At 43.3% G+C, this 144,179-nt stretch overlaps 2 protein-coding genes across 12 annotated transcripts; one reads left to right on the top strand and one right to left on the bottom strand.

The window, feature by feature from the left end:
* Nucleotides 1-17,475: 17,475 nt before the first annotated feature.
* GADD45A (growth arrest and DNA damage inducible alpha) lies at nt 17,476-22,006 on the top strand. Of its 2 annotated transcripts, none has more exons than XM_037907626.2 (4): nt 17,476-17,669; nt 17,854-17,955; nt 19,607-19,826; nt 21,245-22,006. In XM_037907626.2, the coding sequence occupies exons 1-4, from the start codon at nt 17,626-17,628 to the stop codon at nt 21,356-21,358; spliced, it is 480 nt and encodes a 159-aa protein (XP_037763554.1). In that variant the 5' UTR covers nt 17,476-17,625; the 3' UTR covers nt 21,359-22,006. The 2 variants fall into 2 exon arrangements, with proteins under 2 accessions (XP_037763554.1, XP_037763555.1); XM_037907627.2 differs by having other exon boundaries at nt 17,477-17,665.
* A 10,181-nt stretch (nt 22,007-32,187) lies between these two features.
* GNG12 (G protein subunit gamma 12) lies at nt 32,188-139,072 on the bottom strand. 10 transcript variants are annotated; one of them, XM_043521029.1, is made up of 6 exons: nt 98,800-98,883; nt 86,043-86,047; nt 72,830-72,888; nt 70,606-70,734; nt 37,159-37,276; nt 32,188-35,976 (listed from the first exon to the last, which is right to left on the bottom strand). In XM_043521029.1, exons 5-6 carry the CDS (start codon nt 37,252-37,254, stop codon nt 35,851-35,853), a joined length of 222 nt encoding a protein of 73 aa, XP_043376964.1. In that variant the 5' UTR covers nt 37,255-37,276; nt 70,606-70,734; nt 72,830-72,888; nt 86,043-86,047; nt 98,800-98,883; the 3' UTR covers nt 32,188-35,850. The 10 variants fall into 10 exon arrangements, with proteins under 10 accessions (XP_043376964.1, XP_043376966.1, XP_043376962.1 ...); XM_043521031.1 differs by lacking the exons at nt 86,043-86,047; nt 98,800-98,883 and adding an exon at nt 139,020-139,072; XM_043521027.1 differs by lacking the exon at nt 86,043-86,047 and having other exon boundaries at nt 98,864-99,143.
* Between the last annotated feature and the right edge of the window lie 5,107 nt (nt 139,073-144,179).

Raw genomic sequence — 144,179 nt, 5'->3', positions numbered from 1 at the left:
TGAACACAGTCAGCTTAAAACCACTTGGCTGTCTGAAAACTTTTCATGTACTAGTATTATTGGTAACATCTATAGCAGGGGTAGCCAAACTTATTGAACCTCCAAGCCGCATACGACAATCTTCAGAAGTTCAAGAGCTGGGATGCACCTGCCAGGGCTCGGGGCTTGAGCCCCGTGGGAGGCATCTGATGAGGCTCAGGGCTTCAGTTCCACTCCTGCTGAAGCCCCAATCCCTGGCAGGCGCACCCTGCGGTGCTAAAGCCCCAAACCCCCCTGCCCACCGGGCAGAAGCCCTTACCCCACCACCCCGCTGCAAGGCACAGGTCCCAAGCTCCCCCCCACACCAGTCTGGTAGGTGGAGAGTGGGGGAGGGGCTCTGCGAGCCTCACTTTAACGGTAAAAGAGCCACATGTGGCTTGCGAGCCGCAGTTTGGCCACCCCTGCTCTATAGTTTCCAATAACAGAAAGATTAAAGGGGAAAATGTCTCTGTATTTTCAGTTTGTTTACATTAGGCATTTGACAGTACATTGTGTATAGTCAGTTTAGAGTTTCCCCATGCCAGTCCCCTGTTTCCCCCTGTTCTTTGTATGGGCCTTTCACACAGCAACAAAGGAGAAAAAACATAAACAAAGATAAGAAAGTGAGATTGTGAAGCCAGAAACTTTGGCAGGGACTGGAGTAATTCCTGAAACTGCTCTGAATCTCCTCTTTAAACTCCCTAGATTTCAAGATGACGATGTCCCTTCAAATTCTCTGGGCCAAATTCAGAGGTGAATCAAAAGGCGAGACTTCATACAGAGTTATAGCAGTTTAACCAAAGGTGTGGTTTTAAACCGATTTAATCAAACCAGTGCGAAAAGCTGTGCAAATACTCTAATTTTGATTTAAACCAGGTTTATTTCCGTTAAACCAAAACAAGAGTGTTCAAGCAGCCTTTTGCAACGCCGTAACGAAACTGGATTTAGGCTACATTAACACTATGAGCGAGGGGTGTTCCCAGCTCTCACTGACCTAGTGCAAGTATCAATAGCAGGGTAGCTGGGGTAGCGTTGGTAACGGCAGGAGAGGCATGGCTGAGCTGTGCCCAGTATAAATCGGTGGGTTTGTGCTCAACACGGCTCAGCTGTGTCTCCGCTGCCAATGTCTGTGCAATGGCAAATACACTGCTGAGCTAGCAGGGGTCTGTGTACAGGAGCAGGGGATTCACACCTCCAGCTTGTCAAGTAAACATCGCCCTAGTTAGCAACTTTCGCCTAGAGGTGAGACCTAAGCTGATGTAACTTACACCTTCTTCTGGACTAGCTGTATCATGTGAGTTATACCAACTTAGGCCTCGTCTACACTGCAGAGTTTTGTCGGCAAAAGGCAGCTTTTGGCGGCAAACCAGAGGAGGTGCACACACTGCAATGCCACTGGTGGTGACAAAACTCCTCAGTTTTGGCAACAAAATAAAACCACCTCGATGAGAGACACAGGGCTTTTTGGACAAAAGTTTTGTCAACAAAGTGCCAGTGTAGACACTGCCGTTCATTCTATCAGCATAACTGGCCTCCCCCGTATGCCACAATGCCTGCTGTGACCGCTGCGCTCACTTCTTTGAACTCAGCTGCCCTGCAGGCATGCGCCCTCTTCTTTCAAAGCTTCAGGAAGCTTTGACATTCCTCAGCACGGGGAGCTCACAGGATGCAGCTCCTGGTAGCTGAGAAGGCTGTGGGAGAACTTGGAGGCAATCACAGAACCATAGGCAGGCAGAGCAGGCTCCTGCTGCTGCTGCGGTGGGGTGCAGGAGGGAAGAAGAGACTGCTGTGCTCTGCTGTGCATAGTTGGGGGTTGATGTGGGGGGAGTCCCCCTCCCCACAGGTGCCGGCTTCTAATTTTCCCAGTGGGTGCTCAACCCCCACTCAGCCCAGGCCTCGCCCCCACTCCACCCCTTCCTCCAAGCCCCTACCCCTGTCCCATCTCTTCCCGCCCCCATTCCACCCCTTCCCCCAAGGCCACATCCCCACCCTGCCTCTTCCCACCCCCACCCCGTCCCTTCCTGCCCCCTCCCCCGAGCATGCCCCATCCCCGCTCCTCTCCTCCCTCCCAGGGCCTCCTGCACAGCTGTTCCGTGGTGTGCAGGAGGCACTGGGAGGAAGGGGGAGGAGTTGATGGGCGTGGGCCGCTGGGCAGGAGTGAGGGGAACTAGACTGCAGGTGAGTGCCAAGCACCCGCTAATTTGCCTATGCCCACCCCCCCGCCCCCGGATTGGTTGTTCAGGCTGCTATCTGAAAAAGAGATTCTCTCTTCCCCAACGCACACACTTCCCAACACACACCCTCTTTCTGTCTCTCCCCCACAACACATACACACACTCGCTGTAACGCACTCTCCCCCACCCCATACACTTCAGGTGAAAAGTGGCTGGCAATCTAGTAGGATGCCTAGAGATAGATGGGATTGAGAAACCTGCATCATGTGACTCTGTACCTGTTCCATGAGGCATTGCAAACCCTTCCCAAAGCACCCTGCGACCAGTTGCACAGTGGGATAGCTACCCACAGGACACTGCTCTCTGTGTCCATGTAAGAGCTGCTAGTGTGCATGCGCTCTGAGCATAGTGTGGACATGCAACAGCAGTTTAATTAAAACACTTTAATTAAAGCGCCATAACTTTTGTTGACAAAACTGCAGCGTAGCCAAGGCTCTCGATTCTGTTAGGCTGAGAGGGCCAAATTCACAGGTGATGTGTTAGTTACGTAATAGCAAATGGGTCTGAATCTAAGGGAGAATTAGTTGGTCTCATTTACAAGCATGAAGGGGCTAGAAAAAGGAAAAAAGTTACCCCAGCTCAGAGCTGCCTCTCAATCTGTCTCTGTGTCTCAATTTCTCATCTGTACAACAGGGATGTTAATACTCACTTACCCACCTGACATGGGCATTATGAGGATTAATTTATTCATGCTTGGCAAAGGGCTAATTATTGCTATTAGCTTTTCAATGGAGTGGTCCTGCCAGGTCGGTGCTGAGTCACATTGGTGGGGCAGTGTGAGGAAGCTTGCATGCCTGCTGGCCGTGCAGTACGTGCACCTTTGGGTACACATAAGACTTGAGACTTTGGTGTAGTCCTTTCCTGGGAATTAAATTGACTGAAAACAGAAGAGCCCTCACTTGGCCACTAAAGGAGCGTTAACATCAGCAGTGAGTCAAATGCAGAGCCATGAAGCACTGCAAACCCGCCCTCATCCTGGCAGACTTCAGCAAATCATCGCCTGAAGACTTGGCCTGTGCGCAAGCGTGCACAGAGAAGGTCCTCTACAAGGGGCATGTGTGGAGAAATACTTGAGCAGCTGCATCTCAGGCTAATTGCAGTTTCTTGACAGAGCTATCAGGGAGACCCATACAGAGGGATTTACAAGCATCAACCTGGCAAATTATGAAAGTAGGGATTAAAGCTCAGAGTTTGTGTGAGAGTGAAACGCCTTCAGCACTTTTTGGCAGGTGATGAAAGGCAGATTTAGTGACAGCTGCCAGATGAGAATCAAGGAACAACTGAATCCATATGGATCTCTAGCTTGTTGGCAAGCTCTGAATCTTCTAATGTAACGTGGTGGGAGTAATGGGGGAGCCTGACTCAGAGAGCACATCAGGCCAGTCAGGATCACATCGGCTTTGTCTGACTTGAGCCAAAACCACTTTTGAAACACTCCATCCTGACCAGCTGATGTTAAGACAGCACTGAGCCTATCCTTCCCCCGTTCCCTTAGTCACTTTTGCAAAGTAAATCTATAGGCTGGTCACAAAGCAGAGGAATCCCAGAATAACTGAGCCAGCTGAAAGACATTTAAAGGGAAATTGATTAAATTAGGTAATGACAGTACCTCATAGGCCCTCCATGTGTTCACAGGGGTGAAAGAACACAATGACCTAGTGCATCAAGTTGGTTGAAACTCTGAATTTCTGTTCTGTGGGAAATCCAGACATTTCAAGATTGGTCAAAATCAGAACAAAACAGCTAAAATTTCAAATTTCCTGCACAATGAAATTTCAGACAAATTTTGTTTCCGAAATATCAAAATGACCTTATCTAAACATTTCCTTTCGATAAGGTCAAAGCACATTTGAGTTAGAATAGCCTAGAATAGAAAAATCAAAAGAATAAAGTCAAAACAAAACTCTTTGATCTTATCAAACTAAAACGGTTTCCCCTTATCAAAGCAAAACATTCTGATAATTTTTCATCAAAAGTTTCTGTTAACTCAATATGTTCCTGTAAAATGTTTTGATTTTGTGGAATCAGCATTTTCTGAAATGTTCCATCGGAAAATTTTTGACCAGCTCTAGTCATCCGTAATAATACAAAGAATATAAAGAAGGACAAGATGAAACCACCTTTTTGCTGTGGCAGTATTAGCAGCCCCATATCAGTCTGTCTTTATGCTGTGTCTACATCTAAAACTAAGTGGGAATTTTCATACGAGCAAAGGTAGATGGGATGCATTGCTACGCCTTTCCCTACAACTGTGCTCACAAATCAGCAGGTCTGAAAGGATCTTAGTCCACACAAGAAAGGAGAAGGGAGAGAGGTCTTTTCAGCAAAACAAATAGTGCATCTAAGTACACAAAGACATGCCACACTCTTCAAGGGGAAATGAATTATCCTGGCCAATATGTGACCCAGGATTAAAAATCATTGAGTAAGCAACTAGGCTGACTGTGGTCCATTTGACAGAGGGCAAGGGTGCATCTGGTTTACCACTTTAAGTAAATCTGTTTTGGAAATCAACTCAAAAGTTCCCCCAAGTTCTAGCCAGCAACCTCAGCATGAGAGGGGGCCCTGATTCTGAAAATGCCAGGGTAGGGCTATAGTGGAGAAGGATGAATCTGTGTCATTGTCAGAGCTTTTTTGCAGCTTATCAGTAAAAGGAGAATGGAGGGGAATTGCCCTGTGCATGAAAATCCTGAGAAAAGACACATTTTTACAGCACTGCACAGGGTGTCTAATGTCCTGGCTTCAGGGGGTTACTGACACCCAGAAGATAGAAACAGGCATTTTGTTTTGCAGTTGACTTTAAGACAGATTTGGCTCTACAAGCAGTCACAGATGGACTTGCACTGACAGTTTGTCTGCAAAGTATAAACCTGATCTCGATCTCGTGCAATGAAGTCTGAGATTTTAGTTGCTAGGGATATGTAAAGATATAGTAAATTAACTGAACTTAATTCAGATCATCATCAAACAATGGTTCCACCTGTTTTGCTGTTGTCTTACCATCTGCCATCCTCTACCTGCTGCAAAAGAAGCTTTTCCCTTTCCCCATATGTGATACATATTGTTAAGTCACGTCATGTCACATCTGATACACTCAGTGCCACCTTAGAAATGAGAAAAGGACAAGAGAAAAGGACAATGCAGGCTGAGCTAAGCTAGTGAAATGTGCCCACAACTGTTTTCTTGCCCATGTCAGAAGCAATTAAAGATCCACTAATTTTGTGTTTAATAACCCCTTTGTATTGTGCTATGGCAGGTAGTTTCATACCCAGCTCTTACTAACAGATGCTCAAATAAATGGTTCTAAGTACAGCATACAGAATAAACCTTTACCTCATTTAGCTGCATGCTTCAAGCTATGATTTTAGAGGGTTTCAGGCATGCATTGCACTAGATAGACTTAATTGTTCTGAAATCCAAGTTGCCATTTATAACAAGCAAAAAGCAAATCTGAAAACAAACAACAAACCATATTAAACCATATTGCCAAGACGTCTTTAAAAGATTTTTCAGGGCCAGATCCTTAGCTGATGTAAATAAGCATAGGTCTGTTGAAGTCAAGGGAGCTATGCTATTTTACATCAGCGGAGGATCTGACCCTCCAGCTCTGTGTTTCTGTAGATAATGTACAATGAATACAGGTCTTCTGGAAAAGGGAGGCTTGCTTCTTGGGGCAGCAGCTGAGAAAGCATGATCTCTGACACAGTTCTGATTATAATAAACCCTCCCCTGTAGGTCTTACAGGGTGAATGGGAACATATGGCAGCAAAAATTCAAAGAGAAGCACTGGGCTAACTACTGTCCTTACAAAGCCTTACAGGTCAACTGTAGAATCTGAAACCACAGTCTACCATGTTACAGAAAGCCAATACAGTTTACCAAGTGCAGGAGTAAAGCATAATAGCTAGCCAGAGAATAGCCTGGTAGAAGTAGTCTGTGTTAGCTAAAGGTGGTGGATTATCTTCTTCAGGAGTCAAGTTATAAAGTTTTCACAGAAGGTAAGCATCTAGAAGATAATAAGGTAATAAGTAACAGTCAACATGATTTGTCAAGAACAAATCATGTCAAACCAACCTAATATCCTTTTTTGACAGTGTAACAAGACTTGTGGATGGGGGAAGAAGCGGTAGATTTGATATATCTCGACTTTAGTAAGGGTTCTGATACTGTCTCATATGACTTTCTCATAAGCAAATTAGGGAAATAAAGCCTAGATGAACCTACTATAAGGTGGGTGCACAACTGGTTAGAAAACTGAAGGATAGTTATGAGTGGTTCACAGTCAAGCTGGAAGGGCATAACATGTGGGGTCCTGCAGAGATCTGTCCTGGGCCTGGTTCTATTCACTATCTTCATAAATCATTTGGATAATGGAATAGAGTGTACACATATAAAGTTTTCAGATGATACCAAGCTGGGAGGGGTTGCAAGCACGTCAGAGGACAAAATGATCTTTACAAACTGGAGAAATGGTTTGAAATAAATAGGATGAAATTCAGTATGGACAAATGCAAAGTATTCCACTTAGGAAGGAAAAATCAAGTCCACAAATACAAAATGAGAAATGACTGCCTAGAAAGGAGAACTGCAGAAAAGTATCTGGGGGCTATATTGGATCACAAACTAAATATGAGTCAACAATGTAATACTGTTGCAAAAAAAACAAACATTATTCTAGGTTGTATTAGCACATCTGTTGTAAGCAAGACACGAGAAGTAATTTTACTGCCCTATGTAGGACTGATAAGGCCTCAGTGGAGGTATTGTGGCCAGTTCCAGGCACCACACTTCAGGATTGATGCGGACAAATTGGAGAAAGTCCAGAGGAGAGTAGCAAAACAGAGTAAAGATTTAAAATACATAACCTAGAAAGAAAGATTGAAAAAACTGAGTTTGTTTAGTCTGGAGAAGAGAAGACAGAGGGGGGACATGATAACAGTCTTCAAGTATGTGAAAGGTTATTAATAAAGACACGGGGGATAAATTGTTCTCCTTCACAACTGATGACAGGACAAGAAGTAATGGGCTTAAACCGCAGCAAGGGAGATTTAGGTTAAACATTAGGAAAAACTTCCTAACTCTATGGATAGTTAAGCACTGGAACAAATTTCCTAGGGTGGTTGTGGAATCTCTGTCATTGGAAGTTTTTACAAAAAGGTTAGATAAACAACTGTCAGAGATGATCTAGATCAGTGGTTCTCAAAGCTGGTCCACCGCTTGTTCAGGGAAAGCCCCTGGCGGGCCCAACTCGTTTGTTTACCTGCCGTGTCTGCAGGTTTGGCCAATCACGGCTCCCACTGGCTGCAGTTCGCCGCTCCAGGCCAATAGGGGCTGCGGGAAGGGCGGCCAGCACGGCCCACACAGCTTCCCGCAGCCCCCATTAGCCTGGAGCGGCGAACTGCGGCCAGTGGGAGCCGTGATTGGCCAAACCTGTGGATGCGGCAGGTAAACAAACCGGTCCGGCCCGCCAGGGGCTTTCCCTGAACAAGTAGTGGACCGGCTTTGAGAATCACTTATCTAGATAATACTTAGGTTTTTTTTTCACTGCACTGAGGCGGAACTATCGAGGTCCCTTCTAGTCCTTCAGCTCTATGATAGGCAAGTATCAAATAAAAAAGGGCTATGTATAAACTAAGCTTCCAAATATGGACTAGTTAAAATAGATAAAAGAGTTGCTCTAGCATAGAGGGTGGTGGGAAGTCTCCTCATCCCAATTGCCCAGACCACCATCTCCTTTCCATCAGAGCAAGAATTTCAATGGAAAACAATCACCTGCTTCTTCTACATCTCAGTAATCACCAGCAAAATGAATCCCAGTCTCTCCTACAGGGAAATAAGTGGCAAAGGTGGTGGCAACCTATTACAAATACAAGTATAATTCAAAGGTAAATCCAGCACCTTCCTCAAAGCCAGGAAAAAAAAAACAAAACCCCAACAGGTTAGCTAAGGTAGAGAGTGAAATGCAAACTTGAGCCCCAGTTCTCTGTCCAAGCTGAGCAATATTCTGTGCAGAACGAGAGGGAAAGAAACAAAGTTGGTTTTAAGCCACTTTTGAATGGGGAAGTCTGAGATTATATGCACCCTTTTGTTTAGCTGTTCATTTGCATTTTATAGGAGTACTTCTTGATAAGTCCAAAGGTAAAATATACATGTAAATATTTGGCATAATATTGCAGAACAGAAAGGGACAGTGCGTTTTGGTGTGCTATTGTTATACATAGGTATGTGTATAGCTATTGAGTTTAATTATTGTATATTCAAAGGTATTCAGTGCAGCACGGTTATACACAGGTAGGGTAGGTTTGAACTTGTTATACACAGATACATGGGTGGTTTGTACAGCATTGTGTTCAGGTTGAATTTATTCAGTGATTGATATTTTTTGAGAGACAGTACAGTGGAGCTTTAGCCCTGAGGCACTGCCACTTGTTTCCTGTGTGTTAGCTCTTCAAACAAGTTACAGACTGTCTGATTTAAGAAGAGATCTATTCCCTTTCCTCTTTTCATATTTTGTTGTAGTTTTCCTACGAGTCACAGTCTTTGCTGCTTCAGTTAATATCTTTTGTTACTTTTTTGTAGGTTTGGGTCTATCTCTGGGAATGTAGCAGTCTAAGGTCAGTGGAGCTGCACTGATTTACACCAGCTGAGGACTGGGCTGTGATTTTTTATTAATCTCTCTGGTCTGTCAAAGGTTTTGTAAAGTCTGATCAAAATGGCTGGATTTGGGGGCGGTGCCAGAAAATGTGTGTGTGGCAACTAAAGATGCCATCCAGGGCTTAAAGACACAAGACACTGAACAAAATGGAAGGCTTCTCACAGTACCTTTTAGAAAAGTTATTTTGTTAATATTGCAGCGATTGCAAATAATTATCTGGCTTTTGGAGAAAAGCATAGCCTGAAGGGCCAAGTCTCAAATTTGAAGTAACTAGATTCACTAGAACGAAATACTCACCTCCCATCAGTTCTAACATAGATCAGTTTGGTTCTATGCAACTTGTTGTCTAGGCTCATTCAGGTCAGATCTGACAGCGGGGATCCACCTGTGAGAATTACTATTTATTTGGGCTTATTTAAACCATACATTTAAAAAGCGCCATGGTGCTGCTAGGAGGAGGGCCCAACCCTAAGAGGTGCTAAGCAGCTTCTGGAATGTGCTGAGCAGCCTCAAATCCCACTGAAGCCAATGGGAGCTGAGGGTGCACTGGTGGCTCTCCTTACTTCACAGTTATCAGTGGTACCTTATCAGCAAGGGGCAGATATAAAGTGTAGCCAGGGTGTCCACTGTAGAGATAGTGCTGTTATATTAAGACTTTGTGCCATATTTAGGGACCCTGTGCCCTTCTGAGCCCAACAGATCCAAATTTATGTGCATCAGAGAGTAAAGTATTCTGAATCCAGTAATTGTCTAAGACAGAAAGCATGTTCTCTAGGAGGAACATCTAAGGGTGACCACCAGCCCCAAGACTCTCCGTCTAACCATCTCACTTACCACACAGTTTAGTACAGGAAGCTTCCCCCAGTTAAAATCTTTGGTGAAAAGATCACACCAGGCACGTGCATGACTTACAGAACGTGCAGGACAGAATTTAGCGATGGCAGAAGATGACACAATTAACAAGTGTATAATTAAAAAACATGTTATAATAAAAGTTATAGACATGAGAAGCCTTTAGGCTCCTAAAAACAAACCCAAGCGTTCTACAAAGTCACTGACAAAAGCTCCTATATTCTTTGGAGGACGATGTATGAAGAGGACATTAACCCCAGTGCTTAAATGCCTAACAAGGCCAGATGTTCAGAAAGCCACAAAGGCTGAGGGATAGGCTGCATTGTGTAATCAGGATATACAGTATCTGCTACACACATGCCCCCTTCTTCTATTCACTCTTAGCAATTTTTTAGTATAAGTAATTTGAATTGCTGCACAATTAAAATTATAAAATACTTAAAATAAATTTAAAAAGCAGAGGGGATATTTCTTTACCAGCTTCTTGGAGAAAAACACAAATAAACCTATTAAGTTGTGGCTGCATCTTTCGCTTCAGAGTTGCCAGGTCTCCGGATTGTATTGCAAATCCTGCAATATTTTGTGCTTTGTTCTTGAAGCCCCAGCTGCTGGAGTCAGATAATGAGCCGAGTATCAGAGGGGTAGCCGTGTGAGTCTGGATCTGTAAAAGCGGCAGAGTCCTGTGGCACCTTATAGACTAACAGACGTATTGGAGCATAAGCTTTCGTGGGTGAATACCCACTTCGTCAGATACATGTAGTAGAAATTTCCAGAGGCAGGTATAAATATGCAAGCAAGAATCAGGCTAGGGATAACAAGGTTAGTTCAATCAGGGAGGACGAGGCCCTCTTCTAGCAGTTGAGGTGTGAACACGAAGGCAGGAGAAACTGCTTTTGCAGTTGACTAGCCATTCACAGTCTTTGTTTAATCCTGAGCTGATGGTGTCAAATTTGCAAATGAACTGAAGCTCAGCAGTTTCTCTTTGAAGTCTGGTCCTGAAGTTTTTTTGCTGCAGGATGGCTACCTTGAAATCTGCTATTGTGTGTCCAGGGAGGTTGAAGTGTTCTCCTACAGGTTTTTGTATATTGCCATTCCTAATATCTGATTTGTATCCGTTTATCCTTTTGCATAGGAACTGTCCAGTCTGGCCGATGTACATAGCAGAGGGGTATTGCTGGGACATGATGGTGTATATTACATTGGTGGATGTGCAGGTGAATGAACCGGTGATGGTGTGGCTGATCTGGTTAGGTCCTGTGATGGTGTCGCTGGTGTAGATATGTGGGGAGAGTTGGCATCGAGGTTTGTTGCAAGGATTGGTTCCTGAGTTAGAGTTACTATGGTGCGGTGTGTCATTGCTGGTGAGAATATGCTTCAGGTTGGCGGGTTGTCTGTGGGCGAGGACTGGCCTGTCTACCAAGGCCTTTGAAAGTTTGGGATCGTTGTCTAGGATGGGTTGTAGATCACTGATGATGCATTGGAGAGGTTTTAGCTGAGGACTGTATGTGATGGCCAGTGGAGTTCTGTTGGTTTCTTTCTTGGGCTTGTCTCGCAGCAGGAGCCTTCTGGGTACACGTCTGGCTCTGTTGATCTATTTCCTTATTTCCTCGTGTGGGTATCATAGTTTTGAGAATGCTTGGTGAAGATCTTGTAGGTGTTGGTCTCTGTCTGAGAGGTTGGAGCAAATGCGGTTGTACCTCAGCGCTTGGCTGTAGACAATGGATCGTGTGGTGTGTCTGGGATGGAAGCTGGAGGCATGAAGGTAGGCATAGCAGTTGGTGGGTTTTTGGTATAGGGTGGTGTTAACGTGACCATCACTTATTTGCACCATGGTGTCTAGGAATTGGACCTCCCATGTAGATTGGTCCGGGCTGAGGCTGATGGTGGGGTGGAAGCTGTTGAAATTGTGGTGGAATTCTTCCAGGGTTTCTTCCCATGGGTCCAGATGATGAAGATGTCATCAATGTAGCGTAGGTAGAGAAGGGGTGTGAGTGGACGAAAGCTGAGGAAGCGTTGTTCCAGGTCAGCCATAAAAATGTTGGCATATTGTGGGGCCATGCGGGTGCCCATAGCAGTGCCACTGGTCTGGAGGTACATATTGTCACCAAATTTGAAATAATTGTGCATGAGGATAAAGTCACAGAGCTCAGCAACCAGTTGTGCTGTGACATCATCAGGGATATCATTCCTGACAGCTTGTATTCCATCTGCGTGTGGGATGTTTGTGTAGAGAGCCTCCGCATCCATGGTGCCTAGGATGGTATTTTCTGGAAGATCACCAATGCATTGTAGTTTTCTCAGGAAATCAGTGGTGTCACGGAGATAGCTCGGAGTACTGGTGGAGTAAGGTCTGAGTAGAGAATCCACATATCCGGACAGTCCTTCAGTGAGAGTGCCAATGCCCGAGATGATGGGGCATCCAGGATTTCAGGGTTTGTGGATCTTGGGTAGTTGATAGAATAACCCCAGTCGGGATTCTAAGAGTATGTTGATTGATTTGTTCCTGTGTTAGTGTAGGGAGTGTCCTGAGTAGATGGTGCAGTTTCTTAGTGTAATCCTCAGTGGGATCTGAGGAAAGTGGCCTGTAGAATTTGGTATTGGAGAGTTGTCTGGCAGCCTCCTTTTGGTAGTCAGACCTGTTCATGATGACAACAGCACCTCCTTTATCAGCCTCTTTGATTATAATGTCAGGGTTGTTTCTGAGGCTGTGGATAGCATTGCGTTCTGCACAACTTAGGTTATGAGGCAAGCGATGTTGTTTTTCCACAATTTCTGCCTGTGCACGTCGGTGGAAGCATTCTATGTATAGGTCCAGACTGTCATTTCGACCCTCAGGAGGAGTCCATGTGGAGTTCTTCTTGTGCTGTTGGTGGGAGGGTATCTGTGTATCAGTGCACTGTTCAGCGTTATCTTGAAAGTATTCTTTGAGTCGGAGACGGGAAAAGTAGACTTCCAGATCACCGCAGAACTGTATCATGTTTGTGGGGGTGGTGGGGCAAAAAGAGAGTCCCCGAGATAGGACAGACTCTTCTGCCAGGTTGAGTGTGTAGCTGGATAGATTGATGATACTGCTGGGTGAGTTAGGGGTATCACTGTTGTGGCCCCATGTGGCAGGTAGGATTTTAGACAGCTTATGGTCCTTTTTCCTTTGTAGAGAGGTGAAGTGTGTAGTGTAGATTTCCTGTCTTATTTTAGTAAAGTCCGTTTGTATGGAAGGTTGGTTATTTATGAGAGTCTCCAGGTTGGAGAGCTCTTTTTTTTTGTTTTCCTGTTTGCTGTATGCCATAATGAGCCGAGTATCTCAACTTTCATTAAAAAAAGCAAAGTAAGTCTCTAGACTTCCTGGTTATGAAGAACAACTTGAAACATGTGACCTGAGTGTACCCTAAAGGCCCAGAAACAAGATGGCAAATTAAAGAGAACCCCCAATTTTTTTAAAATTTCATTATTTTTAAGCCAGTGTCATGATTTTGGGGGGGCCTGACTTGTGATTTTTGAATGCTTGGGGTTGGCAATATTGCACTTAAGAAATTCTGATGCAGAAGGAAAAGTGAATCATTGGGCCAAATGCTGCTCCCAGTTGTGCAGTGAAATGCAATGCCCAGCTCCCTCATTTTAAGCACCAACTCACCTCTGTGCCAGCCATAGTTTCTATCTCACTTTTATCACAGTGAATTATTGACATAAATGCTGACTCATGCAATGGATATGATAGAAAACTTTGTACCTATGCTAAATCAGAGGCACCTGAATGTAACGTCACTGAGAGCTGTATTGGCAATTGGCCAAGGGCCCAGGGCTAGACCTGGCTTGCATGTACATTTATCCCCAGTACAAGATTGAATGTGGGCCTTAAAATGATACGAGAGTCACTTCTTTTCACAGGGGGGCTCATTGTGTGGCACAAGATCTAAAGCAGAGGTGGGGAAACTACAGCCCACGGGACCATCCTGCCCGGCCCTTGAGCTCCCGGCCAGGGAGGTTAGCCTCGGCTCCTCCTCCGCTGTCCCCCCAGCAACGCACGGGCAGCACTCTGGGTGGCGGGGCTGCGTGCTCATGCAGGCAGTGCGGCAGCGTGTCTAGCTCTGGCCGGGCGGCGTGATTGTCAGACATGCTGCTCTGAGCGGCATGGTAAGGGGGCAGGGGCACGGGGTTGGATAAGGGGCAGGAGGTCCCAGGGGGCAGTCAGGGGACAGGGAGCAGGGGGCTGTTGGATGGGGTGGAGGTTCGGGGTGGTCAGGGGATGGGGAGTGGGGGGGTGGGGGGGTCCTGGGGGGCGGTTAGGGGTGGGGGTCCCGGGAGGGGGAGGTCAGGGGACAAGGAGCGGGGGGGTTGGATGGGTTGAGGGTTCTGAGAGGGGCAGTCAGGGGGCGGGAAGTGGGAGAGGGCGGATAGGGGGAGGGGGTCAGGCTGTTTGGGGAGGCACAGCCTTCCCTACCCAGCCCTCCGTACAGTTTTGCACCCTGATGTGGCCCTCGGGCCAAAAAGTTTGCCCACCCCTGATCTAAAGGGTGATCTCAGTCAACGAGCTATCTCTGCTTCTCTCTCAAGGAAAGTACAAGTTCAGGCACTTCACGCTTCTAATGGTGATATAATCTCATATTTCAGGATTTTTTTAAATTGATCCATCCCTGACCTCAGCTGACTGCCAACACAGATATCACTGACTTTACTTTTGGGCACCCTCTTGCCTTAGCCAAAAACAGCGTGCCCCCCCTTCCCCAAACCTCTCCCCACTGACCACTATGTCCAGTGCCGCCCACCAAGAGACCTCTCCACAGAGTGGGGCCAGGAGTGGAGCCCTGGGCAGGAGTCCGGGGAGCAGGGACCCCAGACCCCGCCATGCGGGGCCATGCGGCAGCCCTGACCTGTTGGACCCCACTGCATGGTAGGGCAGCCAGGCAGCAGCCCGGACCTCAACCCCCTGGGGATGGCCGGCATCCCTGACACCAGCCCCGGACTCCAACCCCATGGACCTGGACCCTATGGGGCCGGGCGGTGACCCTGGACCTGTGCTGTGCGGGGCCGGCCGGCAGCCCTAGATCCCAGACTCCCACTGTGCAGGGCAACCAGCAGCCCCAGACCTCCCACTATGCAGGACCAGCCGGTAGCCCGGACCCATGCAGTGTGGCCTGGCAGCCTTTCACACACAGCTGGGCCACAGCTGTGTGATAATTGGGCTGCATGCAGCCAGTGGGTTGAGAACTGCTGGCCTAGAGAAAACGTTTTCTGTCATTTCCACTGCATGAGTCAGCATAATCTTACGTCAGTAACTTACTGTAACAAACGTGAGATAACAGATTTGGGTGGGTCTCGGACCTGAGGAAGAGTTGGGAAATCCATTTCAGTGCATGACTGGGAATACTTAGGGTGATTTGGTCTGATACGCACTTACTTATTTCCAGCCCATTGTTTTTCCTTCAGTTACCATCCTTAACTAGGGAAATCAGATTTCTGAAGTGGAAAACCAGGGCAGTTGCCATGGTAGATTGTGGGAGGAAAGGCCAGAGCTCTGCCTGGACATTAAGAGGCACCTCTGACACTCCCCTCCAGAGCTAGCCATGTGCCCCTCTTCCAGAAGAGAAACCAGGACTATTACCGTAAAGGATGAAGTGGGGAAAAAACAGTCCTTACATCTCAGTGCTTCCTTTAGTCAGGGCTTCCACAGTCTCAGCCCCACCTCTTGCAGGCTTTGCTCCCTTTTTAATTTACTCCAACCTTATTTCCTTATTGCTTCTCTGAGTTTCTGTCTCCCTAAGTTCTCAGTGCTTCATCTTCTCTCTCTGTTCTCTGCTCCCCATGCTTTCCCTCTTCCTCCAACCAGCATTACTTACACAGCTTTCCTCTTCTCTTGTATCAGCTCTCCCTCAAGCTTCTTCTCAGTATCCCACTTACCCTCCTCCAATGTCTCTTTCCTTGCTCGTTCTCTCCCCACCTCTATCGCAGGGTTACCAAAAGAGAAGGGAGAGATCTTGCCAGGGGAAAGGGGTACCTGAAAGTAAAAAAGGAGCTGTTGTGGGGGAGGGGCGGAAATTAGAAGAGAAAAAGCTGGAGCAGGTTGGAGGCCAGAAATGGAGGCCCTAGGGCAGAGAGAAGGAATCTAAAAATATGCCTGGAGTCCAACAATAGACGGACTGGGAGTGAGGGGTGCAGGAAAATGACCTAAACTGAAGACAGGAGACAGAAATGGACCTACTCTGTAGCAGGCAGGAAATGAATTCAGAGCGCACAGCTGAGACATGACCCGCAGAAGCTCCAAAGCAGCACACAAGGCCAATGACACAGCCATATCTTCCAGTATTCACTCAGCAGAAACTGAGACTAACCCAACCAGGAGGGCAAGACAGGTCCCATAAACTGGAAAGTTCCCAGTAACCCAGCTCTGCCTGACTGTAACCATAATGCTGGCTAGCAAAGTGTTGGATCTGCCAGATCAGCATTCTGACCCTGACCCAGAAAAGCACATGCTTAAACATTAAGTGCTTTTGTGGATTAATGCCAGAGCATTCAGCACCTTGCAGCATTGAGTCCTTAGTGTGTATTTGTGGGCATAGACAATTTTTGGCTTACTAAGCCTATTTAAGTCCTGATTTTTAGGAGCCAAGGGCCAGCTTGTGTAAATCTGCATAGTTACTTTGACTTAAATGGAGCTATGCCAATTTATATCAGCTGAGAATCTGGCCCCTACTTTCTAGTTACAGCCGCTTCACAAGAATTGTGTTATATTACATGCGACTGGTAACCTCTCTTCTGATGTTAATGAATTCTAATAGTAACACTTACAATGGTATTCTTCAAACATATGTTAAAAATGGGTATGCCATAATAACCAGGCTCCCAATAATACTGTTTTGTGTTTCCTAAGCACCTTCCATCTGAGGTTCTCATCCGGCTTTCACCAGCATTAATGAACCAAGTCTCACAACGTCCCTCGGAGGTGTTCAAATGGGGGAAACTGAGGCGCACTGAAACCAGATTTTTTCTTTAAAGGTGCACTGGGCACCCCCAGCTCCTATTGCAAGTCAACAGCTACAGGGAAGTCAAGAGGAGCTGGGGGGGGAGGGGGTACTTAGCACCTCTCCAAATGGAGCCATATGCATGCCAAAGACCATGCAGCAGCAGAGGTGGATACAGAAACCGGGTCCCTCCCCTGCCTATGCCGTGTGACATCTGGGTGGCAGGTCACACACCCCACCGCTGAAATGCTGCCCCCTTGCACAGCCAGGCAGCGCCCCGCAGCACAATGCAGGAGTTCAATGAACATCAGCTGGAAGGGACACCGCGCTGCACGCGGGCAGCTACCCTTGGCTTTCCTAACCTGCTTACCAACAACTCCTATTGTCCCGGTGCTCTGCGAGCACTAAGCCCTGGCAACAGCTCGGCACAGCAGCCCCCTCCCCCACTCCAAGGGGGGAGAAATGTGCACCGACCAGAAAAACAGCTGAACCAGCCCCACAGCGGCGGCCGTGATGATCGGCGGCGCCCTGCCCCCGCAGACCCCGCCTCCCAACCCCCTGCCCAGCCAATCGGCAGGAGGGGCGCCGCTGTCGTCCCGCGCCCGGCTTGCCGGCCCCCTCCTCTGGCCGGCGGGGCCCGGGCAAAGGGGGCAAATAGGCCGCGAAACTATATTTGCATGGCCCAATGGGGCGGCCGCATGCAAATGAGGAAGGAGACGGTTGGCTGGATGTTGGCAGGATAACCCCGGCCGAGGCCGCCTTTGTCCCTCAGAGGCTGCGGCGCTGCTGGCGGGTGCGGGCGGCGCGGCGGGGGCCGGGGTCGCAGCTGGGGCGGCGCAAGTTGGCGTGAGGGTCGCGGCAGGGCCCCCGCCGGTGTGTCGGGAGGGGCGGGGCGCGCTCCGGCTGCACTATGACTTTGGAGGAGCTGGCTGGAGAGCAGCAGGCGATGGGCAGGTACCGCGGCGCGGGGGGCTGCTCGCGATGGGGGCGGGGGCGCTGCGGGGCTGCCTGTCAGCCGATCGCCCCGCCGCGGGGGCGAGGGGATGCCGGGGCCGGGGCCGGGGCCGGGGCGGGCGCAGCGAGGACCCCGCCGCGGGTGGCTGACAGGAGCCTCGCGGCTTGTTCTTGCTGCTCTCAGGATGGAGACGGCGGGGAGCGCGCTGGAGGAAGTTCTCAGCAAAGCCCTGACTCAGAGGAGCGTCACCGTCGGGGTCTACGAGGCGGCCAAGCTGCTCAACGTGTAAGTGGGGAGGCCGGAGGCCCCCGGCTGCCTTCTGCTGTCTGGTAACCCCCTGCCCGCCCTCCCCCCGGGGGGCGAGGTGCCCCTGGGCACAGCCCGCCGCCGCTGCCGGTCTGTGCGGTGTGCTGGGGGCTAACCGCCTCCTCACACGCCTGGTGTGCGGGGAGCTCAGCGGTGTGCGTGGACAGCGGGGCGGGGCGGGGGAGCACACCTGTGTGCATGGACAGCGGGGCCGGGGGGAGCACACCTGTGTGCATGGACAGCGGGGCCGGGGGGAGCACACCTGTGTGCATGGACAGCGGGGCCGGGGGGAGCACACCTGTGTGCATGGACAGCGGGGCCGGGGGGAGCACACCGGTGTGCGTGGACAGTGCTGGGGGGAGCACACCTGTGTGCATGGACAGCGGGGCGGGGGGGGGGAGCACACCTGTGTGCATGGACAGCGGGGCGGGGGGGGGGAGCACACCTGTGTGCATGGACAGCGGGGCGGGGGGGGGAGCACACCTGTGTGCGTGGACAGCGGGGCGGGGGGGGAGTACACCGGTGTGCGCGGACAGCAGGGCCGGCGGGGAGTACACCGGTGTGCATGGACAGCGGGGCGGGGGGGGGGAGTACACCGGTGTGCATGGACAGCGGGGCGGGGGGGGGAGTACACCTGTGTGCATGGACAGCGGGGCGGGGGGGGGAGTACACCAGTGTGCATGGACAGCAGGGCCGGGGGGGGGAGTACACCAGTGTGCATGGACAGCAGGGCGGGGGGGGGAGTACACCGGTGTGCATGGACAGCAGGGCCGGGGGGGAGTACACCGGTGTGCATGGACAGCGGAGCGGGGCGGGGCGGGGGGGGGGGAGCACAGCGGTGTGCATGGACAGCGGAGCGGGGCGGGGCGGGGGGGGGGGAGCACAGCGGTGTGCATGGACAGCTCGGCGGTGGGGGGGAGCACAGCGGTGTGCCTGGACAGCAGGGCCGGGGGGGGGAGCACAGCGGTGTGCCTGGACAGCAGGGCCGGGGGGGGGAGCACAGCGGTGTGCCTGGACAGCAGGGCCGGGGGGGGGAGCACAGCGGTGTGCCTGGACAGCAGGGCCGGGGGGGGGAGCACAGCGGTGTGCCTGGACAGCAGGGCCAGGGGGGGAGTACACCGGTGTGCCTGGACAGCAGGGCCGGGGGGGGAGTACACCTGTGTGCATGGACAGCGGGGCTGGGGGGAGTACACCTGTGTGCATGGACAGCGGGGCTGGGGGGAGTACAGCTGTGTGCATGGACAGGGGAGCTGTGGGGAAGTACACCTATGTGCATGGACAGCAGGGCCGGGGGAAGTACAGCTATGCACACGTACAGTGCTGGGGGAAGAACACTTCTGTGCATGTACAGTGGGGCTTGGGGGAAGTACACCTGTGTGCATGTAAAGCAGATAAATAGGGACACATCGGTATGTACTGCAGGTATGTACTGTGTGTACACAGGTCTCCCCTGGTGAACATACCTGTGCATTTGATTACTCATGGCTCAGACACACACCATCAGCCTACCTAGTAGCTTCTGCATGTGTATAAGCTGAGACATTGTTTGTTTCATCGGTATGTGTCTCTGTTAAATATGTAATTGTGTGTTAGCTGTGACTAATCAGGCTGTATTGTTTCATCCTTGCAGGGATCCGGATAATGTGGTGCTTTGTTTGCTAGCTGCAGATGAGGAGGATGATCGGGATGTTGCTTTGCAAATCCACTTCACCCTGATCCAGGCTTTCTGCTGTGAGAATGACATTAACATCCTGCGAGTGAGCAACCCAGGCCGGCTGGCTGAGCTGCTGCTTCTGGGGGCAAGTGGGGGAGCTGAGCAGCCTGCAGACCTGCACTGTGTGCTTGTCACAGTAAGTGACCATCCCGTCCTCCCTCCCCAGTAGCAGGAGCACAAAAGACTCACTGGCACAGAGCTCCCTTGCTGCAGCTTAAGCTGGGTCTCTGAAGCCTGTTTCTTACCTGATTACAGTTGGGTTTACTTTAGAGAGAACCTAAAATATGCCCTTGGATAGATATTGAACACATGGAGTTTGGGATCTGGGGTTCTGGCCATTATATATTCAAATCTGGGTTTGGATTTACACCCTCCACCCCCAGATCTGGGAGTGCTCAGATCTGGGACTTGGATCAGGCCTATCTTTAACTTGCTATGGGGAATGACATGCCCTTTTCCCTACTTAGTTATTTCCTGTACTAAGGACATTGCATCAGAGCTGTTCCTGATTTGATCATAAAGATTTTCCCCATATGGGCATGTTCAAATATGTTAAAGATCCTGCCAGCAGCAGAGAGATCCCCATGAGTCACCTTGCTACAGCAGCCTCCTCTATTTGTCTTTCCTTATTACAAATTGGCTCAGAGTAACGATTAGATAGCACAGGTTAGTTGCTTTTAGAGGAAGCTCTTAGAGTGGGAAGAAATTTTCATTAAAGGTTTTGGCAAGTCTGAACACTAGTAATAATTTCTTAACTCTAGCCCATGGTCAAAAATTGCTGTGTACATTTCTCTGGAGAAAAATAGGGAAATAATTCAACTCAATTGAAATTCATCTGCTCTTTAGAGAGACAGAGCAGGAAATGGGTCAATAATTTTCAGTTTAAAAAGTAGAGGAAGTTTATATGCATGCAGTTCCTTATTTTAATATTTTTCCCGATGCTAAAAATAGTCCTCAAAACACTTGTTCAGTATTTCCATTATGCCCATACTGCAGAAGAAACATGAAAGGAATCTTAAGTGGTTTTGTTTACTTTGCTGTTATATGTTTATATGCAATAGTGTAGGTGCAGTATAATGTTAAAGCTATTTTCTACAACCTCTCTACAATATCCTGACACTCTCGTTATGGTCCATCATATATAATCCTGCATTTTCAAATAAGAAGCCAGATCATTAATGTTTGTGTGTGGTTTTCAGCATGATTAACACTAGAATGAAACAAAATTTCAAGACATCAAGAAAATGCCAGTACATAAAATAGGAATGTATTTAAAATGCTCTGACCACTAGACCACACCTCCACCACAGCCAAATTCTGAAGCCCTTACTCAGCTTTTAGATGTTGAATCCCTATTGCAATGCAGTCATGTATATAGCATAGGATTTCACAAAACCTCCAAGGGACTTGAGGAGACTATTTGTATCAAACTAAAATCTGAGTTCAAGGATCCAGTTTAGCTTTGCATCTGGATGTTAGTTAGGAGCACCATCTTTTTGCACTAGTGAGTTAAGACCATTCAGTTTTGTTTTGAAACAACTATTTTTTTTCCAGAATCCCCATGCATCTCAGTGGAAGGATCCAGCATTGAGTCAGCTGATTTGCTTTTGCCGGGAAAGTCGCTACATGGATCAGTGGGTCCCAGTGATTAATCTCCCCGAGCGATGATGGTATTTGGATGAAAACTAATTGAACAAAATTGCACTGAAATTTTGAAATACTTTAGCGGTTGGTCAGGAAGTAAATCCCTATACCTGATGAAAGGATTACAAACAACTGATGTCAAGTGGGTAGACTGAGATTGAAGAACATGGTGTGTGGGACTGAAGGAAGTTGACTTTGTAGCCAGAAAGTTAAGGGAATGAAAAAAGAACCTGTGCTGAAAGAGTTGTAAGCAAGTGTGTCACAAAGGAACTAAAAACCAGGCAGGAAGATTTAAGAAGCTGCATGGTTGAGTTACTTTCAAAATGTACCAAACACGTTGAAGTTTTAAAAGTGCAACTAGTAGTTTCTGGTTTAAAACGCCTTTAACACGAAAGAGCAAAAAGGTTAATCAAAACTTTTTTAAAAATGTATTGTATTTTGGGATGTTGATGCTCAAGGTTTTATTCTAAGATATACTAAGTTATTTTATGATATTGACAAAGATTTTATTTATGCTATGAACTTCAGAACCAGAATACCCTTAAGCAACTGGTATACAACTACACCACTTGTTTTAATAAAATAAAATATTAAAACAGCTACATTAATATAATTTGTTTGAAACTGGATGGTGTTTATTTTACTGAAATAAAAATTTTAAAACCTCAAAAATCCTCATGTTAGCTTTTTACTTTCTTGCCAAATTCAATACTGTGCAATGCTAAGAGCTGATTCTGCAGCTACAGTTCATTTTAGCAGATAGGTGTTTTATATACACAGAAGTACAGGACCAAGCCTGAAAGTGGGATGTGGGTTTAATTCCTAAACCCTGTCATGGTTTTAAAAAAATAAGAGTACATTGGTGAGAGTGGGGCCTGCTACATATTATTCAAGCACTTCAAAAGCACCTAAGTGACTTAGAAGCCCTGGTCCTATTGAAAGTCAATGAGTTAGGTGCTTTTGAGAATTGTAGAGCAAGGTTCCTATGCTGAAAAGCAATTCATGTCTTGGTCCATGAACCGCTTAGCAACTCCTACCTCCTTTGTATTTGAGAAGGGTAACAAGGCACCTGCACTAATGAGTCAGTAAAACCCACTTAAGACTTTCCCTGCTGGATCCCACCTGTTAATGGGATGGGGAGATTCAGACAAACACTGCCAGTTCTGTTACAAGGAATCTATGCTTAGATGGTATGGAGCAGCCACAAAAATCAAAGACAGACAAAAGAGGAGTGGGGGTGGGTGGGTTAGCCATTAGAATCTCTCCATCAGCAACATGCACCCATATTCCTTACAGCCCAGCTGTACAGGACCTGATGAAGAAGGCCTTACAGGCCAAGAAGTAATTTAGAGGCTAATCCATCTTTGGCCAGGCTCATTGCCAATACATCAACTTCACCATAGGCCCAGAAACCCTGGAAGGACTGTCATTTTAGCATTCCTAGCTGGGAAGACTCTCCTCATGCTCTATATGCTTCTACCTGGTTTCAGGCCTAGTTACACTTGACCTCTGTTTGGACAGCAGGATACATACTTCAGACACATGGCCTGGGGGTTACATAGGCAGCCAGTATAACTCTGCAAATGGCATTCTTTCTGCAGCAAGCCTTGTGTCCAGAGTAACTGCACGTAAAGGAAGACTGACAGACAAGAAAGCTGGGACTGACAGGCAATCCACAGAGACCAACCAAATCCTGCCCTCATTTACACCTGTGGGTTCCCCCAATGACCAGACTGAGTTTGCACCTTGTTTAAGGCAGGGCAGAATATGGCCAATTTTAGTATGGTTCTAGGAAACAGACTAATTGTAGGGCCAAACTACGAAATACAAAAGTGTTATTTGCTGGTTCATATTCTATTAGGGTCAGTGTTTGGTAGGAGACATCTGACATGTAACTTTAGAACCTGTTTGTAGCACTTGCTATCTCAGAGTATGAGAATCTTGCACTATAAGACAGCTGTTTTTAGCTAATTGCAAACTTGGGCCCTGATCCGGCAAATGTCCTTACACACACACTTTACATTACTCCCAGAAATGGGACTCCTCCCAAGATTAAAGATAAATGCATGTGTAAATTTTTGAAGGATTAAGGCCTCTGTGGGTTAACTTGCCCCATTTATATCCCTTCTGATTACTGCTGCAAAGAGTATACTTTCTCCATGCCTCAGAGAAGCTCCCTATAAACATCTGCAAAGCTACCTCATAATCTACTTTCAAATCCCTCCTCAAAACTCTCCTTTGTTCTGAGGCCTACAAAAAACTTCACAATATGGAGACCATAGGTGTTCTGAGACAACTATCTGTCTTGCTAATGAATATTTTCTCATTGTTTCCTTGTGCTTCTCATCTGTTGTCTCATCTTCTACTTTTATTGTAAGTCCTTTTGGAGCAGGGACTATCTTTTTGTTCCATGTTTGTCCAGCGCCTAGAAAAACAGGGTTGTGGGCCATGACTAGTGCGAATGGCTACAGTGATACAAATAATAAAGTTAAAAGAAAATGTTTATGGCCCCCATTTACTAATTTTTTTCCAGACTGGATATTAATAGAAACGTTTTGTCATTTGAAACAAAAAGCCAGTAACAATTCTTTAGTTCAGATTTAAACATTCCCCGGCAGTGTTTGCATCCCACATATTACATAAGTGCAGGATCACCAGAATGTGACTGTGATTCTAACCACAAGTGACGCTAATACGTTTACAGCAGAAAGGGTGAAGAGTAAATTATTCTAAGATAGCATTAGTAACAAAAGAAAGGAATTTTTGGAAAACATTTTTAACTTGACATTGTCTCTTTAAATTCCCATGTGCTGCTTTACCATGGCATTTAAATTTACTATCAGCATTTCAAAAGTAAATACACACTGAAGACTGAATGTGTTAGAGGTTTCCCCCCAACTCATGCTCATCTCAAAAATCCCCTCTCTTCCTGTTGTGCTGGAGGTAATATAGAAGCAGAAATGTGGATATTAAGGAAACAGTTTAGTCATCCCTTAAATATATGTGACTATAAACATGTAATTAGAGGTTGCTGGATCTTTAATCTTTCTTCAACTCCATGTCCCAGGCTTTGTTCCTTTTGTTGCTAATTCCTAAGTCAATAAGGTAAATGGTGTAACGAATGTTGGAATCAGGATCTGGAGGATTAGCTACAGTCCCTAACTGTCCCGAGCCAGTAGCTTCATTTTACCTTGATCAGGCATTAAAGCCCCATCTACACAACAAATCTAACGGTGTGAGCCGAAATTTGTCTAGCACTGTTAGGAGCATCCACCTGGTATAACACTGTCTTTTTTGTTGGTAGTGTTATAAAAGATTATTAGAGAAGCACAGACTGACAGTGTTAGAATACAGACACCCTTAACTGTGGAAAACCACTATGAGCAGGCATGGATAGACTTGTAGCATATTTGGAGTCCTACATGAACAGTACCCAGACAACATGGCAATTGGTTCAGTATAAAAGCCTAGGAAGAATAAAATAGCATAGATTTTAAAACTTATTGCTGTGTGAGATCTGCCCAATCACAAATCTGAAGCTCTGCTCCCATGCCCAGTCATTTTTCCCCAGAGTTAGAACATAAGAATGGACATACTGGGTTAGACCAATGCTCCATCTAGCCCAGTATCCTGGCTTCCAACAGTGGCCAGTGCCAGATGCTTCAGGGGGAATGGACAGAACAGGGCAATTTATCAACTGATCCATCCCCGTCATTCAGTCTCAGTTTCTGGCAGTCACAAGGTTAGGGAAACCCAATGCATGGGGTGGTGTCCCTGACCATTTTGGCTAATAGTCATCGATGGATTTATCTTCCATGAACTTTTCTAATTCTTTTTTGAATCCAGTTATACTTTTGGCCTCCACAACATCTCCTGACAATGAGTTCCATAGGTTGACTGTGCAAGTGAGTTGTTTTGTAATTGCATACAAAAATCTCCTAAATTTCCCACGTAATGTTAATTGCAGCAGTTATTCATTTCACCGCCTGAAGCTTGTACAGTGTTGCTGATGCTGAATAGTTGCCCTGTTCCAACTCTTCTCAAGGCTGTGTTTCAGCAGAGGAGAAGGAGAAAATGGTTACTAACCTTCCATAATTGTTATTCTTCGAGATGTGCTGCACATGTCCATGCCACTCTTGGTGTGTGCATGCCGCATGCACAGCCATTGGGAATTTTTCCCTAAGTGGTATCCATCGGGGGCAGCTCAAGCACCCTCTGCTGCTACGCACTGGCATAAAGGGCCCAGTTGCCCCTGAGCTCCCTCAGTTCCTTCTTGCCGGGCAACTCTGATGCAGAGGAGTGGGTCATGGAATGGGCATGTGCAACACATCTCAATGAACAACAGCTACGAAAGGTTAGTAACTGCTTTTTCTTCTCTGAGTCATTGCACATGTACATTCCACTCCTGGCGACTCACAAGCCGTAACGTAGGAGAAGGGACTGGAATTCCCGTGAACACAGACTGTAGTACAACTTGGCCAAATTTAGCATCGTCTCTGTAGTACTGAGTAATAGCATCATGGGATGCGAAGATGTGAACTGAAGACCAGGTTGCTGTGCTACAAATGTCCTGGATAGGGACTTGTGCAAGGACTTCCCTCAAAGCTACCTGCAATCTTGTGGAATGTGCCATCAGTGTGCCCAGCAGCAAACATGAATGCAGGAAATTATCCAAGATGAAATTCTTTGCAAAGAGACCAGGAGATCCTTCATTCTGAATAAATAGCACAGATTTTAAGGCTACAAATAGTCGGTCTGACAAACAAAACTGTCTCTGTAGAATGCCAACACTCTTCTAATGTCTAAGGAGAGCAGATGTTGCTCCTCTCTGTTCACATGTGGTTTGGGATAAAATGCATGTAAGTAAATTGACTGGTTAATATGCAAATTAGATACCACTTTAGAGAGAGACACCTTAGATGAAGGCGCAAGTACACCTTATTCTTAAAAAAGACTGTAGAAAGCATTCTGGATGTCAGAACATGCAGTTTGGTCACCCTCCTGGACAAAGTGATGACTACCAGAAAATCCTCCTTCAGAGATAGGCGTAGTAAGGAGCATATTCATAGAGGCTCAAACGGTGGCCCCATGAGCTTCAACAAAATTAGGTTAAAGCCCTTCACAAATCTGATTCTCATATCATTAGAAAATATAGAATGGTTATCCACATGGGGATGGAAAGCTGATATGGCTGCCAGGTTGACCTGGATAGCAGAAATCACTAACCCCTGCTGTTGTAGGCGCAATAGATAGTCCAGGATAGAGAACTGCATTGGCTGGACTGAGGAGACCAGATAGAAAAACACCTTCATTTTGATATGGAAGCAGCTCTGGTGAAGGGCTTTCTACTATTTAACAAGACATGGTGAACTTGGTCCAAGCAAAACTCCTCCCTAGGATTTAACCATAGAGCCTCTAGGCCATTAAATGAAGGGCCCCACAGGTTTGGTGGAGCAGCCAACCATGATCTTGGGAGATCAAGTCTGAGTGCGACAGGAGTGAAATTGGAGGTGCCACTGACAGATCCAATAGACTGAGAACCAGTGCTGTCAAGGTCATGCTGGGACTCTTAATGTAACTCGGGCCTGGTCCCATTTGATCTTTAGCGCCACTCTGTGTAGGAGTGGGCTTGGAGGAAAAGCATACTAGAGCTTGTTCATTCAGGGAAGCAGGAAAGCTTCTGTGATGGAACTGGGACTGTTGCCTTGGAGGGTACAAAATTTTTGACAGTTCCTGTTGGGTTTGTTTGCAAATAGGTCTATCTGGGGAGTCCCCACTGTTGAAAAACTTATCTGGCTACATCCAGGAGTAGAGAACACTCATGGTGGCTCATAAATGATCTGCTTAAGCAGTCAATCAGCTTGTTCTGCACCCCTGGAAGGTAAGAGGCTTTGATATTGATTGAATTGGCAATGCAAAAGTTCCATAAATGAATTGTTTCCTGACAAAGCAGGGAAGAATGAGCGCCTTTCAGTCTGCTGAGGTAAAACATCACCAGAGTGTTGTCTGTGAGAACAAACAGGCTTTTCCCCTTAACATGTGGTAGGAAGGCCTGACAGGAGAGGCAGACAGTCCTTAGCTCTCTGATATTGATATGCAGAGAGAGATCCCTTCAGAACCTTGAGTTTGGAGGGGTCCCAGATGAGCTCCCCATTCCATGGGAGACATGTCCATCACCATTGTCAGCAAAAGCTGAGGGTGGACCTTAAAATGTGCCACAGTAGATCAAACTATTTGAAATCTTGTGTCTGGAAGGAAAGCTTGAGTAGAGTAGCACTGTTCCTATAAACTTTATCCTCCACACTGGACAAACGGTAGACTTGTCTAAGCTGATCTATAGACCTAGAGCTTTGAAGGTTGACTGGATGAGCTGTACATCGGAGCCAACACGAGCCCTGGACCAGCCTTTGACTAGCAAGTTGTCCAGGTAAGGGTGGACTTGTACTCATAGTATCTTCAGGAAAGCAGCTCCCACAGACATATATATAAATTTCAACCCCCAGGAAGCTACATAGTATTTATGTTCAGCCCTTTTTAAGGTAGGGGGAAGGGACAAAGGGGTCTTCCAGAGAGCCTTAATAATTGCCTTGTTAATAAGTAAGGCCACTCTTGAAGGCCTTGCTGTGGCCAAAATGTCAACAAAGCTGTGCAAGGATTCTTTAGCCTCTGCCACCAGCCTTAAGGCCACCCTCTTAACAGCTCCTGGTGGGCCTTATAGTCCACTGGTGGAGGTTAAATGGCCCCGAGGAGATTGCCTCATCAGGAGAGGAGGAAAAGGCCCACACAGGCTGAGGTGGCTCTTCCTCCAGTAGCTGTCCAGCAAGGTCCTCCTTAACTACCTCTTGCTGCTCGGTATCAGGCTATGGAAAAGGTAGTGCCTGGTGAGTAGGTGCCCCATGACTCTCTAAGGACACAAAACAAGAACGTCTCATGTATGACCTAGAAACTGCGGGGTGGGGAGGGGGGAACCACGGGTTCCAATAAGGCCACTGGGCTGGTAGTGGGTCCAGTGACCCCCTGGCTATCTACTTGATGGTACTACTCCTGCTGAAAGTTCCCTAGCAGGGGAGTAGTGCCTTAGTGGAGAGTAGTGAGAGCAGCTCCAGGGCTGGGAAACATAAGAGCCAAATCTCCAATTCAGAAGAGGGCGACTCTCCCGCCCCTGACTGAGGATGGGCTGCTCTCTACAATGTCGGAGTCTGGTGCAGAGTTGGAAGTAGCATCACCAACATTTCGGGCTTCCCTTTCAACAGTACTGGTGGACGTGCAGTTTGAGGCAACAGAGATTGACATGGTACCAAGCGCGGCTGCCCTCCTGCATCTGCTGTTATTTAGTGCGTGGTCTCCTGCACCGCTGGGTATACCAGCACTGAAAGGCTAAGCAGCTCTCTCGGTGCAGCAAATGCCCCGCATTTTTTACCGGTTGTAAGGGCGAGCGATGGGAGGAGGGGGCGGAGAGGAGTAAGTGGGGGGTGGGGCTTTGGGGGGGAAGAGATGGCACAGGAGCGGGGCCTCAGGAAGATGTGGTGCAGGGGCGGGGCCTCGGGAAAGGCCAGTGTGAGGTTGGGGCTCGGCATGGCATGGCGGGTGGGACCATGGTTTGGGCACCTGTGGCACCTCCACTTTTAGGGTGCTTAGAATATCATAGAATATCAGGGTTGGAAGGGACCTCAGGAGGTCATCTAGTCCAACCCCCTGCTCAAAGCAGGACCAATCCCCGACTAAATCATCCCAGCCAGGGCTTTGTCAAGCCTGACCTTAAAAATATCTAAGGAAGGAGATTCCACCACCTCCCTAGGTAACGCATTCCAGTGTTTCACCACCCTCCTAGTGAAAAAGCTTTTCCTAATTTCCAACCTAAATCTCCCCCACTGCAACTTGAGACCAGTACTCCTTGTTCTGTCATCGGCTACCACTGCCATCAGCTACCACTGCTTCCGCCGCTCCTGTATCGTCCACTTGGCCAATGCTGGTCTCGGGGTCGTGCAGGGCCGTAGATGTAGACGGCACTCCCTCACGCTCCGAACAGGACGGTGCTTGCCTCAGTGGAAGAGTTAGCTGTGCCAGGTCGAAGACGAGTGCTTAGGTTTCAGCTGCACTTTACTCTTATGCCCACGCCTAGATGACTTCGGTACCAGTGACCATCCCCTCTTGGTGGTCTGCTTACAGGTCTTATACCTCTTCTTAAGCACTAAGGAGGGTGAGCAGTGTCGGGACTCAGGCCACATAGGATGCACTCGGTGCTGAGCCTGATCGACCAGATTCTGACAGAGGTCTCATGGCTGCCTCCATGCGCAAAAACTGTAACCTGGCTTCTCCGTCTTTCCCTGTCTGAGGCTTAAAGTCTTCACAGATCTGGCAGTGATCCTGAATATGAGCTTCCCCTAAACTCTTCAAGCAGCTTGAGTGTGGGTTGCTTATGGGCATTGGCTTAATGGAAGATACAGGAGAAGCAGAAGCACCCTAAAAGTGGGGGGGCACATGTGCCCAAACCTTGGTCCCATGCGCCATGCCACCCCAAGCCCCTGTGCCCGCCCCTTCTCCCTGAGCCCCCACCCTCACACTGGCCTTTTCCCTAAGGCCCCGCCCCTGCACCACCTCTTTCCCCCCAAGACCCCACCCCCCGCTTGCTCCTCTCTGCCCTCTCCTCCCATCGCTCGCCCTTACAGCCAGTAAAAAATGGGGGGGGGGGGGACATGACATTGTGTCCCCCACCCCCACCGTTCTGGTACCACCTGGCAAGAGACTTCAGGGCTTGAAGCCCAGTGACCAAGTTATCCCTCAGTACCAAGTAACACAAAAACACTCCAATTGGGACCAAAAAAGAAAAACTTATGCTATCTACACTATTAACTAAGTGCTATCACTATAAATCTAGAAACTATCTAAATGAATTTATAATGAACACACTGAGAGCACTTGCTAAGGCAAGGCAAGCCAAGCGATTCCAACAACCGACATGGATGGCAAGAAGGAACCGAGCGCGCTCTGGGGCAGCTTGGCCCTTTATGCCAGCGTGCAGTGGTGCGCAGCAGCAGGCAGTGCTTGAGCCACACCAGCGGGCACCAGTGAGGGAAAAAAGGTCCGATGTGTGCACGCTGGGTGTACAACAAGAGCGGAATGAATGTGTGCAATCCCTCGGAGAACAGAAAGTTCTTTGTAGCCATTCTCACTGGACGGCATTTTAGCATGTATACAACTATAAGCTATTTTCTGGAAAGGTATTGTAAAACAGCTGTGGCTACCTGCAACATCATTGCTATCACTTTGCAGCACAATTTAGCTACTCTGAATTTTGTGGCGAGAATAGGGTTAACACACACATCCTTCCACTCCAGAAACACAGATCTCTAGGACATGATCTAAAAAGATAATCTCTTTTATCTGTCTGCCGTACATGGCCTATAACACAACCGAATAGTTTGGGTCCCACCCCATACAGGACAGTGGTACACAGTGGCAAATTCATTACAAGATGGAAGTTTCAGACTAATAATTACAGATTTCTCCCACCCCCCAATCATTGTGAAATAATGTCATGGAAAAAGACTTAAGCATTCAGGTGGGCCTAATAGTTTCTATATGACATCTAGCGATTAGAGCACAAGTCTGGGAGTCAGTATTCATTGATACAATTTGCTGGCTCCAACCTTGACTTACTATGTGACAATGGGCAATACACTTTCTATTACTAACTGTAAGCATGCAAGCAGGAAGAGCTGTTGTAAGACATATTTTGGATCATTTCTGCAGAATCCTAAAGTCTTCTTTTATTTATGATGAACTTAACCACACTCCGCCTCCATGCATGAAATGAATGTATCTCTCCTACCTGAGTGCTACTGGATTTAGTGTGTATGAAGTACTTTGCACTTATCAAAATTCTAAAACCAAAACTTTTGGCTGAGAACAGTAGAAATTCTAAACCCTTTCATGGCAGGCTCAGGGCTCTTATTTCAGTAAGTGTCTTGGAATTGCTTTATGGCTCGGATGAAACCCTTTGGCAGCCAAGATTTCTCACTTTCCCATGACTCACAAAGGCATTAGATGTGTCCATATGCAAAATGACCACAGAGCCGCACAGTTAAAGCCAAAATAAATACATCCTGACCCCACTGACATCAATGGAGCCAGGTTTTCACTCCTTTCGTGTCCCCACATATGATTTCCAATAATTTTAATTGAAGAAAGTGCATCAACAAATGTACATTTTGTAACTCTGCAGATTAATTACTAAGTGAGTTTGTGAAAATGGTAATGTAAATAGACCCCCCCCCCTTTAAATATAGTACTATTTTCTATTGCATTATATGCTCCAGTCCTACAAAAAGTCCCACTGAAGTTAGTGGGACTCCCCGCAGATGCAGGGATCTTCCCACATGGGCCATGATGTGGAATGGTGTTGCATTTGCAAGTGCCACGCCACCAGTAGTTTAAAATGAGTGACAAGGGCCTGATCCTGCTCTCACTGAAGTTAACAGTAATTGTACCATTGACTTTTTTTTGTTTTTGTAACCACAGGGTGAGAGACTTTTTTAAAAAGAGGAAAGCTACGATTTGGAGCATAAGATTACAGTTGGTAGTAACACTGCATATACACAGCCACCCTCCCAATTTAAGCGCTGGTGCTTAGCAAATTTGACCTATAAAGTGAGTCATTCCTTCCTCTCCCCCCACTCCCCCAAAATTTATATCTAGTCTGTCTTTCTTCCAAGAACATCGTCTTTGTCAGTGTTCGACACCACTGTGCTGAAAGCCTTCAGACCCTCTGGATGGCTGACATTTGTCTAATTCCTCAACAGGTTCTATGCATTGGAAAGCAAACTAAACTACAATGACAAGCTGAAACAATATACAAAGCAGTGGTATTTTTAATAAAGTGTTTCATATCCATAATATTGAACATGTTAGCCATCCATCAAATTCTCTTGGTTAACAGTTTTTTCTCTCATTGCTATAAGAAGCCCTCTTTCATAGAAAGACCACAATGAACAACTTTAAGAGGCTCACTGATGAATGGCAAAAGCATGTTAGAGAAAACAAAAGAATTCCATAAAACCATTTGTAAGTCAAAGGCAAATCATTGTGACAACATTCATGTGAATCTGAAATTACAATGACAATACAAAACAACACAGTATTAAAACAATCAAATTAATAAACCCAGAGGGGGGAAAAAATCAAGCAAACAGGCCTCTTAGTTTAAGAAAAAGAGCCCTAAAATTTTCTGAAATAATATCAGGTTCATTTTACATCACAAAGATTTTACATTTGAGGTATCTGCACTCAAAGCACCAAGTAAGTTGCAGTATTGTGGCACAGTTGTTATGCTTAGCTAGCCCGGCCGAAAATCATTCCTGAAACCTACAGCTATGAATCTGGGGGCGATGGGGGTGGGTGGGTTTGGTTTTCATTATTTCGTGTCACTAACTAGAAAGTCCATATGTCTTCACAGTTCTTCACAATCTGCACGACTCATTCTCTTCACAAGTTCACTGAACAAAAAGGTCTACTTTATAGTGCATTTTGTGTACTTAAAGAGTAATACAAAAATGTAAGCAGGAATTTGAAGCTTCAGATGACACTACATATTGTGTTTAAAATACAATACACAGAGTTTATTTAAAAACCTATACAAAAGTAATCAGAAGCAGTTAGTTGTATTTCACTGTTTTATTGTAGTTTCCATGTGTTTTAGGCTAAAAGTTAGAAAGCATCTGAAAGAAGTTGGCACCCTATTTGCTCTATTTCTAATCATACATATGTGGGTAAAGGGGCAATTATGTTCTAATAAAACTCTTTTGCTATTTAAATGCACAGGTATAAGAAAGAATTAAACAGCTGCTGCTATAAATTTTGTCCTGGTGTTGTAAAGATGTCAAAAGTGTATAAAAAAAGTAGAAAAATACACTTCAGATTAAACAGGGCTGAATAGATCACTATTGACTCATCCTTTAAAAACAGGCATACATTGTAGCTCTATGAACATTTAAAATCCTAATATTTATGAAGACATTTTCAACAGATTATGCTAGTCACCCCAAGTCTCATCATACTCCCACTGAAGTTAATGGCAAAATTCTCATGGACTTCAATGGGAACTGAGTCAGGCCGCAGCTGCTTATGAAAATATCTCCGGTAGCGTATGTTTTATGGCAACATGTTTGTGATAATACTTTAAAATGTATCATTTACATGTTTTGATTCAGTAACTTGAAAAACACAATCATGGCACTTATGACTCCAGTTGTAAAAATACTGGGTAGATTTGATATGGAAGTAGTAACTGAACAAAATGGATTCATGGATTCAGGTCAAAAGAAAATCTATGTAAAAAAGTCTTCAGTTAAACTCATTACTCAAATTAATGCAACGTAAGTAGTTATAAAACAAGTTAGTAAAGTTCAAATTTAGCTGAATACTTCTGACATGAAATGCTATGCGTAAGAAGGATCATAAACCAATAGCTTAGAAATGGTGAAAGAGAAAGAGCCAGGTATCAAAATAACCTTTGCATCACCATATTTGTATCTATTACATTTTCATACATTCATTTGGCTTCTAAACAATTCAAACATTTAGCCGAAAGTGCTGACAACATGGGCCGTAATAGATCAATAGAAGGGCAATATTTGGGTTGTAAAAAGTTACTTTGAAAAAACCAAGATATTACAGAACTGAGGAAATACAGAATGATTGCTTCTAACAGCTCAGTTATGAAAGTATATACCTAAGTTAATTACTGTTTTTAACAAGACACATTATAAAATGATAGACTGAAATATGGTAAATAAAATCAGTGAAAAATCTAGATAGTTTTGAAATTGGTATTAGAAAAATATTCTAATTATAAAAATAATTTGAATGTCAGTACAGAACAATCCATACATTTATTTTTTCTTACAGGAAGTCTGAAATTTAGATTTTTGAAAGGAGATTTGTTAAAAACATATAATTTCTCAATATATTATCAACAGTGTATATATAATTTAATACAGAATTAGACACATGCAACATAAGACAGTAAATTAAAAGTGGTTGATTTCTGTAAATATCATTACAGAAGATCACAATTTCAGGCATTGTATAGCTGGCTATAGAGAAACACACACACACACAAAACAGCACATTGGTAACCTACTAGAAGTCAATATTGTTTTCTTTCCACTCACTTATTCCATCAATACATAAGATATATATAAAACTTTATTCGGCTATTTGTACATCAGTGATCTTATGGAAAGGCCTTCCAATTACATTTGCTTGATCATAATCCAGATAGGATTTGGCTTCTTTTTCCGTAAAAAAAGGTGAACTCAATTATTAAAAGAACCAAATCCTGGATCACTGCACAAAACCTAAACGAGACTTGCACAGGTGACGTACGTGGCTTGGAGTGATAGAATCCTCCCCCTCACCTTAGCAGTGGGGCAAGAGAAATGCTAATTCCAAAGTATTGGAGTCTTACTGTAGCCCTATCAAAGGAGCTACGATGATCATAACTTGAGGAGAAAATTTAGAGGGGCGAATGAAAGGATTAAAATTCTCCTTTATTAGACCTTCTCAAAAATGAAAAAATTACATAAATCATCAGAAATGTATTGATTCTTGACACAAAAACAGATTTTTCACTTTTTAAAAGAATTAAGACATAACTGAAGGTAAAGGCATGAACCTATGGAGTTTATCAATAATTGCAGCAGTAGTTTGCCAGGAGTCTTGTCAGAGAATGCACTTTGGAATGTGTATATACACAAACACATATATATACACACACACACAAAACCAATATACTAATTGAAAACAAATACACTATTTTTAAAAAGCTACAGTAAATTAATCTTGATTAGGAGCCAAATTACGGGTCTACCTTACTGATCTGTAGGCGAAGATCAGGCAACTTTGGTCTTGATTGTGTAGCCTAATACCTTAAACTGAAATGCAGATATTACACGTTTTAAAAAAAGACCTTCACCTCATCCAACCCTATCTCCTTAGGGCTAGTCTTCACATACAGCGCTGCAGTGGATCACTTTAGTGAAGACGCTCCCACACCAATGGGAGAGCTTCTCCCATCAGCATAGTTAATCCATCTCCCAGAGAGGCAGTAACTATGTTGACGGGAGAAGCTCTCCTGCCGACATAGTTGTCTACACAGGGGATTAGGTTGGTATAACTACGTCACTCAGGAGGCATGGATTTTTCACACCCTGAGCAACGTAGTTATATCGACATAGGTGTGTAGTGTATACCTGGCCTTACATAAAAACCAACACAAGAGAATTACCAGCTGCATGCCACAGACCACATTCCATTTTACAAGAAATACGATAATTTAGTTTATAATCTTCGTTCCCAGGAAGGATGCTATAAAGAAAAAAATCTTAAGCTTAAAAATTCATTTACACACATAGTAAATACACTGCTGTTTTACACCGTTGATATCAGTTATTTCTCTAAGAATTTGCTTGTAGTTTGTTTTGCTTGGGAAAGCTATGGAGGTACTCACTGCTCTGCTATAATATAATGCATGTTTTTTTATCCTTGAAAGGGTTTTCAGAAGCAGGTATGCCCATTAGTAAAGGATCTTTCCTGGCATGTTCTTCACAATAGCACCTGAGATCTGCTGATGCTTTTGACACCTGGCAAAAAAAAAAAAAAAAAGACACACAAAATGGTAAATATTCCCAAATCATTTGCAATAGGATGGAATGGGCTGTGGGATGCATCCATAGCTACAGTGAATTAGTTCTGCATATGGAAGAACAGAGTTTGAGAAATCCATAAAATCTTCAGGTCCAGAGCTAAGGCCACCAAGCATAATGCAAAGGTTTCTGGGCTTTGCTTTTTGGACTGGCCTTGGTGAGGTTGGTAGAATGGGAAAAAAGTAAGCAAAAACAAGGATAACCCAGGATGTGGTGTCTTTAAAGGTACTTTGGGGTTAGTTTGGGAAGATAGGCATGAGTAACTTTACATTTTTCTGAGATTTGAACAGCAGGTTCAGAACAATAGAGCAGACTTCTAGTAAGAAGATTTTATATCTTTAGACATTGTTAATAATCACTGAAGTGTCATCAACTAACTTACAGTTTCTAGGAAATTGATTCAGTCATTTCCTTGCAAGACATTGCATGTTCCTAATCTCTAGCTGACTGTAAGAAAAGCACCTATGTCAGTTGAATTAACCAGTCTGCTGACCTTTGGACTGTTGGTATTAATAAAAGTATTAATAAAATGGAGAATGAAGGTAAGGAATGGTATGGTTAGAACAACAAAAAGCCAAATCTTAGTAGGTGAGATTTTAGCTTAATCAAATTCCTTAACCATTGGGTGGGACAGGGAGAAAAAGGGAGGAGTTTGGGCTCCTTGTCCATCATAATTTAGGTGCACCTTGTCTCAACTCTCCTCCTCTTTCAAGAGGGCTATAAACCCTTGACCTACCTGCAAAGATATATAAAGTAAAATTTAAACATCCAAAACCAACATGGTAAATTGGAAAAAAAAACCTGCTTTATATCACATCTCATCTTCCACTCACTATGTATTATAGATTTAGATTATAAACTCACCGTAGTCTTCTCACATATCCATAAAGTACCTATTATACTGTTGGTACAATTTCTTTTATAGCAACAATATGGAAATCTGTAAAATTCTGTACCACAGGTATGAGTGAAACTACCACATTCAAAGATAACCCCTGTGATGTGTAATGCATCATACAAAAAAATGTACATATATATTGTGAGTTTACTAAAATATACCTGCCATAATTCACATGGTTCATATAAAAAGAGCGAAAGACCAGTAAGAATGTTTCTCACCTTTATTCTTTCGATAGAAGCTTCTATTCTTAACTGCTGTACAGTTCTTCGTGCCTGAGCTATATTGTTTGTTGTGCTAGTTGTTTTGCTAGTCATTTTCAATGAAATCGCTCAAACTCTGTTAAGAAAAACAGTTGGTTATTTTTCTAAAAAATTGCCTGCATAGAGGCAATGTCATAGGCTGAAAAAGGATTGTTAGTTCTTTTATGTGAAATGTCGACAGATCAGATATTGTAGAGAGAAAATACTAGCAAGAAAAAAAGCGCATAACACTGTTTAAACTTTTATGTATCTTTTTTCTCCCTAATTCCAAGCCCAGTAATATGAATACTGCCTCCACTAATAGTTTCGCCACTTTCGTACTTTCCCTCCCAGCAGCTTTTTATTAATCTATTTATTCTTTTAAAGTTGAAGACAGTCATAAAAGTATTCCTATGCTCATTTTAAAAACAGAGATCTCTGCACGGAAGGTTAGAGAAAGTTGTATACTGAGCCAGATACTAGCTTCAGAGCCACATATATCTCTCCAAAGCTAGGGTATTATTACTGATTATCATGGGATGAATTTGCCCCCTAGCACAACCCCGAGCAAGGGGAGGTTGTGGAATCTAGACTGTGCCAGGAGACACAGTGTCTGAGATAGATTCCATTTCTCTCCTGCTGGCCTCTGGTTCTCTTGTAGGTGGAGGAGTATTTTACAACAGTCCTTACATGGCACAGCATCCTTTCCCCAGGCACATCTGCGGGTCAGCAGAGAAGGAAAGGGGCAGAGACATGGCCCACTTGCTCATTAGCAGAGAGAATGTCATGTGTGCACCTCCTGCTCTCCCCCACCACCACTTTGCCACACACCCGGATAAGGTTATGTTTGGATTTTGTAGTGACTTAAGGACAATCTTCCAGCTTCTCACAGGAATCAGACATAACAGCTGCCAAAGTCTAGAGAAATACTCCCACTCCACAACCCAACCCCCCTCCCAACACACACACGCTGCATGGCTGGTTCAAAATGTGTTTCTGGTAAAAAGAGTGAGCAACTTTGATATTGATCATACTTTTCTTCTCAGGATGAGAATTCAAAGCAGCACTCACGCCACACAGTTTTAACAGTGCTGCACTTGGACACTACCCATTGTGTTCAGTTGATCTCAGCAGCACATGCCTGAAATTTGATCAAAGCTTTCGGACGTTGACTCTATAGTGTGTAAAGTTAGCCTCTGTAAAGGCATATGAGTGATCAGAGTGCAGGTTTTGATCACAGGCAGTTCAAGCCTGTGACTAAACCACTGCCAGTAAATCAGAGCATCTCACTGAGTCATGCACAGAAACCCCAGATTTGCTCTCAGAATCACAGACAACCAAATCCTAAGAAGTAGCTAATGAGAACCCTGTGTAAAGCCACACTGTGACAAGCATGAGAGCAAAGCTGTCACTCTGCCAGATCCGACTCAATGATAATGAAGGAGAAAAAAAGAAAGAAAACTGCTGTCTAAATCAAAATTGCAGCAAAAGTAAATAATTAAGCATAACTGTTTGCTCAGACTGGTGTTTTCATCTGGCAGGCATAATGTTGGTCTCGTTACAACAAAGACTCTTAAAAGATTCCACGATCATGGCCACAGACATGTATTTCATAATGGCTGTCTGCTGAGGATACATTACTCTGCCAACTTCTACACCATTCACACCCCAATATCTATCAAATCACAGGGTGGCCTCTGTAAGTTGTGTAATAAGCAAGTTCTAAACACATAATGTGATCAAGCCACTTTCAGTTTGTTACACATGCATGGAGGACTACAGGACTGCGGAGGACTTCACTGCGTAACTATTGTCCCCCCCCCCCCCCATAAGTCCTACTGAAGCATAATCTTTGCAAAGTCTTCTTTCTAAAAGACCTCTGTGCCTTTGATTTACCATCGTTTCCTTATTACAATAATACTGTAACCAAGGTGCAAAACACTGGCATACTAGCAAGAAATGGATCTTTGTTTCCTGACCCTCATCATAGGCTAGGGTCATGGTCACAAACCATTATATCCACTCACAGCTAGCTGCTGTTACATTTAGACTTTTTTTTTAATTTTTATTTTTTATTTTTTTTAAGGCAAATGTAAATAAAGCACATCATCAGTCAAAACCAACCACAAAACAATGCGGCCAAGTAAACAACACATGAATAGAAACATCTAGGATGCATAAGGGTACTCTTAAAAAGATCAAGAAAGATGGGTCCAAGGAATTTGCCTATTTCATGATGGATTTAATCACTACTGAGGCTGAAGTTTAATTTTTTGAGCAGAAAATGTTGAGGCTAAAGGTAGAAAGGGCTATACCGGAACTCATAGCGAAGACAGACAATCCTGGCCCTTATGTTCAAAAAATTATCCTCGATGAGCAACTGCAGCTCCCGTTGAAAATTTTGGCCTAGGGTGACTTGCCCAAAGCCTCAAAGTGAATTATTGAAAGAGCTGGGGAAAAGATCCCCTTGGCCTAATTCTCTGGGTGCTGAACATAGTTCCTCTGCACTTCAGTTGGAGCTAGCTTGTGCAGCACTCCCAAAAAGTAAGGCCACATGAGCCCTGACACCTAGTTCTCTGTTCTAACCACTAGACCATGCCACTCTCATGTAACTCTCCACCTAGTAAGTGTCCTACATAAGAGCTAAGTATAATTATTATTTATTTTTAGGGCAGCAACATTCGTGCCATTTGTCCTATATAATCTAAGTTGTTTCTCATCTCTGCAGAAAGTACAGCCTACACTTCAGAAACAAGCATTATTTCTGCTGAAACAAGCACTGATCAGAGAGCAGCATGCGGATAGAAGGGGCAACTTGAGCAGTTTGCAGCATCAAATTCGAAATAATATTCGAATTCCGCTAATTCCTTATGCAGCAGCAAAGAGATCAAACTAGTAAACTTCACCCTCCTCAAATACTTCTAGAAAACAGGAAAACAAATACAGTAAAACCTGCCAAGAGTGACCACTCGTGGGAGCAAGCAAATGTGGTCACTTGTAAGAGTGGTCTCTCTCCAAAGGTTTGCACGTGAGAGAGTGGTGGTGTTCCATGGCCGCTGCAAGCAGTCACTCATGCGCCGGGGGCGGGGGTGTCTCTTTAGCAGGTTTTATACCGTAGGTCAGCCTCCTGGCCTAGCAGTAGCTCTTTGCTATGTGACTGCTGGAGGAGACAAGTGTTGGCTTTCTGTCACACTGTGAAGATATCTGCTTGATCACAAGTGGCATTAAATAAGCTCCTTTGTTTAGTCCCTCACATGGCAGGGATGACAAGTAAAAAAGCCAGAATTTAGAGAGGCACAGGTTCAGCTCTGGATTTTATAGCCGAATGGTTTTACTTCTGCCTAGCGAAACCTTAGCCTGCGGGTTATTGCAGATGGCAGTTTGGAGGGGGTTGGACAGGGAAACATAAGGTAGAGGAGCATAGTTAATAGAACAAAATCAACAAAAAGATATTTGTTTCAGCCGTGCTACTGCAATATTTTGAATATGCCTTTATGGTGCTTCTATATCTAGATAAGCAAAAAAGATCTGGTTAGGACAAAGCCACTTTGCCAGGTAATTTAAACTATGTCAAACTTCTATGAAAATACTGGCACGCCTCTAATAGGATTTGTATACAAACTCAGCAGTGAGTCTTATTCTCCACAACAAGAACAGGAGTACTTGTGGCACCTTAGAGACGAAGTGAATAATCAACTACTGCTGTGCTGTGTTTAAATTCACTTATACTACATGGACTCAACTCAAACATATAAAAAAAATCACCTCTCAAAGACCCTGAATATAGTGTTTCAGAGGAAGTTTCATATTTCTCACCTTTGTCCAGCTATCCAGACCATCCCATTTTTTCCCCTCTTCATTCTTGCACGTGTCTAGCCAAACAAGCATGGCATTATTTTGTCCTAACAAAAAGCATCCCCCCCCTCCTTTTTTCCCCCCACATACTGTAGTTTTCAGCCTGTTCAGCAGCACCTTGCTTTTTTTAAAAGCCCTCTTTGCACAGAATAGTATAGAGCATTCTCTCCCTCTCTGAATTTGAACCGTATTCCAATACTTTTCTAGATTTGATCAAACAGTTCTGCATTGCAAAGCAGCTAAGACATATCAAGAATTAGATACATTAACAATAGCTGTGATATGTGCAGAAAGTATACGAAGTTACAGTATTTCAAAACTCTCCCTGCTAGCTTCTTGCCAAATATGAACTCAGGACTCCTTACAGTGAAAGCTGGACAAGCAACAGGCTCAGATCTTGTCCCAGCACAGTCTCCTCCCTACTCCCTTGGCCTCTTCATTAATGTCATTGCTCTCCCCAGACAGAGACATGAATAATTATCCAGTATTTTCTATTAACTGTGAATTCCATGTAATCAGAACTAAAGACCATCTATAGTGGCATTCTAATTTAGCAGATTCTACTATAAAGAATTAGCTGAACATGTATAATAAAGATGTAATTACACCGAGGGGTCCCAGAGACAAAAAAGTAGCAAAGAGTGTGTGTTACGTTCATGCCATGAGTACAAAGAAAATATCAAATGTAACTAATCTTCATTTACACATATTTTGATAGCTTCTTGTTTAGTAAAATACAATCATGAGTAAAGAAGAAACAAACAAACAATCTATACAAATGTAAAGAAAGTCTTGTGGCTAAGGCACTGAACTGGAAACCATAAGATCTCTATTCTACTCTGCTATGGACTTCCTGAGTGACTTTTCAGATATTGCCTTCATTTCCCTTAGTAATTATTTGTATTATCATGGCACCCGGGAGCCCCAGGCATGGATCAGGACCTGACTCTGCAAGGCACTGTTCAAACACAGAACAAAAAGACAGTCGCTTCCCCCCAAAGCACTTACAATCTAAGGCAGTGATGCCCAAACTTTTCCTGTTGCATCCCCAACTCATTACCAGTAATGGAATCTGCCTCCCCTCCATTACTGCACAATTGGCTCAGAGGAGCTAGGGCTGAAGGCTGAGCTGGGGACAGAACTGTGTCTGGAGGCCGAGCTGGGGCTAGAGGAGGGGAGGGAATGAGGGCAGAGATGGGTTGGGGGCAGAGCAGGGGGTGGAGTGGAGCTCTGGCTGGGATTGGAGGTGGTCTGGGGACAGAGGGGGGCTGGATAGTGCTCCCTCTCTGCCCCTGTGGGGGCTGGCCTGGGCCCCATCACGCATCCCCCCCCCGAACATTCCTCCGCAACACCTTAGGGGGGCACACCCCACAGTTTGGGGACCACTGATCTAAGGGTATGTCTGCACTGCAATCAGGAGGCATGACTGCAGCACATGTAGGCATACCCAAGCTAGCTTTGATCAACCTAGCTCATTAAAAATAGCAGAGTAGCGGCATGGGCATGGGCAGCAGCACAGGCTAGCCACCACACTGCAATTATGCCCAGACCCCAAGTATGTGCTCTGTCAGCTAGCCGATGCTGCAGCAGCTACTCTGCTATCTTTCGTGAGCTCTCTCCATCAAAGCTATCTTGAGCGTGTATACACGTGCTGTTCTGCTTGCGGTGTCAGACATACTCTAAGAAGTATAAAACACAAGACAACAGGTGGATGGATACAGACAGACAGGGATTACGAGGAGAAACAGAGACAACGTTGGTCAGCATGACAGGCAGTGGCCTCTGCACACCAGCAGTCTAACTGTCAACACTTGAGGAAGGGTTCCCGCTCTGGACTCTCAGCCTCCCCAGAAATCAAACCACGGCTGCTCTTCTCTGGAATGGTGTGTAGTTCTTCTGCGATCTGGACCACCTACTAACACCTGGTCAGTTCCTTGCATTGGAGCCAGTTCTCTTTAGGACTTGGCACTCAACTCTCCCCTTCAGAATCTCTTCCCTCTCTAGGAGTACCTTTCCTAGGTTCCCTTTCATGGTGAGCTCCCTAACCAGCGCCCCTAAGTCATCCCTCTCCTCAAGAGCTTCTTGTGTTCTGGGACCTCCTAACTGAGCTCTCCCAACCCTTTATTAGGCCCAGGTGTTTCTTAGCTTAACAACTGCTGCCACCCACCTCAGCAACTAACTATTCAAAGGTGGATCTGGATTGGCTCGTTCTCCTTAGTGGAGCCTGTCACAGGTAACTGGAGGCCTGACCCCCATCAGAGAGCCAGCTACCCTGTGACAAGGGGGTTCTGGGTGTGTGCTGGAGAGAACAGACACTTAAGAGCATTAGGATGCATCACATTTAAATATACTTTAGAAAAGTGCATTTTACTACAACCCACCTGAAGTGCTGTATCACCGATAAGCACTAAGATATCTGTGGGTAACAGCTGTCTTTATAATCAAGCTACTGTCCATTACCAGTTTGACTCAATAATGCCACAAACGCTGGTTGAATCAGGTTCAAGGTTAAGCAGCTGGGTTTCTGACCAGGGCACCTTTTTATAACTTGTCCAGTCCCTCTGTTTTTATGGGCCATGTGAAGTGGCTATCTCATTGGATTCCCACTTGCAGTGTAATGGCATTGCCCTTGCTATCACACTGATGGGTCTGCTTAGTCAGCACTCTGCCAAATGCACATGCATCAGGAGCAGTGCACTTCAGAGGATCGAACAAAGTGGAATCTTACATTATCTGTGTCATACACATCTGGCAGACCACTCTCCCAATTTTGTATTTGGCTTGGATATTTAGAATTTATTTTCTGCACCCTCGGGGGAGTTGTGTATATATGTGGGATAACAGGGGTTGCCTCTTATGCTGCTGGTTTGGAGAAAGTAAGTATAGAATTAGACACTCAAATGAGGAAGGCTCTAACAAATATCGATGATAGATTCCTACTTCCCACAGTTACTCACGTTGGAATGGATCCTGCAGAGTACCGAATACCCTCAACTTCCATTGACTCAAAGGAGGTTAAGGATACTTGACATCTCAGAAGATCAGGCTCATTACTGTACATAAGGGCTTGGAGTTTGCAGGATTCCCTTCTCCCTTGGGATCACTATTTCAATTGACTTTTCAAAACTTGGTCTCGCTATCTCCTCTTGCTAACCTGACAGAAGGATTACATACAGTGACTCACTTGAGTCTCCCATTGGCCGCAACTGTCAGCTCTCAGGGCGGGGGCAGTGTACGGAGCCTGCCGTAGGGAGGTCGGGAGCCTGCCGACCCTGCACCAACCGGAATTTTAATGGACTGGTCAGTGGTGCTGACTGGAGCCACCAGGGTTCTTTTTTAACCAGGCATTCAGAAATGCTAGTTTATAGAGCTTTCCGTTTGGTAAAGTGCTGGATAACACAGCTTTTACTGTATAATTACAACGATGAATCAGGAGACAATGCAAAGATAATCAAAAGCCTGCTGCCATTCCCACTGAAGTCAGTAGCAGAACTCTCATCGACTTCAATGGGAGTAGGAGTATGCTGCACATAAGCAGAACATAGAAAAGTGAAACAGCTTTAGAACGAATGCTGTCAACCTTCAACAAGCTACACACAATGCAAAAGCTTTTCCAGCTGGAAGGAAGCCAAATGCACAATGTGGAAGGACTCAATTAGAAAATGACAGACAGTGCCTCCTACTGAAAAGCAAGCAGAAGGGACACTAAATAACAGATTTCCAAGTATCATTTAAAACTTATTTCCTGGATCATGCATGTCAAAAAATAAACACATTCATAAATCTCACAGATCTAGATGAATCTGGCCATTTAAATAATAACCTGCTTTCGCAGCGCTGCCCCACTTTTCTAGTAACTCCCTTATTTCCATCAGGGACAAGGAGACTAGAGAAGAATGAAACAGAATAAATTTAAATGAAGCTACCACTCTAAATAGCTGACTTTCAGCAAACATGACTGAAAGAGTTCTTCTATAAATGATCATGACAGTTCAAAGATTAAGATAGTCTCTAGTGCAGACACTGCAAGCAGCATTTTCAGAATTGAACTGGCCTTGGGTTGCATACTATCCAATTCACAGAGTATTTCCATCAAGGGTTTCTGTATTTCAGCTTTCCTTAGCAGAGCTGGAGCAAAGATGGTGCAATTTGGAAAGAAAGGGCATCTCTCACAATTGTATGTTGGGAAGGCAGAGCAGACAGCACACGCTGCCAGCCCTTTCAAACACAGATCACTACCAGAAGGAAGTCATCCAAATTCTGTGATTGGAAAAAAACTTATTAACTGATTAGTTGCAGTACAAGTAGCTCCTTCATCTCCAAAGTTTACTGTATCAGTGACCTGAACCTAGACTTTTGTCAAATTTACAACACTCCATTTTACAGAACCTATTCAGCGCTGACTGTCCTCAACACAAAATCTTTCCAAGACAAAAACCCAAATGCTGATAGTGCTTCCTTTGGAACAGTTGGTTTTCAAGGGCTTAGATGTGTTGTTTTTTGTAATACAATAGCCATCTAGAATCCCCAACTGAGATCTAGTCCTATTATGCTCATATCATGCACTGCCCATACACATAGTAACAGACAGTCTGTCCTGAAATTCTGAAGAAGTATCATTTATCTGCAGATGAAAATCTGGTCAAGTAACAATGCATTGTGACCATTTTTATCCTGAATACAGAGGTGTGGTCCACAGAAACTACAGCATACAATGCTCCATTTGGGATGGAAAAATACCTGCTGGGACTTGCTATCTTCCCAGGTGATACTTTCCCACATATGAGGAGTGTGACTACAATTTTTTGCAAATCAGCAGTGCCTATCATGCTCCTGTAAAGTTGTCAATGTGGCCCTCTGGGGATAACAATTTAGATAAATCCGTATATTACTCAAAGTTCAGAACAAAACTGAGGAAATTAGTACATACTTCCAAAAATAAAGAAAAAGTGGTCAAAAGCATTTTCTTCATTATGTATATTTTTGATTCTGCAATAGTATGCCTTCTTAGAAACCTGAAAATAGATTCCTCATCCTCACCCCAACCCCCAAACTGATTTTGTCTTTTCATTTGGTAGATATTGATTCTTTCCTCATTTCCAAAAGAGCTGAAAATCAGTGTGATTTCTGGACAGGAATAGGAAGGGATAAAGGAAAAGGTAGGTAGTGCAAAGCACTAATTCCCTAGCCTTTCAAGCTCTGTGGACCTATATTAAACTCCTGATTTAAGTCACACATGAAAAAAAGTCTCTGGTCACAATTGGCAGACAATGCTCAAAAGAGGTGCAGGACTGGAGTAGCTGAGGTGCTACAGGTCAGGACTGTAGTAAACTGGCAGAAATGTGTGGCGCAGCTCATACAGCACCTGTAAGTTACAACTCACTCAGTCTGCCCAAGTCCCACATTTGCAGGAACAAAAGTTTATCTTCTTAAATTTAAAGGAAAAATAAGCCCTAGCATTGCTAACCGCTTAATCTGGTATAAGCAGTCTTTAAACTGCTCTGGGAAGAGTGTCTGTTTTGGGGAGTGAGAAATCTTTGTGTAATTTGGCTGTGTGGAAGACGGTCAAGGGTTCACAGACGGCTGACATATCATGTGTATCAACATTTTGACACACAAAAAATCTAACATAGATACTAATCACCTTCCAGTCTTGTCTACCATCTATACCATATTAAATTAAAATACCAGCACAAACTGGGAGACATTCCTGGTAGTAGTGTACAGCGTGTGCACTGAGGGAAACTGCGTTACCCAACTCTTAAAATGCTGTCAGTATGGCAGTGTTAGCAACTTCATTTGCAAAGGACTTGAGGAGAAGATTCTACTGAGATCAATTCATTTGTCTGAACACAGTGACAGTTCGCGTATGAAAAATATTCACAAGGCAGATATTTCTTCGTTTTTGGCTGGGAAACGACACGCTATTATTTGAGCAGGATGTCTGGTTTTGGTGGTGGTGGTGAAGTGTTTTCAGGTGCACTTTTTATTTTTGGAAAATACATCCTAACTGAAAATTGCTGGGAATTAAAAAGTCAAGAGACTTTCTGTTTTGGTTTATTATGCAGTGAATTAACCATCTGCTGAATCACCAGATTTAAAGGCCTACACAGCAAACAGGCTATTTTTCAAATACAAGGTAGTGATAGCCAGCTCAATAAGGGATATTTTTAAGTGACATTGGTCATCCAGGAATGTATTATATAGTCTATCGCAAATATGGAAGAAGAGTTTTTAAAATGGGAAGAAATAATTTAACACTGAAAAACAGCTTAGTCTAGTTTAAAATCTTACACTTACTGATGCCTAAGTTAAGACATTTTAGTTCCACACAATCACAAAATAAGCTGTAGTTAGCAGTCTAAAGAACTCATAACAGTTCAGATTTCCTGTTGTGCAACTACAAAAGGGAAACCAGTCCCATGAGAGCACTGGCTGTTTTGTACCAGACATGTGTGAGCAATATGATCTTTAAAGGATTGCGTACCAGAAACTTACTACAATGGCCAAGCCAAAGTTCTTATGACACTATCTCCAGGCAGCACATGAGCTGACATGTTTACAGCTCTGCCAGTAAAACTACTCAGATGACATAGCTACACCACTGTCCAGTGAACTGAGCCAGGAGACTGGAACATTACTGGTCAGTGACGCGCAACTATTTAAAAAAAAGAGGAGTTGGCTTAAGGAGTTAGAAAGCCAGAACTCATGTACGATAACAAACTGCCTTGGTTTGTACAGCAGCATGTTTAAGTTTAAAAACATCATTTAAAAATAAAATGGAATTTTAAAGAAAGAGAGAAAAGACTCCTTTAAGGTCTTACTCAAAAACCCACACATCTCTCTTTCCCTCATATAAAAAGCAATCAGAACTTATACTACACAAATCCTCTAATACATTCAGGGCCTAAACCTACATTCTTTACTGAGTCAAAGTTCCCAAAGAGTTCAAAGAAGAGTTTTGCCTAAGAACCACAGGATCAGACTTTTATTTATAAATTAAAGCAATTTTTCTTCTATAAATATAAAAGGAATCTTAAACTGTTCACTTCTACTGGTTCTGCAGTTATAAAGAGCGCAACAAGCTTTTATTTTAATTTACACAAGTAAGTCCTCCTTCACTAGAAATGTTACAAGTAAAATTTGACAGTGAATTTTTATATTAGACAAAGCCCCTGAAACTAGGACTTTATCATGGAAATACTGACAGAACCTTAACCATAGCAGAACAAAAAGGTACAGCTATTATATCAGTTTTCCTTTTATGTGGGTGGAGAGTTTACATTATTAATTTTTGATGGAAATTTTTGCTATGGGGTTGTGTTCCCCTTCATTAAATAGATTGTTTCATCTTACTGTGAGACAATCAGAGAAAGAAAAGAAGCACTAGAGAGATATGACTCAGCTCCTGTGCTGGAAAGTAAGTCTGTTTTCTGCAAGAAGTAGTCAAGTGCAATTTCAAAATAATACTTTAACTGCAGGGAAATCAATTAGTAAGACAATTTTAAAGCCATCAACTCCCATTCAAGAGATTCTCTTATGTTAATACTATTAATAAGAGAAATAATACCCATAGAAGATAATAGAATAAAAATAGACCAACACTGAAAATTAACTCAGCAAAAAAGTATGATAAGGAATATTAAAGACCATTTTTCTCCAGGTTTTAGTTTTTATCAGAAAATGTAAAAGTCATACAGTAAGAGAAAGTAGGAAAAGTTTCCTCTGCACATTAACAAAGAACATATTTATTTGGATAAATTTATTTCACACTTCAGGCAATGTCAATGTATTTGAAAAAGATCAATTGATATTACTAGTCATACAGGCCAATACCAGGGTAATTATTGCAGAAAATGCATTTTTTATGTGCTACTATGTCTGCAAATCAAAAACCCAAGATACACATCAGACGTGGATGTTTTGAACTGAATGGAATAATTTCTCAACCTGAAAATAATGTCTGTTCCTCTACAATCTCAGATCTCTCAGAGATGGAGGTATTAAAAATAAATCTCTGGAGCAAACAGATAAATTAAAGAGCAACGAGTCACCAGAACCAGTTGGTGTACACCCAAGAGTTCTGAAGGAAGTGAAGAATGCGATTGCTGAGTGGTTAGCAAAAATATGCATGCACACATAAAATCGGAAACTACTGTAAGATTGGATACAGGCTTGGGAGAGTAGTTCAATATTATGATGAGTTAGACAAGGGCATGAGTTATAGAATCATAGAATATTAGGGTTGAAAGAGACCTCAGGAGGTCATCTTGTCCAATCCCCTGCTCAAAGCAGGACCAACACCAACTAAATCATCCCAGCCAAAGCTTTGTCAAGCCAGGCCTAAAAACCTCAAAGGATGGAGATTCCACCACCTCCTGAAGTAACCCATTCCAGTGCTTCACCACTCTCCCAGTGAAATAGTGTTTCCTAATATCCAACCTAGACCTCCCCCACTGCAACTGAGACCACTGATCCTTGTTCTGTCATCTGACACCACTGAGAACAGCCGAGCTTCATCTTCTTTGGAACTCCCCTTCAGATAGTTGAAGGTTGCTATCAAATCCCTCCTCACTTTTCTCTTTTGCAGAATAAATAACCCCAGTTCCCTCAGCCTCTCCTCATAAGTCATGTGCCCCAGCCCCCTAATAATTTTCGTTGCCCTCTGCTGGACTCTCTCCAATTTGTCCACATCCCTTCTGTAGTGGGGAGACCAAAACTGGACACAATACTCCAGGTGTGGCCTCACCAGTGAAGAATAGAGGGGAATAATCACTTCCCTTGATCTGCTGGCAATGCTCCTACTAATACACCCCAATATGCCATTGGCCTTCTTGGCAATGAGGGCACACTGCTGACTCATATTCAGCTTCTCATCCACTGTAATCCCCAGGTCCTTTTCTGCAGAACTGCTGCTTAGCTAGTTGGTCCCCAGCCTGTAGCGGTACATGGGATTCTTCCTTCCTAAGTGTAAGACTCTGCACTTGTCCTTGTTGAACCTCATCAAATTTCTTTTGGCCCAATCCTCCAATTTGTCTAGGTCACTCTGGACCCTATCCCTCCCCTCCAGCGTCTCTACCTCTCCCCCCAGTTTAGTGTCATCTGTGAACTTGCTGAGGGTGCAATTAATCCCATCATCCAGATCATTGATAAAGATGTTGAACAAAACCACTCCGCTTGATACCGGCTGTCAACTACACATAGAGCCATTGATCACTACCCGTTGAGCCCGACAATCTAGCCAGCTTTCTATCCACCTTATAGTCCATTCATCCAATCCATACTTTTTTAACTTGCTGGCAAGAATACTGCGGGAGACCGTATCAGAAGCTTTGCTAAAGTCAAGATATATCACATATCACCAATCCTCTTTGGATTAGCAGTAGACTGGGTGATGAAGCAGGCAACAAAAGGTATCATGGATGCTGTAACCTGAGTTAACGGAGATGAGTTAGATAACCTTGACTTTGCTGATGACATTACTTTACTAAGTCTGAAATGGAACAGAATAATTGTCCTTACATCAGAGATAGAACAGGAAGCAGCAAAAATTGGATTGAAAATAAATGTAAAGGAAACCGATTTATGAAGGTAGGACAACGGATGCAAAGGTGTATGTGGATGGAACAGAAATTGAACAGGTAGAAGAGTTCTGCTATCTGGAGAGCGTGATGACATTCGAAAGTGGCTGTGATAAAGAATAGGCATATGAGAGTCGGAAAAAGCAAGCACGACTTTTGGAGGTGGAACAATATCTGGTCAAACAGAGGTCTCCACACCAAACTAAAGGTCAGATTACACAGTGCATTGTACTGAGCATGCTACTGTATGGAGCAGGGACTTGGCCAATGACAATCACTAACAAAAAGAGATTAGAAGCTGCCCATCACAGATGGCTGAGGAAGAGACTACACATTTAATTGAAAGACAACATAACAAATGGAAGAGTAAGGGGGCTAACAGAGCCGGATGTTCGAAAAAATCATCACAGAAAGAAGGCTCAGGTGGTTGGGACATGTATGCCATATGGAAGATGGAAGACATGCTAAACAAGCACTCAACTGGGTACCAAGAGAGGAAAGAAAGCAAGGAAGGTCAAGGAAGAACTGGCAGAAGACAATGAGGTAGGATATTGAGTGTGCTGGCATCACTTGGGAAGTACTACACCTAGCGAGTGACTGTAATCAGTGAAGCAATGTGTCAGTGGCACAGAAGGAACTAAGGCCTAAGGTAAGGAGTGTAGTGAAAGACTGCTGGGTACAAGTTAAACTTACTGCATTTACACAAACAATCGCTGTGGCTGCCACAAGGATATTATGTGATTGTAAAAGGGCAGGGGAGTGTGCCTCTATTCAAATGTGGTCCAACTACATTGCCTGAGACTGCCTGAGTTTGAGAACTCGGGTCCTAACTGGACTTCTCGCAGATTTTTTAAAAAACATTTTAAACAATCTAGCCAGATTGAGAGTTGTATTCTCTAGGTCAGTTATTTATTAATTGTATTACAGTAGCACCTAGGAGTCCCAGTCACGGGCCATAGCCCCATTGTCCTAGGCACTGTGCAAATGCCTAGCAAAAACGTGGTCCCTTGTTTCAAGAATAAAATGTGCTTGTTTGAACATGCTGTTTTTTGTTTAAAGACAAAACTTCCAGTTGCTAACCTGCAACACATGCTGTTAGATATGACAACCAATACAGCCACTGAATTTGATATTAAATACATTATATCCTGATTCAAAGATTTACTGGTTATCAACAGAGCAAACTGATTGTAATTTTTAAAAAAAATGTTTGGAGTAACGAAGAGGTATTTGCTAAGTGGTGTGAAGTCCTTTCCCAGAGAGCCTGGATCCACTCCAACAAATACAATCCGAACTTTGGTTCCATGCCTCTCAATTTTTACTTAATATACTACAAAATTTTGTCCTATGTTTGTACAGTGCATAGCACAGTGGTATCCTGATCCATGACTAGTGCTCAAAGATACTACAACAATACAAAAATAAATAATAAAAAAAGTTGCAGGGGAAAAAAAGGAAAATCTGAGAATACACACTTGATGATTTCCCTACCTTTTGCATTAAATCTTCCTTGGTCAAAAGAAAAATACGTCAAAGAGCGGTTACTAAGAAGTTTAAGAGCTAAATTTTTCTCTCAGTTTCACCGATGTAAATACAGATTAGCTTAATTGAAAAACACTTTCTCCCATTTAAATTGATGGAGTTACTCTGGATTTACAATGTAAATTTGACCTTAAAAAGTACTGGACAAAAGAAAATTCTAATAATGACCTTATTAATAAGTTCCAGTGTCCATTTTCTTAAATAGTTAGGCTTATTGGTAATTCAGACATACAAGACATTCATGCCCTTTGGAAATTAAATTGCAAAGTTTGGTCCTGAACCTATACTATTTCTTCCCTCATCTTCAAACAAACATAAGCAGCAGCAAGCACGACTTTACACAGTCCTCCCAAAACTGAGTAGATCTCTTGGGCAGATTTTTTAAACAGAATACAGACTAGCTATGTGATTTTAAAGACGGGCTGGCTGCCTACATAAAGTCCTAATTTTAAGAGGAGTTTTAAACAACCAGACTACTACCCAATAATCTTCTTTTCCTTCAGAGTCTAGAGGAATCTACGCAACACAAACAGTCACAAAAATCCTCAATGGCAGTATTTGCATTCTACTTCAGACTATGGTGATGAACTGTTTGCAACTTTATATACATTTTGAATAAACTCTGAAGAATTTATATATTTATTTGTGCTCAAAGTTTAGGAGAAGGATTTTCTTAATACGCTATTAAGCAAATGATTCTTTAAAAAGCTCCTCAAAGAGGTAGAAATAGGTCACCCTTCCAATTACCAGTAAATATGCAGTTTATATACTCCCATCAGCAGGTAGAGCATGACAGTACAAGGACAAAAACATCAGGAGATTCCAAGTCTTCCTAGTAATTTTCTCAGTAGGATACCCATTCATCTGTCATTTCCTGCTACACTTAGATTCGCCTTACATTTGGGAGAGGAAGTTGATCCCCATTTTAAGTACTGCTCTTGGTAGTGGTTTGAGTTGCACGTGATGTAATTGGAAAGAATGGGTGTGTTAAACAGATTCTCAAAAGCTTGCTTAAACTCTGGCATTGTTGAAATGGACATATGGTTTTCTACTCATCAAGAAAACTTTGGCATCACTGTATTATAAAACATCTACATGCAACTGTAAAATTAGAGAGAACTTTACAGAACATAGGTGGGGCACATTCCCTACCCCAAAGGCCTCACGGTATACAATCTACATAAGACAGTTATTATTTAACATAATATTGTGTTCGCACCTAGATGTCAGCCTCATAAAGCCCCACAGTGCTAGATGATGTGCAAACATATAGCAAATGACAGCCCCTGCCCCAAAGAGTTGCAATTTAAGGCCATGTCTATACATATATCGCTGTAGCAGCACAGCTGTACAGACACAGCTGCACTGCTGCAGCACATCTGGTGAAGATGTTTTATACCAATGGGAGAGAGCTCTCCCGTCGGCATAAAAAACCCCATTTCCACGAGTGGCATAAGCTATGCCAGCGAGAGAAGCTCCCCCGCCGACATAACACTGTGCACACAAGCTTATGGGGGTGGAACATTCACACCCCGAGCGACAAAAGTTTTAGCTGACATAGGCCGTAGTGTAGACATAGCCTAAAATATTAGGCATAAGAAGCAGATGAGATAAAGAAGTGAGTGGGGTTAACAAAAATGATACGACGTGCGCAAGTTTTAGCCAGTCAGGAGCAGTAATCTAGGTTGCCACCTACTTAGCCATAGGTTAAGGACAACAATTGACGAGAGGGAGGGTCTGGTATTTACTAATGATGAGATGAAGGATTTCCTGAAGAAGTGGAATCTAAAGAGGAATTTGAAGGAGAGCGAGGACTCTTGGTGGCAGGGAACAAAGAGACTGTTGCACTCATGGGGCTGCAAGAGAGAAGGCATGAAGCTGGGATTGGGAGACGGGGACAGAGGGAGAAGTGGGGAGAGGTTTGGGAAGAGCATAGGGAGTGAGATGGGGATAAGAGGAAGAGAGAGCTGAGATGTAGGTAGGGACAAGATTACATAGAGCCTTGTGGAAGAGAAGCTTGAACGTATGTGATGAGACAGGAAGCAGAAGAAAGGATTCAAGGAGGAGGTGATGTGGAGTGCAAGCATCCCTCCCCTTCGTGCTCCCCCCAAAAAACCTGGCTCAACACTACCATGACACTCAACTGTCTTAGGGTTTGTCTGCGCCACTGTAGCACTTCAGTGTAGACACACACTACTGCAATGGGAGGGGTTCTCCCATCAGCGAAGGACTGTAATCCACCTGAGAGGCGGTAGCTAGGTTGATTGAAGAATTCTTCTATTGACCTGGTGCAGTCACTACCAGGGGTTAGAACAGCTTACCTATGTCGCTCGGGGGTGTGGATTTTTCACACCCCTGAGAAATGTAGCTGGGTCAACCTAACTTTTTAGCGTTGATCAGGCCTTACTTACAAGCTACACATAGGAATAAGATAATCAGGTTTATCTGTAGCCTTTTCTGTCAGATGTGTCAAAGACAGAGCATATTTCAGATATCTGAAAGGGCTCTGGAGACAATTCATCTTGCAATTTGACGATGATCATTTCTTTTTGAGGGGCAATCAACATCAAACCAATCGGCAATGAAATAATTCAGCGTGGCCTCTTTAAACTGTGACTACCCTATAACCACAATCTGAACCCTCAAACCACTCTGTTGAATTGATGCTCCCATTACTTCTGAGCCATGGGATCCTGAACAACCTTCATCCTCCAGCTACTCCCCCAGAGCAGCATCTTCTATTTTGTTGCGTGCTCTCTATCACCTTTTGTCCTTTTTCACTCTGCTGTCCCTTTCCCTGGCTCAGTTGTTTTCTCTTATTGCCTCCACACTCCCACTTTATGGTTGAATGATGGAATCAACTACCCACTGCGAAAATGCCTTTTTTAAAAAGTGCCCTGCTCCAAAAGAACCTGCCCTAGGGCTCATAATTTACAGAAATATTAAGCCCTTTTGAGCATACAGTTGGATGTTTAGGTCACAGCTGGACACCAGGAAACATCTGTACAGAAGTACTGGTCACACAGATTTTGTATGGAGCCACACTCAGTGTTTGAGTACAAACCAAATCAATGGATGAGTTCAGAAAGCTACATCACAGCGGTCACATATTTGCACTGCAGCTGTTATCTGCATCAATCCGTCATAAAGAAGTTCTTCCCTTAAAAACATGAGAACTTTTGAAAAATAAAATAAATTACCTAAAATCAGAAAAGAAACAAAGTTTGTGCAGGAAAATTAATCAGCACTAGAAACTAGCAAAATCGCCTGTGCTCTTCTACATATTTCAAAGCTATATAGGTATCCATTGTGATAAAGCTCTTCATTTAGCAAGAGAATAAATAAAAACCCAGAGCACACCAGATTAACGCAGGCTTAACTCAGCCTCTGGGGAAAATGCCTGTTTTTTCCATAGAAAAATGAAGAGGTTTTAGTTTTGTTTCTACAATGACCTCTACCAGGAGAGCATTACACTGGTAAGGAAAGGTTTAACAAACAGGGCAAAAAATGTGTCCTTTAATGTGCATTTAGTGTGTTCTGCATATTCTCCCTTTTACAAGCAATAACAGAAAAACTCATACGCAAAGTTAAAACTTTTCTCCCCAACTGGAATGCGTACACTATTTTCAATATGTCATCCTGCTTCTTTTTGCAGACTTTGTTAAACGTCGAAGATACAGTACTATAAGTGTTTAAAACAACAGTCTCAGCAGGTATATGGCTCAGTCTTAAAGCTGAGTTCCAGCTGGGATAGTTAAAGGCCAATCTATCTTTTTTTACTGAGTCTTAGATCTAGGACTTATGAACAACCTGCTGAGTGAAGTGTAATTAACTCACTCCTGTAAAAGTACACAAGGGAATTCCATCTTAGCATTCCTTTGTAGATAATTTGCTGTTCACTACAGTTGCATAAATTCAGCTGATGCTCTACTTTTAAAAGAATACATCAAACATTCTAATCTAACAAAGACCTAAATAAAGATTAAGAATAAAATATTGAGTATTTTGCCACTATTTCTTTTGACGGAGAACTGCTTTTAAATTGACCGACTTAAAAATGTGGATCCAGCAATAAACCAGACTGAACAGAGAACCACAGTGAACATTCCAGTACTTAACATGTGTAATTTTAATACACCAATTAACAGTGATTTTATCACCATGCACTGTGTCAATCCACAGTATGAGGCCAACTATAACAGGGATCCAAGTCACAGTCTACGTGCAGTCCCAAGTTTCTAAGTAATGTTTTAATACAAAAAGTGATACCAACCCAAAGTAAAACTAAAGGCCATACCCTGCACTCCTATAGAAACACCACAGGGGCAGCAGAATTGCCAGGAAGCTCTGGGATGAAGGTGTCCTTTGAATACACCCCTAAATACACTGAGGCTTGGGGGGCTGCACAGTGGAAGGGGATACTGCTTTCAAATTGTGCAGATCACAGGAACAGTGGGCAAAAGAAGATGCCCACATGGTGTGCTGAGCCCTCTATGGTACTGCAGTGCTCCCCATGACAGTGCACGACCTTGGCCATGCTGCTATTGGCTCCTCTACCCAAGTGTAGGCAATCCCTCCGCACTGAGAAAGGTGTAGGCATAAAACAGGAGTTAGTGATATTGGAGTAGTATTAACTCAGATCTATGCACTTCTACAGGGAGCAAGACCCAAAGAGTGGCTGCTCCCCAAATTCACCACCTTCTGAACAACAGAGCCTCCTTTGGAATCCTGGTGGTCCCAGGACATGGGGAACAAACCATGAAGCCTACAGCCTCCTTCTTCATGCAAAAAAAGCATCATCATGTGGTTCATGTCAATGAAGGGGAGCATATTTTAATTAACTTTACATTTTATTTATACATATGCACCCATTCAATACTATATGAAATCATCATAAATACTAATCCATCATAAATAAGTTTCTCTTTAAATCACAATAATGAAAACCAATGCAAAACACAACACTATGGAATTACAATATACTTCACTTGCTCTGTGTGACAAAGTCAGAACTGACAGCTATAAGAGTGTTGGAAGGTTGGTATATCAGGTCTTGAATGGTGAAGACCCTTTTCCCCATGAACTGAAATGAGATCACCTCAGGTTAATTCAACACACCTGAGTTCAATTTAATGGCCACCACCTTTAAAAATGTCTCTTCTGGTGAGAGAGAAGGAGGGATGAGAAAACAAGCTGCAGCAGGGAGAAAGGCTGCTCCTATGTGGAAGTCTGTTCTCTCGATAGAGGAAACAATCAAGTTAACTTCTGTTGGGGAAAGGATTGGTGACCAGAAGCCAGCATAATAAGGCAACACCCTGGGGAGGGGGCAGGGACATGTACGTATTTCTTGTGTGTTGTGAGTTTGTTTTTTGCTTAAAAGAACTATTCAGGCCTACCCTGAGGCCCACCTTGTAAATACTGAAAAATAAACCAAAGTGAAGAATTAAAAACCTCCGGAGTAGGACTGATTTACTCCAGGCCCCCACCACCAGAGGGAGAAATGCTGAGGTAGATGAGGCAAATGAATTTCCTTGCCAGACTTTTTTTTTCCTTTTTGTAACACAGAAAACAATCCTGCTTAACCACTTTGTTGGGGTCAAAAGTAAATTAAACAGCTGAACTAAAAGCCTTTCAAAAGGATATTTACCATGGAAACATGGATTTAAGTTCTATTTTAACTACAGAGCTGCAGTAACATATTATATATTCCCTTTGTTCATACTTTCTCAGAGTACATATTTCTATTAATTCTTCATTGTATAAAATGTGTACAGTCCATTTTTTCCTGCTACTGAGATAAGCATGTGAACCTTTAGTATATCTCTAACAGGATTAATTTCCTAATACACTGATGGATCTTTAATGTACCTTATCTAACTTTCCAGAGAGAAACTACAGTCTAGAAGATCACCTTTAACTTAAACCAAAAACCCACCTAAAACCATCCTCTGAGCCTTGCCATATAAGGTAATCCACATGCCATTTTAGGTCTTAAATTACTCAGCATGATGTGATCAGATCATCTGGAATGTTCTCACTGCTGTAGCCACTCTGAGCTAATGAAAGCATAAACAGAAGAGAAATGATTCTTTACCGTTCTGTAGAAAAATATTAGGCCTGAATATGGCTACATGCATTGACATTTTTGCATGATCAAGGCAGCTAAATGTAAATATCACTTTGCCACATTTTCCCCACACTTACGTAGGATTTTCCATAAGTGATTCACCTGTATCAAGGCGATTCACCTGAAAATAAAGTCAACAAAGCAGGTGATGTTTCCCACAGCTCTTTAATGCATTTAGTGACCTTTCACAGCACATTTTCAACATCCATACAACTAAGATTAAAACAAATGAAAACAAACCTTTATGTTAGAATATAAGAACCCAATTTTTAAATAGGCCTCAACATGGCCTCTAATATTTTGGACATATTTGGTTCCTACACTGCATACATTTATTATACTACCACTAAGTTATAATAATCTTTGCATTTAACTAATATTTTCTGAGAATTTCATAGTGCTTTGCAAACATGATTAAATTAACTCTCACAATACCCATCTGAAGACGACTGGCATTACACTCAACTTGTTGGCATTTCTCTGTTTATCTGTAACATGACAACTTTGGAATTGATTGGATGTGATGTTCAAAAGTTTCTCTTGTCTCTTTGATGGCATTTCTCTGTCTATAACACAACAACTTTGGAACTCCACATCTAATCAGACACCTTTTCTGTTGAATGTGGATTTCACTACCACCTGCTCTGCCTTTGTCACCTCAAGATTAGACTACTGTCATGCTTTACATAGTGCTGCACCTAACAACTATTCAGAAACCAAAGTCAGATCAGAACACAGCTGCCTGTCTGCCGCCTAGTGTATCAGCAGCATATTACACCAATACTCTGAATTCTGCATCCATTCTTTATTGGCTTTTAAGTGGTAATTACATTCTATTTCTGATCTGAAAACGGACTATAAAAATGACATTGTAGAGTTCCATGTTTATGGTCTCTTATTTCATATTAAATGTGTTCACTTTACAAGTAGACATTTTTTCAAACTGCCAGCTCTGCAAACTCCCCAGTATGGGTTCAGATGGTTATCACCACCAGCAACAAAGGTTCTGCAGGGCAAGTTACATATGTACCACCCCATCATTTTTAAGTTACGCCCCCAGGGATACCTGTGCAATGACCTTATCTTCTAATTATGCTCCCAGTGACATGTTTGAACCGCACTACCCTTACATGGAAATTTGTAGACAAATTGGTAGGTGATACACAAGGAGGAACAGAATCCAGCTCAGTCTCTCCTTAACTGCTTTGACTCTTCAGAGCTAACAGGAGTAAAAAGCAGTGAACTTACTGTCACTTAAGTCATCAGTTTTTCTTCTGAATACTGAGAAAAAGCAGATCTGCTGAGTAAGGAGGTGTCATTTTTATAAGGTATATTTCACAATACCTCTGCTCCTTTCAGATGTTGGTTTTGAGCTATAATGCCACCTGCTTCTCTTGACATTCTGCCATAGTTACAATTGTTGGAGGCACTTGAGCTGGGATCTTGATTAAAATGGGAAGGGCTTTGTCAGGGTTCCTTCCCCACTCTGAACTCTAGGGTACAGATGTGGGGACCCACATGAAAGACCCCCTCAGCTTATTCTTACCAGCTTAGGTTAAAAACTTCCCCAAGGTACAAACTTTGCCTTGTCCTTGAACAGTATGCTGCCACCACCAAGCGTTTTAAACAAAGAACAGGGAAAGAGACCACTTGGAGACGTCTTCCCCCAAAATATCCCCCAAAGCCCTACACACTCCCTTTCCTGGGGAGGCTTGAGAATAATATCCTAACCAATTGGTTCCAAAATCATCAGAGACCCAAACCCCTGGATCTTGGAACAATGGAAAAATCAGACAGGTTCTTAAAAGAAGGATTTTATTAAAAAAAAAAAGAAAAGAAAAAAAAAGAAAAATCAACTCTGTAAAATCAGGATGGAAAATACTTTATAGGGTATTCAGATTCAAAACACAGAGGATCCCCCTCTGGGCAAAACCTTAAAGTTACAGAAAACAGTAATAAACCTCCCTCTTAACACAGGGAAAATTCACATAAAACAAACGATAAACTAATCCGCCTTGCCTGGCTTACCTATACTGGTTGCAATATTGGCGACTTGGATTAGGATGGGTTGAGGAAGATGGATTTCTGTCTGGCCTCTCTCAGTCCCAAGAGAGAACAACCACGTAAACAAAGAGCACAAAACAAAAAGCCTTCCCCCTCCCCCACCAAGATTTGAAAGTATCTTGTCCCCTTATTGGTCCTTTGGGTCAGGTGCCAGCCAGATTAGCTGAGCTTCTTAACCCTTTACAGGTAACAGAATGTTGCCTCTGGCCAGGAGGGATTTTTTAGCACTGTATACAGAAAGGTGGTTACCCTTCCCTTTATATTTATGACAGGCTTCTGACAATGTGTTTTTTGTGAAAGGACCTGGACTTTGGAATTCACCTGAGCCTCTGGGTCTGAAACGGCTCAAGTTTATTCCCTGGAAGGCATGCTTCAAGACAACTATTTTATCAGGCATTTTGGGGCTTAAAAGGTATGGGGTTTGTTATGAGGGAAGGAGGAGTGTTACTTGAGTGCTGGTTAGTTAATTTAGCTCTGGGGGTTCTGGTTGTTCGAGACCAGGTTTGCTATTTTGAAATGAGTCGTGTAATTTAAAAAAAAAATTGGCCTCGGCCAAAATTTTCAAACTTGAGAGCCTAAAGTTTGGCACCAAAGTCCATCGTTAGGCACCTAAAATAAATGATTGAGTTGAGCACCCAACAAAAGCGATTGAGCACCCAACAAAACTTGTCAGCCTATAAAACCTGTGCTGTGTGTAGGTATTTAAATGTCTCTGTAACTGAAATTTCACAATCCAGTTTGACTATTTTCAGGTCCCTGAGGGAATTACCCATTGAAGGACCTTGTAAGAATTCCTGACATTGCCACCCTACTGAATTGCCTAGTTCCCTGCACTGGAATTTGCCCAGAGGACTATGTTTAGACTCCTTGAACTTCTGAAGCCCAAACATATCTTTATGGATAAGCTTCCATACAGGCAGCCTGTGATGATCCAGTGAGGCTCTTCCTGAAGTGATAGTCCTTCTGCAGATCCCCCCTTAAGGGTCCTAAACTCTGAATGAGTTTGTTATTTGTTTAACACCAACACTGGGCTCAATGCTGTCCAATACACAAAAACAGAGTTAATCCTTGCCAGATGAGGTCATAGACCTGAGTTTGCAGGCCCCAAGACTGAAAAAACATATGCATGTACCTAACTTTATGCACAAGTACGCCCAGGGAAGTCAGTGGTACTACTAATATGCACAAAGTTAAACATGTTCAGGTTTGCAGGATCATGCCCGAAAAGAAACCCACTAAATAAAAGCATGCACCAGAAACTCCAGTGATGAGAAAAAAAGGGTTTTATATGTTTATGATCTATTTAAAATTTCAAAGTCACTGAGGATTTAAACACAAAAGTGTGGGGTCAAGTTGATGACCTAATTGAAAAGGACTTATTTAAAGGATTTCTGCAAAAATAAAATGTTACTAAATATGATTTGGAGGGAGGGATAGCTCAGTGGTTTGAGCATTAGCCTGCTAAACCCACGGTTGTGAATTCAATCCTCAAGAAGGCCATTTAGGGATCTGGGGCAAAAACTGGGGATTGGTCCTGCTTTGAGCAGGGGGTTGGACTAGATGACCTCCTGAGGTCCCTTCCAACCCTAATATTCTATGATGCATATTGCAAAGCTATTAAATACTTATAGCACAAAGGAGAGTAAAAGTGTGATACATTATCTTCTATAATACACTGTATTTTGTGCATTTGTGAATGGCATTTTGATGTATGAAAATGACTGCTCTTTTTTCTGTTTCACTTAAACATTGACAAGAATTAAAATACTACAAGAGTTCAAGTTATTTTGCGCTATGTAAAGTCTCAGGCAGTCATGAAGGTTATGGAAAATGTGATTTTTCCTGATGTGATATAATCACACACACCCTTTTCCATGGTATTGCTTTGATTTTTTGTTTAACATCAGCTACCTTAAGGAGAAGAGGAACACTGCTGACAAGAGTATGAGTGTAATCCACTGCTGTACTGAGTGCAGTCTACAGAGGATACAAGTCAATTTACAGATGCAGTTAGAGAGCCTTAGCTTTTTGGTTCAAGCTATAGCAGTTCATGATTTTAGTTCTGGAGGTCTCCAGTTTGCTCCCTGGTGTGTCGGCCAAGATGCCAGCCGTCACAGGAGTAGGGATGCATGCTCTGTAATGCCAGTCAGATGATTACCTCTTTCCTTTGATGTGCTCCAGGGCTGGAGATCCATAGTGCAAACACCTTACTGCTAGCTAGCTGAGCCAGTCTCATCTTTACTGCTTTGGATGGCTGGGGTTCTGGAGGGCAGGTTCCTCACTGCTGTCTGCTTCCTTAACAAAATAGTCTAGCTACCCAGGCACTGCAATATGAGATGTTTCATAATCTAATGTATAGGAACAAGGAGAGAGGTGGAGTAATTAGGCCCAGGATAGGCACAATGACACCTAGCAGCACAAGTGAGGGGGAGAAAAGTAATTGCCACAGCTAAAGCAGCACCAGGACACAACAAAGACAGCAGAGCTAAGGGGATGGCACCTGCCTATGCTATCAAAACCCTACTGCTCACCCCCAGCTCTACACTGACTGGTGTGCTGATTTTGCATTTCATATACAGTAACTCCTCACTTAAAGTCATCCTGGTTAACGTTGTTATGTTACTGATCAATTAGAGAACATGCTTGTTTAAAGTTGCACAGTGCTCCCTTATAACCTTGTTTGGCAGCCGCCTGCTTTGTCCACTGCTTGCAGAAAGAGCAGCCCTATAAAATCGGGGCATCTGGTCACCCTACCTCCATTCGTGCTGCCTTGTAGAGTGTGAGGCCACAGTAACAACAATGTTTTAACCCTTGAGGGTTCAGCCGAGTGCTAGTTCATCATTTAGAAGTAAGGCATTCCCCAGGAAATATCCCACCCTTGGACTTCACCACCTCAACCAAGCTTCACAATCATCACTGCTGTGTACAATATTAAATTGTTTGTTTAAAACTTATACTTTACCTGTAAGGGGTTAAGAAATTCAAATAACCTGGTTGGCACCTGACCAAAAGAACCAATAAGAAAAGATGATACTTTCAAAACTGGTGGGTGGGGGGAGGTTTTGTTTGTGCTCTCTTTGTTTTGTTCTCTCTCTGGACAAGAGAGGGACCAGGCAGGGAAAAAAATCTCCTAAAAACCTACCTGAAATGAGCATCTAATATTACAAAAATTGTAAGTAAAGGCAAGGGAATGCGTTAGATTATCTTTTGTTTTAGCTTGTGAATTTTCCCTATGATAAGAGGGAGTTTTATTCCTGTTTTTTGTAACTTTGAAGCTAAGCCTAAAGGGGAATCCTCTGTGCTTTAAATCTTTTTTATTTACCCTGTAAAGTTACCTTCCATCCTGATTTTGCAGATGTGATTCTTTTACTTTTTTCTTTATAATAAAGTTCTTCTTTTAAGAACCTGATTGATTTTAGTGTCCTAAAAATAAAGGGTCTGGTCTGTAGTTTTATTAAAGGCAGTTGGTTGATATGTATATTATTCTCAAGCCTTCCCAGGAAAGGGGGTGAAGGGGCTTGGAGGGATATTTTGTGGAAATAGGAACTCCAAGTGGTCCTTTTCCTGAATCTTTGTCTAAATCACTTAGTGGTGGTGGCTGCAATACCACCCAAGGACAAGGAAAGGATTTGTGCCTTGGGGAAGTTTTTAACCTTAGCTGATAGAAATAAGCTTAAGGGGTCTTTCATGCGGGTCCCCACAGCTGTACTTCAGAGTGGGGAGGGAACACACACACACACACACACACACACACACACACACACAGTCTTTTGTCTGGCGGAAAAAAAAATTTCCCTGGAACCTAGCCTCCCTTATTTACATTAATTCTTATGGGGAAACTGGATTCACTTAACATCGTTTCGCTTAAAGTAGCATATTTCAGTAACATAACTACAACATTAAGTGAAGAGTTACTGTATCTGGTCAGGTCACTTTACTGGTCACAAAGTTTATCATACCCAGTTTAGTCACAAATGTCAAAATTATCCATCTCAGCCTTATTAAAGACAGTCCAATGCCCTATGCATAGTCTTAAAATTGGAAAATTCTCTGATGACAACCCCAAATTCAGTATTTCCCCCTTCATCTATCTGCTTCTTTCTTGTAGACTTAGCCAATTTAAAAGCAACTCCTTCAGTTTAACAGCTGCTTCCCAGAATCTCGGAGCTGGGCCCTCAGACCCCCCCCCCAACTCAAGTGTGGTCGAGTACCGTGGAGACCGTCAACTAGTTCATCCACCTAGGCTGCAAGCAGAGTTCAAACGGTCACAACAAACAGGACGTTCTTTGACGAATAAGTCTCACTGCCTCCTGCACGTCTCACTTATGGGCGCAGTGGACAAACATAGTAAACAAGTCCAGCATCAATTTCAGCAGGTGATATCCACATGTGCTCTGTCGTCCCAATGGTCTGGATCATCCACAAGTAAGAAAATTGACACAGCCATTGCAGCCATAGAATTGGGAACAGCAGTGGGAAAAGATGGTATCTATCCTGAGTGATTATATAACCTACATCCACACACATAGAAATGGATGATGTAGCTTTTCACCAACATCCTGGAGACCAATGAAATTCCCTGTGTGGAGAGAAGCCAAGGTCATTGCAATCCTAAAGCCTGGAAAACCTGCAGATCACTCTTCTGGTTAAAAGAAAAGGAGGACTTGTGGCACCTTAGAGACTAACAAATTTATTTGAGCATAAGCTTTCGTGAGCTACAGCTCACTTCATCAAATGCATCCGATGAAGTGAGCTGTAGCTCATGAAAGCGTATGCTCGAACAAATTTGTTAGTCTCTAAGGTGCCACAAATCCTCCTTTTCTTTTTGCGGATACAGACTAACACGGCTGCTACTCTGAAACCTGTCATTCTTCTAGTTAATAGGCCAATCTCCCTCTTGACCACCACCACCTACAAGCTGATGGAGTGTATAATTCTGAAATGAATTGGGCCCACTGTGGATGCCAGCCTACCCAAGAAGCAAGCTGGTTTTTGACTGCACCGAAATTGTTGCAACCAGGTCCTGTGTTATACTTATAAGCAGCACATGGGATTTTTATTTTTTTTTAAAGGGGAAAAGGCAATATGCTGCATTTATTGAAGACACCACAATTAGCATATGCATTTAAACCTGGACCTCACTGCAGACATGGAGGCTGGATTCCAATGAAAATTCAAGACCGGTACCACTTGAATCAATCTGTCAGAGACATATGACACAGTTTGAAAGGATGGTGTGCTACCAAAACTGTCCAAAGTGATCCCATGTGCAGATTCACAGGCTGCTGAACACCATGCTTAGCTATGGAAGGATGCGCACTTTGAATGTTGGGCTACCAAAAGGCTCTGTTCATGATCCGACACTCTTCAATGTATGTATGACCGATATGCCTGAAATGATAGCTCAGAAGTTTGCATATGCTGATGATTTGGCACTTGCAACTTAGGCCCATAGCTTTAAAGAGCTTGAAGTGACCTTAACATCTGACCTTAAGATCATGGAGGAGTACTTCCAAAAATGGAAGATGAGATCAAATCCAAGCAAATCAGTAGTTTCTATTTTCCCCCTTGACAATACAATCACACAAAACACTAACTGTTGAGTTTTGTGGTGGAACGGTTATGAACCAAAACTAACATATCTCTGTGTCATTCTTGACTGCTCGCTGACCTTTCATGACCACCTCGAGAAAGTAGCCTCTAAAGGTAAGACTTGCATCAATATTATTCAGAAGTTAGTGGGAATAAGCTGGGAATCAACTGCCTCAGTGCTATGAACATTGGTCTTGGCAGAGTTGCAGAGTACTGTGCACAAGTGTAGACAAGAAGTTGCCATACCCAACTTGTGGATGGGCAGCTGAATCAGATCATGCAAATCATTATGGGAACTTTAAAATCAACACCTCTACTGTGACTTTCTGTGTTAGCAAGCATTGAACATCCAGCTATCAGCCGAGATATAGCCACAGCACGAGAACTTAAACGTGCCAAAGACTACCCAGAACTTCCGATTCAACTGGTTATGGATAACATACCCCCAAAACACCTGAAATCATGAAAACCACTATGGACCACCTCATGTCTCTAGATCTGGCCAGGGATGGCAAAGTGTCCAGACCTCACCAACCATTTCAAACAAGTACATTATTACTTACCCAGCAAGCCACCATCCTATTTTGACCTGCCACACAGACTTTGGACCACACTGAACCGCATCTGAACAAACCATGGAAGATGAGGCTACTTGAAACACAAATGGAAAATCCCCTTCGTGCAACTGTGATGAGAACATCCAAACCATCAAATACATCACAATGCAGTGACCCAAATATGAATTGAAAGGTGAACTGGATGATATCCACAGTGTAACAGAGGAGGCCTTGAAATGGCTTATGGACCAACAACTGCATCTACACACTGTTGCTCTGCAGATGCCATACATGCACATGAGAGAAATGGGTGCAAAAAATGTCTTTGCACTGAAACAAAGCCCAGGATCTATCAAACTTGTGTATTACCAGTATTGCAATATGGGTCAGAACCCTGGACCTTCCTGTCAAGCTATCTCGAGTAGCTCACAAGCATGATACCAATCTCAAGGCAGACTGTCAAGGAACAAGATGCAAACCCCAAACTGGTTTTAAGTTCTATAATTAGATTTCATCAACCCAGTAATAATCGTGAACTCCTAAAGCACTATAACACCCTTGACATGGAGTCATAGACAATCCTCCTGGGCACTCTGGTCTATCTTGCCACCCAGGCAAGCCTGCTGTTGTGATAGATGGCCCCTTACACCAAAAATCACAACAATGTTCAGGTTACTCCTAGTCCAAAAATATTCAGGTTACTCCAGGTCAATTGTACCTCAGATCTCAAACCAAAGATAACTCTTGTAGCCAATCCTATAATACTAATGATTTATTTAGAAAAAGTAGTAAGAGAATTATTTATATGGATAAAGCAGGTAAACATATATACATAAGGTACAGTCTTAGGTTCCAAAATGTTATACTAGCTGGTATAATATGCAAGATCTGTATGTCCCCTGGGGCTAACCAAGCCAAAAAGCTTGGGGATCCCTTGCTTATGCTTAAAAATTTTGCTGTCTCCGAATTACAAGCAGTATAGTGATCACAATTCCTCCTAGACAGGGATCTTTATTCCCTTCACCCAGCTTTCAAGCAATGACGGGATGAGGGCTTGTGCACACATACCCTCTTCATGGGTGTGGGGGAAGCAATCAATAAAGTCTTTTGTCCACTGATGTTCCATAATGGCTTGTCTGTTTGACCTTCTTTTGTTGGGGGAGAAGAGGACACCTCATGTGGTAAACTAGCATCTCACTAATGTTTCTCCCTTGACTGTGGGGGTTTACAGTCTGAGCAAACATTTTTACAGTTGCGAACACTTAAATGTTACTTATATTTGTATCCCAGGTTATAAGGTAAGATAACTACATACAGCATCCTACAAGCATTTCATAAAGACTAAACACATACTTATAACTCTAAAATCTATTTTAACAGTACTCACACACAGCTGAGCCAGACTGATTTCCAGCTATACATTTGTCAATGTTCAGTGAGCCCTGGCATAAGCTGAAATCTGGTCTTCCAGTGTCACAGTTCCTACAAGCACACTTGGAGCAGCTAGAGGTATTCCATATGTGCTGTCAGCACTAAATCCTGAGCATAAAGTAGTTTGACTTTGTGTGAAATGTCAGTTTTGCAAATATCCGGCCTTTCTTCAAGCCCTCATTATATCCAAAAGCAGCGTTGCTTGCTCTTCAGCCATGTTTCCAGGATGGACAAAAATACCCCAGCATACTATGCTTTCACACTCTCCATCAACACATGAAGTGGTGCATGCTCTGACACCTCCTGGTGCCACCCACAGGGCCACCCCAGAGATTCATGAATTCATAGGATTGACTCCTATCTGGCAACTTCACCACACACCTGGCGTGACACCATCCACTGTAGTCGCTGTCATTAGTGTAACAGTCCTTCCTAGGCTATGCACGTTTGATAATGATAAGGAGTACTTGTGGCACCTTAGAGACTAACCAATTTATCTGAGCATAAGCTTTTGTGAGCTACAGCTCACTTCATCGGATGCATAAAGTAGAAAATACAGTGAGGAGATTTATATACACACAGACCATGAAAAAATGGGTGTTTATCATACACATTGTAAGGAGAGTGATCCTTATGCATCCGATGAAGTGAGCTGTAGCTCACGAAAACTTATGCTCAGATAAATTGGTTAGTCTCTAAGGTGCCACAAGTACTCCTTTCCTTTTTGCGAACACAGACTAACACAGCTGCTACTCTGAAACCTTTGATAATGATGACTCCCCAGCTAACAGACCTCTTGCATCCTCTCAAAGAAACCTCTGTTATTTCAAAGTTGAACATCAGATTCAGGCTTGCTCAGCTGTCACATAGCTAGCCTCATTTCTAATTATGAATCCAGACAGAAAATCCTAAGACTTACTTAATTTATCTCTTACATAGGCCTCTACTTCTTTCACTTTCTTGTGAACGCAAGGGTTTTCATTGCCCTTCTAATATTAGAACAAGAGTGACACCTAGTGGACAGCAAATAAGTCAGATGTATCAGACTATCAACAAAATTGATACTCTGGAATTTGTAGTCCTTTGTTTTATATTTTTAATTTTGAGTTACATTAAAGAGATTAGTGTAAGAAAAACTGTATGTTGAGAAGAAATCTTAAAGTTTTGTCCTCATCGAGAAATACAGGACATGATGCTAAAATAAAACATGGATAAAAAAAAAAGATGCCTTACAATCACTGAGATTATGAGCTATTTGAGACGGGACTGTCTGTTATATGAATGTACAGCTCCTAGCACAATGGATCTTAAGGGTGAGATTCTGTGCTGTGCCAGAACATGCAGCCCAGGGGAAGGAAATAGTTAAGGTGGCCTTCTGCCCTCCTGATCCTGAACTGTTTTGGGGGACAGAGGTCCTAGAGACTAATTTAAGACAGCCCTTGGGGCCTAAGTTTCAGAAGCCTCCCTGGTTGTCTTAAGGGCCCCAGTGCTGCCTAGAATCTACCACACTGCATGCTATGATCCCACCCTGACACAGCGCCTACGCTAGGGCTTGCAGTGGAGTCAGTATAAAAGACTGTATATTTCAGTATGCAATGTGAAACTGAAATAAATGCACCAAGAGATGGTTTTCTACAAGAGAGAGTTGAAGTTAATGGTTTAAGCATGGGACTGGAATACTCCATTTCTGTCTTGCTTAGATTCTGATGTATATTAATACATTTCACAATCACTTCCATAATAAATAGTACAACAAGACTTAACTCTTGTATCGCACTTTTCATTTGTGGATCTCAAAACACTTATGAAGGAAAAGTATCATTCTCCCCATGTTATAGATTGAAAAATCTGAGGAACACAGAGGTACAGTGACTTTTTCAAAGTCATTCATCAGTTCAGTGCATGTGCACGGTGAAAGAGATCCCTTTTTATAAGGAAACAGATTTCAGATTATTGCTTTCAAGAGATTATTCAGAGTGAGTACATTTAAAAAAAAAAAAAAACACCATTTTTACCAGTGTCTTTTAGTTTGGCTGTATTCCTGTATAGCATAAAAAACCCTACTAAGGTGTAAGGAAGTGAATGAAAGCATAAGGCATTTACTTCCAATTTTCTCAACTGGATTCATCATACTGGATACTCAGTTAAGGACTGGATTCTTCAAAGCCTTACTCCCAAGAGTAGTTCTTATGCAAGTAGTCCCACTGACTAATGGAGCTACTTCTGTGATTTAGGCTTTTTAAGGTCAAGCTCTCCTTTACCATGTCTTGGGGATGAATGGCATGTGCAATTCTGTCAAGCATAACTGATTGGTAGAGATGCGAACAGTGGAGAATATTAGGTCTTTTTCCCCCTCCATTTTTACTGATCACATTCCCAAAACTCAGACCATTACAAGTAAATGAAAGTATCAAAGTGAAAGTTGACCCTAGACCTAGTTACTTTGAAACCACTCAAAATTATCTCATTCAGGTAATATCAACAAAATGTCATTTATAAGAACAATTCGTATTCCTCAAACTGTAGTGAGATTTCTCTAAATCTCTCTCTAAGGGACATACCAATTACCCTCCAGATGGTGCTGTCGGCTTAGTCTACAACTGGAAAGTTTTCCAATCATCTAAAAGTAACTATAAACAACTTTTCTTTATAAATTAGTCTATCAAAAATAGCTTACCTTACAGCATGTAGGGCAGAGATGGTCCTGTGGTCAAAACACAGGAGTCAGGAGTAGGAGTCAGGAGATCTGTGTTTGGTTTCCAGCTCCGCCACACAGTGGGGTGTTACCTTGGGCAAATTCTTTAACCTGTAAAACAGGGATAACATCCACTTGAAAGGGTTGACAGGAGGCTATTTGTAGAGTACTCGAATTTTATTGGTTCTGTGACAAGGAAGAGAAACCCATATAGAAAGAAGTGTGGTATTTCAAGACTGTTAAACAAAATCAATTTATTTTAGCAGATACAAATCAAGAAGTCATCTGCAACTGACAGACTGCCAGTAAACTGAATGAACAAGCCAGAAGGAGCATCATTTGTCAGCTTGCGAGAACCCCATCCAAAGCAGCAGATGACGCTTGGAAATTACAATTAAAAACACTGGAGCAGGGACATTGTTTCCTGAAATTCATGCATCAGAGCAGCACACAGAAAAATGAAGTATAGTCCAGGTCACTACATTTTTATTCAAGGTGAACTGGCATTGATCAGATGTCTGACATGCCTGCTTCTGCGCGTGCTCTCTTGCTCTCCCTCATCCACCTCCCCAAAACAGCCACCAAATTGATTTTGGAGGTATGGTCCATAATGTGTAATGTATCTAGGTTTTTATATGGCCTCCATCACAGTATTATCTGAGTGCTTGATTTCACACAAGATAGTATCCTGATATAAATGCCCATAAAAATCATTTGCCATCTTCTGCCTACCCATTTCCCCGCAGGAAAATCAAACAAACTGACTCTTGTCCACCATGATCACACCCACCCTGTACTTATGTGAATTAACACCACACAGTTTCAGGGTTTTATAAATAAATGGGCAACCAAGTATCCCTGAAAACTGACAAAGTCCCTGTCAGTTTTACAGAAGACATTGTTTAGTCTTGATTTTTGTAACCCCCAGTAGACTTGACGGATAACTGAATTTTTGGAACTGATAATAATTATTTGGAACTGATAGTGAACTAGGAAGCATGTGTGCACCTCAGGGACCATCCACAGATTTACCGAATGATCATATCCCCACTCAATTAAATCTCACAATCAGCAACCTTATGAGCCAGCTCTTCCTCAGACATAGGAAATCTTCTTAAAGTTTCCCATCATTGCTGATATCTGTTCAGCGCCACTAGTGTTAGCATCTCTGGAAGTCTTAGTATGGATGGGATACCAGTTGCTGCTGATTCTTTTATTATTAATTATTATTAACAAACAAGTGCTGATTAGAGCTGCTCTGAAAAGAGTTATGTTAAAGATGCCAGCAGCCCATCTATACCAAAAAATCAACAAGGAGACCGGTGGCACCTTAAAGACTAACAGATTTATTTGAGCATAAGCTTTCATGGGTAAAAATCCCACTTCTGAAGTGTCCTTGTTGTTTTTGTGGATACAGACTAACACAGCTACCCCCTGATACTTGACATCTATACGAAGTCTCCTAACATGCTAACACCAGTGAAGCTAAACAAGTGTTAATTATCGTGGAAAGTTTTTAGAAATTTTCCATAGCACAGACAGGGCTGTACAATCAGATGTGAGCAGAGTCTGAGACTCTGAGCGCTGCTGCAAGTGGCAAGTCTACAGGAAGTTTGGCTGTCATGCTACCATACGCAGGCAGTTACTGACCTAGACTTGGAAGTGCCATCCATGCTTCTGTTCACCTCCCCTGCACCACCTCTCCTGCACCTTGTAAGCACTGGACTGTTGCTGGGCATTAGGGACGATTGTGGCAGAGCAAAAGGGAGAAAAAAGATTGAGAGTGGATGTGTGAGAGGATATTTTTCAGGGGGAAGATATAAGGGAATAACTAAGGAAGGAAACTGAAAAAGGTTGAAGCAAGGGAAAAGACAGAAGAGAAAGGAACAGAAGAAAATGGAGAAAACAGAGAAGATAAAAGTATAGAAAATACGAGGAAAGAATGACCATCCAATACATTTAATTTGTTTAGTAGGTTCTTCATAATAAAAAGAGATTCAGTCGCTACTACTGCCTCCCAGCCAAGTAGGATATGCAAACTATTCCAGAGCAACAAGAATGTTCAAATTCAGAGCCAAATATAAATGCTGATTTTATTGATTTTACTCCAGAGTAAAATTAAGGCAACTTGGTTTGCGAAATTGAATATCATGCCTTTTTATATTTTGCAATCAAAGACAGAAAAGGGTGTGTGCTGAACACTTACCTAGACAAGCAGTCTTTCCGCTTGTCCCAGCTTGTTCAGGTTTAATTAGTGTAGTAAATCTGTAACACAGTAAAATTAAAATACAGCTATACCCACAGTATAAGAAAGCCAAAGATTAGAATCGAACGCTGACATTTCTTATTACAAGAAGACTACAATATTTCTAAAGTTTCCTTATATACAGGCAAAAAACAAACAAACAAAAAAAAAACAAGCAAAATAAAAATTCAAAAAAAAAAAAAAAAAATCCCCACACACTGCTTTCACCTCCCAAAGCATAAACCCAGCAGCGGCTATGGCCACAGCATAGGAAGTTTTCCCAAAGACGCGTGAAAAAAAATGAAAAAAAAATCAGGAAGTTCCCAGAGAAGCCGCCAAGAGGAACAGTTTTACGTCTCCCCTCCAGACCACCTTCGACGGTTAAACTACAAGAAACCAGAACAGATTTATCTAGCCAGCAGATAATGGCTAGATAGGGGGTCAGTGAGCATACTTGGTATCTACTTGACAAATAATCCTTTGTATATTTTATCCATCTCCCAACTCTTCACACTTCCCTTGTCTTTTCCAACCGAGAGCTCTAAGGGGCAGGAACAGCACCTTGTGTCTGGGAAGTGCCTAGCATATAGGAGACACTAGAGCAATAATAAAAAATAATAGTACTTCGATCATTCTGAAAAACGATCTGAACCCATGCCTCTTTGAAAAGTCAGCTGGAGCTTGGTCTACTTTTAAAAGTTATATTGGCATAGCTACATCAGTCAGGGTTGTGAAAAAAGTCACACCCCTGTCTGACACCTATGCTCACAAAACTGTGTAGAGACAGCTCTGTTGACCTTCTGTCAAGGTAGCTAACATTGTTTGAGGCAGGGATGTTCCTACACTGGCAGGAATAGTCCTTCTGTGGGTGTACATTGCATCTATATTAGGGGATAAGCCAACACAGCTATGCAAGCATAGTTTCTGTGTTGTACACGTAGCCTCAGTGTCGGAAACCCTGGCCCCCACTGAAGTCAATAGCCAAACGCCCATTCACTACAGTGTGGTCAGGATTTCATCCCTGTTCCTGCTCCTGCTCCTGTTTATTGACTATTGAGCCTGACTGTAAAGAGAGGCTCAGCCCCTCCCAGCATCAGGCCTTCAGCAACAATCAAGCTGCTCACTCCCCTACCACAATTATTGATATTTTACATATTCTGTCTCACTTTAAATATGATAAAAATTAGCAAAAAATTTAAGCTTTTGGCTAAAAGATTTTGATATGGTTTAATGTTTAGAACAAAAAATTATATTCATTTTTCATTTTGCGAGAGGTTACTTTTAAATCAAAGAAAAATGCACAAGTGCACAATAAAAGTGTATGCTATAACAGAGTAGAAACACTTCTAGCTAGAAGTCTAGAAATAATTTTTCTGCACTATCAGAGCAGAGCCAATAAACCTCTGTGCACAAGCAATGGAAGAGGGAAAGGTCGGTTTCGGGCACCCCAGGGAAGAGGGAAAGTTTGGTTTCAGGCATCATCAGTGAGAAAACCAGGATTTAAATAACTGGGAGAGAAACCTTTTTAGAGTGTTTTATATATTTGTTTTCTCACATCATAACTAAGGATCATGGGTATAATTTTTCCCCCTTTGCTTTTGGTGTCATGTTTTTGGCAAGTTGCTGCACTCGCTATTGCTTTTTTTTTTTCTTTCAGAGTAGTAGTAGTCGTCGTAACCCTCTATCAACGTTTTAAGGAAATCATAATTTTTAGTTGCATAAAAATTTTCCCTTTCTGAAGCTCACTGCTCCCAAAGCTGAGCTCCTAGTGAAGGTGGAAGGTTTACTGGCTTTGCCTAGCCTAGGATTTAAAGGTACATTGTTAGACGGTGTTAGCGATCACATTTTAGCTGCCTAGTGTAAACAAGTCAGGCTGCCTGTAACACATGCTAAACCGGTCAGGTTGAAGTAGGGAACCTAAGCTTTAATGCCATTTTAACCCATATTAAGAGTATGCAATGCTTTGTCTATGCTAGAGACTTTCAAATGTGTTCATTAGAAGGTGCTGGCTAACACCTTCTGACAACGTTTCCTTAAATCCTAGCCTAAACCAGGGGATCGCAAAAGAAAAATTTTGGTGGCCTCAGAGTGCAGCCACCAACTCTTGCTGGTGGCCATTCTGACCATTTTTCCTAAAATACTTAATTAACTTTAGGAGAAAAAAAACAAATAAATATGCACATATACAAGTCCAAATCATAATTTATTTATGTAGGTTTTTATTGCAGACTCAATAAAAATAACGTACAGTGGTCTCTATTCTTTACTGGACCTAAACAGAACAGAAACAAGTGTGCTTTGCACGTTCTTGGCTTTTTTTGTTGTTGTTGCTTATGCTTTTTTTTTTATTTATTTTAAAGACTTGCTAGCTAGCAAGTCTGTTTCTGTGAAAAGTGATATTTGTATGTTTGTTACCACTGCTTTGCACCCATCCCCATCATTGCCCAGGAATCTGTGGCCACACAAAAAGCCCCTAGTGGCCACATGCAGCCATATTTGAGAAACGCTGGACTGTAGACAAAGTCTTAGGGTATGTCTATACTGTAATAAGACACCTGCAGCTGGCCCATATAGCGAGCTCATGGGGCTGCGGGGCTATAAAATTGCAGTGTTAATGTCTGGGCTCCAGCCAAGCCTGGGTAGTGGGACCCTGTGAGGGGGGAGGCTCCCAGAGCTCAAGCTCCAGCCCAAGTCCAGACATCTGTACTGTAATTTTATAGCGTTGCAGCCAGAGGCCCCTAAGCCCGCTGACATAGGCCAGCCACAGGTGTTTTATTGCAGTTTAGACATGCCCTTACAGTCCCAGTTTCCTCTAAAGTCCCATGATCCCAGAAAAGAGCTCTCAGAGTCTGGGAGATCTAAGATTCATTGGCTCTCATTGCAACCAATGTTCACTACTGCAAGAATGGTGAATTTCAGGTATGATTACCTGATATTGTATTTAACATCAATCTCAAATGTTTGCTTCACTGAAGATTTATTGATTTAAACTTAAAACTAAGACTTAATCACAGCCCCTGGGAGATTGTGATTTAATAAAGTTGTTGTGCATGAAAGAAAGGTAATGGGATCAGGTATGGTTCAGAAGCATAATTTAGCTGAGGCCTCAATTGAAAATAAAAGAAAAAGCTGTGCACCATCACAGGAGTGACTAGATCTTTTCTTTATTTGGGTAAACAAACCTGGGTGTCAAATTAACTGAAGACTAATGTGGCACTTTCATACCTTGTCGATAATACTTTGGATAAGAGAGAGTGGTCAAATACAAAAAGTAATGTAACTTTTACTAACGAGGGCTATATTACAAAAACAGGTTACAAATAACATTTTCATTGATTCTTAAAGCCCGTATTGATTTGATCCCAGAAGTTATGCATTCAGGGCCAGGCATAATTAGTACTTTTTCAGTAACATTTATTGAAATTGTTCTGTAAAAAAATAAATGTTATTTTCCCCACAGTTAATTGTAATGTGCTTCAAGATATCTTTCAGTACCAGCCATATACTGCAATTTATGTATATAAATTTATACCTGTATTTATAATCAGTACTGATATGTTATCCTCTTCTTAGGCCAGCTCTGCACGACAGGCTTGGATCGCTATAACTACGTCATTCAGAAGTGTGAAAAATTCACAGCCCTGAGCACATAGTTATGCCGACCTAACCCCTGGTGTAGTCAGCACTATGTCATTGGGAAACATTCTCCCATAGACATAGCTACTGCCTCTCATGGGGTGAATTGAATACGCCAATAGGAGATCTCCTGTTGGCGTAGAAGCGTCTTCACTTAAGCGTGTACAAAGTGTAAAAAAAGAGCTTTTTCATAGATAACCCTTTATAGCCTAAGGTAGATGCCCTCCATCAAAAAACACAGGATGTATACTATACACACTTGGTGACTATTACATTGAAAATGTAGATGAGCAACAGATTATTCATTACCAGAACTGAAAGAAGCCATTGGATCTGGGGAACTCACTGAATTTTTTGCAATTAAAACAAGAAGCCTGTGCCAGTGCCATTGGAGAGCTGGAGCAGAGCCATGGCTCATATAATTAGCTAAAGATTTACACTTATTGCTGTGCACGAAATGTAAAACAAGTTTCCAGCACATCAGAAGTAGAATGATGCGTAAGTACTGACTGTTAAATTAAAAAAAGATACATAACTCCCTCCTGCTGGCATTTAAAAAAAAATGAAATATAATGCTAACGTTAAAGATGAAAAGGTTTAGATTTAGAAAGATTTAGAATGTAATAGACCAACTGTTTCTCTTGCTTGAATCCTTTTTACTCAATAAACTGACACTTAATTGTGTATACTTGTGAGAGCAAGATACATTTTAAAGCAAACTTTTAAAGACTTAGGCTTTGTCTACACTAGCACTTCTGTCAGCAAAACTTTTGTCGGTCAGGGCGTGGAGGAAAAAACAAAAACACACCCCTGACTGACAAAGGTTTTGTTGACAAAAGTGCTGGTATGGACAGCATCTCCCACCGACATAGCTACCACTGCTCGTTGGGGGTGGCTTAATTATGCCAGTGGGTGAGCTCTCTCCTGTTGGCATAGAGCGGCTACACAGCAGACCTTACAACTGGTATTGCCGCTGTAAGGTCTGTAGTGTAGACACAGCCTTACATACTCAACTGTAAAAACTAATGGTCCTGCTACTCATTCTCTCTGATGAAGTGAGCAGAAGAGTTAAGAAGAGTAAAATGAGTCAGAAAATCCCTAAAAGGGAGCCTGGAAAAATGCAGAGGGGCTGAGCCTCTGGGCAGAGACCCTAGATCTGTGATGTTTGGAATACTTCTGCCTCATAGCCCCCAAAACCTTCTTCCTGAAGAGGGAATAATCACCCAAAGCTGTGTGTGCACAAAAGCTTGCTGAGATTCCTGGGCTCTTGGTGTTCCCACCTTAGGGGTTCCATCTCCCTGGGGGTGGGGGTATAATATAGCCCAATATAATTAACAAAGAACAACAAAAAATGCCATTAATTCAGTATTGAAGGCAAAAAACTGACTAGTAAAATTCAAAATTACTGTTTGCAGTAAAAAAAAAAAAAAAAAAAAATCCAACCCCCTCACCCCCCCAAAGATTGCTGAATTGCAGCAAGTCACTTGTACTCTCTCTCTCCTGGGCTTCTGCTTCAAATCTTTAGCAAGCAAAGGCACAAAAAATAATGCCACTTTTATTCTTCCCTGAAATACACGCAATAGCTGTGTTGCATAAAACAAAGCTTTTATGATGCTTTTACCCTAGATGTCTGTGCAATGTCTAATTTTATATTACGTAAAATAGTAAAACCTGTAAGGAAAAAAGAAAGGTTATACATACGTGCTTCTGTCTACACAGTCACAGACACTGAACAGTCTTTTAAAACATTAAGGATATAAAAAAAGCACTATATATATATATATACATATATACACACATATTATATATATATATATATATATATATGTATATAACCTGCTTTCTGACATCTGAGGAAAAACAAAGGAAATCACTAATGTAATGACAAAGAAACAGATACTTCAGGAATTAATCTGGCGTATCCAAATCACATAACAGGTAGTATGAACTGAGAGAGTTTAGCTACACAAGTTGCCATATATATTTTGAATAATGAGCATGCTAGAGAATTTTCAGTTTAAATGAACATACAAATAAACTCTGCCATATATTAATGGCCATTTTCCACTCCAAAAATGTAATAATTCAAAGTTCCTATCAAATCAACCAGTGATTAAAAACCACTACTAGTACAACTGTGATGTAGAAAGCAGGGCAGAACTCCCCTAATAAAGCTCCCCCGCAGCCCCATCAAGATTTGCTTGTGAAGCTTTTAGAATAAGCCCACATATAGCGGGCAGGAAATGAGGCAATGGTGCTGTAAGATTGACACCACCACACCCTCTCTTCCACTGGCATAGTAGAAGCTCTCCTCTACAGTTCTGAGACTTGGTACTCCAGGATTTGGGGGAGGGCAGCGAAAGGAAACACCCACTTTCCACATCCTCTGCTTCTGCTGATCCTGTGACTATATGAATAGGAGTACATGTTGCTTCAAACCATGTTAACTCTTTCTGGGCCTCTCTGGGGCTGCTACTGAGCAGCTGGTGGGGAAAGTTACCTGATAGCAACATGGGTTATAGGAGGATGAGCCAGCAGAGTAGCTGTGCATAAGCTCTGAGGGGCTCAGTGTATCTATGGAGATCCATAGGCAAGTCCCGCTGTCAATGGAACAATTTCAAGAAGAATCCTGAAATTTCTCTCCCCTTTTCTGTCCTTCATAACAGATCCATCTGACTGAGGTTCCCTTCATTTGCAGGAACAGAGGGAATTATTGTAGCCCAGAGTAATTTTAAAAAGCAAATATACAAATTACAGTACAGCTGCATAAAAACCATTTGAGGCAAAATTACAGAGAGACATCAACATAGGTAGTAAGGGCATGTCTACACATGAAAGCTAAATCTGGAATAAAGGAGGTGTGAATTTAATACAAAATAACTATTCCAGAATAACTCCATATGTGGATTCTCTTATTCCAGAATAAGAGTGCCTCTTTCCAGTTTAGCTTAAAACACTTCCAAAGCAGTGACAACTAATGGGAAATCTATAATGATTTAGTCATAACACAACAGATACTTAAATAAATATTTAGTAAGTCATGAAGGTATTTTTAAAAACATGTTCCAAACAGCTATTATAAATACCCAATGCTTCTTTAGTATGGGGGCTGCTTTTCTACTCACTGGGGGCTGCCATTTCAGTGCCAATCCCAAAAGGTGGCTGAAATCTGTCAATGCAGCATATAGTCAGAGAATCGGCTTTACCATTTGCAAGCAACGGAAATCTAAAGCCTTTCAAAACAATTGTAAAGTAGAGCTCCTAGTTTTAAAAATGTTGATTAATTTTCTAGTTGTTCATTTAACTGTGAAATAAACCAAAGCCTTTTTTTGTTTTTGGTTAGAAATAGAATTTACCTAACAACGTTTATGAAGGCTCATTCCAGTGCTTGAAAATGATCAAGCAATTTTTAAACTTCGGCTCTCTGTCACACTGTCAAAAAAGCAGCTTGCCTGTTTAATATTTTAATAATACTGGAGACTTAAAAAACCTCAAAAACTTTAAAAAAAAACAAAACAAAAAACCAACCCACATTACTCTTCTTTATCAGAGATAGTAAGAAGGTGAGAACATAATCTACAGGAATGAGCACAGGCTTGGGACCCAGGAGCTCAAACAAATCATGGTCTGTCACTGATCTACTGTATAAACATAATCAATTCATGTAATACTTCTATTTCCCAATTTCTTCACCTATAAAATGAAGGTATATACTTTCCTATCTCACTGGAATATTGTAAAGACTAGTAAAAGTCTGTACACTGCTGTGAACATTCAAAAAAGCAATTTAGGTATCAAGTATTTCCATTAGACTAGCAACCAGTATAATGCTTGTCTCATACTTTCCACTGCCCTCCACAAAAATCTGAAACACCACTCTTTTTCCTCCTGCAGAGTCTCTCATATATTTTGGACAAGTATTTAAATACCTATATAATAAATAATATAGATTTTTGTGCAGAAGTAGACGGCACTCACCTTGGAAGTATGCTACTAATAAGTGAGTGGATTTTGAGTGCTCATTTTTATGCAGATTGTAGAGAATGCATAGTAAGAAAGGCTCTGATTATTTGCTTAAAACTCATTAATGTGTATAATTAATATATATTTTTGCCACACAGTTTCTCAGTGTTCTCTAGTATTTTCTGTAACAACAGCTGAACTGTGTGATGAATTCTAAGTTATGGCACAATGAGAATTAAAGATGGCGCCAACTCCAGATCTGAACACCTTTGAATTTTGGGAAATTTCAGGTCCATGTCAAAACTTTGAAGCTTAGATTCCTTTTAAGAACCACAGGCCCATTCAAGTAAAGTTTACCTGAATAGGCCTGTGGTTCTTAAAAGTTCCAGTTAAAGAGGAATCTAAGCTTCAAAGTTTTGACATGGATCTGAAACTTCCCAAAATTCAAAGATGTTCAGATCTGGAGTTTGGAGCCATCTTTACTTCTCATTGTGCCATAACTTAGAATTCATCACACAGTTCAGCTGTTGTTACAGAAAATACTAGAGAACACTGAGAAACTGTGTAGCAAAGGCTGAAGTAATAAGAGACTTTACACACTGAAGTCTCTCTCACAGAGCCATTCCATATAGTTTGCTTTTTTATTTTGTTAGTCCATGTGCACAGAGTACAAAAGGACAGTATTTATATCTCATGAATGGAGTCCATTTGCTATGATCTCCAAGTAACCACTTGTTCTGCTCCTTTGCCATTATTTCTGCACCCTTGGGCAACATCAACCTGGTACTAATGGATATGTTTCTTAGCACGATTAACTGATAGGAGTGACCAACAAAAGTAAATGGTACATAGATAACGTGGTACTTAACATTAGAAATCAGTATGAGAAGATTTTGGCATTTCTGCTCTGCCTTTCTAGCTCATGCAGCCACCCTAGTTCTCACTGTGATGTGGCATCAGATAGTTGATACAACAAATTTACATGGGTTGAAGGACACATTCCAACCACAACATTTATGTCCTTTTGATTGGTTAGGGGTTTTTCCCCCGGTCTTCTTTAATATGTTTTCAGAAATGTTTAAAAGAAAAGGAAGAACATGTGCCCTGTGCCACTCAGTTATGTAGTTGATGACTGGTCATTTTCACTCTGCCAAGAAGTCTTGCTGTACTTCCAAGAGAAACAATGGCTTGTTTCGGACCTCTCCCATGAACTCCTAGTGTCAATTCATAAAAAATGAAAGCTTATATTGTTTTTTTAATTAAGTTCCTAGCACTTATGGCAAAGAACAAAACCTTCCAAATGTTAAGTGAGTGTGAACCAATGCAGTGCTCTTTTCCAAAATCTGCACATATACTGCAGCAGTGAGAAAGACCTCTGGCAGGTTCTGTGCCTATTCAGAACTTAGAGCCAGTCAGAACATTGTCATTTCAGCAAAATAGGTTTTCACTGAAACCAAAATGTTTTGTGCAGATGTATCAGTTTAATCTCCATATATCAGTTTCCAAAAAATGTTTGTCAGGATTCAGGAAGGTCTTTAGGTCTGGGGCACGGGAAGGGTAGGAGAGATGTGAATAACACCTTTATTCACTGTAAAAAAAACATTTAAATATATTCAAAATGTCATTAAATACATTAAATATACATAAAGAAAGGAATAAATAGCAATAAACCCACGCCGAACAAACATTACACATGGATCACTATAGCGACACCAGAATCAAGTTTGCTCAAGACATTATTAATACATCTGGTCAATCAAAACATATCCAGACTTCAAAGTGAGCTTATAAAAAGGTAACAAACCCAGAGGCAGGCAACGATCAGCATGCAGAACAACTCCAGTACCTCACGCCCCTTTATCCCTGTCACTTTGTCCTTGGGAAAGTTCAGAATGACCAGTTTGACCTGATACAGTAACACCACCACACACCAAAAAAACCCAGGCTGTGTATTGCACTCCCAGAATAAACTCAAGTCTGAAGAAAAGCAGTTCCTAGCCATTGAAAAGCTACCACACAAACCCAAAGAGATTAATCAAATGGGAACAATTGAGGAAAAAAATGAAACACTGCATCCAAATAGGATAGAATAGGATCTTGTAATTGGGACAGAGAAGAAAAATAGGTCTCCAGTTCCACACATCATAAAGGTCCCATTTCTTGGGCAGCAGGGTAATTATTGCCCTGTGACAACTGAGGGACAGCTCCACCCCCAGGCAGCACTCCAGAAACCACCCAGGAAAATATCAGGACCAATAAGATCCTAGAAATATTTATAAAATTTAGACGACATCTCATCTGTTCCCAAGGCTCTGCCTGTAGAGAGCTGCTGGACCACAATAGAGCTCCTGCAAGGACAGAAGGGCTGCAGACATTGTTGTTCCTCACTAGCGAGACAGGGCAACCTGTGGTGCAGCTCCACCATTGCCAACATGTCACAGGACTCAAGGGAGTACAAAGCACCACAGAAAGACACAGATGCTTTCTGGATTTCCACAGAATCAGATGTCAGATATGCCTGGGCAGCTGGAGACAGTGAATCTGCTGACAGTCCACAGTCTTCCTCTCCAAACCAAAGAAATGAGGGAAATAGGCCCAAACCAGAGCTCCCTGAAATGTTCTCCTCCAGGAAGTGCTCTGGAGGCTCAAATTTTGGTCCTTTTGATTGGTTAGGGGTTTTCTCCCTGGTCTTCTTTAATATATTTTCAGAAATGGTAAACAGAAAAGGAAGAAAATGTGCCCTGTGCCACTCAGTTATGTAGTGGATGACTGGTCCTTTTCACTCTGCCAAGAAGTCTTGCTGTACTTCCAAGAGAAACAATGGTTTGTTTTGGACCTCTCCAATGAACTCCTAGTGTCAATTCATAAAAAATGAAAGCCTCAAGGCTGTCACGAAGATCCACAGTGTCCCATCCCAGGGCACTCAGCATGACGCAAGGCCCTCACAGCAGCCTGAGTGTAGCATTGGCAAAACAATTGGATTTGGACCTCTCATGTTCTGCCACTGTCTTAAGGACTTCTGCTGCTGCCAATGTTCCCAAAAAAACAGTTAACGCCTGGGTGAAATTCAGGTCCTGAAACAATTTGGTGATAAAAACACCAGCGGGAAGCATAGGCAGGACAGGGCAGAGAAACACTGACAATCAGCCAAGTGAATGGGAGACAAGCAGAACTGAACAAACAATCATACTGGACTTTACAGCATAAAAGCAATCCAGTCTAGCCCCAGAGATGTGGTTGGGGTGGCCTTTGAGCCAAAATACTGCCTAACAGTGGTGTGAGAGAACCTCCAGTCATCCACTAACCCAAAGTTCTACAAGAGACAATACAGCTCCTTGGCCAGCGAAGGGTGTGGCTCCAGATGGCTCCTGTCTAAAACAACATATAGTACAGATGAAGTCATCATCCCCGCCCCTGCAGACAATAATAGCATCCAGGACCAGAGCCAAGCAGGAACTGGGTATCTGCAAAAAGGAAACATGGTCCTGCCCAAGACTAGGGCCACAGACAGTAAAAAACTAACCACCACAGCACCAATACACACCTCCATCTGGAGGATCTGACTTTACATAATCTCTTTCACAAAGGAAAGCTGCACTCTGGGAGAAAAGTACAGCCACCCTAGCACTGACATCAGAGCCACGGCTCAAACAAGCTTCCCCTTCATTCAGACAGCTTCCTGGTCATCAGGATCCAAACAAATCTCTTGCAAAAAAGACTGTCTAGGTTTTATCAGAGAAACTCAAGAACTTGTGCCCTTCAACAACCACCCTGGTACCCATTAATATTTCAGAGAGCCAGGGCTGAGCAGCACCATAGAAGTTAGAAGGATAAAGATAGAGCGCAGAGGGAAACACGTCAGAGTGGGACGACCCAGAGATACATGAGCCATAGGGGAGCTTTAAGGCCCTGAACAGTCCCCAGCATGTTTTCTGACCTTGCCTACCAACTTCTTGAAATGGAAACGTTTCCTGCTACCAAATAAGGTATCCCTCAGAACAAGAGCGGCCAAATGAACAAAGCACTGCAGATCAGGGAAACAGGCCTCAACTTCAATTCCCCTTTTCCCTTTAGTGTCATCTCAAAAGTCATTCACCTCCTGCATGCTGTACCACCCTTCCTGTCCAGCTGACTTGTGAGGACATCAGGGACCAGCAAGAAGTCAGAGACATCATCATCTTCTTCATCTCCTTTGGACTCCACTAACACAGAAGAATATCAGGCTTCTGCAATAGCATCCCCATTGTTCAAAAGGGGACCAGGCATAGGAGAAGTAGTGGGCACATCAATCAGATCCATCCTCAGAGGAGCAGGGAGTGGAGCAGCCTGAGGCTGAGACTCAGTATCACCACCATGGAATGCAGGATCTGAAGCCAGTAGACTCACCACACTTGGGGGAAGCAGGGCACCACTGGGAACCCCAGGCATGCAGCTTCTACCTGACACTGCACAAACCTGTTCCCCAGGAGCCTGCATGGCTCCATCAGCTGCCACAGCCAGCAACTCAGGGACCTCCCAAAAGCTTAGCCATTTTAAAAACTGTCCCAGACGGATCCACCTCTCCAGAATTTGTAGCTGTTTGCTTCACAAAAAGGCACTCCAGTGTCTAGGACTTGTTTCCAATCAAGTAAAAACTATCAGGTCACAACAGGGGGCTGACCCCTGAACAGCACATCATCTAGGGCAACTTCTAGGGCAATGAGGCAATGCAGATCCCAGAGGCGCAGGCATGGACTTCTGTTGGCCCTGTAATGTCCCAGCCTCCTCCCTTCTATTTTTGGGCCCCACAGTCTTACCGTGTCCCCAGATTTAGTGGTACATGGGCAAGATACCCTCAGGTGACCTGGCTCACCACACAGACACTTAATACTGTAAGTGGTGGCAAACATCATATAATCCAGTATTTATCTTGTTCTGTTACTTGCATGTCTGTATTAGTCAAATTGCTGCCACACATCCCGTCAATATGGTACTTCAGAACCAGGTTTAAAGGGCTGGTCAGGGTTATTTTAAACCACATTAACTTGGCATCAGGATGACATGCCTCATGCCCAGACTGACAGCCAACTGGATCATCCTAATGGCAGAAACCACCTTCCCATAACAAGAGACACCAGACTCCAGGGTCTCAATGCAAATAAATGGAGGGGGCACTGGTTTAAAACAAAAACAAAAACTTAAAAGGAGGAAAGGAAAATGGGAACAAAAGACTCCTTCACCCAGAGCAGTGAATTTCATGCTGCTGCTCCTTAAGAAGGCTATGAGCAATAGCAGAGACAGACACTGGATCAATTCACTGGCAAGGAGGACTTAAAAATGGAGTCAGAGAGGAAGAAGAGATTTCTCTTTATTTCCCTCCACCCATGTTGTACCCAGGAACTTCTGGAGTAAGTGGAAGGGAGGAAAATAGGAATATAAGCATTTTCTCTTTTTTCAGCAGCCAAGTTTGCACATAGGGAAGGGTTTCGAATCAATTTATTCAACACCTGCTAGTCAGAAGCTACAAAACAGGACTCTATGTAGAGGACTCAGGGAGAGCATCTTGGTATGAGTCCAACTACCCATGGCTGCTCACCTGAGCTTTGTCCCTGGACAATAGCCCCCCTCCCCTCAGTTTAGTCCTCATGCTGTTAGGTGTTCTGCTAAATTTTGCTCATCACACAGTCCCATGAATGTGGCTTTCCTCATCTGGAAGTTCTGCAGCCACTGCTCGTCATCACAGACGTGCATCACGATGTGATCCCACCACTCAGTGCTTGTTTCCAGAGCCCAAAAGCAGCGTTCCACTGTGGTCAGCTCCTCCATGAATGCCGCAAGCAATCTCGTGTCATAGCTACTACATGTGGAGAGATCAATGTTGAACTCCTCTTACCTTTGTAGTTTAAGGAATAACTCCACTGCCACTCATGATGTGTTAGTGAGACCGAGCAGCATTATTGGTCAACAGTGTGGGATCCATTCCTGCAAACCAGAGAGGCAGAGCGCGCAGTACACAAACCGTTGAAAGATGGTGCCAAATGCGGACGGAAGCACAGGGATTGCTGGGATGCGAAGCAATGCATCCCAGGGCACTGGGACAGGAGCCAGGATGCCTCGCGACACCCTCCGCCTTCCCACAACTCTTAGCGGCAGAAGAGGAAGAGATGCTCTGTGGGATAGCTGCCCAGAGTGCACTGCTCCAAATACCGCTACAAGTGTTGCAAGTGTGAACATGCGATTGTGCAGGCAGCCGACAGTGTGAACACACAAGAGCGGTTTCCCTTCAGCGCTCTCTGAGAAGCGCTGTAACTGCCAGCGATGTAACTCTGCCAGTGTAGACAGACCCTTAGTTGAAGTAGCTGTAGCTTTAAGAAAAACACCAAATATCACAAGACGCAGACAAAGTCAATAGAGCAGGCAACACTGCAATGGTAAACTTAACTTTGCATTCATTCACGATGGGGGCAAACAATGCTTAAAATTGTCTCTTGATTGTGAGTCAAGTGTTAAACACTACTTATCCTCATCTACACTGACAGCAAAATCAGTTGTACATTGTATCCTGGTACAGCCAAATTTTCTAGTGAAGACAAGCTCGTGTCAACCTTGTTGGCAGTTTTAAGGAAGAGGCCAACTTAAAGAAAAAAAAAAGTGCCATCAAGACAGGAAAGGAAAGCAGGCATAACAAAAGCAAGAGGGACAGAGCAAGTGTTTTCTTTTTTAATGTTTTAAATAGAGAGTTGACTGATATATTAGTTGCAGGGTGTATAGCAGCGTAAGTATTTTTCACCCTGGCTAGACTTACCTAATGTGTACTGGCCTGAAGGTTAAATTTTCAAGCCCTATAATAAAGAGGTTAAGTGAATTCTTATTTTGCTAAATCTTTATCTCTTTAAGAACTATCCTGCACTATCATTTAAAAATGGTATGCAAGAGGTATGTCTACGCTGCAAAAATATCTGTAGTGCCAAGTCAGGATAGGTCTACACTGCAATTAAAAACCCACAGCTGGCCCGGGCCAGCTGCTTCGGCTCATGGGGCTCAGGCTAACAAGCTGTTTAGTTGTGGTGTAGACATTCAGGCTCAGGCTCAGGGGCTCTTGAATTGTGGTGTAGATGTTCAGGCTGGGCTCTAGGACTTAATTAAACAGCCCCGGAGCCCGAGCCTCACAAGCGTGAGCCAGCTGGCACAGGCCAGCCGCAGGTGTCTAGCTGCAGTCAGAACTACCCCTCAGAGTTCACGTCAACTGACTCAGGGTCACAGGGCTAAAAATAGCAGTGTAGATATTTATGCTAGGGCTCTGAGACTTGCTGCAGTGTTTTATTTATTTTTCTGTGTAGATGTACCCTAAAGCAGTGGTTCTCAAACTAGGGCCGCCGCTTGTTCAGGGAAAGCCCCTGGCAGGCCGGGCTGTTTACCTGCCGCGTCCGCAGGTTCGGCCGATCGCGGCTCCCACTGGCCGCGGTTCACCTCTCCAGGGCAATGGGGGCTGCAGGAAGGGCGGCCAGCACATCCATTGGCCCTCGCCGCTCCCCGCAGTCCCCATGGGCCTGGAGCGGCGAATCACGGCCAGTGGGAGCCGCGATGAGCCGAACCTGCAGACGCGGCAGGTAAACAAACCGGCCCAGCCCACCAGGGGCTTTCCCTGAACAAGTGGCGGCCCTAGTTTGAGAACCACTGCCCTAAAGTATTATAAATAACTATAATTGTCAAAATAAATGAATAAAGCACATTGTGTCTTTAGCATTAGCCTTCCTTTATATCATTTGTTTCTTTACTGATTTCATAAAATTCAGTGCAGTATTTGCACTGTAAAAATGATAAACAAAAGATATGAGGTGAATTGAAAATACTATCTTTTATTTTTTACAGTGCAAATATTTGTAATAAAAATATATAAAGTGAGCACTATACACTTTGTATTCTGTGTTGTAACTGACAGGTTTCAGAGTAACAGCCGTGTTAGTCTGTATTTGCAAAAAGAAAAGGAGTACTTGTGGCACCTTAGAGACTGTAGCTCACGAAAGCTTATGCTCAAATAAATTGGTTAGTCTCTAAGGTGCCACAAGTACTCCTTTTCTTTTTGTGTTGTAACTGAAATCAATATATTTAAAAAAGTAGAAAACACCCAAAAATATTTAAATAAATGGCATTCCATTAACATCGCACGCTTAATCTTTTTCATTGCACGATTAATCTTTTTCATCGCTTCAGAGCCCTAATATTTATGTTTTAAAATTACATACTTACTAAAACCCATTTAAGTATTTTTGCTAGTTTATACAAGTGCAATACTTTAAATATGAAAGCAGAGTTATTTTGTGAAAGACAAGTCAAAGATTCTTTAAAAACTCTGCATCCAAAGTTTTCCAATTTATGCTAAACTACTGCCACATCAATCTATTTTAACTATGCCTCTGTAAACTCAATAGTCCATTATCTCAGTCATTTTTTTCTTTTAGGTAGATAAATCCAGCTCAGCAGGCTTATGCTATTAACACGGTATATGCCGCTTTGGGCAGATCCCTCTATAGTCTTCCCTTTTCTTAAGAGAAAAAGGAGAACAAAGCAGCTGCAATGCAACGCAAATTATTTACTCTTCTGCACCATTTACATAAGAGAGTAGGCCAAGTGAGGCCAATGGGACTGCTCATGTAAGGCTTATTAACTTGAGTAAAGGTTGCAGGATTGCACCATTATTTCTGTTGTGTTTTAGTAAACTCAAAGCAGAAATGAATTATGGCAGCCACAGATGAATTGCCATATCTTTTCTAGACTTACTATACATTCCAGATGAAATAATATGGTCAACATTTCCATCTACGAACTGATATGGACTGCTCTACAACAGAATTTCATTTATTCCACTGAGACACTGAAGTCTAACGAATTGTGAATTCCTGTTTATGTAAACTTGACTTTAAAAAAAAAAATACAGAATGGAAATTTTCTTCCTGAAAAGCTTCATTACTTATTGAAATGATTAATGACTTAAAGCAACGAGCCAGTTTTAAGGATTTAAATTCATAAACACAGACAGTTCAAATAGCACGTAACTGTATATTCAACCAACTGTTAAGAAAATTTAAGCATGAAAACGTAACTACACAGAACAGAAATCTAAACAAATCCTATTAGGGATAGGCAGTTTACAGAAAACATTTCTGGAGACTTCCTACAGAGCATTTAATTTATAAATAAAAAAATTTACAATTGATTAAAATGACTGAATTCCTGTCTGCTATGTACAAACAATTTAAAAACAAACAGGCATTTGGCAAAAAAAGAAAAAGAGAAAATTTCTAACATCTAATTTGATTGATGGTCTCCTGCCTAGGATTGCAAAGCAAGATGTCATGAACGGGAAATAAATAAATGATAGTTTGTTCCACCTTAGGATAAGATCCTGTAAACACTAAGTGCCAAGTAATAGTGCCTCCATTTAACTTGTTCACACCAGTGCCTACCAACTATCCACCAAGTCACATTCTCCCCCTGACTCACCTATTAGCTACAATACACAGTACTTTGGAAACCAATCCCTGCACCATTGCTCGCCTCCCACCTACTATTTATCTAGATGTTGCAGGCCAACCACCATTTTTAAAGGATCCAACCCTTTAAATCTACATATGTAGTAGTGGCATGCTGTGTAGGAAGGGAGCATTGCCTATTTTGGCAAAGAACAGAGTAATTTTGGATTCTAACCTTGGCTTTGCAACTGACTCACTGGGTGACCTTGTGGTCAAATCCAAACTTCTCCACCTCTCAGCTTCTCCACCTTCAAATTGGACAAAATAAAACGTATACACCTCACAAATTTAGTGCACGTTGAGATCTTTTGATGAAAGATAACATAAGCCTTCTATTTTTTCATGCAGAGAACACTGGGCACAACATTGGGGCTGTGTTGGTTGCTGTAGACCCAAAGAATTTTTATACTTTTTAAAAGAAATATAATTATATGTAAGACATCAGGAGGTTCTGATTGGAGTGAATGTTTTTAAATTGCTACATCTTTAAGTCTATAGATATTGACAGTGTTACTTTAAAAAAAGGAAAAAAAAATTACCTCCAGGAAGAAAGAGAGAGGATACTTTACACTTTTAGAGAGACTTCCACTCAGGAACTCAATGCACTATGAATATCAGCAAACCAAGCTGCACTACGCTCCTTTGAGTTAGGAAGGTCTCATTTGCAGGAAAGGAAATGGAGATACAAAGAGGTGTACAGTTCTGGGCCTTAACCACACACTAAAAATACTCATAATATAAGATACCCTACCAGGAAAGCAGTTTTGGCTTCTCAGATGAATATGTAATTGATGTAATTGATGGAGGATGGTGGAAGTGCACTAGTGTTCATTTATAAGCAATTAGCTCCAGCCATTTTATTAAAGCACAAAGATGAATGCTAACCTGGATCAAATAGAAAGAGTCATTGAGTAAGACTAGATGATATAACTTTTATACTTCCCCACGAGAACACTTATGCATTGTACAATACATTTTCTTCTGGTTTTGTTCAATTTAATTGTAAAAGGAGGGTTTCTACCACTTCCCCTGGATGACTATTCTACATAGCAACAAGTCTCATGGTCATAAAATTCCACCTGATATTCAGCCTACAATTTCCCTTTTTACTGTTACCCAGTTTTTCCTAATTATAGCCCCTTGAATCATAATCAACAATTCTTTTCCCTCCTTGGTATTGACATACTTCAAATACTTGCAGACAGTTACGACTCCACATCCCCTAAACTGCCACTTAGCCAAGACCTACAGTATGTTTAACATTTCCTCATTCACACCCGATTTGAACACCCTCACTCATGTTGAGTAGTAATTTACTCTGCAAGCAGTCCCATTCAATTCAATCGGACTACTTGCAGAGCAAGGTGCTACTCAGCAGGAGTGAAGGTAACAGAATCTGGCTCAGAGGAAATCAATCCCTCTAGAACCATAAGAATTGTGGCTCCCCCCGCATCTCCCTACAGTTTCTAGCAGTGAAAGGCTAATTAAGGTTTATTGTTTGTATCCTATATCAACACTAGGAATAGTATAACTCACCTTTGTTATTTTGCCTTACATGTGAGTATTTAATCTCAAATAGTTAAATGAAATTTACAGTTGCCTTTGAGCCTCAATACAAACTGCCCAATCTCCACCCATGCAAGTGAGAAAAGTTGTTCCAGACACTGTGTTTTCCTAAGAACACCTACCTGCATGAGCATTCACAGATAACTATCTATTAAGAATGCAAGATCCAGCAGGACTTCATTTAACGTGTTACAACTCCCTGTTTAACAAGGGTGGGTCACAAACTACAAGACGACGATTGGGCAGGGAACTCCAAACATCCAAGGATCTCACCCTTCACTTTAACTGTCAACTTTTACGAGATGTTGTATGATAGAACGGTTGTACATTAAGCAGAGTGAAAAAATAATGCTTAGAACAAGTTTATGACTAAACCTGAAACTAAATCATGTCAAAGTGAAATGTTTGTACTGCAAGTTTTAAAAAAAATATGGAAAAGGGATGGAAAGAAAGATGGTATAAACAGAACAAGCCTAGCTGACATCTAAATAGCAGGGACAAAATTCTTGACCTACACATATATCTGATACTAGTATACACTACCAAAGTAGCACAATTGTGTTCTGACTAGCAGCAGCCCTCCACAGCCCCCTTTCTAAACTGATTTTTCCTGCCAGGAACATGCAGCAATATGTGGTGTTCTGTCCCATGGACACAGTATCATCACCTATTGATGTAATGTTACTAAGGCTATGTCTACACTGGCAACTGAGCAACAAAACTTGTGTCTTTCCGAAAGTTAAAACACAAACACCCCCAACCCCCAACCCCAAAAAAGACAAAAGTTCTGCTGCGACAAGTGCTGGTGTGAACAGGGTGTTGTCGGCAGGAGCACTCTCCTGCCGACAACACAAACGCCGCTTGATGGGGGTGGAAGTTTTTTGTCGACAGGAGAGCGGACAAATGGCGGCTACATGGCGTGACTTTAGCGACACAGCCATGTCACTAAAAGCTGTGTAGTGTAGACATAGCCTAAGCAAATATCCATTACATTAGAACATGATTAGAGCGGACTGAATAATCAATTTTTGGTTCAATGGCTGAACTGAAAATCCCAAAAGAATGCTGTTAGTTTCCAAACTAAATTGATTTGTTTTCATTTTTTCCCCTCACCAAAATGGGGGGGGGTTTGAGAGAGAGAGAGAAATCATTAACTCAACATTTAAAAAAAAAAAGAAAGAACAAAAAAACCTGTCGATTTGACTTTAAAAAAAAAATCCTAATTTTTTATTTAGCTGAGACAGCAGTTTTTAGCAAAATTTACCATTTGCCAAAAATGTACACCCAGTCCTAAATGCAATCTCTTCAGGGCATGGTCAATCTCTTACTAGGTGTACGTACAGAATCTAGCACCATGGAGCACTGATTTCAACTGGGGCCTCTAGACACTAATACAATACAAATAATTATCATTATGGTGAAAAAGTAATTACTTAGGACTAAGTCATATGTGCATATTATGTGAAATGAGCAGCTGTGCACATATACACTGAAATGTTAGGTCATTTTAAAATTTTCAAGAACTCTGAAGACTGGACTTTTCAATAGCCGATCTAGAGACTATTCCCACCAAACAATGAGTGTCAGTGTTTTCTTTCCCACTGTGCTTGTGGATGATCCTACCATATCTCCTTTTGATGTGGCTAATGAAACTATTCACAGATTACCAAACCCAGCGAGAGACCACTTCAGCCCATAGGCGTGGGAACTAGGGATGCGGGGGATGCTGCAGCACCCCAAGATTTTGTGCGGGGCCCCGGCCCCAGCTATGGTCCCAGCCTCAGCCCCCTTACCCCTGTTCGCGTCCCCCCCACCCTCCTGGAGCCACGGCCCAGTCCTGGCCCCAGCTCTGGGAAGAGGGGGCACGGACAGGGTAAAGGGGGTGCGAAGTAAAAAGTTTGGGGAGACACTGGCTTTCAGCACCCCCACTCAACAGGTGTGGCAGGTTGGTGGTGTTCAAAAGTGTTCCAGTGCCAGTGGTTCAGCAAGACACTCAACAGGTGCAGGTTGGTGGTGACGGTGCATTTAGAAGACAAAACAAGACGGAGAAATCTGCTGATCCACAAAGAAAATTCAGTGATTCATGTAACAATTATATTAGTTGCACACTGGATTTAGTACAATATATGTGAAAGCAAAGGTGAGGTCTTGGGTAAACAATGGTGTGAAGAGGCAGAGGAACCTGCAACATTCCCTCTCTCCCAGTTTGCCATTTTCAGTCAGTACATATAGCACTGCTCAGCCAATGGGTGTGCATGCCAAACTGGGCATGTCCACACTGATCAGGAACAGTAGTCCCTCACAGGGTCAAAATGGGAAGTGGTACCAAGGCTGCTCCACAGCCAAGACTTCAGCAGCCTCAAAAATGAAGCATCCCTATTAGGTTTGACAGGTGGAGCCGAACAGTTATGAGTCCACCTGTCTCTCCCGTCTTCAAAACCTACCCCTGCACTAGAAAGCATAGAGCCCCATAGAGCTGTAAGTGCAATGGGTAGGCGCTGCGGACTGCACAGGGTTCCACTGCATTCAGGATCTTTTGCACATCCAGAATGGAGGCGGGAAATCTGCCTATTATAGAGGAAAGCAGAGGCAGGCATGGAAAGACAGACCATAACAGCAGTCTACAAGCATTGCCTCCCTTCGGCCTTTCTTGATATCCCCTATATTGTTTTTCCAGCGAGAATTTTATACCCCAAAGTTTGTAAGTGGGCTGCCTAAATTTGCCATTTTGTTGCCAACTGTCATCATGAAACAAAGCAATTTGTTCACACTTAGGAAAGAAACTACACTCTCCCCTCCAGCTAACATATTTGCAAGACATTTTCTGTGTGGGGAAAAAAATCCTGAAACCCTCATTCATTATATAGGTACACACACACACACCACTACTACTATTAAAAGTCACTCTTGAGGTAATTTTCATTAATCCTCTTTTAAACTCACTGATAGTTCTTATTAATCCTTGGAAGCTAGACACTGGAAAATGTTCACTTATCAAGCAAACCTTCCCCCCCACTGATTTACACATCCAGTCACATGCACACACTGGTTTATAGTTTGGAGCAGAGGAATTGCCACATCAATTGCAGAATTGTCCTATGGTTCATCTGAAATACCATTATGATACTCAGGGTAGGACTTGTCCACATGTGGAGTTATTCCAGTATAGCTATTTCTGATTTATTCTAGAATAAAAGCATCCACATATAGAGTTAGTGTGTCCTCACATGGATAGTTAATCCACTTTAAATTCTTAATTTATTCTGGATTAATTTTAATGTGTAGAAACGTCCTTAGAGAGATTAGGTCTAGTCCATGCAATATCACCACATTGAGGGGAAAAAAGCTGCCTGAGTCCAGCAGTGATAAAACTGGACCAAATCCAGAGAGATGCCAAACAATCTGCCAGTTTGGTTCCATGGGAATTGCAAGTCCTCAGCCCAACTCAGGATTTGAGAAAAGATCCTGCTCCTTGCTCTCACAGAAGTTAATAAATTTTATTACAGATTTCAATTTAAGCAGGTGCAGGCCATTGGTCCTTGCACCAAAGCAAGAGGGCTGATAGCCCTTGTCATTTTTATCCTTTATTTTATAAATGCAGATGCTAATTTCATTTCTAGATGGCTTCAATCCTTTTATGAATCTTGCCAAGTTACTTGCTTATTTCTGTGGCAGCAAGTTTCACAAGTTAATTTTATATTGCATAAAAAGTACTTTTTATTCATTTTAAAATTTGTCAATTTCGTTTAGTCTGTCTTTGTTCTTGTATTATGGGATAGGGTAGGTCAGTTCATTAGAACCAGGCTGCTGGAATAATTCCTATTGGTTTGCTTCCGCTGCAGGGCCTAACCAACAGACCAAGAATCAGGAGCTGGGGAGCTTTGTCTGTACAGCAACTGAGCTACTACCTTCTGTAAAACTTATGTTGTTCAATATCTTCCAGGACAGACCCAATATCCCAAGAATACATAAGCCTGCTGTGAAGCCAGCATTTAAGATATTCCACAGGTTGTACTCTTAGAGCCACAGACACATTGTTTATGAGTTAGGCTCCAAGGTCCTGAGCTTTTGCAGGATCAGGGCCCAAGAATTCAGACCTCTAGTATCCACAGAATTAGTTACTACATAACTACAGATCTGAATTATACATATTATTTAAAATGAAACAAGTAGCTGAAAATGTATGTTTGTTATAACTCAGTATCTGTGCTAAAAGATTAAAAATAGAATTGAAGTGTGTTTACTTCTGAGACAGCAATATATCCAAAAAAGAGATGAAGTTAGAAGTCTCAGAACAATTTCGAAGTGTTTCATTTCTAAACGTATGTAACTTGATTAGCTTTATAATTATGCAGATAAGATTGCTTTATTGCACTAAATTTCTAAGGGAAAGCAATTCATGAAATGTATTCTGACATTTAGCACTTGATTAAAAAGCTCCCAAATTGCTCTAAAATATACAATGGGGAGATAAAATAGGAGATTTAGAAGTCATTAACTGTATACTAATCCTTTAACCTCATTTAGTTTGTGTTGGACCAGCAGACAATACTACTACTATACAGTACTGGTCACTTACTCATGGAGTTTTATTTTCAAGCTAAATCTACAATTAAAGTAAATACAAACTAATAACCTATTATGATTAGCTCTAAATTAATTGCAATATTGGGGAAAATGTGACAAATCACTTTAAATATTATTTTATACATAATGCTAAAAAATACAATAAAAACATCATCTAGATGGATCTTAAAGAATTTCTCTCATTAAAAACATCATGAATATTAGCCTGGCATAAGCTATTGCAGTTTAAGAATGACTAAAGTCAATTTATATATAAGACAAGTCACAAGTGGTAGTGAGGCACATTTTGATTAATAATATAACATGTTTCTACTTAAATGCACTAATTAGACCCAATCTGCAACTTGTTGCATGAAGACAGACTACTAGATCAGCACAGAGCCCCAATGAAGTTCTTGTCTGCCCACACAAATAGTTGCAGGACTGGGGCCTTAATCAACACAACTTTCCTTTGTGGAATTTTGTGATTCCCACTTTATAGATGCGGAAAATGAGACACAGCTGTAAGTGATTTGTCCATGGCTATACAGCAAATCAGTGTCAATGCTAGGATTAGATCACAGCAATTTCTGACTCCAGCCTCATGCTCAGATCACTAACATACACTATAAAGACATACTGAATAAAAATTAATCAGTATTCACAATGGATGGACAAGATACTTATTCCAAATATGTTTTTGTTTAAGCAGAATTTTTATAGCTACATACTCAGTGTATTTTTTAACAAATGATTGGGGTTTTTAGTAGGGATATGTAACTAACTGAAATTAAATAAAATCAGTCTAAATATATATTGGCTTTAATGCAAAATTGAAATTTGTGGGGGAAGTTAAAAAAAGCACAAACTTGCTAACTAAAACCTTGGCTGATTTAGATTGGTCATTATCTGATTTATCCATTCACTTCTGCAGCTGAAACACCAGAGATTGCTACACACAAGCATAAGAGGATGTGCAATATTTTGAAGATTTAATACACTTTAGAAGCAGAGCCAAACTCTTTCTTAAAACAAATACACTTTTTGACATCAGCTAAAAGATTATCTGTAGACAGTATACCAGCCTCTGAAACAACTGTCATTACACTAGTGAATGTAAATATTCTGTCCCCAAAAGCAGCTTGGGGAATAGGGGATAAACAGGTAATAAGGATGAGAAGATAGATAACAGAGTTTAGATCCAGATGGAATTTTCAACAAGTTGCATATTTTTTCCCAGCAGCAAACAGGCCAAACATGGCAAACAGACAAACACTAAACATGACAGGACACCTTAATTAACTCCCTTCTTTCTTTCTGTTACCACATTTCCCTTAAGACTAGTTTTGCCACTAGTTTTGGGGGAAAATATAGTAAATATTCAGTAATAAAGTGACAACTATCACCAGACAATCCCCAGATGATGTGTTCTACCATAGGTTTAAGTCCTGTCATGATTGTTCCCATCGAGGATCAAGCTATTTCCTTTTCCTACCTGTAACAGTATCAAGAACTATTACCCCATAAATTTAGCAGTATCACAAAGATGGGGCAGAAGGTGTTTGCGTGGGGGTTGATTCAACTCTAAGGAAGTGGCTGAAGGGACAGCAGCAAGTGGAAAACTAGGCTAGCCAGCCAGGGTAGGTGCTATTTCCACACCTGCTGGGAAGCTCCTGTAATAAGTCACTCCCAATACCCTGCCATCACTTCCAACTCTGGCACTCATATAAGCAGACACACTCTCCATGCAGGGAGAGAAGTTCAATAACCATTTGCCCTGTGTGCTAACCACACTGGAGGAGCATGTGAATATCACCCCTCACTCTCCCACCCCCAGCCACGCCACGGCGGGCAGGCGTGGGGGAGGACGGGGGTGTCTCAGGAGGCACCTTCCCCCAGAGCCAGCCTCAGCAGGGGCGGGGCAGGGAGGGAGATGGGGGTCTCGGGCACCGCACCCGCAGAGCCAGGCATGCCGCGGCGGTGGGGGGAAGTCTCGGGCACCACACCAGCAGAGCCAGGCATGCCGGGGCGGTGGGGGGAACTGGGGGGGGGGGATCTCGGGCACCACACCCGCAGAGCCAGGCATGCCGGGGCGGTGGGGGGAACTGGGGGGGGGGGGTCTCGGGTACCACACCCGCAGAGCCAGGCATGCCGGGGCGGTGGGGGGATCTGGGGGGGGGGGAGGTCTCGGGCACCACACCCGCAGAGCCAGGCATGCCGGGGCGGTGGGGGGAACTGGGGGGGGGGGGTCTCGGGCACCACACCCGCAGAGCCAGGCATGCCGGGGCGGTGGGGGGAACTGGGGGGGGAGGTCTCGGGCACCACACCCGCAGAGCCAGGCATGCCGGGGCGGTAGGGGGAACTGAGGGGGGGGGTCTCGGGCACCACACCCGCAGAGCCAGGCATGCCGGGGCGGTGGGGGGAACTGGGGGGGGAGGTCTCGGGCACCACACCCGCAGAGCCAGGCATGCCGGGGGCGGTGGGGGGATCTGGGGGGGGGAGGTCTCGGGCACCACACCCGCAGAGCCAGGCATGCCGGGGCGGTGGGGTCTCAGGAGCCACCTCACCCGCCGAGCCAGATACGCCGGGGAGGGCCGGCGCGGAGAGCGGCCGCACGGGCACAGCGCTGGCCACTGTTCTGCGGGTCGCCGCCAGCCGCGATTTCCCCTCAGCGCCTGCGGGGCTTACCCGAGCCGAGCCGCGCCAAGCCGAGCCCTTTCCCTGCCACCCCCTGCTGGGCCGCCGCACTCACCGCCGCCCTCTCCGCCCGGGACTCAGCCTCTCTGGGCGACCGGAGCTGGCCGACCTCTCACCCGCTCCTCCTCCCGCGGCTGGCTCCGCCTGGCCCCGGGCGGGGGAGGCGGCGGGGCTGGCCGGGCCCGGAGCTCTCCCGCCCGCCACAGGACCCAGGGTTTGCCGGCGGCGCCCGAGGCAGGCAGGGAGACGCCCTCTCTGTGCCCCTCGCCCAAGCGGGCGGGGCTCTGCCTGCTGCTCCCCTCGGGCCGCTTCTCCGGGTGTCGCTGCGCTGCCCCCCGCCTCACGCCGCCCCAGTACCAGGGATCCCATCGCTTCCCATCACAGCGCACCCCCGGCCTCACACCGCCCCCGTGCCAGGGAATCCCCCACCCACCACGGCGTCATACCCCCCGGCCTCACACGGCCCCTTCCCCTGCTCCTTCTTCCCCCACTCCTTCACATCGCCTCAGTGTCAGGGCTCGCCCCATGGCGTCATCCCTTCCCCGCCCCCCCATAGTCTTGTACCCCCCTGCCAGGGCATACCCACACCGCCCCCCTGACAGGGTGTCACACTGCCCCCCATCACACCCCCATATTGCCCCAGTGCTGTAGCATCACTCCACTCCCACCCACAACCTGCTCTCACACAACCCCAGTGTCAGGGCAGCACATTGCGTCTCGCCCCTCCCACATGCTGCCCCAGTGCCAGTGGGTCACACTGCCCCCACCAATGCTCTCACACCACCCCAATGCCAGGGCATCCCACCACCCTCCACTATGCCTTCCCACCACCCCCACTGCACCCTCACACTGCCTCAGTGCCAGGATTCATGCCACTTCCCCACGCCCTCAGACCACTCTTGTGCCAGGGCATCCCACCGCTCCCACAACACCCCGCACCCTGCCCCAGTGCCAGGGGGTCATACCACCCCCACCACCATGCTCTCACACTGCCCCAATGCCAAGGCATAAAAGCATCCCACCCAACGCCGTCATACCACCCCACTGCCAGCACTCATCCCACCCCCCCATACCCTCACACTGCCCCAGTGCCAGGGGCATTACTCCTCTACCATGGTCACCAGTTCTCTGCAATATTGCTCCACCCAGTGTTCACAAAGAGGAAGCATAGCAAAGCTCGTGACAAAATTGCATGATATGCCACATCTACTGTTAAATAAAGACTTGTTTAATCAACCAAATGGTCATCTGCCCTGATGTTGCCCATTGTGGATAAGTTTACCGGACAAGGGATTTCCAATAGAGGACGAGTGGCGAGCTTTGTGGTCCACAGAGAAAATGACAATTATGTTTTCTGAGACCCCACTCGACGTCAACCCAGATTTGATTTACCACTAAGGCAATGGAGCCTTCTGAGCTAGTTTCATACTGGACATGGAATTTGTGCTGCAGCGGAATTTCAGCAACGTTTCAGAGACAGTCCACTATGTCAATGTGGGCAGCCCCAAACCATGACACACATTGTTGAGGACTGCTAAATGACAACTTCCTGGAGGTCTTTGTGCCTTGAACATCGTTGATAAGAATGCTGTGGCTTGGCTTGACCAGATCACACACACCAAATAATAATAGTGCCAAGGTGTCACTCCACACCCCCCCCACTCCACCCCTATGCCAGGGTGTCACTCTACCCCCCTCCATGCCATCACACCACCCTGGTGCCAGGGTGTCACACTGCCCACCAGTGTGTGTGTATGTGTGTGTGTCAGAGAGAGAGCAAGAGCACGCGCACTTTTCCTAAATTCTGTCACTCAATGAGCCAAATTAAGTGGAGCTGTAACTCAATTGTTTTCAAAGAAGTTAGAACAAGGATTATTTTCCCCCCTATGTTCAAACAAATTTAGGGTTGAGCAATACAGAAGGGAAAATATCCAGTTGCTGCTTTTAATTTAGCTTTCGACCAAATCACTAACTACAGCCCAAATTAAGCTTTGTCTCTGCCCTGAGGGTCCTAATTCTGAGGAGACGCTCAGCTTTCCTGACTCCCACTAATTTAAAGGAAAGTTGATGGAATTCAGCACCCTACAGGAAGTGCTCAGCACCTTAAAGATTAGGCCTGAAATGTGCAAGGACTTGTCTATGCCCAAACTGGTAAAACTTGCCTTTACTTGTGATTAGCTACTTTGATGCTATGAGTTACTCAAAAATACATTTGTTTCCAGAAGCAAAGTAGAGCGTCTGATTAAAGTTTTACAAAAAGTTATCACTTGCAAGCCAGAAGCAGGCACATGTTATAACACATCACATTTAACTTTGTATTTAAAGGTGGACCTTCCTTAACACTATATCAAAATTGAAAAAAAAGTTTGAAAGAACACCCAAACATGTATAGTTTGATTTTCCTGTTTACACATTGCTATTAGTAAAGATATTTATGTTTTAAAAGAGGGCTTTTCTCTCTCATAGCCTAACTAAGCCTTTTGCTAGGTCCTGCAGGGATGTCACGATCCCTAATGTTAAAGTTGAAATTGCCACATACAGAATGTATTGTGATGTCACAAATTCAGCATAATAGGCCAAATTCTGCCCTGATTTGCACCCATGCAGCTTCACTGAGAGGAATTTGGCAGTATGGGTAAGATGAAAGAGCAGACAAGCTGTGAAGGAGAAAAAGCTTCTCAAATGGCTCTTGTAGTTACCAAACAACATCATGTGCAGGACAGACTCTGCCGCTAGAGAACAAATCAGTTGTGAAACAGATATTTTAGCCAAAAGGCTAATATGAAATTAATCAGAATGTGTCCCTAACCTGCTTGAGAATGAATCCATCAATAGTCTCCTCAGTTGTGGTGGGCAGAAGAAAGCACTTTGAGGAGTTTGCAGCGATGGTGCAGTACACTTAGGTTGAAGGTACACACCCTACAATTTGTCAATTCAGTTTGTAATTTAGGAGTGTTCTTGGATTCCTCACTGATGCTAAGCTCTCATGTAATAGAAAGCATTACTCATAGATGCTATCATTTTCAGCTAGGTAGGAGACACCATCTCATCCTGACCTTGGTTATACATACTTTTGTCATGTCCAGTCTAGACTACAGCAGTATCACAGAATTTGGGGTGCAATCCAGACCAGTGAGAAGTTGTGTTACTTCTTACCCTGTAACCCTGAGTGTCCCACAATGGTTTGCCACTGTAGCTCCCAGCCTGGGAGCCATCCGCTGACTTTGAGGGAGTAGGTCAGAACCCTCTTTCCTAGACAGGGTATCTGCCACCATACTTTCTTTCCCCTTTATATAGAAGAAACCTGTTTGTCACCTTTGTCTGTTTATAGTCTCCTGGACATATCATCAGAGAGTATCCATGATTTCACCTACGGAGGTGTTACAAACATTTTACAGTGACATTAAGAGCCAGTGTGTTATTAGATTTCATTAGATAGACATATTATATTACATGTCACCTTTTAACTGAATATCATGACACCAGTGCGTGACCTGTAATGAGAATGTCAGGCCTGACAAGAGTTGCTAACATGGAGTAGTGAACCACAAGTGGGCCTGTGTGTCACAAGCAGTGCAGTGCATTTGGGCATGAAGTCATCAGCTCTTAGGAAACTCCAGCTAGAATGCTGCAGCATGTTTCCTCAGCCACTACATCAAACCCTTTCCTTTCCACACTTCCCATAGAACAGTGAATCAAATTCAAGATCTTGGGCTTTATCTTCAAGGTGCTGAATGCCTAGGCCCAATATAAATAAAAGATTGCCTAAAGCTCTGGGATGAAGACTGTGGCTGACAACTCCACTTTTCAGGCACAATGGAAATTTCTATCATAAGGTAGGTGCCAACTTCCCCTCTGCCCCGTGGGTGCTTGACCCCCACCCCTCCGGCCCCACCCCTGGCCCCGCTCTCACCCTGCCCCAATTCCACCCCCTTCCCCCAAGTCCCCACCCCATCTCTTTACTGCCTCCTCCCCCTCCCTCCTGGAAAGTCCTAAGCGCTGCCAAACAGCTGTTAGGCGGCAGGTGGGAAGCACTGGAAGGGGGAAGAGCGGGGACACGGTGTGCTCAGGGGAGGAGGAGGGGGTGGGGGTGAGGGGAGCTTGGCTGCCGGTGGGTGAGGAGCACCCACTAATTTTTCCCCATGGGAGCTCCAGCCTCGCAGCACCCACGGAGTCAGCACCTAAAAGCTCAACTGTGCGAGGGACAGTTTTCTTGGGGACTGGTCCACAACTGTGGAGTCAACTCCCACAGGAAGTAAGGACCATCATAAACTTCACCACTTTCAGCTCCAAATGCAAGGCAAACTTCATTGACTTGCCTTGTCTAACAAACACACAGCACTGTGTACATTAAAAAAACAAAACAAAAGAAAGCCCTTTCAAAACAAAACCCACAATTCTCCTTCTGGGGAGAATTTGAGAGGGAGAGAATGAACCACATGTAGCAGATGCTAGACATGTTGCACTACTGGAAGGCACTCCAATATTATTCTGTTCTGAAAAGAACAGAATCCCAGAGGCCCCAGATTTCTCTCTGGATTAGGGCTATCAGGAATAAACACATCTGGCCACCAGACGGCACTGTCTTCATGAAAAATCACTCTTGGGAATATTTGTTTTGAAACAACATAGGATCAAGTGTCAAAGTGCAGTGACGGCCTTTGAGGGAATGACTCAGCCGACACTGAAAATTGATGATTTGGAGAGTTAGGGCTAGTCTACATTGGCAACACTAAAGCGCTGCCAGGCTTTAACGTGGCTTGTATGGTCGCGGTGCAGCACTGGGAGAGAGCTCTCCCAGCGCTCTAAAAAAACCCACCTCCACGAGGGGTGTAGCTCCCGGCGCTGGAGCACTGTCTACGCTGGCACTTTACAGCACTGAAACTTGCTGTGCTCAGGGGGGTGTTTTTTCACACCCCATAGCGAGAAAGTTGCAGCGCTGTAAATTGCCTGTGTAGACAAGCCCTTAGATTAGGGGACTACCTCAAACCTGAATGCTGAATCTTGGCCTGAGGTGATCTTTTCTTCTGAGCCTCTTGACCAAGATCAGTTATCAGTATTATCAGTTTAACAGCTGTCACCAGGTAATTGTGGCAATTTCCTGCTTAGAGCCCGGTCCTGTGGGCTCTTTGCCCAGAACTCCAGTTAAAGCCGAAGGGAGTTCTATGCAAGAAGGATTTGCAGGATCAAACCCCTAATGCTATGTCTACATAAGCATTTCTCAGGAAATCTCTCACCATTGCACTACCACTAGTGCAGCTCCGTGGATAATATTGCCAGCATAGAGAGGACACAAGCATTTTTACTATCATGCCATCTAACCCTGCTCAGAGGAGATCTGTATGTCATGATGGTAAAATTGCCTGTGCCTTTCAACACTAACACTCCTACTGTTACCTCCACCCGGAAAACTGCACCAATGGGAGATTTAAAAACAAAGATCAAAACCAAAACCCTAGTGGAGACAAGGCTTTATTGTCTAGGTGTCAAATATTTGTCAAGTTTGGTCTGCACTGTCTTAACTTGTGCTTTTAGATACACTGACAGCAAATATTGAAGCAATTCAGTAGGCAGTTGCATTCTATAAGACAAAATGTACAGTACGAATACAATGTAGACTTAATTGGATAAAAAAAATATCAGACCAAGTTACTAGTTATAGTTACTGCTGTTTTCTTTTGGTTACTCTGCCATCACATTCATTTCTAATTCAGTGTCCAGGACATATTCTTTAAATAATTAAAATAAAAAAACCAACCACCACCACCTTCCGGTCCCGCCCCCCCACCCCCCGCAATTACATTTGACATCTCCATGACACTAATTCAGCTGAATTATAACTCTTCTCAGCATAGTCAGCTCTTTATAACTTATGTTGATTCATCCATCAGGGAATATTTATAGTAGGTTTACTGGTTAGGTTTCTACATTTTATTTATTGCCATCTCTATTATATGTTATAGTTTACTAATTTATACGCCAGAACACTTGAGTTCTATAAAAGAAAGTGTTTTACTGGCCATTCATAAGATTGCCTATAGCAGGGTTTCTTAAACTTCATTGCGTTGCGACCCCCTTCTGACAACAAAAATGACTACACAACCCCGGAAAGGGGGACCGAAGCCTGACCCCCACCGTCTAGGGCAGGGTGGCCAAAGCCAAAGCCCAACCCCTGCCACCATGGTGGGGTGCCAAAGCTTGAGGGCTTTAGCCCTGGGTGGCGGGGCTCGGACCTTGGCTTCAGCCCTGAGTCCCAGCAAGTCTAATGCCAGCCCTGGCAACCCCATTAAAATAGAGTTGCGACCCACTTTGGGGTCCCGACCCACAGTTTGAAAACCACTGACCTACAGTAATGCACTGGGAAAATCATTTTCACTAGTTCATTGTTTAAACAAATCAGGGCACAGATTCTGCTTGCCTTGAGGCCTATGGGACTACTCACATAAGTAAGGCAAGTAGGATTTAACTTGAAGTCGGTAGTGGATGTTGCTTGTTTCAGTCCAGTCCATTTTCTAGTAATGAGGTGTCACTACAGATGGAAACTTGTTAACAGTTTCTTTAGAGAGACCAAAAATTGGCTGGACATGGAGATTGACCTCTTATTACCCTTAGGATGATTCCACCAAGCCCAGGTTGAAGCACACTACATAGTTCATATGGCCCATGCTGAGATTCTTCCAGGGATAGAGAACTTCATTCTGTAGGGCTGCCAACCTAGCACTTTCACAAGCACCAAGCTCACATAAAAATGTTATAAGTCATTGAGAAAAAGTCTAGGTAAGCAATCATATTTGATAATACTAATACCAGGCACTTAGAGATTTTTATCCAAGAAAATCAAAGCACTTTAGAAAGGTGGATATTATTCCCATTTTGTAGATGGGTACACTGAGGCCCAGAGCAATGAGGTTTCTTGCCCAAGGTCACACTGGAGATCTGTGACAGCTGTGAGTAGAAACCAGATCTCTTGCCTACCAGTCCCCTTCTCTAGGCCCGAGGTGACATTGCCATTTTATAAGGGTGGCATTCTATTTATTCTGTGATGGACACTCCAGCCATCCATTGGGTGGAGCCCTAGAGCAGACCTTAGCATGTAACCAAGTATGTGCAAAGTCTCTCTTTTGACATTTCAACTACTAGACCCTAGAGCTCTGGAAGCTGGTGGATTCCCAGTGAGCACTCCTACACACCTCCCAAATGAAAGGATTTGCTAGGGCTAGCAGAAAAGACAGGATACCAGTTCGCTTGGTAGTGTCTCAGCCAATAACAAGTAAAGACAAACCCTGTAATTTCTAACTCAACCCCCTACTGAGCAGCCCCATAGTGGGGTAAAAGGGTAAACTTACTTTATGGGGTTTCTTAGGCCTGGTACTCTGATGCCTCTTCAAGTTCATCCTTGTGATAGCAATTAAGTCTAGGTTAGGGTTGCCAACCCTCCACGATTGGCATGGAGTCTCCAGGAATTAAAGATTCATCTTTAATTAAAGATTATGTCATGTGACAAAATCTCCAGGAATACATCCAACCAAAATTGGCAACCCTAGTTGCCACTTTAAGATGTTTTGAGGGCAGCTGTTCTATGCTCCAGACAATCCCTTTCAGGCCCCTCTCTATTTAGGTTTTAGCTTTTGGGCCCTCTACCCCCAGCCTGTTTGCCTAGTCTAGACAGGGCCCTTGGAAGGTTAATGCCAGATACTGTTGGCCTAACTTTCACAGGCTGTGAGCACCCACAGCTCGACCAACTTCAGTGCATTTCAGTCCCCATATCTTTAAGGTCTTGTTCCACCAATGGGAGGTTAGTTTAGCAAATGTACAAACAAGGATCTTTTGAACAGTTAAAAGTAGTTATTGCTAAATGCCAGCCATATTACTTTTTACTCCTTTAAAATACAGGAGGCAATGTTTATCAGATGGAAAGTACCAAGATGCGGGGGGAGGGAGGGCAGGAAGGGGAGGAGAGAAAGATAGATGTGTGCGTGGAAATAGTTTCAAGTTTTAAGTGATTATTATAAACTATGGAAAGAGGGCAGAGGGGAGGAATGTAAAGATTTGATTGTCTCTTTGCATTAATAGCTTGAGTCACATTTAAATGGCCATAACATTAGTCCTGCCTTCTGTGGGATGATTCCCCATGCTTAAAATTAAGCAGATTTCAAGTATTGTGAAATCAGAGCCTGACTGGGTACCTAGTGGAGCTGGTTGAAGTTTTTTCATCAAAAACAAAAAACAAACAAAAAATAGCTTTTCAACTTCCATGAAAATTTCAATACAAATTTTCATTTGGGTCAGAATTCTCAGATTTTAATGAAAAAACAGAAAGTGAAATATTTTCAGTCAAATTTTTCAGGGTTTGGTTTTATACAAACTGAACTTTTTTTAAGCCAAAAAATAGTTTTCAAACATTGACACACTTGTTTTTAGCTGAGGTGTTCCACCAAAAATCTGAAAAACATTCTGAAGAATTCTCCCACCCCCCCACCCAGATTTCCCACAAAAACTGCTCAAGCAACTAGTCACTTGGGTTGAAAGGAGCATTGCCCTCTAGTGTACAAAACAGATACCCAATTATCTATTTATATTTATGGACTGATTTATTAGGACATGCATCCTGCATCACTAAGTCTCTCAACATAATATAATTTGAAGAGAATATCTGAAAATAAAGTGACGGTGAGGCCAATGGGAATTTTGCTGTTGACACGAGTGGGTCAGGATTTCACATACTCAGTTAGTTCAGGGTCAGCACACAGCCCCTAATCCTGCAAACATGAACATTGGTAATTACATTTGTTAGCAATCCCATTGCAAAAGGTTGAGAGAGGAGGGTGGTCACTTCATCTCTGTACCTCAGCTCTCTATCTGCAAAATGGGGATATTAATCTTTCCTTTCACCCATCCTTACTCATCTTTTTAGACTGTAAATTCTTACAATGTGTTTTTACAGCACCTAGCACATTGGGGGCAGATTATGGCTTTATTGTGTAATACAAATACATAAGCCCGAATATGAGGGAGTCTCAGTACAAGATCTTACATTAAATCTGTTATTCTGTCCATAAGCAGACAAACCTTTGCTAAGAGTGTGATTCTGTACTGTGTAGGTCTGTTTCTCTCCTTCAGGGATATCATAAAGTCTCTCTACATTTGCGGTTATATGTAAGCCAAATTACACTCCTATTTTACATTCTGCATAAAATGCTTCCATTTCGTATCCTTGCATTATAAATGTTGCCATGGAAGTTTTTATGGGAAACGTGAAAGGTAAAATGTAGTTTCGTCATGTCTTCATGTTCATGTAAAAATAATGAAACTGATCAATTGTTTTACTTATGTTCGGTTTAGACTGTGGTTAATAGTTTTTGTTGGTAGACTGTGAATGTCTTTTTGTCTTCCCTGAATGTTTTTCAAAGCTAATAAATACAATTTCCAGAAAACGGCAGTCTTGAATTCTTTTAATCAAAACTAAATTGTGCTATTTAAATAATAATACATTTTTATTCTGAGACTGAAAACATATTTACATTCTAAAAACATGCCAGATGCAAGTTGGGGCCAAATCCTCAAATCTAGAGGACTTTGGGTACAGAAGACATTGTACAGTTCCACTGTGCATGAGAAAGAAGGGGAGAGTAGAATTCCAGGTCTGTGCTGTACCTTGTGAATCACAGGCATTTGGTCCGACAAAAGATCTAAATAGGTAGTTAATGGGTTTTGGAAAGGTAAAATGAAATCAAAACCAGATGTTTGAAAAGAAGACTAAGACAGCAACTAACTGTTTGTACAGTACATAGCTCAATAGGATCCTAATCATGGCCTTTGGGCACCACTGTAATATTAATAAAGACTAAGGCTTTAGCATTAACTCCTAAAAAGTACTGTAATAGCATCAATTCTATCTCTGAGTGATTCTTTCTATTTACCACTTGTGCAAGTATCAAAACCTCATCAAAATATAATCCCAACTATACTTACAAAATGATGGGGTCTAAATTAGCTGTTACCACTCAAGAAAGATCTTGGAGTCATTGTGGATAATTCTCTGAAAACATCGACTCAGTGTGCAGCGGCAGTCAAAAAAGCGAACAGAATGTTGGGAATCATAAAGAAAGGGATAGATAAGACAGAAAATATTATATTGCCTCTATATAAATCCATGGTATGCCCACATCTTGAATACCGCATGCAGATGTGGTTGCCCGATCTCAAAAAGATATATTGAAATTGGAAAAGGTCCAGAAAAGGGCAACAAAAATTATTAGGGGTACGGAACTGCTTCCGTATGAGGAGAGATTAATAAGACTGGGACTTTTCAGCTTGGGAAAGAGACTACTATAGGGGGATATCATTGAGGTCTATAAAATCTAGGGTGACCAGATGTCCCGATTTTATAGGGACAGTCCCAATATTTGGGGCTTTGTCTTATATAGATGCCTATTACCCCTCACCCCCTGTCCCCATTTTTCACCCTTGCTATTTGGTCACCCTAATAAAATCATGACTGGTGTGGGGAAAGTAAATAAGGAAGTGTTATTTACTCCTCATAACACAAGAACTTAGGGGTCACCAAATGAAATTAATAGGCAGCAGGTTTAAAACAAACAAAAGGAAGTATTTCTTCACAGAAAGCACTGTCAATCTGTGGAACTCTTTGCCAGAGGATGTCGTGAAGACCCAGACTATAACAGGGTTCAAAAAAGAACTAGATGAATTCATGGAGGAAAGGTCCATCAATGGCTATTAGCCAGGATGGGCAGGGATGGTGTCCCTAGCCTTCTGTTTGCCAGAAGCTGGGAATGAGTGACAGGGAATGGATCACTTGATGATTACTGTTCTGTTCATTCCCTCTAGGGAACCTGGCATTGGCCACTGTTGGAAGACAGGATACTGGGCTAGATGGAGCTTTGGTCTGACCCAGTATGGCCATTCTTATGTTTTTATTTAATAAGTGTATTCTCAACCAGAAAAATAGATATACAAAGATCACACAATTCTAAAATGATGCTAAGAGTTGATTTTTTTTTATTATTATTATTATTTTTTTTTAGTTCTCTGTCAATTCCAAAGAAATAAAAACAAATCATTTTGGGTCAGCTTGAAAATAATTTTTGGGGGGGTGGGTGTAGGAGAATATTCCAGCAACTGAAAAGTTACTTTATATCTGAAAAGGTTATTTTGTAATCAGGTCAAACAAGGTGTTTCATTCTACTCAATATAAGATTCTTTGTTTCAGCTTTGGGCATCTTTAACTTGAAAAATAAATAAATAAAAGCACAAGGAAATTTGGAAGTGAAAGGCTAGATTCACAAAGAAATGGTGGTGCCCTGCCCAAAAGCTGGCGGTTAGGGCACTCACCTGGAAGGGGAGTAAAGTCCATGCTCCAGATTGGGGATTCGCACGTAGGTCCCCCGGATGAGTGCCTAACCACCAGACTAGTGACTATTCTGGGGCAGAGTTCTCTCAGTCTCTTCTGTTGAAGCTGTTCCACTACACTTGAGATACTCCACTAGAACTAGACTAGCTTGAGTGAGAATGACCACACTGCAAAACACTATGTACACTATGTCCTTTGATTAGCAGCACAGAGTGATTGGATTAGCAGAGTAATGGGGACACTACTATACCTTTCTCCCACCTGTCATTAGTCTTGTCTATTTAGATGGTAAGCACTTTGGGGCAGGCAGTCTCCTGTTGGTACAGTCTCCTGTTGGTACAGTGCTCAGCACAATGGAGCAAAGATCTCAGCTAGGACTGGGACCAGGAGCTACTGTAATACAAATAGGTTTTATTTTTAACAAAATGTTATTCTGAAAGCAGCCTTACAGGTTGGAGGGGCACCAGACAAAACAATATGACACCCCTTCCTTTCCCGTTAAGTCACCTTTCATAGTCATTACAATGAATTCCAATGCAACAGTGCATTCAGTGAGTGAGCCTGAAAAGATTTGCTGGTTCAATTTAGTTAGGACAGTCCCAGGTTAAGATCCTTATTTGAACATATCTGAACTGCATTAGGACCCAATTCCATGCGATGTGAAGTGCCCTTAGTCTCCCACTGAATTCAAGTGGAGTTGAGAAGGCTGCATCAGACTCTTAGTTACCAATGTAAAAATCAGCCCCATTGAGGAGAGTCCCAGAAGGTCATGGTTTTAACAGGTTCAGAACTAATGCAAGAAAAAGACCTCTCAGCTGTACAATTATTATTTTAAAACTAATCGAACTCTTTTGAACCCAAAATAGGATTCAGATTGTGTACGAGTTTCAGATCCAGCTACACACATCCCTAATTATGACGTCCCTCAGTGAGATGGCTGAAGTGTAGAAATGTTTGGTCAAGAGCAATCACTCATTTTTAAAAATGGATGACCTGACAACAGAGACAACAGACCCTCAGCCTACAATGAGGTCCATTTTAATCCAAGCAGCCTGCTCCTTATTCAAAAGGTGAGGACAGCCACAATCTACTCCATTTTAAGTTCTGGAGAGCCCTTGGGCTCCTGTCAAGTTACCAAGGCTGCCATCAGTTGGGCAAATTGTGGATGCCCACACTGAATGAAAGTCCTTGTGTCCTTTCCTCTTCATAAGCACCACTGCCTCTTACTGGAGACTTGGGAAAGTTCTTTCCTGGATTGTACAGCTTGGCATGTTAATCAGATGGTTTGTTTTACTGCAGGAGGTTCCAAAGTCTTTAACATTCTCTGCAAGTCGGGAATGAAATAAAATTGGCGTAGGTGGAGTGTCTGGGAAAATGAGACTACTCTGGCACAAAGAATTCAGACAGGTCTGGAAGGAGAACTAGGAGGCTTCCTTCTGACATACCCAATAGCCATGAAAAAGTAATTGTTTTTAAAAATTAAAAATACACCACCTGTTGCTTTATTTAATTATGGGTTTGCTGCTGCTTCTGCATTGGAAATCCATGTCTGGTCTCCCATTCGGTTTAACCTGACAGTAACAGCTTTGCTTGTGTTATTCATGATCACAGTTACACCCATCATTTACAGTAGTTCAGTCAGTGAAATAGAGCAGTGCTCAGCAATTTAATCTGAATCTGGTCTATATAAAGGTTTCAGACAAGTTGAGGGCAAATGACTACTCCTGCTCCACCTCCTCAGTGGGGTTGGGGTTTGATTGTTGAACTGTTTTCGCAGGCCTGCTGAAGTATCCCAGGCACACAGTGCAGGAGGGCATGGGAGAGAGGAGTTTGTGGGGGGGGCTGGGAAATCACCTATGAAATAAGCAGGGCTCACTGGTTCCCCTACAGAAGACTTCTGGGGACAGTCAGTGCAGGAAACAAGTGCAAAGCAGGGGATTTCTGAATGTGGAGTTTTTCCACAGATTTGCTATTAATGAATAGTTAGAAATGCTTAACAGCACGTGAGCTTTGCCTACATTAACAATTAGTCACCCTTACAACATGCCTGGGGGAGTGCTATTTATCACCTCCATTGTACACATGGGGAAATGAAGGGAATAAGTAATTTGCTAAAGACCAAAGTCAGTGAGAGTGCAGGGATTCCTGGCCCCCAGCCTCATATTCAAGGTATATCTTCACTGCGGAGTTAAAATGGGTGATTGGCACCTATGACACTTCCAGGGGTACCCAGAGTTGAGAGACACCTTGCTACCATCTGCCCTTAGCATGAGGAAGCCTTGTCTGTGCCTGCCAGGGGTCAGGTCCCTGACTCCACCTGCCCCGGGCAACACAAGCTCGCCCCTCTAGGCCTACACAGGCCCTACTCTCAATCTCTGCAGGTTAGCTATAGGCATGCTCCAACTCTTAAGCATCTAACTGAAGTGCCCACCTCCCCTTCCACTGGACACACACGGAATTCACAGATTCGCTGCTTCCAAAGAAGCAGTACACCCGAGTTTACCAGTTCCACCTCAGATCACCGCTCTGCTTAACACGCAGCATGTAGATATGCTTATAGTGAAAAGTAAAAAAAAAAAGTTTTCAAACAAAGAATAGCAATTCAAATGACCTGACGTAGAAGTATTGGAAACAAATGGTTACAGATAAAATAAAACCATAACATGCATTTTAGAACCTAGACTTACTTAACTAGACACTTTCATGTCTTATAAAGCAATGCTCACCCAGCCTTCTTCTAGTGTTTTACAGGACCTCCATTCATAAGACAAACACAATGTTAATGTGCCTCCTCAGTGAAGGATCCAGGGTACACCGCTGCACCCCCCCAATATTCCCCAGTCACTGTCTTTATTCATAAACCGGATCCCCTTCTGTGTTTATTTCTTCCTATAAATATCCTCTTAAAGATTTCATAATCTCTTGATTAGCATTCGACTCAGTATGCAAACACGCATCCATTGTGAGACATACACAATGCCCAATATGCACATGACCAAACACAGAGAAAAGCATCTGTTACCTCCTGAGTGAAAGGAACCTGTATGAGACATGTCCCCTCCTGGTTACCTGCATTTAAGAACCTAATTTTCATTACAGACATAACTCCCTACATATTATCCAGACATACATTCACAATGGGCTTTTGGTAGAGACCTCACCTGACACCCTATAGTGCAGGGATCAGCAACCTTCAGCTCGCGGCCTGCCAGGGTAAGTCCCCTGGCGGGCCGGGCTGGTTTGTTTACCTGCTGCATCCGCAGGTTCGGAAAATTGCAGCTCCCACTGGCCGCGGTTCACCATTCCAGGCCAATGGGGGTTGCGAGAAGCCGCGGCCGGCACATGCTTCAGCCCGCATTGTTTCCCACAGCCCCCATTGGCCTGGAACGGCGAACCGCGGCCAGTGGGAGCCACGATCGGCCAAACCTGCGGATGCTGCAGATAAACAAACTGGCCCGGCCCTCTAGGGGGCTTACCCTGGCGGACCACAGGCCAGAGGTTGCTGATCCCTGCTATAGTGAATAATTATGCATATATTGACCCACGGGATCCCTGGTACACTTTATGCACCCCATGCCTAGTTGGTACCTAGAGATTCCTGGCTCACAGCACTCACGTTAGCCTAGCCACAGTGTGAGCAGCCACAGCATCCTCACTGGCGCTGCATTCCCGTGTGTGTGTCACCAAGACCTGTGGAGACATAGCTTATGGCTCTTTCTGCTGCAGTAAGCTGAGCCACTCCATGATTCCCTCCCAGTAAGTGGTGGGAGAACCTGTGTCTCCTTCTGGGCACACGGGGTGATTTGTGGGAAGGCATGGGACGATGATCAGCACTTGAGTGGTTTAACCTGCATCCTCACTGCAAAGCGGGCAGGTTACCAGCCTGAATTAAAGCAGAACCCAGCTCTAGTCTGTAGCCCTAGGCAAGCCAGCTAGCTCAGGTTGAAAGAACCACTCAGCTCCACTCAGAGGTTTGTGTGTGTGGCTGGAAGCTGGGTTGGGGCAACCCAAACTCTTATTCAGGTGTTAACTCTGCAGTGAGGACATCGCCTCAGACACAAAACCACATAGGTTTCCACTGGAGGCTGGCTGGAGCTTCAGGAAGGAGAGTAGCAAACAACCAGGGTGATCACTAGAATTCAGGATTTAAAAAAATAGAATCCTTATTCCTAAGACTATTTGTGGCCTCCGCAGTGAGAGGTACAGTTATGCATCCCTCGGTCCCACTTCTCCACAAAGTGGAAGCAGACAATTGACTGAAAGCTGGGTTGGTGGCCTTAGTGCAATCCCTACTGGAAACGTTCCCACAATTAAAGTCTTTGAAAGTGCCTAAGTGATTTAAGTCTTAAATACACATAAAAGTTGTACTGCTTTTAATTAGACCAGTCTATTTAAAGGGATACAACCCTCCTAGTGTTGACAGTTCATACCAGTAGAACGGTGCTTATATCAATGTAGCTTATTCCCTTCGGGAAAGGAGAATAAGATATTGTCAGGAAGGCATTAAAATTTAGCCAACAGAAAAGATAGAAACTGCTGAAAAGCAAGGACATAGCTTTTGTTAATACCTGATAACTTAGCTTAGCTTATATGGTCAATGCCCACCCAGTAACTCAGTTCTTAGAACAGGACAAACCCTCCCTTCACAGCCCACTGGATATCTGTAAGCACTTATCCCTACCCCTTGCCCACCCCGCCTCCCTCCCCCGCAAGGTAGCCATAGATAATTAATGCAGTAGACTGACCTCTACACGTATGCACTGTTCATATTTTTATCTTTGTTTAGAGTTCTCTCTTGATTTATAATGATATCTGCCTCTGTATGTACAAATAAATGCAAATGAATTAATAAAAAATGTATATAACTGGCCACTATGGCACCATATCTTTGAAGCTGCTTGTCAGTCTTCCCGGTACCGTGAATAAACCCCCTTCAGTATTATCTGTGCTTGCCTGATTCTTGAGGAAAAGAACCTTTTTGCCTAACAGTTTTGGCGCAGCGAGCAGGGTGTGATGGGAATCCTCAAAAAGTTTCTCACAACCCGGAATAGAGGTAAGTACCCTTTTACTCACCACCTCTAGCGCACACCTTGGTTTGGAACTCCCCGAGGCACCCCTCCACACCCCTTTTTTAATCCGAACCTCATATAGGACACACAGGCAAGAGGACTGAACGGAACTGTGTTTGTGGCCAAGATTGTTGGGGTGCAGGGATCGCTGGAGGTGAAGGCTGCACTGCCAAGTATTGAGCACCAGGGTGTGTGCTGCCGTAAACTGAGGACAAGGGTGTGCTCAGTCAGTCTCCCCTGAAGTGCCGCTGAAGTGGGTTTCAGGAAGCTGGGATACAATGTCTTATAAATTGCCCCAAAATGCGTCAACAATACCCTCCGTGGGTGGGGGGGGGGAGAGAGACTGGTTGGCGTGCCCCAGGGTGCACCAATAATACCCTCTAAAAAAAAAAGACTTATTGACTGGCCCCAGGGAACATCAATAATACCCTGCACGAGAGGAAGACTCATTAATTTTATTTAAAATAAATAAATAAATAAAAAGGTTCAAAAAATAAATAAAATAAAGGTATGAGTACAATAAATAGCGTGTTATGGTGATCTAGTCAAACAAAAAAATATTTTTTTAATCGTAATAATGTATTGCAAATACAAAAAAAATTACAAAAATTAAAAACACTCCAAAAAGCTCTTACATCAAAGCTAAATCAAAAGGCAAACAGCAGCCGCAAGCTGAGTGAGCTTAAAGCAAAAAACAAGGCTCTAAAAGAAAAACTAAAAAAAACCAACTCCTCTGCACGTCGTATGGTTGCTAGCATACAACAGAAGGGTAATTTTACTAACCCTGACTCAAGCAGCACTACTAATAAAAACCAAAATAAAATTAATTGAAAACACCTTAAAAAACAAATTCAAAATTGGAACCTGGCACACGCGAAAAAAAATCAAAACAATTGGCCCCCTTCACTTCCTCCCCCCACTTTAACCCAAAATTAGGTGCCAGTGCTCCCTTGGCCCCTCCCCAAGCAACCACTCTGTAGTCAGGAACAGGTAAAAACAAAGTGGCTCATAATACTTATAAGTACACTCCTCTCAGCACAGAGGAAATGAGGGGCTTACTAAAAAATCTCCCTAATCTAAAGCCCCAAAACCTAAACTTAATATGCTTTAAAAAAAAAAAAAAGCCAAATGGTTACCACCTATACATTACATCCCAGAAATCTTTATATCTTAACAAAAGCTAGCTGCCCCAATCTATCATGAATCAAGATCCCTACAAAGGGACACTGAAACAGCATTTGGGCCTCTGTTAAATTTAAATCTAAAAATAATATAACCTGTGCCTGCACTGAGTGTAAAGAAGCTGTCCAAAAAGCCTTGGGGAACAGAGCCAGTAATTGGGGACTGATCGTGAGCTGCGTATAAGGCAAGGACGAGCCTGCCTCTCAATATTATGGGGAAAAAATGGGAAATGTATTCCAGCAATGCAGGCATTGCAGACCCCCCCCCCCCCCCAAAAAAAAACCAAAAAACAAATCAGGCATTTTTAAAAATGTTAAAGAAAGGTTTTAACTCCCACCTGCAAACAGCCCTTAATTTGGGAGTAAACCCAGGCTCTAATTATAAATCCATCTGTATGTGGGCCTCTAAATGCAAAGCCAAACAGGCCAAAAAAATAAAAAGCAAGTCTATTCGCGTTGCCATAATAACAGCAAAAAATAATGTAAACTGTTATAACTGTAAATGTTTTAAACGTACCCCCAAAAAACTAAAAATCTAATCTATTCTTCAGGACTCAGTCTTTTTTTAATGTAGCTCCAAATGCAAAGGGGACTATTCTGGGCATGGTCGCCCTCTGCGACCTTGCAGCAACTCTTAACCTCGCTCAAAGTACAGTTACTAATAAACTTATGCGTACTCATACCATCCACCTCCACAATAATACATCCCTCTCTTCTGTTGCAACTGCCAAATCTGTGGCTCTTACTTGGGATACATCTAACCCTTTTCAAAAGTTATGTTCCAAGTTCCCCTCTGTTTGGGTAAAAAATAAGCTGTCTTGCAGTTCAATGCCTGCTCATCTTTGCCCACGCATCCAGGCTACCAGTCAATTCCCTCCCCTACCAAGCAATACTTTCTCAAACCTGGATGCGGTAGGTAACATTATTCACTCTTTACTTCAGCAAGGCATACTGGCTCCTTGTAAAAATGCACCCGCTTAAGCCCAAAACCCTCCAGAAACCCCCTCTTGGGCGAATGTACAGGAGGGAAACCAGGTCATGGTAAAAACATACAACCCCGGAGTACTTCAGCCAAAATACTCTGGCCTGCACATGGTATTGGCCCATACAAATACCTCAGTAAAAGTGCAAAAAATTCCAACATGGGTTCATAAAACCAAAATTAAAATGTATAAATAAATTCATTTTGTTTATATTGTATCCTTTTAGGTAACAAATGCCCTGCACTTAGGACAGAAGAATCCCATGCACTGCTACAGACTAGGGACCGAATGGCTAGGCAGCAGTTCTGCAGAAAAGGACCTAGAGGTTACAGCGGACGAGAAGCTGGATATGAGTCAACAGTGTGCCGTTTTTGCCAAGAAGGCCAATGGCATTTTGGGATGTATAAGTAGGGGCATTGCCAGCAGATCGAGGGACGTGATCTTTCCCCTCTATTCGACATTGGTGAGGCCTCACCTGGAGTACTGTGTCCAGTTTTGGGCCCCACACTACGAGAAGGATGTGGAAAAATTGGAAAACGTCCAGCGGAGGGCAACAAAAATGATTAGGGGGCTGGAGCACATGACTTATGAGGAGAGGCTGAGGGAACTGGGATTGTTTAGTCTGCAGAAGAGAAGAATGAGGGGGGTTTTGATAGTTGCTTTCAACTACCTGAAAGGGGGTTCCAAAGAGGATGGCTCTAGACTGTTCTCAGTGGTACCAGATGACAGAACAAGGAGTAATGGTCTCAAGTTGCAGTGGGGAAGGTTTAGGTTGGATATTAGGAAAAACTTTTTCACTAGGAGGGTGGTGAAACACTGGAATGAGTTACCTAGGGAGTTGGTGGAATCTCCTTCCTTAGAAGTTTTTAAGGTCAGGCTTGACAAAGCCCTGGCTGGGATGATTTAGTTGTGGATTGGTCCTGCTTTGAGCAGGGGGTTGGACTAGATGACCTCCTGAGGTCCCTTCCAACCCTGATATTCTATGATTCTATGAAATGTAACTCCCCACGTTAATCCTCCTAGCAAACAAACCTAATGCAGCCTCCTGGGATCTCCCCTTGGTACATGTTACACAAAATACCTGTTTCAAAGCTGGCCAGTTTGTGCAACTCCCTACAAAAAACAGCGGCAAATAAATAAAAATCCAAACACTTGGCTTACCCCGAGACCAGACCACCTGGGACCTATCGTGATTACAGCTCGCCTCCAAAAACATCCAGGCTCCAAGGTCTCAATCTGACTACCACAGCCCGGGAGCAGTCTTCAGCTCCCTCCAAGCATTTCACTGGATCTAGACTGTAACTGGGTATTTAGCTTCAGGGGATGTGGGCACACACATGTAGGACCCCCAATTTTGAAATACAAGGTCATACAATTCTTGGGTCAAAGGCTAAATCACCCAAGCCCTTAAGCATACTAACACTGGGTTATCTTATGCCCAAACTGCAATTAATACAGCCATAACATTTTTTTACAAAATCATTAAAAAAACCTCAAATGCTATAGTCAACCTGGCCAAGTCACAAGCTAAAAGTCATGCTTGTGATATGCTGGCTCGTAATCTGTTTAACATTGCAAAAAAACCCATGTTAAATGTATGCCTGGGTTTTCCCCCATCCCACACCCTTTCCTCCCCCCACCCTTGCCCACATTGCAGGCATCTCTACACAACTAATAGTAGCCTCTCTACTTCCTCCAGACTCACCCTCATCCTTCAATTTCCTTCTTATGTATTCTCTGTCATTCCTACTCATGTGTTTAGTTCTTCTTTCCATTTCAAGTCTGTTAAATATGTAGCTAATAATATAGTGTATAAAGTAGGGCTGTCGAAATACCTGACACCATCCCCTGACAATGCTACACTAATAACAACCTCAAACTGGTGCCCAGAAAAGAACAGTTACATCGTGTGCTCCTGTTCTACCCTTTGTCCTTTAACCTTGTCCTCTTCTGTTGTTATGAATGTCCTTCCTCTTGCAAATAATAAAATTGCTGTCCAAGTATCCCCTACCCAGTGGTGTTTCATCACCACTACATCTTATTACATGTACAGACCATTACAGTGCCAGGCAAACGCTTCCATGTGCCTGCAAATTACTGACTCATTTACCCTAGGTGATGTGCACCTCCCCGGCCGTGTGTTCACTGGAATGACAACAGCTCCTCAATACATCTGGACAATACACCAGTTCAACTGGCCAAAAAGCTACTTCTAAAAATGGTCCTGGCTGTTGCGTCTGCGTTTATCACCGTTCATAACCACGTCACCGAAGGTCGCATTCAGGTCCAGCTCTTCAATCAAACCATCATCCAGCTAAAAAATCCTGTTTGTAATGCATCTTACAGCCCCATCTGCTAGTGGACAATTGTCCAAATAACAGCTGCTGCTTCTGTATTTGTGTTACTAACCTCTCTTGTCATATATAAGTACTTTAAACACACGCTTAAAAATCTTACTATGTTTCCTACCTTTACCCCCTTCCCCAATTCCCCTCTCCTTCCCCCCTCCCACCTTCCTCAAGCAACCCTAAAACAAATCATGTATATCAAAGTATTTAAAGTACTGTATTGACTTTATCTCACTTAAAAGTTCGATTTGTCAAAAGGAGGGAATTGTCAGGAAGGAGTTAAAATTCAGCCAGCAGAAAAGATGGAAACGGCTGAAAAGCAAGGACATAGTTTCTGTCAAAACCTGATAACTTAGCTGAGCTTATATGGTCAATGCCCATCTGGTAACTCAGTTCTTAGAACAGGACCCTCCCTTCACAGCCCACTGGATATCTGTAGGCACTCATCCCTACCTCCCCCGCCCCCAGCCCTGCCTTCTTTCCCCGCAAGGTAGCCATGGAGGCTTAATGCAATAGAATGACCTCTATACATATGTACTGTTCTTATTTTTATCTTTGTTTAGGGTTCTCTCTTGATTTGTAACAATATCTGCCTCCGTATGTACAAATAAACGCAAATGAATTAATAAAAAAAAGTATATAACTGGCCACTATGGCACCATATCTTTGAAGCTGCTTGTCAGTCTTCCTGGTACCATAAATAAACCCCTTCAGTATTGTCTGTGCTTGCCTGATTCTTGGGGAAAAGCACCTTTTTGCCTAACAATATACTGGTATGAGGCATTTTTATACCAGTACAAATGCATTTATGGTATGGATTGTACAGGTCTGTCAATAAAATTTTTGTTTTTAAAAAACCCATATATCGAGACTAAATAGTTAAATCTGTACAAAAACTGCCTAGCCCCGGCCTTAGAAGCATAAGTTCCATTGACCTCAATGACTATGACAATCATAATAACTGTTAGCACTATTTTGCAATCTCAGGAGAGGCCAGAGATTCAGCCATCTGAGGAGTTCCCTTCTCACAAAACAGGATGGGTCCCTTCACCTCAGGACTAAAGCACAGGGAAGTATGGGAAAGCTTGTCCTGCTGCCTTACCTTTTCTACAGCAAAATCGAGGATACCCTTTTCCAAGGATGCCAAACGCTAAATCTAGGTTTGTTTGGTTTTATAGATCTTAGTTATAGGACAGTCAACAGTGGCTCCAGAAGATTAAATTCCTCTGGGGTAGTAAATAAATGTGATGTAACTACCTGAGACTTATATGTTTATATAAAAGGCTATAATGTCTGAAAAGGGTTCTTATAGATTTAAATACCTTTTGAAAACAAAAAACAAGAAAACTGCATAAAACTACAATGCATAGTCAATAACTTTATAGTTCTGACTCCAGGCAACAGAAGCGAGGAAAGTTAACTATAAGGCTGATGCTCCATTTTATACTCCCACTGTTGGGCTTTTCTTTTCACAAGGATCCAGTCAAGATTCAATGTGAGACATCAGTCTTAGTTTTGCATTTCTTGGGTTTTGATAGGTTTTTTGTATCACAATCTTATTACTTAAACATAGTACATTGCGACTTTGCCAGCTATCCTAGAGAGAGAGACACACACGGCCCAACTCTTCCTAGAGTTACATGACTGCAACTTCCCTTTTTCCTCCAAAAACAAATGTTAACATTTATTATTTATTTGCATAAACAATAGCACCAGTCAAGTTCAACATTGTGCTAAGCAATACACACACACACACAGTGAGAGAGTCCCTGTTCCAAAGATCTTGGAGTCTAAATAGATACAGGATGGGAGGAGAAACAGAAGTGAAGTGATTACCTGCTCAAGGTCACACAACACATCAGTAGTAGAGCTGTAAATAGAACCCAGGCCTCCTGACTCCTATCACAGTGCCTTATCCACTAGCCCAGTGGTTCCCAAACTTGTTCCTCTGCTTGTGCAGGGAAAGCCCCTGCCGGGCCGGGCCAGTTTATTTACCTGCCACATCCACAGGTTTAGCTGATCGCAGCTCCCAGTGGCCGCAGTTCACTGCTCCAGGCCAATGGGAGCTGCTGGAAGCAGCGCGAGCCGAGGGGCGAACTGGCCGCCGCTTCCAGCAGCTCCCATTGGCCTGGAGCAGCAAACCGCGGCCAGTGGGAGCCGCGATCGGCCAAACCTGCGGACGCGGCAGGTAAACAAACCGGCCCGGCCCGCCAGGGGCTTTCCCTGCACAAGCGGCGGAACAAGTTTGGGAACCACTGCACTAGCCTATACTGTTTAACATTAAGTACATTTCTCCAACAGGGATAAATTCAGGTGAAAAACAAACAAGCGACAAGAGATTCATTCTCATAGAACCATGGTCCATTACATGACATTTCCTTAATATACAAAAATATCCTAACTTCATTCTTCTGCTTTTCTTGAGTGAAATTTCTAAATACTTGCTTATGACTTAAACCGGTTTAAGGAAAAGGAAAGAAAGCAAAAAATCCTTTGTTCTCCCAACTTGCCTCTAACAAGTGGCTGTATTTTAACTTAGGCAATTGTAAGGCCTTTTTATTACTACAGTATTTGATTTTTCTCCCACTTTGCCCTCTTTAGCCCATAGTGAAATGCACAAAATCCATTTTGAATATGAATCATTAGCACCAGCAGCGCCTCCGGGATTCAGTGCTCATCCATAATTTGATCTTTTCCTCTTTAGTGTGTTCAGTCACATTTGCTGAGTCCTTATTATTTCACATGTAACAAAGTTTAGAGTTCAGCCAAGGGACATGCTACAGCAACAAACCATGAAAATAAAAATATCTAGCCTCAGCAATGCAGTTTGGTCATGCTAATACTATGGGGGTTTTGTTTTATTTTATATATCAACTTTTACTCTTCTGATGCATTGTATCTGATTCAATCAATAATCTGTTGTAAAGTATAGACGATCTAATTCATAAACAGTTAGATATCTCTGCAGTGCCCTAATAAAGAGATTAAATAAATTTCATTAAAGGAGCTACAGTAAGAGCCTTTTAAATCTTTCTTACTCAGATCTCAGATATTAGAGACAAATTTCTTCAAGAGATTATGCTTTTGGACTGAAAACTAATTAAGATCAGGCCTTGTAAGCTACCTGGGGCATCTGTATAACGAGGCCAATTGTTTACTTTCTGAAATGGCTAGAGAAATGAAATTCACCACTCTGGGTACATGAGAAAATGTAAGAGTATTGAGCATGGAGATCATATCCTTTCAGCTTCCTGCCCAGCCTCCCTTCCTCTCCTTCCAAGGAAAATGTATTTCCAGGAAAGTACTGGAAACAAAGATAGGTTTGTGTGGCTGCTGGGATGGCCATCAAAGCATCAACCATTCTGATAAGAAGGCTCTTCCCAGAATGAGGTTCAATTGCACTGTTCAGAGTACCTATGCTAAGGAGAAGGGATACTTGCCAGCCACCTTCTCCGTCACAGGGCCCTAGTGTTAAGAGGTGCTAAGCAGCTACCACTACCATGCAGGCACCCAGCAGGCCTGAGTCTAAGCAAAAAATAAAATAAAAATTGGCCTTTAGAGCAAGCCATCTGCAACTATCTAAATTAGAGAAATATGAATGATTGCTTAAATCTCCCATTAACTCTGTTAAGAGAACTATAGTTAGATGAGGAGCAGCCGAAATTTGAGGCGGCCAATGAGTGCGTGACTTTCAAATAATTACATTTCCTGGATGAGCGTATTGCTTGTTCTCCGTCAGAGAATGAGACAGCACTTTATACAATACAGAAGCAATAGACCTTGAAATGAAAAGTGGAGTATGGTAGCTCTAGCTAATAAGTTCTATAGCACTGGAAAGCGCTGCCAGCATTGCTGCAGTCAGGTGGGAAAATCACAACCACAATAACATTAACATGACTAAATTAACATTAGCATCATCTTCGTGGTTCTCAATGAGCCATGAAAGAAGGTCACTGCTTGAATGTGCTGTCCTAGAAGAAAGGACTGCACAGAGGGAACTTAAGTGACCTTCCACTGTCTCTCTGACAAGAACACAGCCTTAAAATCAAAGGCTACCACCAGAGGAGCTCTGCTATCTGGACAGTCAACAACAATTTTGCACTCTCTCCAAGTCCCTCCACAGAGCCCCTTGTGGCATTTTGAAAGCTACCATGCAGCTGAGGACAGTTTAGTCTCTACTGGAGCCACACGCAGCTGTTGCAGGTCAGAATTCAAGTAGAGCTGCGTGTGGAAGCTTGCACAGTACTCACCTGACCTATGCCTGGCTCTCGCCAATCCCCTTATCCTATGCCCCTCTTCACATGCACCAGTGTCATACTTCCAGGAAGGTACATTAAGAAAGAGTTCTAGTCTTGCTAGGGTGGCCAGATAGCAAGTGTGAAATCTTGGGATGGGGGTGTGGGGTAATAGGCACCTATATAAGACAAAGCTCCGAATATCGGGATTGTCCCTATAAAATCGGGACATCTAGTCACCCTGCTGACAGATTAACATATCTAAGCACTAATTTTCCCAAGGAGTCTCATTCATTTTGAGGGGGCTTTGCTTTATTACTCATCCCTGATAATTTCCCTCTGAGAGGAGGTGAGAAGTGAAGCAACCATTTTGGCACCTTAGCCCTGGGGTTGGAAATGCTGTTCCGGTTCCTGTTCTCCAGCTCCCTCATAAGGACAGCAAAGCAGTACAGATGTTATCTCCCCAGAGACAAACTAGGATACTTATGAGAGCCACAGGCTGAAACCTTGACTTCAATTCCAGCAAAGCATAGTTTGCACTTTCCTAAATTGTTACTTCAGAACAATTATTAGAGATGGACCTGAACCAAACACAGTCTTTATTGGAGTTTGGAGCCAGATTCAACATTTGCAGGTGGGGCCCGTCTGCAATAGTGATCTATTTAATACCTATTTCAGCATCATTTTATCATAGACAATGCTGCCATCTTACAAGTGGTGAATTCATGTAGTATATTTGCATTGTGACCTCTGCTGAGTGTCTATAGCATGTGCAATACACTTCGGAGGCCCTGATTTAGGAAAGCATCCCTATCCAGGACAGCACCTGAACGTCTGCTTAATTCTAAGTATGTGTTAAAAGTACGTGCCATTGAAGTCAATAAGAGTTAAGCACACAGACTAAGCATGTTCTTAAGAGCTATTCTACACAGGTATAGATATAAGCATGTGCTTAGGTGTTTCCCTGAATCAGGGCTAAATATGGAGATCTGTATTGTTTTAACTGGTTGCACGGGAGTAAAGTGAAAGGTGTCAGCTCTGTTCACAATGTGCATCAAATGTTATCCAGCTCAGGAAGTTCCTACTGCAGGCAACAAAGTCTATTACCCATAATTTCCTGGTGACAAAAAAATGAGAGATATTTTAACTTACCTGTTAAATAAGTTACTCATCACAGGTGGGTGGCTGAGGAAAATTCTGCAAAGCTACTGTCTATATAATCACATGGTATGTTGTCTCCTACATCACAAATCATTCAAAGCTATTGCTTCTTGTACACAATGTACATAATAGCATCACCTTGTGATGTGTGTATGAGATGGGTTCAGTCACAGAGACCCCCTTGGGACTGTCATCTGATGTGCTGAAATTACCTCTGAGACCATTTTTCCCTGTCAGCTTAGGACTTCCAGAACCTGTCTTGTTCAGCCAGACACTCTAGCCTGCTGCAACACAGAGCCAGGGTCTGGTCCATGCCCCCAAAGCTGCAGACTTAACTGAAAACAGCTCAGCAGGTTACCTGTCTCCAGCACCCAGACACCCAGTTCCCAATGGGATACAAACCCCAAATAAATCTGTTTTACTCCGTATAAAGCTTATACAGGGTAAATTCATAAATTGTCCTCTCTCTATAACACTGATAGAGAGATATGCACACTTGTTTGCCCCCTCCCCCCAAACCAGGTATTAATCACTTACTCTGGGTTTATTAATAAACAAAAGTGATTTTATTAAGTATAAAACGTAGGATTTAAGGGATTTCAAGTAATAACAGACAGAACAAAGTAAGTTACCAAGCAAAATAAAGCAAAACTATGCAAGTCTAAGCTTAATACATTAAGAAACTGATTACAGGTAATATCTCACCCTCAAGGATGTTCCAATAAGCTTCTTTCACAGACTAAAAAGAAAAGGAGTACTTGTGGCACCTTAGAGACTAACCAATTTATTTGAGCATAAGCTTTCGTGAGCTACAGCTACAGATGCATCCGATGAAGTGAGCTGTAGCTCACGAAAGCTCATGCTCAAATAAATTGGTTAGTCTCTAAGGTGCCACAAGTACTCCTTTTCTTTTTGCGAATTCAGATTAACACGGCTGTTACTCTGAAACCTTTCACAGACTAGACTCCTTCCTAGTCTGGGCCCAATCCTTTCCCCAGTACAGTCTTTGTTGGATCCAGCAGACATCTCAGGTGATAAGCAGGTGTTTTCTCATGACTGGCCACCTCTTTTGTCCTGCTCCACTCCCTTTTATAGCTTTGGCATAAGGCAGGAATCTTTTGTCTGTGCTTGTTCCCACCCCTGCCTCATCAATGGAAAAGTACAATGATTAAGCTGGATTCCAGTATCCTGTGACATGGTCACATGTCATTGTAAGACCCCCTAGTCTCCATTTTTCCTGTGTTGGCCCACACGTACACAGGAAGGCCTGCAAATAAATAAACCATTTACAACCAATTGTCCTAGTCAATGGGAGCCATCAACATTCTAAACCATTAATGGCCCACACTTTCCATAACTACAGTAGGACCTCAGAGTTATACTTAATATTTCTAGCTTCAGATACAAGAATGATACATGCATACAAATAGGAGGAATATATTCAGTAGTTTATAACCTTTGTTATGATACCTTACAAGAGACCTTTTGCATAAAGCATATTCCAGTTACATCATATTCACACTCATAAGCATATTTCCATAAAACATATGGAGTGCAATGTCAGTGTGACCCAGTTCTTCTATTTGTTTTAGCCATAAGCCATTCTGTAAGTTGTAGTGAGAGGGCATATGTCATAAATATAAAGGGAAGGGTAAACCCCTGTAAAATCCCTCCTGGCCAGAGGAAATCTCCTCTCACCTGTAAAGGGTTAAGAAGCTAAAGGTAACCTCGCTGGCACCTGACCAAAATGACCAATGAGGAGACAAGATACTTTCAAAAGCTGGGAGGAGTGAGAGAAACAAAGTGTATGTGTGTCTGTCTATATTTTGTCTTTGCCGGGGATAGACCAGGAATGAAGCCTTAGAACTTTTAGTAAGTAATCTAGCTAGGTACGTGTTAGATTATGATTTCTTTAAATGGCTGAGAAAAGAATTGTGCTGAATAGAATAACTATTTCTGTCTGTGTATCTTTTTTGTAACTTAAGGTTTTGCCTAGAGGGGTTCTCTATGTTTTGAATCTAATTACCCTATAAGGTATCTACCATCCTGATTTTACAGGGGGGATTTCTTATTTCTAATTACTTCTATTTCTATTAAAAGTCTTCTTGTAAGAAAACTGAATGCTTTTTCATTGTTCTCAGATCCAAGGGTTTGGGTCTGTGGTCACCTATGCAAATTGGTGAGGCTTTTTATCCAACATTTCCCTGGAAAGGGGGGGTGCAAGTGTTGGGAGGATTGTTCATTGTTCTTAAGATCCAAGGGTCTGGGTCTGTAGTCACCTAGGCAAATTGGTGAGGCTTTTTACCAAACCTTGTCCAGGAAGTGGGGTGCAAGGTTGTGGGAAGTATTTTGGGGGGAAAGACGTGTCCAAACAGCTCTTCCCCAGTAACCAGTATTTGTTTGGTGGTGGTAGCGGCCAATCCAAGGACAAAGGGTGGAATATTTTGTACCTTGGGGAAGTTTTGACCTAAGCTGGTAAAGATAAGCTTAGGAGGTTTTTCTTTCATGCAGGTCCCCACATCTGTACCCTAGAGTTCAGAGTGGGGGAGGAACCTTGACAGCATAAGAAGGGTGAGACAAGGGATCATCCCCACAACATTTGAAGAATATAATATGGCTGATTCTCCATTACCCTCTGCCTTGTGCAGCCAATTATACAAAGGCAGCATGGGTTAAATGCCAACATTTTGATTTGGTAGTGTTTTACTCTACTATCCATTGGTGGGAATCATTGCAAAAGGCACAGAGCAGTGGACACTCAGGCCCAGTGTCTATTGGGAGAAGGCTTCCTGCTCCCAGTCAATCCAAAATATCAAGAAAAGATTTTTCACAGCCATGTTCTAATTAAATTCAATGGGGAGATTCATGACACCACTGACTAAACTCAGAACACAGGAAGGGCTTCCTTCAGTCCAGGTTTCTCTCAGTAACAAAAAAAACCAACAGAATTCCCAAATCCAATATATCACATAAGGCCCTTTGGCTTCTAGTTAAAGTTTCTATTGGCCTGCTAAGCCAGGCACTGACAACAAACAGCGGTGGTGTTCTACACTCACAACGAGTAGTGATAGTCTTCTTGCCCACCACTGGTGGTTTTCACAGGAATGGGAATGGGGTTTTAGTGGTATTTTGAGAGCCTCCATAACATTCTCTTAGTGACCTTTTCTAAAGTGGAGAAGCCTAGAGGAGGTAAGTTGTGAATAGAATGGGAGAACACCTAGGGAAAAATGTGCTCTCAGCCGATCATTGCCATTCAGTTTAAGTCTGTAAATAACAGGCTACACACTGTGCAAATGATAAGAAGTTCCCACTCTTTGTTATTCATTTTGAAGCAAAAATGAAACCCTCAAGGAGGAGAACACAAAAGTGGATTGCCTAAATTTATTTAAGACCATAGATGTGGCCAGGGGTATCTGTATTGCTGAATCACAGATGCCTGCTGACTAGAATTTATTATTAGGGTAATTTGAAATTTTAAGTAAGAGTTGCATTTATGTCTGAAGGAGAGTGGCTGAGGGCCTGATTCTGACCTCATGGCAGTTTTACACTAATGGGTAAAGATTCCACTGGGTCTGATTTTCAAATATTTTGCTCCAGCATCTTCCTTTTACACTTGTATGAAATGCTGCCATTCTTATTTGGTAAGCATTTCACATTCATTTTGCAAACTTATAAGTGATTACACAAGGAACAAGGCAAGGGGAAAATCAAGCCAGTTGACCTGAGTGGAGTTAATCTGGATTCCCATTAGCATCTGACATATGAATCAGACCCTGTGTAATACTAACAGAGAAGACTTCTCATGGAAACTCTGTCTCTGAAATACTCATCACATCATAAGATTAGGACAAGACCTTGCAACCCTTGGAGACACAACAGCCTTGTAGTTTAAGATGGGCTTCCTTCCCCTGCAACCTCCTGAAGTATTGGGATGGGTAACAGAGTTTAGTCACAAGCTGCTGACATGATGGTGAATCCAAAATGCTCTAATCTACACTGACCACAAAGTCAAGGTCAGCATCATGTCAGCTAACTCGCCCCGTCAGATCTCATTCTAACACAAGTCCTGCCTATCAGCATGGAATGGCAATCGCTGAACTCACTTCTCTGGACAAAAATTTACAAAAGTTACTTTTGAAATACCCATTAAGTTCCTGACATGTTCCTCATTATTCTTGGTCCTTGTAATAGACATAAAACAGTGGTGAAACTTGTCAAAGTCTGCTTTCCGCATCAACTGATTTGAGATGCAGGATCCAAATCCTTCACTTGGCTGACACATGTACAACATATTTTCTCACCCATAATGTTAGACATATTTTACTATAGGGACAAGAGAGCTGGCAAAACTCATTTACCATAATCTGCACTGGATTAAAGCAAGGAATTCAATTCAAGAATTTGCCAGTTGCATAAGGTCTTTGGTTCAGCTCTGCAAGCTGCCTACAGCTGTCCCCTTCTATTCGCTACACTGGGAGGTTAGGGTACTCAGCACTTCTTGGGGTTGCGCCTGTGGTAAGCTAGACATGAGGTACTTTGGCAACCATTCTTCCTTCATGTCCTTATAGTTAATTGCAATTGCCTGGGCTAACCCCGTTATCTTCTAAGTTTCTATCAGAACTGGTTGTGGGGCTCAGCCTGCTCAGTTCACAAAGCTCCCAACCTGCAGATATCCCCTGGAGTCCCTATGGGGCTTCCTTCACAGCTGTACCAGGCAGGTCTGTAAATATAGACCATTTTGCCCTCCCTTTCCTTCCCTTCCCTTTGTTTAGAGGATATTTCTTTTTTGCCCAGATATTTTCATGGCTTTTTCCCCCCCAGGGATCGAGCCAGTCTGCTTTAATTTTTGTTTATTGCACAGGGTCTAGGCTGCTAGTTAGAGACAGATGCTTTGTAAATAAAATAAATAGGTGTCCACAGCCAGCAGCTAAGCAAGGGCATTCTCTTCTCTGAGCTTGAAGACAGTAATAAATTCTGCTTATAGCATCTACAAGGTGAACCAGAGGTAGAAGAAACAATGAAATATAATTGACAAGTAAGCCTTCATGAAGTCTTTTCAGTTGACGTCAAAGCCTTCTTACATGACCTATACCCTAATCCTTCAAAGTCATGCACCGGCCTTGAAATCAATGGGACTATTTGTGGTAATAAAGTGACGCACATATGTAAATGTCTCAAATAAGATCCTGATCACCCCACAACTATTTGTATATGATGCAGGCCAAGATGAGATGGTGAAAAATCAGAGCCTCATAACACAGACACTACTGACACATGCCATAACTCTTGTATCAGAGAGTTGAATGGAGAGTTCATTCAGTTAATGTACTTTTGGCTCACAGGCCTGGTTTTTTTTCTTTTTTTTTTTTTAAAAGGTGAGGTGTTAGTGACTTCTTTCCCAGTCTGCCTTATACCTACCTGTGCAGGTCGAGTCTCCATAGAAATAAAATAAAAAATATTTAAAAAAAAAGCAGTGTCATTTTGCCCTTCCCATCCTGGCAAAACTCCCATGGACTTGTGGGAATGTTGCACGTCCAGGACTGAGTCAATATTGGATGTTTGTTTCATTTTCTTCATGTATGTGGATATAGAGACTAAGCTCTTTTGGGCAGTGACTGACTTCCTGGTCTGTGTTTGTACAGGTCCTAGCACAGTGGAGTCCTACTCCTTGAGAGGAATGTAATACAAGTCATTCAGAGAAGGCTGCTGATTAGAGAATAAGTTAATTGTCAATGAAAATGTAAGGCTCTGTGGCCATTTAAACATGACTAATTTGGTTATTAGACTCATCGGAGGCTTTCACCTACATAAGCCCTCAGCAGCATTACAGACTGGACTACAGCCATTGTTCTAAATGAAGGGATAACACCTGTCACTACATTTATTATTGACCCCTCCAAGTAGTACTGTCTAGTCCAGGTTAAGGTAAACAGAGGTACCTTATTTATTTCTCTCCTGCTACAGCTATGTAAATCTTCAGTGAACCCTTTTGATTGTATTCAGCCAATATATCTAGAAAGATTTCTGTGAGCAGAAAAGGAAAGGGACTTTACTGGTGTCTTGATTAAAGAGAGACCCAGTTTACAGCTGCCTGCCTTCAGAGATAGCTGGATAATTAAAAAGTCACCATGTTTAAAGCTCTGTTCTTGAGACTCATTTCCTGTAGCTATCCTGCAATGCTGCTACTCCATACTATGTAAAAATGGCTCGGAATGTAGCATTCACACAATGGTGATGCTTTGCAATAGAAAAAAGCTTTGTCACAGGGGCTTGACTGTCCAGACATACCCAGTAATTTCTGCTACTGATGGCCTGTGCTGCAACATGATCTACTGTTTGTCGGCAATCTTTCTTCCCCTTGCACTTGTCATGTAAAAAACCAGAATGATCATATAATTGACATTTAAAGAAAAACAAACGATGTTTCATATACATAACCCTGCTTCCCATATTAATTCAAAGTAGCTGAAATCGTGTCCCAATATGAATTTAGTGACTGATTATTCTTGATAAACAGATAATAAATGGCTGAATGGATTTCAGAGATAGATGAAAGGGAAATGCGACATCTGTATAACCACCATCAAATAGCAGTAAGATAATCAAGCACAAGGCAGGCAATTACAGTGGTAATTGAAAGTAAATGAAGAGTTACAGCAGTGAGCTTTGGGGAGAGCCATAGTCCACATCTCAGAAAATAGAATAGCTTTCACTGTGGGAAAACAGACAGCTGAAAAGGGAGAACAAACTGCAGACTATTTCTATAAAATGTGGCAAAACCAACAGCCTGTTGCTGTTGGAAAGGAGCTGAAAGCACAATTTTAATCACCACAAACTGAACCCTCATATTTATATTTCTTAGATCTGTGAAACCCCAGGAAGCCTCAGGTTGGTGGTGGGAATTTTTTTAAGTCACCTTTGGAGTGATTGTCCTGACTTAGGGTGCAAGGAGTATTGTACAATGGAGAACCATAGTGCTGTAAGAAGAAAAGGAGGACTTGTGGTACCTTAGAGACTAACAAATTTATCTGAGCATAAGCTTTCGTGAGCTACAGCTCACTTCATCGGATGCAACAATGAAGTGAGCTGTAGCTCACGAAAGCTTATGCTCAAATAAATTTGTTAGTCTCTAAGGTGCCACAAGTACTCCTTTTCTTTTTTGCGAATACAGACTAACACGGCTGCTACTCTGAAACCTGTCATAGTGCTGTACAGTCACAGATTTCATGGCACCAACCTAATTGCTATAAACAGTCTCAGTGGGCTCTAGCTACACACTGGTGTGTTGTAGGGCTTAACCAGGAGGCAAGAGTTCTGGTTCTGTTCCCAGTTCTGCAGTACTTGCTCTGACCTTGGGCATGTCATTTAAGACTAGATTTACAGAACTGGCCTCATCATGGGTGCCCAACTATAGTCGGATTTTGAGAGTTGCTGAGTACTCAGACATCTAATTGAAGTCACTCAGACTGGTGGAAGGAGGCAAAGGGGGCTTAATGCTACTTTGACACCTCCCAAATCATGGGCCAGAGCGGGGTGCGCACTCAGCAGCTTCCCACACTTGACTATGGTTTGCTGCACTGGCCCAGAATAGCTGGAGTGCAGTGTGCCCTGGTTACACCCCACCCCTCATGTCCCTACACTGGGGGGCCAGTCAAGTGGTGCTCTCCTCATCTCTTTCCACTAGATCACTCCCTCTTTGTGGCACAGCCCTCTGACCACATCACTGTAGTTTTCCCCTTCCAGGATACCAAAGTCTTTCTGGACTAAGTATCTCAGGCAGCCTTCCAATCCACTGCCCAGACTGTGCCACTTCCCCAGTGAGTGGTAGCAGAACCCAGGCCTGGCAACTGCTCCAGGTTCCAGTCCAGGGGCCCTATGACTAGCAACACTGTGCACGACCCCAGATCCCATTCCTGTTTCTCTGGACTGCTTCCTACCTTTCTTCTCTTGCTTCAGTCCCAGCCCGCAGTTACCACTGGAGCTCCCTCCAGCTATTTCACCCTTCTTGGGCTCTTGTGAGAGTCTGTAGTGCAGGGAAGCATCCCAGGACCTAGTGTCTCCCTAGACCACCTCCACCTCTCTTGCCAATACCCCTTCTCTCAGGGCCTGCAGAGTTCCTTCCAACAGTCCCCTTCTTGTGCTCCACTTCCTGGTGTTATACCAGCTAAGCCTGTCCCTGCATAGCTGGGCTTCATCAATTAGACCTTATCAGCCCTGCCTCTCCTCTAAGTGCAGCCTGTCACAAGGTTAATTGTCCCTTTTTACTTACTGAAGCCTCCTGTAGGGTAAACAACCCATCAGAGGGCCACATAAGGGATGGCATATGACTATTAAGCCAGTCCTACACACAACTGCTGTAAAGGGGCTGCAGTGGAGCATAAAACTGGGGCTCATGCAAGTTTATATAGTGCCTAGCAAAATGGTCCCTAATCCAGACTTGGGTCACTGTACTACAACAAATAGCCCATCGGTCCTACAAGAAACTCACTCTGCAAAGTCACAAGTGTGGGTACGTAGGGTCAGATTTTTCTAAATCACCTAAGGGATTTAGGAGCCCAAATACCATTCAAACTCATTCATATGCATCTATGATACATAACTTTCCAACTATCTCACATGGCTTAGATCCATTACAGTGCTTCTGATGCTGGCTGCTATAGGATTATCTCAGGTGTGATCTCCTAGCAAAGTCTACTTAGGTTGCCTTGGCTGCTTAGGAAGATGTGTGCATATATAGAGAACAAACTGTCATAGTCAAGATCTGCTACGTGACTGAGAGGAAAGCTGTGCCCTCATGCTTGGGAATGACTAAATGACTAAGTGGTGTTATTAGCTATCACCTCATCAGCATGCAGCACCACTTCTTCTCCAGGCTGTAGCAGAAAATGCAAAAATGAGAAGGAGAGATAAAAGGATGGGGGAAGGCGAAATGTGGTACATTTGGTGATCCAGATCCTCATCTGATGTAAGCCAGCACAACTCCTTTGAAGAAAATGGTGCTACACTGCTTTACCCCAGCAGAGGCTTTGGCCTGCTTTTTCCTTGTGCTTCTACCCCCATATCCATGGGGCATATACTGCCAGTGGGTCAGCAGAGACATTACATACAGCAGCCTGTAGCGGACACATAAGCATTTGACTTTTGCATTTTCTAGCCAGCCAAAAAGCAGATTTGAGGGGGATCCCCCACAGTTCTTTCTCAAAGGCCACTGGCACTAATTCTTCTCAGTAGGCTCAGTGCCTAAAATAGAACTACCGCTCTCCCACACCATCCCCAACTCTGAGTCACTCTGACTGTGTGATTTTCCCTGCCTGGGTCTCATGAGCTATTTCCCTCACCTTTGCCATTAGCCCCCTATTTCTAAGTGCTTTCCCATTAGCAGCCGTTAGAATTAACAGCTAATTGAATCTGACCTCCAAAAGAAACTGTACATTTGACATTAGTAGTGTGGTAGCCATGTTGGCCCCAGGAGATGAGAGAGAAAGTGGGTGAGGTAATATATTGTATTGCACCCAAGCTCTGTGAAGCTTGAAAACATTCATTTGAACCAACAAATGTTGGTGTAATAAAAGATATAACCTCATCCACCTTGTCTCTGTTTAACTCAGAACAGAATTCTGTGGAATTTTCAAGAGTGAAGTGAAAGATAGAATTTGAAATGGCTGCTCTCAGCAGGTTCTCTCCTGGGTCTGAGGGTATCTTGGCCTGCCTGTTAGCCAAAGACAACAGGGGGTTGTTCAGAACATGAATTAATGACCCCAAAATGAGCATCTTAGCCATTCTGTTGGATGCTGAATAGACTCTGCTAAAGGAGAAAGGATGCCAGCATAGAAATGGAGAGGATGAGGGAAGTGGTACTTCTTAAATCTGCTGTTCATTTCTTCTCCATTGGATCACCTCTCCAATCCAATCCAAACACAGCAAGCGGCAGGGGCTGTGATCTGCAATAGTACCAGTCCAGCTGCCTGCAGTGGCTTAAGAGCGTGAGTACCAACTTCAAGGCACACTGTTGGGAACCAGGGCACAAACTCCAAATTGGGGTGAGTTCTAGACTTGGATTTCACCAATCAATTATCAAGTGTTATGCACTAACAGCTTAATGATGGAGTCACAGACAGTCCCCTTGGGTACTCTGATCTATGTTGCCACCCAGGTAAGGTAATCTTTGTGAGAGATGGTCCCTTACACCAAGAATCACAGCAATATTCAGGTTATTTCTGTCAAAGAACTGCTCACTTTCCCCAGGTCAAATCACACCTTATCTCTCACCCCAAAGACAATGCTTGCAGCCAAGCCTATAGTAAACTACATAAAGGTTTATTAAATAGGAAAAGGAAATGAGATTTACAAGATTAAAGCAGGTAAATATACACACACAAATGAGTTACAATCTTAAGTTTCAAAAAGTAATAGAAGCTTCTGTAATAAGCAAGATATACATGTGCTGTAGGGTTAACCCAGGCTAAGAAGCTGGGGACCTCTTGCTTATGCCTAGAGCCCTGTGTGGATACAAATGTATATCTGAGGATGCAGATATCCATGGATATAAACTGGTATCTGCGGAACCACAGGGCTTTCCTGGAAACCACAGCAGCCAAAGGAACAGAACGTAGGGCCTCCACTTCCAGGAGCCAGCGCCCTGCGTAGCAGCTCCTGGGGCGCGGCTGTACCACCCCCAGTCCTGCCCCCAGCCCTTCCACACAGCTGCCCATCTCCCATCTGGGGGCGTGTACACCGCTTGCACGCACTAGCGCGACCAGGGACAGCTGCTGGTGAGCCTGGCGCCCGCCCCAGTGGGTGGGGCTAGCAGCGGTACAGGCACGCCAGAAGAGCTGCTGGCCTGGGGCGTTGGCTCCTGGGAGCAGCGGCCCCACATTCTGCTCCTTTCGCCAATGTGGTCCCCGGGAGAACCCTGCAGTTCTGTTGATACCGATTTATAGATTTACAGATAGCTGCATCTGCAGGTATAAATTTGTATCCACGCAGGGCTCTACTTGTGCCTAGAAAACCTTGCCTCTCCGTTAGGGGAGGGGAAAATGTATTCTGTCCTCTTTAGTGTTCCACAATAGTAAGACAGGTGTCCACGGAGCTTTCCTGTTGGGCAGGGCCAGCTCTACAGTTTTTCCCGCGCCAAGCAGTGAAGTAAACTGCCGCCGCGGACGGCAAAAGGGAGAAGCTGCTGCCAAATTGCTGCCACGGGCAGTGGGACAGAGGGACTGCCGCGGAATTGCTGCCACCACGGAAACTCTGCCGCCCCTTTCTAACTGCCGCCCCAAGCACCTGCTTGGAACGCTGGTGCCTGGAGCCGGCCCAGGCTGTTGGGCAGGACATAACATGTTCTGTTGGAGAATAGCAATTCACACTAGTTAATGGCTCCCTCCTGTCTGGTGATTGACACAGTCAGAAACTTATAAGATAATATCTGAGTGGTTGTATTGCAACATCTGTATCCCATGTTGTAAGTGAGATTAATGCATGCAGCAACTCACAAGCATTCAATAAATCTAAAGACTATACACGTTCTTATAATTCTAGTACTTACTTTAACAAGACCAACAAGTGGGCCAGACAGATTTCAGCCATGTATTTGTCAGTGTTATGAGACACAGGGACCTTGACATGAGCTGGCACCTGGTCTTCACAGTATCTTCAGTGACAGGGCAGTCATGGAGGACAAGTTAAGGGTGACAAGAGCAGTATTAACTCCCATGTGGATAGCTACATGGTTCTGATGGCACTATGCTACAGAGAAAGGCTTCTCCCAGCCCTGACCCCTCCCACCACAGATCTGGCCCTCCCACAATGCTCTGGAGGCCTGACCTGATTCAATGGGACAGAGGGGCTTCCACAAGCTCTCAGGGAGGGGAAGAGCATGCCAAGGAGGTGCAGTCTCCTGCCCAGTTACAGTGTAGGGATGGGAGGTGAGGAGAAGAAAATAAGCCACAGACGTGTTCTCTTCTGGCTTTGCTACCTCCTTGCTCACCCAATTCTTTGGAGAAATACCAGCCCCAAGTCTCTGGGGAATTAGGTCCAGAGGATTGGTTGCATCCCTATATCCTTTTACTGTCTCTTTCTTTGATAGAGAGCTGTGTCCAAGATAAGCCCATAGTGCTGAACTGGTGAGATCAGCCTTCATTGGAAAAGACTGTACAGAAAAAGAACATGTGTAATACATCTCAAGATGTCCCATAAGAAAGCCTCATCTTATGTAGTGTCCATTAGAAAGGCATCTATGCACTGTGAAATTATAACAAAACATGCACAAGCTAAAAGTTTCAGAGTAACAGCTGTGTTAGTCTGTATTCGCAAAAAGAAAAGGAGTACTTGTGGCACCTTAGAGACTAACCAATTTATTTGAGCATAAGCTTTCGTGAGCTACAGCTCACTTCATCCGATGTAGCTGTAGCTCACGAAAGCTCATGCTCAAATAAATTGGTTAGTCTCTAAGGTGCCACAAGTACTCCTTTTCTTTTTACAAGCTAAAAGTGACGCTCAAAGTCCACCTTTCATATGTATCATTTAACTCAAAACATGCAACCAAACTAAAATGTTACATCAAATAGTGCATATAAATAGAAAAACTGACCTAAATGGATTCCCCACTAAAATAAAAATCAATCACAATCAAACCATAAAAAAAAATTTAATTTTATATACGTGTGCTTGTATGAGATAGCCAGTGCAGTGTTTGACAATTCTGATTTACATACTGCATGTGAAATTTCCTTTCCTCTCTATTTTGCCTCTAAACTGGGCATGTTAGTAGCTTCAAAAGCAGACAAAATTAAATCCATACCCATTATGAATAGACAGGAGAGATGGTGCCTGGGTGCATTATATTACATTAGCGCCCAAGTTCAGGCACCATTTTCTAGGCAATGTACAAACGCTGTAAGAGACAGTACATGCCCTTGAGACTTTGCAATCTAAGGAGACAAAGGAAGTACTGCCCCCATTTTGCAGATGGGGGAAGTGAGGCACAGAGATTCAATGTCTTATCCAAGATCACCCAGGAAGTCCATGGCAGATCGGGGACTGGAATTTATCTCCTGAGTCCCCATTTAGTGCCTTAACCACAAGACCATTCTTTCCCTCTACAGAGAGGGCCGCCCAGAAATGCTGTTGCTAGGATAACAGGTATCCTTTGCTATGTTAACGGCCACATAAACGATCCTTCTCTAAACATTCCTCATTTTTATCAGGATACAGTGGCCACAATTGAAACACTTTTTGATTCTAAAGAGCAATTGACAAAAAAATCTCTTGTGAATCAATAGCAAGAATTATGTTTGTAACAAAGAATATTTTATAATCTATACTAATGTTTTCCATTTGTGTTCCATGTTCTGGATAACTTCCAGTTAATTAATAAATCAGCCTTGTTAATACTTGTTCAGCACAGCTGGCAGTCAATAAGTTTACCAAGGGTAGTGGGCGATTCTTCATCACTGACAATTTAAAAATAATAATCAAGATTGGATGTTTTCTAAAAGATATACTCTAGGAATTATTTTTGGGAAGTTCTGAAGCCTACGCTCTACAGGAGGTCAGACTAGATGATCACAGAGGTCCCTTCTGGCCTTAGAATCTATGAAAAAGCATCTCAGAGCAGAAATGGCTGAAATGCAGCCTGAGTATAAACACATTCTCCTTCTGGTTTTCCTCCTCGCCTTTTGCTGGCTGTCCTCCCTAGTAATGAAATGTTATGAATGTATAAGGACAGGCTAATGACTCATAACTATATTGTAATAGTCAGTTGGAGAGAAAGGGTAATTCAACTCTCCACTCCCCCGTCTTCCATTTAAATCCTAAATATTGAATCTATAGCATCCTGTTTGCTATTTGTCTTCCCTTCTCACTTACCCGCACAGTAGCATTTCTAGGAGATACCCAGTGCTGGGTTGCAGCGTGCAAAGTGATTGCCTGCAGAAGGGCTCCATAGGACCATGTCCGACTTATAAAATGGTGTTTACCAGTGTAATTTTTTTTTTCTGGGCTTCATTGCTGTATCACTCTGAATAGCTGCATCTGGCGTTGGCTGGTGAGTCACTGACTAACCCTTTCCATTCTCTGATCATTGTAGTGACCCATTGCAGGCCATGTGTCTCTCCCACCCTGTACATTTTATTTGGAGGACATTGGTATAGCAGAGGTGTAAAATGTTGTAATATATGTAACACTGACAGACTCCGGTCATCGATGGGCGGGATTGAATCTGGGACCTCTGGAGCTAAATGTATGAGTCTACTGCATGAGCTAAACACCACATGTTCCTTAGCTAAGGCTGTAGAGCTGACTCATTAATTTCTCTCTAAGTGGTCTTGGTGCCACTAGAGGGGACAGAACACCACACCCAGGAAGTGTGTGGGTTACACACACTCTGCTGGGTTCAGCTAATATGTGGACTAGCCACTGCCCCCTCGCTGGAGCAAGTCCTTCCAAACCCTCCAGGATTATTAAAAGTGATAAATAAATGATCTAATGAAAACATTGGTAACAGTGAACTCAAGGATATGGGGTTTTGTAAAGAAACAGAGGTGGGATTTAGTCTGTTTTAGCCATTAAATTAAGAGTCCACTGTGGGAAAAACAAGAACCCACCCCTAAATCCAGAGTTTTTCAAACCCGATAACAGCCTAGCTCCCAAGTCCTTCAAGTTACCCCCTAGAGTGGGACAATCTGGAGCTGTCATGAGCAGGAACAGGAGCAATACGGCCGAGAGCCACCTCTGTTCAACAGTGGGACTGCAGGCCACAAAGCAGCAAGACAACCATTAATAACCCCATTTGAGAGCCACTGCTCACCCGAGGCCTTCACTCAGGCCCAGAAGCGCCGTGTGAAAGACAAGTTATTCCCCTTCCTACTGCCATGGAATGTTGGCTTTCATTCAGCCAAGCAAGCTGGCTCTCCTGAACACGCTACCCTGGTGCCTGCCAGCTTCCTTCCCCCACAGCTCAGCAGAGGGTAATATACATATTGAGAACTGTATACAGTATTCATTGCATAACACTTCTCACCCTGGTCAGTGTTTGCCTCTCAGCAGGAAGAAAATAATGCTCCTCAGAAAGAGCATTCAGATCTCCAGGCACTATCATTCCATTAAAGAGAATCCTTAGGGCTAAAGAATGTCTCTTAAGAATCTCGGGATTAATTAGCAATGTTGAAAGGGGAGCCTATAAGAGAGAAAGATTGTGAGAGAAAGCACACATGAGCAAGCGCACCAAAACCAGCAAACATGCTTTCATCATTGGAAAACCTGACTGGTATTTCTAGGTGCCCAGAGATACTACTGACCCACAGGCCCAGCATGATGTTAATTGGCACTTTGCTCCTGGAGGTGACATCTTTCAGGTGAGACATAAAATCAAAGTCCTCCTGATCGCTTGTAGTCATTACAAATCTCACATGGCCTTCTACACATACTAGTACTGGGTAAGAAAGGAAAGAGATACAGGTAGAAATGGAGACTGATAAACAAAAGAAAGGATGTGGGAGAAATACAGAGATAAATAATCAAGTGGAGAAAAGAACAATGGTATCCCAAAAATTTCATAAGGCGAATTATGTAGGCCACCAACATTTGATTTAACTAGTATCCCATTGGGATCCCAGGTTGCAGACTGAGTTGTTCACCAGTCCCATGACTATGACTGTTTACTTATTATAAGTGCCAAATTAGTAGACAATTAACACCTTAACTTTTGTCAATTCAAACCACTCCTTGCCCTTCTTTGACTTTTGTGGTCCTGAACTCTAATTTTTGCAAAGTATTTGAGTAAAACTTTTGCTGAAGTAAACTGACGGCAGTTCTAGTTATGCCAACATTTGAGTCCTATGCACAAAGTGACTACTCACTCGCCTAAAAATTAATTAATTGCTGCTTTGATCAGCTGGAGAAGTATTTAAGAACATAGAGCATTAAGGTCTTGTGGCACACTGAGCAATCAAAACATAGCCATATTTGAGCTTTGGGGTGTGATAATGGGGGGTGGGGGTAGCTCCCTTTTATGGACACCCAGCCAGCCAGCAGCTATAAAATCCCTCTTAGTAGCTGTTCTCTAATTGCTCTAACTGTAAAGGGTTAAAAAGTCTCATTGCTATGCATAGGTAAAAGGAAGTGAGTGGGCACCTGGCCAAAAGAGCCAAGGGGAAGGCTAGAACTTTTTAAAATTGAAACAAGGCTCCCCTTTTGGCTGTCTGTGGTTGTTCTCCCAAAGAGAAGCCACAGAGCAGTTATGCTGTGAGACGCTTGGGCCAGGTATGAAAAAAATCAGTATCATACCTAGAAACTACTCATTTGATACCCCAGGTATATAAGCGGATCAGGAAGTGTCTAGGAAGACGTGATTACGTTTATTTCTTTTATTTCTTTATGACTTGTGGATTCCTCTGTGCTAACCCCAGGTGCTTTTTTGTTTTACTTGTAACCTTTAAGCTGGACCTCAAGAAAGCTATTCTTGATGCTTAATCGTTGTAGGGTTGTTTTTTTTAAATCTAGCAAATTTCTAAGTTCCCAGATGTTTTTTTTTAAATGAAATTTCCCTTTTTTTTTAAGAACAGAATTGGATTTGTGTGTCTTAAGAGGTTTGTGCACATGTTTTATTAGCTGGTGGCAACAGCTGATTTCTTTTTTCTCCGCTCTTCCCTGGAGGGGAGGTGAAAGGACTTGAGGGTACTCCACAGGAAGGAATTCCCAAGTGCACCTTCCTGAGCTCTCAAAGCGGTTCTTCACTTGGGTGGTGGCAGAATCTACCAATCCCAAGGTCAGAGAATAGCTGTAACCTTGGGAGTTTAATACAAGCCTGGAGTGGCCAATATTAATTTTTAGAATCCTTGTGGGCCCCCACCTTCTGCACTCAAAGTGCCAGAGTGGGGAATCAGCACTTACGGGGGTATTTACACCATCTATCATCTAAATCAGCTGATGAGGATTTTGCATTTAGAGATGCAGGGGCTGTCTAGGGGAGCTTCATTTCCCTGTTTCTCACAAGGATGCTCCTACCACCTTCACTCACTCGTTTCTAACACAGGAGCCTGTTCACGCTGCTGCTACTACCAGCCCCTCTGCTTTTGGCTTCAGCAGACACCCTGGGCAGGGAGGTACCATGTGTAACTGGACTATTCATGGGACCCTGTTCTGTATTTTTATAACTATGTCCTACTAACTAACAACGCACTTCTTGGTGTCACATGCCCAGTGGCCCCTGGCTTTGGCTAAGCCAACTAATATTGTATTCTGTTTGGATAGGACTGCTGAAAGCACTTTACTGCACATACTGGTACAGTGGAAGCTGAGTTAGCCGAATGTAAGGAGAGAAATGACATTTGCTCTGAATCAGGAATTTGGGTAAATGGAAAGCAATTTATAGGCATTGAAAACTTCATCACACAAGTCCTTATGTGCAGAAGTCCGGCAGTAGTGTATAAAGACTTAATATGCTGCAGACTTTAAGCAAAAAGAGTTCGGATTCCATCCATTATAGAGAAAGGTAACAGATTTGAATCTTTTACCAGGTTCAGTTCTACCCTCAGTTATCCTAACCAAGCCTGAGGTCGGGCTCCTTTTCCGCTTTACTGGAAAAGATTGGGTGATGCAGACCAGATTTTACACAGTATGCTTTGTGATACGTCCCCCTTTTCTACCACCTTGAGCTTAACCACCTCACAGGAGGAACTGGATGTCCTCCAAAGTTATAAGGTTAGACATTTTTGGCATTTCATTAGATGTGTTGTAAGCTCTGCATTGCATCTCAGCAAATGTTCAACTGAGGCTCTCAAACGTCAAAAAAACTAGTAATCAGACCTCTGTACCTTGTTATGCTTTTCTCCATCGGCTATTTAGACAGTAATATTTCATTGGAGGATAGACGGGTGGATTAAGTTATACTGGAGTTTATCCCTTTCACGCTTGTGTTGCACAGAAAATTCTTCATAGTCCGGCCTGGCCTCTCTTCTCCGCCCCCGCTCTCGCCTGCGGGGGCAGAAGCTTGGTGGGGCTGCGCGCCCCGGGCTCTGTCCCGCTGCTCCTCGGCAGGCGGCAGCCAAGCTCCCGCCTCTTCCCCGCAGCGTGCTGCGGGCTCGCCCCTCCTCCTCTCCCTCTCTCCGCCCGGCACAGCGCGGACCGGAGGCAGGGGGAGAGAGGGAAAGTGGAGAAGAGGCGGGGGCAGGGCCTTGAGAAAGGAGGTGGAATCGGGGTATCCCCCCCTCCAGCCCCCTGCTGTGAACCGCTCAGGGCAGGGAGCTAGGAGCACCCCGCACGACCCCAGCCCACCTCCCCAGCCCTGACTCCTGCACCCCCCGCCCCTGCCCTGACTCCTGCAACCCACAGGCACACACCCAGCCCTCTGCCCTGCCCCCTGCACCCCCTTTCCCACACCCTGCCCCCTGCACCCCCTCACACACCCCAGCCCCGACTCCTGCACCCCACAAACATACCCAGTCCCCCCACACCCCATGTCCTGACTCCTGCACCCCACAAACATACCCAGTCCCCCCACACCCCATGTCCTGACTCCTGCACCCCCCCACATCCCCACCCCGAGCACCAAACGGGGAGCTCCTGTGCCCTCCTGCCCACATATCCACCTGCACCCCTTGCACCGAAGGGGAGCTGCCCCAGATAAGCACTCCACACCCCAACCTCCTGCCCTAACCTTGAGCCCCCTTCCTCATTCTAGCTCCTGGCCAGACCCTGCACCTCAGCCTGCTCCTGCACCCTAACTCCCTCCCAGACCCTGAATCCCTCGCCCTGTACTCAGTGCGGAGACAAAGAGAATGGGCTAGAACCAGGGAGAGGGTAGGTACCCGATCTCTGTGGGCAGGAGTGGGGGGGATCCTGTTTCACCCCCTCCCCAGCCCTGCTGCACTTGCAGTTTACCCCCAGCCCCTCCCTTGCTCCAGGGACCAACCCTAGTTCCTGCCCTGCTGTGCTTTTGCCCCCGGCCTCTGCCTTGCTCCAGTCAGCAGGGACTAATCCTCCCCACATGCCCCACTGTGCTTTTCTTGCCCCTGGCCCCTGCCTCGC

Source organism: Chelonia mydas, chromosome 8 (genome assembly GCF_015237465.2).
Source record: "Chelonia mydas isolate rCheMyd1 chromosome 8, rCheMyd1.pri.v2, whole genome shotgun sequence".
Classification (NCBI taxonomy): Eukaryota; Metazoa; Chordata; order Testudines; family Cheloniidae; genus Chelonia; species Chelonia mydas.
The sequence above is the reverse complement of the archived record's forward strand: the minus strand, read 5'-3'. Positions and strand labels throughout refer to the sequence as shown.

What these genes read in the sequence shown, in the direction of transcription:
- GNG12 (XM_043521031.1), bottom strand. Translation starts at nt 37,254, where the DNA reads ATGACTAGCAAAACAACTAGCACAACAAACAATATAGCTCAGGCACGA. An exon ending in CTTCTATCGAAAGAATAAAG is followed by an intron (nt 35,977 to 37,158) that starts GTGAGAAACATT and finishes TTTTTTTGCCAG; the next exon opens with GTGTCAAAAGCATCAGCAGA.
- GADD45A (XM_037907626.2), top strand. Translation starts at nt 17,626, where the DNA reads ATGACTTTGGAGGAGCTGGCTGGAGAGCAGCAGGCGATGGGCAG. An exon ending in GAGCAGCAGGCGATGGGCAG is followed by an intron (nt 17,670 to 17,853) that starts GTACCGCGGCGC and finishes TGCTGCTCTCAG; the next exon opens with GATGGAGACGGCGGGGAGCG. An exon ending in TGCACTGTGTGCTTGTCACA is followed by an intron (nt 19,827 to 21,244) that starts GTAAGTGACCAT and finishes TTTTTTTTCCAG; the next exon opens with AATCCCCATGCATCTCAGTG.